General features: G+C 48.2%; 8 protein-coding genes, 1 long non-coding RNA gene and 1 pseudogene across 20 annotated transcripts in view; 6 read left to right on the forward strand and 4 right to left on the reverse strand.

Annotated features, from left to right (window-relative positions):
• Nucleotides 1-3,520: 3,520 nt before the first annotated feature.
• LOC132533474 (uncharacterized) lies at nt 3,521-29,520 on the reverse strand. 3 transcript variants are annotated; one of them, XR_009545371.1, is made up of 5 exons: nt 29,382-29,520; nt 28,468-28,627; nt 28,207-28,320; nt 11,454-11,659; nt 3,521-4,435 (listed from the first exon to the last, which is right to left on the reverse strand). It is a non-coding gene; the product is annotated as an uncharacterized LOC132533474 (long non-coding RNA). The 3 variants fall into 3 exon arrangements; XR_009545369.1 differs by having other exon boundaries at nt 28,207-28,354; XR_009545370.1 differs by lacking the exon at nt 28,468-28,627.
• LOC132533626 (small nucleolar RNA SNORA70) lies at nt 5,878-5,996 on the forward strand (annotated as a pseudogene).
• RIPK3 (receptor interacting serine/threonine kinase 3) lies at nt 25,364-29,630 on the forward strand. Of its 3 annotated transcripts, XM_016194022.2 has the most exons (10): nt 25,366-25,599; nt 25,823-25,963; nt 26,064-26,370; nt 27,252-27,397; nt 27,524-27,570; nt 27,745-27,912; nt 28,017-28,084; nt 28,456-28,818; nt 28,950-29,010; nt 29,325-29,630. In XM_016194022.2, the coding sequence occupies exons 1-10, from the start codon at nt 25,580-25,582 to the stop codon at nt 29,465-29,467; spliced, it is 1,464 nt and encodes a 487-aa protein (XP_016049508.1). In that variant the 5' UTR covers nt 25,366-25,579; the 3' UTR covers nt 29,468-29,630. The 3 variants fall into 3 exon arrangements, with proteins under 3 accessions (XP_060031264.1, XP_060031265.1, XP_016049508.1); XM_060175281.1 differs by lacking the exon at nt 28,950-29,010 and having other exon boundaries at nt 25,364-25,599; XM_060175282.1 differs by lacking the exons at nt 28,456-28,818; nt 28,950-29,010 and having other exon boundaries at nt 25,364-25,599.
• Nucleotides 29,631-30,854: 1,224 nt separating this feature from the next.
• Nucleotides 30,855-52,423, forward strand: ADCY4 (adenylate cyclase 4). Of its 5 annotated transcripts, XM_007536218.3 has the most exons (26): nt 30,879-31,005; nt 31,274-31,460; nt 32,784-32,981; nt 33,069-33,230; nt 33,807-33,956; nt 34,464-34,612; nt 34,693-34,804; nt 35,433-35,560; nt 35,710-35,868; nt 37,662-37,794; nt 38,026-38,199; nt 42,305-42,348; nt 42,494-42,580; nt 42,787-42,856; nt 43,215-43,312; nt 43,821-43,905; nt 44,003-44,140; nt 44,980-45,090; nt 45,283-45,467; nt 45,685-45,769; nt 46,387-46,545; nt 50,256-50,402; nt 50,674-50,781; nt 50,886-51,000; nt 51,594-51,718; nt 51,811-52,423. In XM_007536218.3, the coding sequence occupies exons 2-26, from the start codon at nt 31,302-31,304 to the stop codon at nt 51,961-51,963; spliced, it is 3,234 nt and encodes a 1,077-aa protein (XP_007536280.1). In that variant the 5' UTR covers nt 30,879-31,005; nt 31,274-31,301; the 3' UTR covers nt 51,964-52,423. The 5 variants fall into 5 exon arrangements, with proteins under 5 accessions (XP_060031262.1, XP_007536280.1, XP_060031260.1 ...); XM_060175279.1 differs by having other exon boundaries at nt 30,855-31,005; nt 32,784-33,230; XM_060175277.1 differs by lacking the exon at nt 33,807-33,956.
• Nucleotides 52,424-52,543: 120 nt separating this feature from the next.
• Nucleotides 52,544-56,361, reverse strand: LTB4R (leukotriene B4 receptor). The gene is made up of 2 exons (XM_007537516.2): nt 56,118-56,361; nt 52,544-54,879 (listed from the first exon to the last, which is right to left on the reverse strand). Exons 1-2 carry the CDS (start codon nt 56,124-56,126, stop codon nt 53,827-53,829), a joined length of 1,062 nt encoding a protein of 353 aa, XP_007537578.2. The 5' UTR covers nt 56,127-56,361; the 3' UTR covers nt 52,544-53,826.
• A 2,103-nt stretch (nt 56,362-58,464) lies between these two features.
• Nucleotides 58,465-63,843, reverse strand: LTB4R2 (leukotriene B4 receptor 2). Of its 2 annotated transcripts, XM_060175288.1 has the most exons (3): nt 63,685-63,843; nt 61,952-62,038; nt 58,465-61,336 (listed from the first exon to the last, which is right to left on the reverse strand). In XM_060175288.1, the coding sequence occupies exon 3, from the start codon at nt 61,324-61,326 to the stop codon at nt 60,265-60,267; it is 1,062 nt and encodes a 353-aa protein (XP_060031271.1). In that variant the 5' UTR covers nt 61,327-61,336; nt 61,952-62,038; nt 63,685-63,843; the 3' UTR covers nt 58,465-60,264. The 2 variants fall into 2 exon arrangements, with proteins under 2 accessions (XP_060031271.1, XP_007536288.1); XM_007536226.3 differs by lacking the exon at nt 63,685-63,843 and having other exon boundaries at nt 61,952-62,462.
• Nucleotides 63,844-64,458: 615 nt separating this feature from the next.
• CIDEB (cell death inducing DFFA like effector b) lies at nt 64,459-69,896 on the forward strand. The gene is given in 6 exon segments (XM_007537526.3): nt 64,459-64,672; nt 66,286-66,430; nt 67,263-67,412; nt 67,642-67,832; nt 69,062-69,144; nt 69,147-69,896. Coding segments are annotated over 6 exon segments (648 nt in total). The 5' UTR covers nt 64,459-64,631; the 3' UTR covers nt 69,185-69,896.
• A 162-nt stretch (nt 69,897-70,058) lies between these two features.
• On the reverse strand, nt 70,059-76,679 carry NOP9 (NOP9 nucleolar protein). Its single transcript, XM_007536238.3, has 10 exons — nt 76,348-76,679; nt 75,685-76,134; nt 74,843-74,953; nt 74,033-74,174; nt 73,735-73,927; nt 72,676-72,816; nt 72,158-72,283; nt 71,773-72,009; nt 70,793-70,898; nt 70,059-70,452 (listed from the first exon to the last, which is right to left on the reverse strand). Exons 1-10 carry the CDS (start codon nt 76,574-76,576, stop codon nt 70,295-70,297), a joined length of 1,893 nt encoding a protein of 630 aa, XP_007536300.1. The 5' UTR covers nt 76,577-76,679; the 3' UTR covers nt 70,059-70,294.
• A 16,464-nt stretch (nt 76,680-93,143) lies between these two features.
• On the forward strand, nt 93,144-113,558 carry DHRS1 (dehydrogenase/reductase 1). 2 transcript variants are annotated; one of them, XR_009545372.1, is made up of 9 exons: nt 93,144-93,318; nt 93,963-94,136; nt 109,189-109,332; nt 109,542-109,621; nt 110,811-110,943; nt 111,935-112,081; nt 112,326-112,395; nt 112,667-112,770; nt 113,147-113,284. XR_009545372.1 is itself a non-coding variant. In XM_060175283.1 (9 exons), the coding sequence occupies exons 2-9, from the start codon at nt 93,987-93,989 to the stop codon at nt 113,281-113,283; spliced, it is 942 nt and encodes a 313-aa protein (XP_060031266.1). In that variant the 5' UTR covers nt 93,145-93,318; nt 93,963-93,986; the 3' UTR covers nt 113,284-113,558. The 2 variants fall into 2 exon arrangements, 1 of the variants encoding a protein (XP_060031266.1); XM_060175283.1 differs by having other exon boundaries at nt 93,145-93,318; nt 112,690-112,770; nt 113,147-113,558.
• Nucleotides 113,559-132,425: 18,867 nt separating this feature from the next.
• The window catches only part of RABGGTA (Rab geranylgeranyltransferase subunit alpha), a 7,566-nt gene continuing 1,492 nt past the window's right edge, over nt 132,426-138,499 (forward strand). The window contains exons 1-14 of one of the 2 annotated variants that reach the window (XM_016194304.2): nt 132,426-132,733; nt 133,059-133,123; nt 133,272-133,382; nt 133,736-133,860; nt 134,059-134,246; nt 134,476-134,679; nt 134,964-135,047; nt 135,129-135,211; nt 135,301-135,402; nt 135,506-135,611; nt 135,724-135,775; nt 135,927-136,015; nt 136,220-136,308; nt 136,395-136,511. In XM_016194304.2, coding sequence (XP_016049790.1) covers nt 133,121-133,123; nt 133,272-133,382; nt 133,736-133,860; nt 134,059-134,246; nt 134,476-134,679; nt 134,964-135,047; nt 135,129-135,211; nt 135,301-135,402; nt 135,506-135,611; nt 135,724-135,775; nt 135,927-136,015; nt 136,220-136,308; nt 136,395-136,511 — 1,353 coding nt within the window. In that variant the 5' untranslated portion in view covers nt 132,426-132,733; nt 133,059-133,120. Of the gene's footprint in view, nt 132,734-132,793; nt 132,873-133,058; nt 133,124-133,271; nt 133,383-133,735; nt 133,861-134,058; nt 134,247-134,475; nt 134,680-134,963; nt 135,048-135,128; nt 135,212-135,300; nt 135,403-135,505; nt 135,612-135,723; nt 135,776-135,926; nt 136,016-136,219; nt 136,309-136,394; nt 136,512-138,499 lie in introns of those variants that run through there. The other variant, XM_060175287.1, reaches the window with a different exon arrangement.

The following is a 138,499-nucleotide window of genomic DNA, read 5'->3' on the forward strand; positions in this document are numbered from 1 at the left end:
ATCAATAAATAAAGATAAGTAAGAAATTATTTAAAAAGAAACTATTACAAATTCTGTACTGTCTTAAGTTTCACAATTTGTCAATGCCTTTGATAGAAATGATTTTCATATAGACAGATGTAAGTACCATATAACCAAATTGATCTGTCTCATCCATGGTTGATCAAAGAGAAAAATTAGTAATTTTAATTAAAAAAATTTTTTAATCTATTATTGGATAGAGAGAGAAATTTAGAGGGGAGAGGGATAGGGAAGGAAAGAGACAGACACTTGAAGCCCTGCTTCACCACTTGTAAAGCTTCCCCCCTGCAGGTGAATTTTTTTTTCTTGGCCTCCAGGGTTGTTGCTGGGGCTCTACGAATCCACTGCTCCTGTAGGCTATTTTTTTTTAATATTTTATTTTTATTTATTTATTCCCTTTGTTGCCCTTGCTGTTTTATTGTTGTAGTGAAAATTTTTTGAGAGATAATCCATATCCCATAAAATTCACTCTTTTAATGTACAATTCAGTGGATTTTAGTATGTTCACAAAGTTGTGCCACTATCACTCTATCTAGTTCCAGGACTTTTCTTCCCTACAAAAATAAATTCCAGGGGTGGGGCAGTAGTGCAGCAGGTTAAGCGGGCAGCGCAAAGCACAAGGACTGGAGTAAGGATCCCAGTTCCAGCCCCCAGCTCCCCACCTGCAGGGGAGTCACTTAAGGATCCTGGTTCCAGCCCCTGGCTCCCCACCTGCAGGGGAGTTGCTTCACAAGCTGTGAACCAGGTCTGCAGGTGTGTATCTTTCTCTCCCCCTCTCTGTCTTCCCCTCCACTCTCCATTTCTCTCTGTCCTATCCAACAACAACATCATCAATGACAACAATAATAATAACCACAACAATGTGGTCCAGGAGGTGGCGCAGTGGATAAAGCACTTGACTCTCAAGTGTGAGGTCCTGAGTTCAAGCCCTGGCAGCACATGTACCAGAGTGATGTCTGGTTCTTTCTCTCTCTCCTCCTATCTTTCTCATCATAAATAAATAAAATCTTTAAAAAAATAACCACAACAATGATAAAAACAAGGGCAACAAAAGGGGAAAAAATAGCCTCCAGGAGCAGTGGATTTGTAACCCTGGAGGCAAAAAGTTAAATAAATAAATTCCATACCTATTAGTAATTAGCCCCCATTCTCCTCTCTCTCTCTCTCTCTCTCTCTCTCTCTCTCCCTCTCTCTCCCTCCCTTCCTCCCACTCTCTCCCTCTCTCTTTCCCTAGTCCATGAAAACCACTAATCCACATCCTGTCTCTGTAGATTTGTCTGTTCTGGACATGTCATAGAAATGGAATCTCATAGACTGTTGGAGTCTCATTTCTTTTGTTTAGAAAGCATTTTCAAAGAGCAGACAGTGTAGTATGTTTCAGTTCTTGTTTTCTTCTTAGGGTTGAATATTAATTTTAGTTGTAAAGATTTCCTTCATGTGGAGCAATGAGTACAAAAGTAGTTAGAAAAAAATTTTTAATCTAAGGGTAAGAGTGGCAAGATTCTTGAAAATAATATTTCATAATAAATTCCAAAAATTAGAATATGTCTTTGTTTTTCTAGGGTTGATGCTAACAGCTGCTTTCTTTTCCTTAATTTTTCTCTTGTCTCCTTAAAATAGAAATAGCCGGGAGTTGGGCGGTAGCGCAGCAGGTTAAGTGCACGTGGCACAAAGCGCAAGGACTGGTATAAGGATCGAGCCTCTGGCTCCCCCACCTGCAGGAGAGTCGCTTCACAGGCGGTGAAGCAAGTCTGCAGGTGTCTATCTTTCTCTCTCCCTCTCTTTGTCTTCCCCTCCTCTCTCCATTTCTCTCTGTCCTATGCAACAACAATGACATCAATAATAACTACAATAAAACAACAAGAACAAAAAAAGGGAATAATAAATATAAAAAAATAGAAATAGCCATAAATTTTTTTCTCCCCATTTAAAAAAATTAATGAGTGTGGATCAAGTATTCTGTTTGTTTCAGGGGTGGCAGACAAAGGTGACTCCAGAATATTTATAAGAGTAACTTGAGGGGCCGGGTGGTGGCACACATGGTTGAGCGCACATGTTACAGTGTGCAAGGACCCAGGTTCAAGCCCCCCGTCCCCACCTGCAGGGGCAGAGCTTCATGAGTGGTAAAGTAGGGCTGTAGGTGTCTTTCTGTCTCTCTCCCTCTCTATCACCCCCTTCCCTCTTGATTTCTGGCTGTCTCTATCCAATAAATAAGTAAAGATAAAAGAGTAATGACTTCATTCACTTTAAATAAGAAAAAAAAAAAAAGAGTGACTTGAAAGTGGGACTGGGGCAGATTTGGCTAAAGCAGCATACCAGTAAACTGTTTCTCCACTGCGGACTTATCTGTGGTGACTGGGGAGGACAGTTTGGGTAGAGCACCACTGATGGTTGCAAAAGGGACGTCATGATGGGGTGGGGGTGGGGGTAGGGGTGGGGGTGGGGGGGTGGGATGAGACACAATCTTTTGGTGATGGGAATGGTGTCTATATACACACCTATTAAACTGTAGTCATATAAATCACTAATTAATATGAGAAGGGGAAAAATTGATTATATGTCTAACAAAGGGACTTTTCAAAGTTAACCCAATTACCAAATAATGTGATTATAACAGTAACTATCCATTGTCTTCTTGAACCCTAAGACAGCAAGAACCTCACATTTCCACTACAGAGCCTAAACTTCCCCCAGTCCTGGGACCCTAGGGTAGGGCCCACTTTCCCGTATGCTTCTCCCAATTCTTATCAAATAATATTGCATCCGCTGATCGCAACCTAATCAACACAATGAGTGCCATCCCAGCATGCTTCACTTCAAACTGTGTCCAGAGACTTCAGGTGTGGAACGACAACCATTCAGCTTCATCACTCGTGTGAGACCTTTCCTTTCATAGTATTCTCTAATTCCATTCCAGGTGGTTCACTTCCTAACAAAGTCCCAAAACCTAGCTATAGACCAGAGGTCCCAGGAGATCATATGTTCACACATATCCATAAACCAGGGCAAATATATACCTGAAAGCAGTAGTACACTAGAGTTTGCAGTGAGTACCCCCCAACACTTCATCTCCACTATTCCAACCTTTGGGTCCATGATTCTTCAACAATTTGTTTGGCTTTGTATGTTAACTCTCTTTTCAGCCACCAGGTTCCAGATGCCATCAGGATGCCGGCCAGGCTTCCCTGGACTGAAGACCCCACCAATTCGTCCTGGAGCTCAGCTTTCCCAGAGACTCACCCTGCTAGGGAAAGAGAGAGGCAGACTGGGAGTATGGACCGACCAGTCAACGCCCATGTTCAGTGGGGAAGCAACTACAGAAGCCAGACCTTCTACCTTCTGCAACCCACAATGACCCTGGGTCCATGCTCCCAAAGGGATAGAGAATGGGAAAGCTATTGGGGAGGGGATGGGATATGGAGATTGGTTGGCGGGAATTGTGTGGAGTTGTACCCCCTTCATCCTATGATTTTGTTAATGTCTCCTTTCTTAAATAAAAAAGAAAAAGAAAAAGAAAAAAAAGAAAATGAAACAATTAATGCCTGAGGTTCATCTCATTTTTTTAAAATCTTTTTATTTATTAGAGACAGAGAGAAGTTGAGGGGGCAGGGTAGATAGAAAGGGAGAGAGACAGAGAGACATCTGGTGTCCTACTTCACCTCTCATGAAGCTTTCCCCCTACAGTTTCAAGGCATTAGATACCCTGATTATAAACAGGGACCAGGGACTTGAACGTGGGCTTTTGCGCACTGTAATGTGAGTGCTTAACCAGGTATGCCATCACCTGGCCCCCTTGAGGTTATTCTCTAAAAAAGGGCTCATGTCTTTTTTTTTTTTTTTTTTTAAGATTTTATTTATGGGACTGGGTGGTGGTGCAACTGGTTGAGCGCACATGTGACAGTACAGAAGGACCCGAGTTCAAGCCCCCACTCCCCACCTGCAGAAGAAAAGCTTTGTGAGTGATGAAGCAATGTTGCAGGTATCTCCCTCTCTATCACCCCCTTCCCTCTAGATTTCTGGCTGTCTCTGTCTAATAAATAAAATAAAGACAATTAAAAAATATTTTATTTATTTACTCATGAGAAAGATAGGCGAGAGAAAGAACCAGACATCACTCTGGTACATGTGCTGCCGGGATTGAACTTGGGATCTCATGCTTGATAGTTCAATGTCTTAACCACTGCACCACCTCCCAGACTACAAGTGCTCATGTCTTAAGACCTCTGAAAAAGTCACTACTCAAGGCTTGGGTAGCTTCTCTTAAGAGACAGTGAACATACTTATGATTTTGTCCAAGAGAGTAGGATTATGCTGGACAGAGATTTTGAAGATTTGTGTATGAAAAGAGACGAATGTTCATTCCTCATCGAGGGGGGAAAAGATGTTGATCTAACCACTCCTCTTCTATATGGACCTTTAATATAGGAAACAGAGTGTAGAGTGAACAAGCAATCAAAAGTAAGCCTTTCTATTCACTACCTCTGAAATTTGAACTGGCACACACAGACCCTAGGAACTCAAGCTAATTCATTTCAGTGGTATTAGTGAATAAAATATTTATTCCTTGAAAGACACTGCTGAGAAAAATGAAAAGACAGGGGGGAGTCAGGCTGTAGCACAGCGGGTTAAGCGCAGGTGGCGCAAAGCACAAGGACCAGCGTAAGGATCCCGGTTCGAACCCCGGCTCCCCACTTGCAGGGGAGTCACTTCACAGGCGGTGAAGCAGGTCTGCAGGTGTCTATCTTTCTCTCCTCCTCTCTGTCTTCCCCTCCTCTCTCCATTTCTCTCTGTCCTGTCCAACAACGACAACAACAATAATAGCTACAACAATAAAACAACAAGGGCAACAAAAGGGAATAAGTAAATAAAATAAATATTAAAAAAAAAAAATGAAAAGACAGGGTTGGGTGGTGGCCCACTTGGTAGAGCACACATATTATAATGCACAAGGACCTGGGTTCAAATCCCTTGTCCCTACCTGCAAGGGAGGAAACCTCACCACCTCACCAGTGGTGAAACAGTGCTACAGGTATCTTTCTCCCTTCCTTTCTATCTCCCCATCTCAATTTCTATGTGTCTCTACCAAAAATAAATAAATAAAATATTTTTAAAAGAAAGAAAATGAAAGACAAGCCACTGATAGAAAAATATGAAGAGGGCCGGGTGGTGGCACACCTGGTTGAACACATTTGTTACAATGGGCAAGGACCGAGGCTTGAGAGCCCACCCCCACCCCCACCCCCACCCCCCCGTCCCCACCTGCAGGGGAAATGCTTTGCTAGTGGTAAAGCAAGGCTGCAGGTGTCTGTCTCTCTCCCTCTCTATCTTCCCCTTCCCACTTGATTTCTGGCTGTTTCTATCTAATAAATAAATAAAGATAATTTAAAAAAATTTTTAAAGAAAAATATTAAGTATTGACCTCCAGAATATAAAAAAGGAAGTTCAAAACTCAACGTAAGAAAACAAATAACTGGGGGTCGGGCGGTGGCGCAGTGGCGCAGTGGGTTAAGCGCATGTGGTGCAAAGCGCAGGGACCGGTGTAAAGATCCCGGTTCGAGCCCCCGGCTCCCCACCTGCAGGAGAGTCGCTTCACAGGCGGTGAAGCAGGTCTGCAGGTGTCTATCTTTCTCTCCCCTTCTCTGTCTTCCCCTCCTCTCTCCATTTCTCTCTGTCCTATCCAACAACAACGAATTGCGTCAACAAGGGCAATAATAATAGCCACAACGAAGCTACAACAAGGGCAACAAAAGGGGGGAAAAAATGGCCTCCAGGAGCGGTGGATTCGTGGTGCAGGCACCGAGCCCAGCAATAAGCCTGGAGGAGGAAAAAAAAAAAAGAAAGAAAGAAAACAAATAACTGCAGCCAATGGAGCCGACCGTGCTGGCCTCCTCCCCATGGCACCCGGTGTGCAGCCTCCTGGGTAGTGTGCAGCCTGTTGCTTGTACAGGCTGCCCTAAGGGGCCCTGGAGACAGCCCTTCCTGCTCGGTGTTCATTTTATGCCCGACCTCCTGCTGTCCCTAGTCTTAGGCTCCAGACAGGGATGCGAGGTGCTTTTGGGAAGCCCCAGGGCACTGTGGCCAGATCATCATGTCCATCTGCACCGAGCTGCCGAACAAAGAGCATATGATCGAGGCCCTGCGCAGGGACAAGTTCAAGTTCCCTGGACGCCAGAAGATCCCCAGTCCAAGAAGTGGGGCTTCACGTTTAACGCAGACGAGTTTAAAGACATGGCGGCTGAAAAGCGCCTCCTCCCAGACAGCTGTGGAGTCAAATCCATCCCCAGCCGCGGTCCCCTGGACAAGTGGCGGGCTCTGCACTCCTGAGAGCCTCAGAGGAGTCCCTTAATCAGTGACAATAAATCAAGATCCCGCTTAAAGAAAGAAAAAAAAAAAAAAACACTGGATTCTTGAGAATACAGTCCTGAACTCTATTCCTGGCGCCACATGTGCGCCAGAGTGATGCTTTGGTTCTTTCTCTCTCTCTCTTTCCCAAGCACTGCTCAGCTGTGGCTCATGGTGCTGGGGACTGAATCTAGGGCTTCAGAGACTCAGCCATGGGAGTCTCTGCATCTCCAGCATGCTGGCTAGCCCCCACCCATAAATAAATCTTTTAAAAAGTATGTATCTGGGAGTCGGGCGGTAGCGCAGCGGGTTAAGCGCAGGTGGCGCAAAGCACATGGACCGGCAAAAGGATCCCGGTTCGAGCCCCCGGCTCCCCACCTGCAGGGGAGTCGCTTCACAGGCGGTGAATCAGGTCTGCAGGTGTCTATCTTTCTCTCCCCCTGTCTTCTCCTCCTCTCTCCATTTCTTTCTGTCCTATCCAATAACAACAACAATAATAACTACAACAACAAAACAAGAGCAACAAAAGGGGAATAAATAAAAATTATTTTTAAAAAAGTAAAAAAAAAAAAAGAAAACAAATAAATGAGGCTAAGGAGATGGTATAACGGTTATGCAAAAGAAAATAATTAAAGGGCTGGGGAGATAACAAATTGATTATGCAAATGACATTCATACCTGAGGCTCTGAGGTCTCAGGTTCATCCCCTGTCCCACTGTAAACCAGAGCTGAGCAGTACTCTAGTAAAAATAAATAAATAAATAAATAAATAAATAACAACCCAGTAATATATGGACCAGGGGTTCTGGGCAGTGGCACACATGGCTGAGCATACACATTACAGTGTCCAAGCAGTGAAAAAGTGTTGCAGGTATCTCTCTCCCTCTGTATTTCTCCCTTCACTCTCAATTTCTGTTTCTATTCAAAATAAATAAAAATATTTTAATTAATAAAATATATGGAACAAAACATTTGAACAGACTCTTCATCTAAAAAGATCTATGAATGGGGAGCGGGGGCAGTAGCTTAGTGCGTTAAGCCACATGGCGCTAAGTGCAAGGACCAGGAGGTTGCTTCACAAATAGTGAGGCAGGTAGATTTGTAGTGCAGGCACCGAGCTTCAGTGTTAACCCTGGAGGAAAAAAAAAAAAAGATCTATGAATGGTAGGTAAGTACAAGAAAAGAAAAGAGGGTAAGTCATTAGGCAAACAGTAAATAATGTAACACTTAAGAAAATAGCTTATTATTTTTTAATATTTATTTATTTATGAGAGAGAGAATCAGAGCATTACTCTAGCATAAGTGCTGCCAGGGATTGAGCTCAGGACCTTATACTTGAGATTCCAATGCTCTCACTACTGTGAGAGCAGAATATCCATGTTAAACCTAAACAGGCCACAGAATATCCATGTTAAACCTAAACATAGCTTCATTATTCACAATAGCCAGAGAGTGGAATCAGCCTACAGGCCTATCAACAGATGACTGGCTAGAGAAATTATGGGACATATATTCCATGGAATATTATTCTGTAATCAAAAAGGTGACAGTGTGTCCTTAGGGACAAAATGGATGGAAGTGGAGGTGATTATGCTTAACAAAATAAGGTAAGCGATTAAAGACAAGTAGATTATTTCACACCTATGTAGGATCTAGAGATTGGATACACATGATGTTAGTTAAAAACAAATGAACAAAAAAACATAAGCAAGGAAACTGTAAGACTTGTGAGAACTATGGCAAGGCCAGCAAGGACAGTGGCTCAAGGATGTCTATGTGGATGAAGGCGACATCTTTGGGGCCCCTATAGGAGGGTGAGTGAGGGCTGCCAGGTGGGGAGGGTGGGACCTGGCATGCTGGCAACCTGTAGGAGCTGCTACTGGGCCAGGGTCCTAGGACAGTGTTGTCAGTCAGGTCTGCCTGCAGCAAAGAGGAGGAGGTGTGAGGTGCCTGGCTCAAGGCACTGGACAGAGAGCACATGGAGGTCTGGCGCACCGGGCCTCAGTCACCTGAACAGCACTGGGGTAATAGCATAATGGCTATGCAGGCAGCTTTCATGCCTGAGGCTCCAAGGTCCCAGGTTCAGTCCCTAACACTACCATAAGCCAGAGCTGACCAATGTTCTGATCTCTCTCTTATTAAATAAATAAATAAATAAATAGATAAACAAACAAACAAACAAACTGAACATACCAGGTATTAGAAAGGATGTAGAACTGGCAGTGTCATATATTGCTGATGAAGATATAAAATGATACAACCATTCTAGAAAAATATGTGGCAGCTTCTTCAAAACGTAAAACACATTCCAGTCATCTGACTGAGCCATCATCACTCCTGTTTACTCAAGAATTAAAAACATATGCCCATAGAGAGACTTGTACATAAATAGCTCTAGGGGCTTTAATTATAATAGTCAGATGCTATTGTCCATAGACAGGTGATTGGATGAAGAAATTATGACACATCAGGATACTTTTCAGCAACGAAAAGGAGTGAACTTGGATTCATACAACAATTTGGGTAGATCTCAAAATAATCAGACTGAGTGAAAGGTCATACAAGAAAGAAATATATACTATGTAATTCTATTTGGGTTTATTTAATTACTTGATTAATATCTTGATTACGCCAAGTATTGAACCCAGGGCCTTGGACATGTGAAGCCTTTGCTCTACCACTGAGCTATATCCCTGACTCCTTTTTATATAAAAGAGAAAATGTATTTCAGCTACCAAGTTACATGATGCCAACCTGACTTCCCTGGGCAGATGACCCCACCAATGTGTCTAGAAGCACCACCTCCCCAGAGCCCTACCCCACTAGGGAAAGATAGAAACAGGCTGGGGGTATGGATCAACCTGTCAACACCCATGTCCAGCAGAAAAGCAATTACAGAAGCCAAAACCTTCACCTTCTGCACCCCATAATGACCCTGGGTCCATACTCCCCAAGGGGTAAAGAATAGGAAAGCTTTCCCCGGCTGCAGGGGGATCACTTTATAAGTAATGAAACAGGTCTGCAGGTGTCTATCTTTCTCTCCCCTTGCTATCCTTTCTTCCTTTCTCAATTTCTCTCTGTCCTAGCCAATAAAACAGGAAGGAAACAAAAAGGCCACCAGGAGCAGTGGATTTATATTGTAGGTACCACGCCCCACTGATAACCCTGGAGGTAATAATTAATAATAATAATAATAATAATAATAATAAATAGGAAAGCTTACTATGGAGGAGGTAGGATACAGAACTCTGGTGGTGGGAACTGTGTGGAATTGTACTCCTCTTATCCTACTATCTTGTCGATCATTATTAAATCAATAATAAAAAAGAAAGAAAATGCAAATCAATATAAGGTAACAGAAAGTACTGATTTGCTGGAAAAGTCATGGTACGGTCTTGCATAGAAAAACTGTAGGGAGTGTGGTCCGGGAGGTGGCGCAGTGGTGAAGCTTTGGACTCTCGGGCATAGGGTCCTGGGTTCGATTCCCGGCAGCACATGTACCAGAGTGATATCTGGTTCTTTCTCCTCCTATCTTTCTCATAAATAAAGTATTTAAAAAAAAAAAAAGAAAAGAAAAACTGTAGGGAGTCGGGCGGTAGCGCAGTGGGTTAAGCGCACGTGGCGTAAGGACCGGCGCAAGGACCGGCGTAAGGATCCTGGTTCAAGCCCCCGGCTCCCCACCTGCAGGGGAGTCGCTTCACAGGCGGTGAAGCAGGTCTGCAGGTGTCTGTCTTTCTCTCCCCCTCTCTGTCTTCCCCGCCTCTTTCCATTTCTCTCTGTCCTAACAATGACATCAATAACAACAACAATTACTACAACAACAATAAAAAAGACAACAAGGGCAACAAAAAGGGAAATAAATAAAATTAAATAAAAAAAAAAAAGAAAGAAAAACTGTAAACCTGCAGTCGGGCGGTAGCGCAGCAGGTTAAGTGCAGGTGGCACCAAGTGGAAGGACCAGCGTAAGGATCCTGGTTCAAGCCCCCAGCTTCCCACCTGCAGGGGAGTCGCTTCACAGGCGGTGAAGCAGGTCTGCAGGTGTCTGTCTTTCTCTCCCCCTCTCTGTCTTCCCCTCCTCTCTCCATTTCTCTCTGTCCTATCCAACAATGACGACATCATCAACAACAACAATAAACAAGGGCAACAAAATGAAATAAATAAATATTTTAAAAAATATTTAAAAAAAGAAAAACTGTAAGCCATTAATCCTCCAGTAAAGAAATTAAAAAAAAAAAACACAGAGAAAAATACGTCATGACTTTTCCAGCAACCCAACAGGTTAGTGGTTGCCAGGAAAGGGGGAATAACATAGAAGGACAAAAGGATTGACAAAGGCACAGGAACCGCTGTAGTGTGACAGGTGTTCACTATTGCTGAGCTCTATTGTAGGGGCTGGGCGGTGGTGCACCAGTTGAGTGTACACATTACCATGTGCAAGGACCTGCGTTCAAGCCCACCAAAACCAAAACCAAACATTAAATTTATGGTCTACCTTAAATAAGAGTAGTTTGCAGTCAGGGAGCAGCTCAGCAGGGCACAACAGTACTTTAGTCTCTTTCTCTCTGTGTCTCTCTGTGTGTGTGTCTCTCTCTCACTCTTTCTCTCTCCCTCTCTCATAAAATAATTAAATGAAGAAAAAAAAATAGTGACCCAGGATGAATTGTAATGGATAAGATGCTAGACCCTCAAGCATGATGTCCCAAATTTAATTCCCATCATGACATATGCCAGGGTGATGCTCTAATTCTCTCCCTCACATAATTTAATTAAATGAATTTTAATTAAGAAAGAAATGTGTGGTGGTCTGGGAGGCAGCACAGTAAATAAGTCATTGACCTCTCAAGCATGAGGTCCAGAGTTCAGTCCCCGGCAGCACATGTGCCAGCATCATGTCTGGTTGTTTCTCTCCTCCTATCTTTCTCATTAATAAAATAAAATCTTAAAAAGAAAGAAAGAAAGAAAGAAAGAAAGAATAAAGAAATGTGTGCAGTTTACAGAAAGCTAACCCCAATTCAATAAAGCTGCTGACATATTTATTCAGTAATGTTTGAGTCAGGGAAATGGCTCGTGTGGTAGAGTGCAGGACATACTTGCCTGAAGTTCCAGGGTCCATCCAGTCCTAGCACCACATGTACCAGAGTAGTGCACTCTGGCTCTGTCTTTCACTCTCATGTAAAATCATTTTTTCTTTCCTCCAGGGTTATTGCGGGCTCCGTTCCTGCACTATGAATCCGCTGCTCCTGGAGGTTATCTGTCCCATTGTGTTTCCTTTTTGTTGTTGTTGCTATTGTTGTTGCTGGATAAGATAGAGAGAAATGTAGAGAGAAGGGGAAGACAGAGGGGGGTGAGAGAGAAAGAAAGACACTTGCAGGCCTGCTTCACCGCTTGTGAAGAGACCCTCCTGCAGGTAGGGAGCTGGGGGCTCAAACCGGGATCCTTATGCTGGTCCTTAAGCTTCGCACCATGTGCACTTAACCCGCTGCACTACCACCTGACCCCTGAAATAATTTTTAAATAAAAAAATAAGAAATAACTTAAAATAAATTGGGGGGGCAGGCTGTGGCACACCTGGTAGAACAGGTATGTTATCATACACAAGGGCTAACCTGTGGAGCGGAAGCTTCGTAAGTGGTGAAGCAGGGCTGCAGGTGTCTCTGTCTCTCTCCTATCTCCTCCTTCCCTCTCAACCTCTGTCTGTCTCCAACATAAATAAATAAATATTTTCTTTAAATAAATGTTTTTAAGTCTCTAAGTTTAGGGCTGGAGGTTGGCTTCTCCAGCAGAGAGCCCACTTTTCCAGGTGCAAGGAACTAGGTTCAAGCCCCCAGCCATCACGTGGGAGCAAGTTGAAACTTCATGAGATGTGGAGCAGTGCTTTGATGTCTCTCTATGATACTCAAAGAAAAATAGTCCACTGGGAGCAATAGAACTGTGTAGGAGCTGAAAAATTCATGTTAAGTGAAATAAGTCAGAAGCAGAAGGATGAATATGGGATGATCTCACTCTCAGGCAGAAGTTGAAAAACAAGATCAGAAAAGAAAACACAAGTAGAACCTGAACTGGAATTGGCATATCGCACCAAAGTAGAAGACTCTGGGAGAATACAGGTCCAAGAAGGATGACAGAGGACCTGGTGGGGGTTGTATTGTTATATGGGAAACTGGGAAATGTTATGCATGTACAAACTATTGTATTTACTGTTGAATGTAAAACATTAATTCCCCAATAAAGAAATTAAAAAAAAAAACTGTGTAGGAGCAAAAAATCCCCAGTAGCAAAAAAAAAAAAAAAAAAAAAAAAAGAAAGAAAGAAAGAAAGAAAGTTTTTCTCAATTACAAAAAGCAATAATCATATTTAACTTAAAACCTTGTTGCTAAATCTTATCAGCTGTATAAGGAAGTAACTCAAAGGATACAGATATGGGTATAAACCCAGGGGTCAGAAAGTGTGGCCTTGGGCTGGTTATTTAACCTCTCACAGCCTCCTCAGTTTCTTCATCCATAAAATAGAGCTAATAGTAATCAGACCCAAAGTACCCAAAGAAGTCAACAGAGTTGTTTCTGTTCCCTTCTCCTGCCTCCTCCTCCCCACTCTTCTGCCCAGATGGGAAGGGACCCTAATCACAAAACCATTCACAGGAGAAACAATGAAGAGGAAGCAGGGCTGAGCGCCTGGATTGTGTTCCCAGAAAACAGAGCCTCCTACCAGAAAGGGAGACTTCCTGAGGGGGTCCCAGGGAACAGGTGGGAGGGAGCAGAAAATATGAGTCAGGGAAATAGAAAGTGCCAATAAAAGGTGTCTAATGAGCACACTGCCCAGCTTAATGCAGCCAGAGCCTCTCTAAGGAACTATGGAGGACACCTTGGATGTGACCTGTGGAGGACAGGAAGATGAAGCACTGGAGGCTTGGCTCCTGTCCTCCATTGGTGAAGGTTACCTCACAGCACCTATGCCCCTCTCCCCTGGCCACACTCAAGCATGTCTGTCAACTGAAGGGAAAAGCAGAGACTAGACTCCTACAGTCCCAGCAGAACGGAGCATCAATACCATGAGCGCTGTGTCATTTCTGAGGACCCATTTCCAGTTAACAGTTTATTTGGACTATGAACCAGCTAGCTATTCCTCCTCCTGGTCAACCTCCAGGTGCCCCTCTCTCCTTTCCTTCCAGGCCTCGTCACTGACTCACTCCTCAGGTATGAAGCTCTCTCCTCTTCCGGACTAATTAATGTCCCTGGGGAGCTTGGAGGAAACCCTTTGGGTTCTTCCCTGTAGGCTAGAGGAGAGAGGACTTCAATCCTCCACCTGTAACTTCTCAACAGAACCAGCACTTGTGTTGTTTTCTTGAACACAGAGGTGTTCAAAGAGGCACAGACGGTCTTGCTGTGGACCCCAAGGTGGATTTGAATCTCAGGTGGCTGCTCTGGTGCTTTACACACATGACCTTAGTCCATCTGTCACCCCCCCCCATCTTGATTGGAGCTGCTTCTTGGCCATATCTCTGCTAGTGTACCCTATAAGAACTGCTTAATTTAATTGAACTTAAATTCTCCAAGGGTTATCGTTGGGGCCTGATGCTGGCGCTATGAGTCCACCACTCCGGGCAGCCATTTTTTTCTTTCATTTTTATTTCTCTTTCTATTTTTTTATTTGATAGGACAGAGAAAGAAACTGACCTGCATCACTGCACTTGACGCTTCTCCCCATAGGTGGGGTGCAGGGGCTCAAACCTGGGTCCTTGCACATGGTAATGTGTGCACTCAGCTGGCTGTGTCACAGCCCGCTCCCCTTTCTTTTCAGGTAGAGACAAATAGAAAAATAGAGAGGGAGGACTGAGAGAGAGGAAGAGGCACCTGCAGCACTGCTCCGCTGCTAGTGGAGCTTCCTCCATGCAGGTCAGGACCAAGGGTTTCATCTAGGATCTTCCTACTTGGTAACAGGGTGCTCTACAAATGTGCCACCACCTAGTCCCTTGGATTCCTTTCTTGACAGAAGAGAAGAATGGGATGTGAGAGAGGATGAACAAGAAAACAGTGAGCAGGGGACAGTGGCACCAGGAGGAGGCTATTGGCCAGTACATGGTAATGTGTGCCCCTCAGTGATGATGATGATGATTTACCAGAGCACTGCTCAGCTCTGGCTTATGGTGATATTGAGGTTTGAACCCAGGACCTGGTAGCCTCAGGAGTCAATCTTTTTCTGCATAATTATTATGAAATCTCTTAAGACTTATTTATTTGTTTATGTATTTTTTAAATTTTTTATCCTTGTTGTAGTTATTGATGTCATCGTTGTTGGATAGGACAGAGAGAAATGGAGAGAGGAGGGGAAGACAGAGAGGGGGAGAGAAAGATAGACACCTGCAGACCTGCTTCACCGCTAATGAAGCGACCCCCCTGCAGGTGGGGAGCCAGGGGCTTGAACCGGGATCCTTACACACTTATTAAGCACAGTACATGTGCCTGGGAAGTGTGTTATGTTCCTCACAGCAGCCCAAGCCAACAGGTATTACAGTTGACTAGAGTTCAGAGAGGTGGCAGAACTTACCAAATGTTCCGAACAGCTAGTAACTGGCTGAGTTCAGAAATCTGTCTCAGGTAGCCTGACTTGGGCCATTAAACTCTACAATTATACTATTTTTCAGGCCTGAAACTCTGAGGTTCCAGGGTCAATCCCTAATACCACCAGAAGACAGAGGTAAACAGTGCTCTGGTTTCTCTCTATTTCTCTGTATCTCTCTTTCACTGAAATAAACAAACTCAACTTCCTGTTCCAAATGAAAAGGTAAAGCCTGTAGCTAAGGCAGTCACTGGTAGTATCGGCCAGATGCACCAGGAGGAGAGAGAACAGAGACTCTCCCAATGGGGAGACACGGAATTCATCAGTGGATCTTCCATACTACCTAGGCACCACGAGCAGAGAGCAGGGCTCCGTACTAACGGGAGATCCCTCGTGGTTGCTGTGTGCATACGGACACTTGTGGCCCCAGCTAGCTAAGTGAGAAGAAAAAGAAAAGGCCCTGCCCTGCCTCCCTTAATTAAGGGTGCAGACACGCAGGTTAGGCTCTGCCAGTGGGATGCCAGTCTAGGACTGATTCCATTTTGCTGGGTGTAGTTAGTCTTATAGATGGTGGGGTTCTTTGTGAAAGCACTGCCAAGGAAAACAAGATAAAGGGCCTCTCAGATTCTTTGGAAAGCTAAAGGAGAAAGAAAGAAAGAAAGAAAGAAAGAAAGAAAGAAAGAAAGAAAGAAAGAAAGAAAGAAAGAAAGAAAGGAAGAAAGAAAGGGAGGGAGGGAGGAAGGAAGGAAGAGCAAAGCGCCAAAATCGACATAAGGATCCCAGGTTCGAGCCCCGGGCTCCCCACCTGTGGGGGAATCGCTTCACAGGTGGTGAAGCAGGTCTGCAGGTGTCTTTTTCTCCCCCTCTCTGTTGTCCCCTCCCCTCTCCATTTCTCTCTGTCTTATCCAACAACGACGACATCAATAACAACAACAATAATAACTGCAACAATAAAACAACAAGAGCAACAAAAGGGAATAAATAAAATTTTAAAAAAAAGAAAGAGGAGGGAAGGAGGGAGGGAGGAAGAAGGAAAGGAAAAGAAGGGAAGGGAAGGGAAGAGAAGGTGAGGGAGGGGAGGGGAGAGGAGAGGAGAGGAGGGGAGGGGAGAGGAGAGGAGAGGGGAGGGGAGGGGAGGGGAGGGGAGGGGAGGGGAGGGGAGGGAAGGGGAGGGGAGGGGAGATGAGAGAGCATGCCCCAGTAGTGGAAAGGGTTCCCCTCAAAAAAGAACCCCAAGGGAGCTAAGCAGTGGTACACCCAGGAGAGCACACACATTACCATGTACAAGATCTGGGGTTCAAGCCCCCCAATCCCCACCTGCAGGAACAATGCCTCATGAATAGTAAAGCAGGACTACAGTCTCTCTCTCCCTCTCCCCCCCTTTCTGACTCCCCTCTTCCCTTTCAATTTCTCTCTGTCCTATCAAATAAAAGAAAGAAAACAGAAAGAGAAAGAGAGAGGAAGGGAGGAAGGAAGGAAGGAAGGAAGGAAGGAAGGAAGGAAGGAAGGAAAGGAGGGAGGGAGGGAGGGAGGGTGAGCCTCCAGGAGCAGGTATTGAGCCTCAGTAATAACCCTGGTGGTAATAAAAATTCATAAAGGTAAAAGGAAAGAACCTCGAGGGAAGAGAGAAACGGGTCACAGTGGATGGGATCCTAACACTCTAGACCCAAGTCCCAGCATGGCATGGGAATCCACAGCACCAGGCAATTCAGGGGCAACACAGTTCAACTCCATCCTGACACTGTTTGTGGAGCGAGCAATGAATCATACAGGTTAAGGACTCAGCCCCACAAGGCGTCTCCTACCCACACCCAGGTTGTCACTGGTACTTCTGACTAACCAGCTATAGATCAGAGATTCCAACAATCCCTCTTTGGGTTTAAGTTATTTGCTAGGGCAGCTCACAGAAGAGAAACACTTTACTTCCTATGTTACAGTTTGCTAGCCCAGGATATGACGCAGGACCAACTAGACAGAAGAGACATGGGCAAAGTATGTGGGAAGGTGCAGTTTCTACCTGTCACTCTCCAGATATCACCTGTTCACCAGCCCAGAAGGTTCCCCGGAACCCGTGCTTTCCTAGCTTGCTGGAGGCTTCCTTAGGGTGGAAGGCTTCCATGACTGATGTACCCACTGGCCATGTGTCATGATGAGTCAACCTCCAACCTCTCTCTCCTCCTCTAGGTTGGGGTGGGAAAGTTCTGTCTGTCTGTCCACTCACAAGGTTGGTTTCCTTGGCAACCAGTCCCCATCCTTCCATCACCTAAGGGCTTTTTAAAAGTCACTTCATTAATATAATTTTTTAAAAAACACCTTTTGCTCTTATCACAGGAAATTCGAACAGTTCTAGGAACTCTATGCCTAGCATAGGATCAAAGAACAACCCATATTATTTGTTAGAAATCACAGCATCACAGCTCCCTCTCTAAGTGGGACATTTTCCACCCAACTCTTCTCTGTTGAAACCCAGGAGATTTCTTTGTGACTTTTTTTTTATATGAGTTACTTTTTTATTATTTATTTTTATTATTGGATAGAGATACAGAAATTGAGAGGGGAGGGGGAGATAGAGATGGAAAGAGAGAGAGATACCTGCAGCCCTACTTCACCACTCATGAAGCTTTCCCCCTACAAGTGGGGACCAGGGGTTTGAACCTGGATCCTTGAACACTGTAATGTGTGCACTTAAGCAGGTACACCACTGCCTGCTTTGTGACTTTTCCAAGTGGAGTACTGCCTGGCCTCCAGAGAAGCAGTTCATGGAACATAATTCTGCCTTTTCCTACTCCACGGAGGGTTTGCATTTTAGCAGCTGGGAGCAAAAATAAGGGTTCTGATGAGCAAAACTTGACAAGAGGCCTAACAGGGTTGTGGTGATTCACTGTGGAAGTCTAGCTGTCTCACAGTTGATGGTGAAGATAATGAGGTGTGATGTGTACATCAAAGTGCTATCTATCACAGCCAAGAAGATATGGAAGCAACAAGAGTGCCCCAAGACAAAGAAGCTGTGGAGGCATGTGTGTGTGTGTGTGTGTGTGTGTGTGTGTGTGTGTGTGTGTGTGTGTGTGTACAGCAAAATACTACTTAGATATAAAGACAAGGACTTGTCTTTTGTCACACAATGGAGTTAGAGGGGATCATGCTGAGCAAAATAATTCAGAAAGAAGACGAAGATCAGAAAGTGTATAAAGAAGCAAAGCAAGAGAATAGACAAAGTCAAATGTAAACAAGACCTAGGGGACCATGAGACAGTTTGCCTTGCAAAGCATACACTGTACCATGCCTGAGGACCCATGCTTTTCCCTTTGTATGGTACTCAATATGGTAGTCAGGGGGCTTGAACATGGGTCCTCAGGCATGGTACAGTGTATGCTTTGCAAGGCAAACTGTCTCATGGTCCCCTAGGTCTTGTTTACATTTGACTTTGTCTATTCTCTTGCTTTGCTTCTTTATACACTTTCTGATCTTCGTCTTCTTTCTGAATTATTTTGCTCAGCATGATCCCCTCTAACTCCATTGTGTGACAAAAGACAAGTCCTTGTCTTTATATCTAAGTAGTATTTTGCTGTACACACACACACACACACACACACACACACACACACACACACACACACACATGCCTCCACAGCTTCTTTGTCTTGGGGCACTCTTGTTGCTTCCATATCTTCTTGGCTGTGATAGATAGCACTTTGATGTACACATCACACCTCATTATCTTCACCATCAACTGTGAGACAGCTAGACTTCCACAGTGAATCACCACAACCCTGTTAGGCCTCTTGTCAAGTTTTGCTCATCAGAACCCTTATTTTTGCTCCCAGCTGCTAAAATGCAAACCCTCCGTGGAGTAGGAAAAGGCAGAATTATGTTCCATGAACTGCTTCTCTGGAGGCCAGGCAGTACTCCACTTGGAAAAGTCACAAAGCAGGCAGTGGTGTACCTGCTTAAGTGCACACATTACAGTGTTCAAGGATCCAGGTTCAAACCCCTGGTCCCCACTTGTAGGGGGAAAGCTTCATGAGTGGTGAAGTAGGGCTGCAGGTATCTCTCTCTCTTTCCATCTCTATCTCCCCCTCCCCTCTCAATTTCTGTATCTCTATCCAATAATAAAAATAAATAATAAAAAAGTAACTCATATAAAAAAAAAAGTCACAAAGAAATCTCCTGGGTTTCAACAGAGAAGAGTTGGGTGGAAAATGTCCCACTTAGAGAGGGAGCTGTGATGCTGTGATTTCTAACAAATAATATGGGTTGTTCTTTGATCCTATGCTAGGCATAGAGTTCCTAGAACTGTTCGAATTTCCTGTGATAAGAGCAAAAGGTGTTTTTTAAAAAATTATATTAATGAAGTGACTTTTAAAAAGCCCTTAGGTGATGGAAGGATGGGGACTGGTTGCCAAGGAAACCAACCTTGTGAGTGGACAGACAGACAGAACTTTCCCACCCCCTCCCAGGGGGGGAGGGAGGGGAGGGAGAGGGAGAGGGGAGGGGAGGGGGAGGGAGAGGGGAGGGGAAGGAGGGGAGGGGGAGGGAGAGGGGAGGGGAGGGGAGGGAGGGGAGGGGGAGGGGAGGGGGAGGGGAGGGGGAGGGAGAGGGGAGGGAGGGGAGGGAGGGGAGGGGGAGGGGAGGGGGAGGGAGGGGGAGGGGAGGGAGGGGAGGGGAGGGAGGGGAGGGGAGGGGGAGGAAACCAGAGCATCACTCTGGCATTTAGAGCACTGGAGCTGCAAGCTTTACTCTGCAGTCTACAGCTGTGCTCCCTTCCGCAGTCACCACATCCTCTTTCAAATCAGTGAGCCAACTGTTCCGTTTCTATGGGTCAAATATGAGGATAATTGGTTTTGTGGCTGAATTTAATGGGAAACTTCCATCACTTCTTGCATTCCATATGTTCAGTCGAGATGAGTATTCTGTATTCTCCTGACGTACATTCATTAGAAACTTATTTAGAGTTTTTGCTCATTTGTGGAATATAGATCATTGAAACACAAAAACTTGCAAAAAAATTATCACATTGTCTCTAAGATGGTGGTTATTGGGAGTTGTTGTGGTTATGGGGGGAGGGGACAGAATTCTGGTAGTGAGTGCTGTATGAAACTATACCCCTGTATCTGTATAATCTTATAAACTATCATTAAATGACTAAGAACAAAATTTAAGGAAAGCAAAAAAGACAACTGAGAAGACAGCATAAACTGTTAAAACAGTTTTCATACCTGCGGCTCTGTTATCGCAGCATCACTAGAAACCAGACCTGAGCAGTGCTCTGGTTTAAAGAAAAGAAAGGGGGGAGAGAAAAAGAAATCTGCGCTGTAATGTGTGTGCTCAACCAGGTGTGCCCCCACTCAGCCCCAGCAAATTTCTTCTTCCTTTCTACCTTTTATTTACTTTAAACCAGAGCACATTCAGTTCATGTTTCTTATTTATTTTATTGCCACCAGGATTATTGATAGAACTCTGCCTACATGATGAACCTACTGCTCCTGGTGGCCACTGTTTTTGTTTGTTTGTTTGTTTTCTTTTTGATAGAACAGAGAGCATTTGAAAGGGGGCGGGGGCAGACAGCATAATGACTATGCAAACAGACTATCAAGCCTGAGGCTCCAAAGTCCCACATTCAATCCCTCGTATCACCCATAAACCAGAGCTGATCAGTGCTCTGGTAAAAAAAAAAAAAATCATGCAAGTACAAACTATTGTATTTACTGTTGAATGTAAAACATTAATTCCCCAATAAAGAAAAAAAGAGAGAGAGAGAGAGAGAGAAACAAAGAAAGAAGTAGATAGAGTGCAAGAGAAACACCTGCAGCATTGCTTCAGTGCTTGTGAAGCTTCCTCCCTGCAAGTGGGGACCTGGGACTTGAACCCAGGTCCTTGAGCATGATAATGTGTGCTTCATCAGGTGCACCACTGCCCAGCCCTGAAGTTCAGTTCTTGAAAAAAGTCGTTTTGCTAGTTATACAATTTTATATTCTCAGATCTCCCCCCCCCCATAACACTTTGAATCATCCTAATGTCTCTGGTTTCCACTGTGGTTTTAAAGATTTAGTTGTATTTCTTTGTGGATCATCTGTTTTCTCTCTACTCAATGAGATTCTTTTTTAAAAAAATATATTTTATTTTAAATGAGAGAGAGGCTGATACAGAGGAAGATACAGAGAGAAAGAACAGAACTTCAGGGCTGGGCAGTGGTGCACCTGATGGAGCACGCATTATCATGCTCAAAGACCTGGGTTCAAGGTCCCAGGTTCAATCCCTAGCACTGCTTGGCCTTAGCTTATAGTGGTACTGGGGATTGAACCTGGGACCTTGGAGCCTCCCTCAAGTATGAAAGTCTCTTGCATAGCTATTATGCTGTCTCTCAAGCCCCTCTTTGAGTTTCATTTTCACTGTTAACATAGTTACACTGAAATTTATCTTGATATGAGTTTCACTATATTTACCCTGCTTGACATAAACCATGCTTCCTATATTTCTGTTTTACATCAGTTCTTGAAAATTATTTATCACTTTTCTCCTTGAATAGTACCTTGACCCTAATTTTTCTCTCTTCCCTGCTCATGGGTATCTGATTTGACAATTGTTGGGAGTCGGGTGGTAGCGCAGTGGGTTAAGTGCAGGTAGCACAAAGCACAAGGACCGGCTTAAGGATCCCAGTTCGAGCCCCCGGCTCCCCACCTGCAGGGGAGTCGCTTCACAATAGGTGAAGCAGGTCTGCAGGTGTCTGTCTTTCTCTGCCCCTCTCTGTCTTCCCCTCCTCTTTCCATTTCTCTCTGTCCTTTCTAACAATGATGACATCAATAACAACAACAATAATAACTACAGCAGTAAAACAAGGGCAACAAAAAGGGAATAGATAAAAATTTAAAAAGAAAGAGAAACTGATTTGACAATTGTTAAATTCCTTGTTCTTTCTTAATTTTTCTGCTTGTCTCTCTTTGTCGCATTCTGCATCATTTCTTCAGCTAGCTCCAGCTTCTGGTAAGCACTTCTCTCTGCTGTTTAATCAAGTGTTGTCATTTCCACTTTAATGGTTATGCATTTTTTATTTTTTAATTTCTTTATTGGGGAATTAATGTTTTACATTAGGCAGTAAATACAGTAGTTTGTAAATGCATAAGATTTTTCAGTTTTCCATATAACAGTAGAATTCCCACTAGGTCCTCAGAATTATTTCTTTCCTTCTTTCTTTTTTCTTTTTCTTTCTTTCTTTCTTTTTTTTTTTTTTACCAGAGCACTGATCAGTTCTGGTTTGGGAACTGAACCAGCATGACAGTCTGTTTGCATAGCCAGTAGGCTATCTACCCCTGGTTATGTATTTTTTTCACTCCTTGATCTTCTATTTTTCCCTAAGCCCACCAGGGCATTTGTAATACTAAACTCTTGTTCCTTGTTCATTATTTTTCTCTAGTCCTATTTAAGCATTGAGGAAAAATGAGTAAATTTTTTCCCTCATGCCAACTACTGCCATTTGGTCCAGTGTCTGGAAGGCAACTCAGTGGTGGAGAATATGCCCAAGGTTTGAGCCCCAACACTGCATATGACAGAGTGGTACTCTTTGTCTCTAATGAAATGAATAAATAAAAATATAAATAGTATTTAGTCTATAATTGGAATATTTTTTTAAATTATTTTATTTATCACGTATGAGAGTTCCACATGAGAAAAAGAAAGAGAAGCCACTCTGGTACTTGTAATCTTGGGATGTAATCTTGGGGATGTAATCTTGGGATGTAATCTTGGGGAGAGAAAGATAGACACCTGCAGACCTGCTTCACCACCTGTGAAGCAACTCCCCTGCAGGTGGGGAGTCAGGGGCTGGAACTGGGATCCTTAACTCGGGTCCACCTGCGCTTAACCAGCTGCGCTACCACCTGACTCCCATAAAAATTAATATTTACAAAGTCAAAAAGTAGTACAGGTTCAGACATGATCCCTAGCTCTGTGCTTCGAAGAGCTTGTTTGGAAGGTCTAGCAGAGGAGTGTAGCTATTCATATACTCCTGACTGAAGATCAGTCCATCGCTATTCAAGAATGCACTTGGAGTGATGAAGGAGAAAGGGGACACCTGCTATGGTCTGGGAGGTGGCTCAGTGGATAGAGCATTGGATTCTTAACCATGAGGTCCTGAGTTCAATCCCCAGCAGTACATGTACCAGAGTGATGTCTGGTTCTTTCTCTCCTCCTGTCTTTCTCATGAATAAATAAATAAATAAATTATTTTTAAAAAATGGCGTGGTGGAAAGGGGACACCTGCTTAGCCAGCCAGATCAGCCAAAACAACCCTGGAGATCAACGGTGTGACAGATGTTGCAGCCAGACAGCACTCATATCCTCTATGCTTCATAGGGACCTGCCCCTGATTCTCAGGGTATTGTTTTGATGGAAAGAATATCAGCCATAAGAGGCCTTCTTAAGGCCTTTCTAATTATTTACTCACTGGTCCCTTCAGGTGGAGCCCCAGGCATCAAGCTCATGATGCTGCCCTCAAGAGAGGGGAAAGACTGACCTTTGTTTATGATGGTTCTTAGCTCGTGGCTCTAAACTATTTTTTTAATAATTGTTTGTTATCTTCACGAGAGAAAGAGAGACCAGAACACTGCTCTGTTCTCGCAGATGGTGGTTCCAGGAACTGAGCCTGAGACTTCTGGGGCCTCGGGCATGCAAGGCCGGTGCACTACTTCTTCTCTAGCTCTACAAGTACATTTCCTCAGCCCCTGACTCTAACCTTTTCTGCTCCACTTCTTCCTTGCCATCAGATTCTGCAAGAGCCATCACATATCTATAAGGACTTCTACCTCAGACAGAGTCCACCAGCTGTGTCTGCAACTCCAGAGGGGCAATTAGCAACTGGGGGGGAGTCATTCTCACAACTGTGCTTGCTCAACCAATATTTACTGGGTACCTGCCATTGAGATTTTTAAAGAGGCAACAGTCTAAGAAGTCCTTAAGCAACTCCAAAATGGCAAGGACTGACTGCTGAAATGCATGCAGTGGGTCTGGGAGTTCCTGCGTGTGAGCTGCCAGTCACTTTTACTCCAACCAGCAGAGTCCACGGACCACTGGACAGAATGAAAAGTGCAAACCAGGTGAAGACCTACTACTAAGAGCTGGCACAATAAGCATAATGGTTGTGCAAAAGGCTTCCATCCCTGAAGCTCTCAGGTCCCAGGTTCAGTCCCCAGCATCACCCTAAGCCTGAGCTAAGCGTGAAAAACAAACAAAACAGAAGCGGCACGTGGTTCTCAGACTGAGGACTCCCACAAAGAACTGAGAACCTGGGGTTAGCTGTATCTAGTTGCTACAATTTCTAGCCACAGGCAGGCCATGGCAGGTAAAATATGGTCACCTTTGTCTACCCTCAATCTTTGCATTCTCCCTTCCCCCCAAGCTCCTGAGTTCTCAAAGGTCCATGTGTCCAAAGGACAAGCATGTAGAGAATATAAATTGACCAGGGAACTTGTATGTAGGAGTGGGGAGGGAAAACAGGGAGAGTCTGACCACAGTGTGGACCAGGGAGGGAGCCAAGTCTTGCCAGCAAGCAAGTCTCTCCTGATGTCAGGGTTTGCTTGTAAGAGCAGCTCTTGAGAACTGGGCAGGAGCATACACCAGGACATTTCATACAAGTGTGGGAGACCTCACACCTCCCCCAGACACCAGGAATAGTCTTGAAGCCTGTGTGTCAACAGAAAAATGTGATGGAGGGGCCGGGTGGTGGTGCACCTGGTTGAGCTCACATGTTCAATGCTCAAGGACCAGGGTTCGAGCTCCTGGCTCCCACCTGCAGGGAGAAAGCTTTGCAAGTGGTAAAGTAGGGCTGCTGGTGTCTCTCTGTCTCTCTCCCTGTCTCCCCCTTCCTCTCGACTTCTGGCTGTCCCTATCCAATAAATAAATGAAGATAATTTGAAAAGAAGAAGAAGAAGAAGAAGAAGAAGAAGAAGAAGAAGAAGAAGAAGAAGAAGAAGAAGAAGAAGAAGAAGAATGTGATGTGTCTAAACCAGGCAGAGGTGTGGCCCACATTGGCTTGGGTAGCGTGCTTAAACTACCAGCTTCTCTTTCCTCATTCACAAAGAAGCATGTGAAGAAGTTCCTTCCCTTAAGGGGTGGTGTGAGGTTAGTGTTAGGATTAAATAGATGTGCCCTACACAGAGTGATCTCCAGGGAAGTGTTTGACCTGGCATTGGGTCGGCTGGGGGAGCGCAGAGCCCTGGCTAGGACCCTAAGATTTCTTCAACTGCAAGTCTGGAGCAGAAACTTTGAATCTCTGGGGAGAAGGAAGAGTCTCCGCTGGCCTGGCAGGAATGGATAGGCTGTGGGTTCCTGGAAAGTGAAGATTTCTTCTGTAGCACCGTACTTCCCAGCTGCACCTAACCTAGCCAAGGTATGAAGCAGGTGCTCAAGGAAATGCTCATGAAAGAAAGAATAACATTGGCTTCCTTATTCGTCTGGGCACCCTCATCCAGCCCCCGCCCCCGGGGCGTGACTATAGAGGCGCCCCAGCCTTAAGAGAAGGAAGTTTAGTCATTCGAACCAGAGTGACCCGGGAAGCGGAATCTGTCCCTTGGTTCAGAGATTGAGCCTTTTCCCACCACCCCCATTCCCCCAACCCAAGCCCCCCAATCCATCCTTGTGGACTTAAAACTTTGAGCAGCTACAGTCAATGACTGAAACCAAGTTATGGTGAGTGGGGAGAGAGAGAGAGAGAAAGAGAGAAGTGGCACAACCAGGGCGCCTGTCTTTGCATCCAGTGCCAAGGCAGGGGGCGGGGGTGAAGTGGGGGTGTGAGGCGCGTAGCTGGGGAAGGTCAGGAGCCTCAAGAGTTGCTGGGTCATGGGGCCCCGGGTGCGGGGGCGGTGCGGATATGGTGACTTGGCCCGTTAGTGGATGAGGCCCCCTCTGCCAGGCCCAGCGGTGCCCCCGCCTCCCTGGTGGCTGTCAAGGACCTGGAGAACCCAGAAGTCATCGGCCGAGGCGGCTTTGGCACAGTCTACAGGGCGCAACACAAGACGTGGGGGTTCGACGTGGCGGTCAAGATCGTGAATTCGTGAGTGACCCCTGGGCAGGGGCGAGGGGGTGGGGCCTGAACTGGGCGGGGAGGGCTCTTCCCCAGAGCAGAGCGCACCCGACTCTCTCCCCGAGTGTAGCGAGGAGATCTCCAGGGAAGTAAAGGCCATGGCAAATCTGCATAACGACTTCGTGCTGCTCCTGCTGGGGGTGACAGAGAAGCTGGAGTGGGCCACGTCGGGGCCTGCGCTGGTGACGCGATTCATGGAGAACGGATCCTTGGCCGGGCTGCTGCAGCCCCAGTGCCCCCGGCCCTGGCCGCTGCTCTGCCGCCTGCTGCAGGAGCTGGTGCTGGGGATGTGCTACCTGCACAGCCAGGACCCGGTGCTGCTGCACAGGGACCTCAAGCCCTCCAACGTCCTGCTGGACTCTGAGCTGCATGTCAAGGTCAGCACAGCCTCAGCACAGTTTAGATCTGGTCAAAGTCTTTTCTTTTCTTTTGCCTCCAGGTTTATCGCTGGGGCTCAGTGCTGGCTCTACAAATCCACTGCTCCTGGTGGTCATTTTTTCCTCCCATTTTAATGTGTAGGATGGAGAGAAATTGAGAGAGGAGGAGGAGGTAGAAAGAGAGAGAGAAAGACAGACACCTGCTCCTGTTTCCCGCTTGTGAAGCATCCCCTGCTGCAGGTGTGGAACCAGAGGGTCGAACCAGATCTTAGTGTTTTGTACTTTGTGCACACTTAACCAGGTGTCCCACCACCAGGCCCACTCCCACCCACCCCCCCTTTTAAAGCTATATTGTACTGGGGGTGTGTTCTGGCATATGTGATGCCAGGGACCTCATGTATACAAGTTCAGCACTCCATCCACTATGCCCCTTCCTGGGCTGCCGGGTAAGGTCTTGTCCACGGGGTGCTCTAGCCCAACCCCTGGACACAGGGCCTGCTGGAGTCCTGCCTTCAGAATGCCTTCAGCATCTTTTTCTGGATACAGGGCTACTCAGGTATCAAGGTCCACTCAGGAGCCTCAGCTTCTGCCAGACCAGGTGACAGAGGTCATGACTGACCAGGTCAGTTCTGCAGAACCACTGCACCAGGTCCTCCCAAGGTCCATGGCTGACCTAGCCCTAGAGGCTCAGACCTTGACCCAGACCACTGAGAAGGAATCCAAACCTTCAACCCTAGGGACCTCCTGGCCCCACCATTCTGTCCCCTTCGACACCCCCTTTGGCAAGGTTGGACCTGCCCCTTCTAGGGGGTAAGAGAGGCAATTCTGAAAGATTCCAGGTCCTGTCCACCCTTACTTTCTCCCCCATCTTTCTTTTACAGGTTGCAGACTTTGGCTTGTCCACATTTCAGGGAAGCTCACAGCCAGGGAAAGGATTTGGGAGTGGAGGGGGGACTCTAGCCTACATGGCCCCAGAACGTTTGGCTGGTTTAAAACTGAGTGAACCCAAGGCCAGTGATGTCTACAGGTAACATACCCCACTCCAAACATACACACCCAATTTCTCTCCTTCTCTGGGACCTTCTAGAGGGTGGTAGATAGGAGAGAGACCTTGCCAGCCATGGAGCAGATCTTAATGTTGTGTCTCCCACAGCTTTGGGATCCTAATGTGGGCAATACTGGCTGGAAGAGAAGTTGAGGGTAAGATTGTAGGGTGATGCTCTAGCATCTCTAACTTCCAAAACCCCAACTCCTCCTCTTCCTGCTGACCTGCTCAGTCTGCCCTCTTCATGGCCCCTTGGACTGCATGTTGTATCAGGTGAGTCCTTCACACTCTGAATGCCTCCTCTTCCCATGCCCCACTTCCACTCCCAGTACTGCCCGAGACAACTTTAGTGCGGCATGGAGTGTGTGAAAAGGAGAACCGGCCCCCGCTGAACCTACTGCCACAGCCCAGTCCAGAGACTCCTGGCTTGAAAGCACTGATGGGGTTAATGCAAGACTGCTGGAGTCAAAACCCCAAAGAAAGGCCTTCCTTCCAAGGTGAGCTAGCTGATAGTGGGGCAGGCCTGGGCCGGGCAGCTGGGGCCTTTTCCCTGGAAAAGGAGTTGCACCAACCTGCTATACCCACTCTGCCTTTGCTTCAGAATGCCGCTCCAAAACCAAAGAAGCCCTGGACTTGGTCTTACAGGACATGGATGTTGCTGTCTCCAAAGTGAGTGCTACCAACAACCCCCCCAAAACTGGGCTGGGGTAGCAGCCGTAGCTCCTCTGCCCACCAATCACTCCCACCACGACCACTCTTTAAGCCCTGAATCTCACCCCCTGCCTCCTCACCTTGCCCCTGAGTCCTCAGGTAACAAGCTGTAGAGGTAGAGACTTCTTGGGTTGGAGAGATAGCACAGTAGTTTATGCAGAAGTCTTGAGACTCCAAGGTCCCATGTTCAATCCCTGGCATTAACAAAAGTCAAAACTGAGCAGTGCTCTGGTTAAAAAGAGAAAAAGAGGAAGACCGTCACCTTAGGTTCATTCTGGCTTTCCCATTCCTGTGCCAAATAAACTTCTCCCCTCCACCCCCACTTTCAGGTGAAAAAGTACCTGTCTGAGCACAGGGGCAGCAGCCAGAGACTATCCTCCCCTGAATCAGGCCCAGGAGAGGCAGAAATAGATGATTCTGGAAGAACCACACAGAGCAGTGATGCCACATTCTCTGCAATGCTGAACAAACTGAGCTTGTCAGGACCCCCAAGGCCTGCTCCTGAAAAATGTGAAAAACTTCCCGAGGGGGTGAGGTCACTGGCAAGGCAGGCTCAGCACAACCAGATGCCAGGGATACCTTTTAATTCAACAGTCCAGCCTCCCCCAACTCCAGAAGCCCCACCTTTCAGAAACCAAATGCCCCACATTTTCCAAACTTCAGTGCCAAGCCCTGGACCCCCCAGGAATCAGGTGAGGCATGGATAAGACTAGGATTCCTGTGCACTATGGCCCCTTGCCAGGGGATACTTGGGGTAGGACTGGTGTGTGCCCAGGCAGCAGGCCTCAGGACAGGGAGCCTGAGAACTCAGTGTTATTTGCAGGGAACTGGGAGACAAAGGACTGGCTGGCCTCCTGGTAATTCTGGGACAAACTCGCTACCAGGTACCCACTCCCTACTTCTTTTTCTTCTCCCCTGTTCAGTACTCCCACCAGCTGATTCCCTGTGGTAAAGTATAGATGCAGGGCTCTCTTGGGGGGGGGGGAGAGAAGCAGAGAAACTACTGGAGATCAACAACCCCATTTTCCCTGTTTCATAAGGGAAGAAACTGACAGTCACTGACATGAGACCCCAATGAGCTCACAGCAAAACCTCCCTTTGTATTTCCCCAGGTGGAGCAGGTGAAGCTGTTCCTCAGCCCTGCTGCTCTGCCTAAGTTTCTGATCATGTAACCCGCCCACCACTATTTCTTTTACAGAGACTTTCATCATACAAGGCAGCTCCGGGGTGCAGATCGGAAACTACAACCACTTACTTATACATAGAGGGCCTGCCAGCTCCATGCAGAGTCCAGCACCTTGCTTCACTGGTTGGGGCTTGCGGAGACCCCCAACTCAGTAGGTTGGAATGAAGGGTCCAGAAGAACTGGAAGCCTAGAGAGTCCTGCAGTGCCAGTCTAACAGTCGCAGGAATACAGACACCTAGCCAGGATTGCCTTTGCAAGCTGCCAGGCCTGCACCTGAAATTTGTATCTCCAGGAGTCAATAAACGTGATGCAATTGTTGTCAGTGTCCTGCAGAAGGCGAAGGCATTATGTGGGGACAAGGACATGGGTGGGAGATTGGAGAACTCAAGTGGATGAGGGGGGCAGGGCACTCGCATTTTGCTGAGGCAGGAAACTGGGTGTGGAGGGCAGAGGGCAGTGAGGACCTGGTACACAAGGTCAGGGCCCAGTGGCCGGCAGGCAGGAAGGAGGCTCTGGGGCTGCTCTACTCACAGGGTGGAGCATTTCCTCCAGAGCACAGAGACCCTATCCTAGATCTTTTTTTTTTTTTAAAGATTGTTTTTTAGTATTTATTCCCTTTTGTTGCCTTTGTTGTTTTATTGCTGTAGTTATTATTGTCGTTATTGATGTCTTCATTGTTGGATAGGACAGAGAGAAATGGAGAGAGGAGGGGAAGACAGAGAGGGGGAGAGAAAGACAGACACCTGCAGACCTGCTTCACCGCTTGTGAAGAGACTCCCCTGCAGGTAGGGAGCTGGGGCTCGAACCGGGATCCTTATGCAGGTCCTTGAGCTTTGAGCCACCTGCGCTTAACCTGCTGCGCTACCGCCCAACTCCCCCCACCCTAGATCTAAACTCTGGAGGGAGAAATTGAGAATCCCATCAGTCCACCCACTCCCCACACACTTAAACCCGTTTTCTTTGGATTTCAGAAACTGCAGTGGGGCGGGGGTGGGGGTGGGGGTGGGGGAATTCCTTGAGAATTTGCAGAACTCAATGTATGGGGTGTCCTGCACTATGGATGCTCCACAGGTGCTGGACAATCAGCTCACCCCTCACCCCCATCGCATGAACTCCCATTACACACAGCTCCAGAGGCTTGAAACCGGTGCGTGGCAGTGGAAAATCTTACCTCCACAAAGTTATCCTCGAATGTGCCCAGACTGGAGTCTGGGGCAAACACAGCTCAGATCCACAATGCCCACCACCCGGGAGGGAGGCCGTGAGCCCTCCTCTGCAGTCCTGACCCGCATCCTAGCCCCCATGTGGCCTCCCCTCCTTCCCAACACGGGCTCCACTCCAGTCCCCAGTCAGCGTCAGCCTCCCCACATCCCAGCTGCCCACCCCCATTTGGATGCCTGACTCACCCCAACTCCTCTCTTCCACCAGCGGTATTCTTTCAGGGGGCTGAAGGGGAAAGGCAGCAGGACTAAGTCAGCAGGGGGGAGGAGGCCTGGGGAGGCTCCAGCACGGGAAGGGGCTGGGCAGTCCCGTCTGTCGTCCTGTCTGTCGGGGAAGTGGGAGGGGGCCTGGGCGCGCCAGGAGGAAAGGGCCTGTCGCCTAGGGCTGGGAGCCACCAGTTTAGCCGCCAGGGTGACTCCACAAACAGCCCCCTGACTCCCACTCCTGCCCAGCCCACACAACTGCAGCAGCAGTGAGTTTTGGGGATGGAGGGTACCCTTGTTCCAGCCCCCAAGTGCAAGAGTTTTGCTAGAGCATTTCCCAGCTTGGGTTTGAGGGAGGAAGGCTGGGCAGTCCCCCTCCACCTGTGAGGTCTCTGGGAGGTTCCCTATCGTGATGGGGTTGCTGCAAGGTGGGGGGTCAGGAGTGACTGTGACTTGGATCTGTCGAGAGAAAAGGACACAGCTGGGGCTGGCTGAGACCACAGGAGGTAAGCATCCCCCACCCTCCACACCCCACAGGGTGCAGTGTGGGAGAGCCACGGAGACCATGGCCCGCCTCTTCAGTCCTCGGCCGCCCCCCAGTGAAGACCTGTTCTATGAGACCTACTACAGCCTGAGCCAGCAGTACCCGCTGCTGCTCCTGCTGCTGCTGATTGTGCTGGGCGGGCTCCTGGCACTGCTGGTGGTGGCCTGGGCCAGCGGCAGGGTGAGCGGGCTTCCTCCTGGGCAGAGGGAGGGGCACTGTTCAGGCCAGGAGGGGGAATCTTCTTTGCCATACGTTTTCTTTGCTGGGAGCTGGGAAGTCCTGCACATGTCACTAGACCTCTCTGAGCTAAGCAGGGAGCTGGCTGTGCCCTGAATGCTTCTAATTGCTCTCGGGGGACTGACAGACCTTATGTGCTTCTGTGGCTTACAGGTTCTAGAATAAATCCAACACAGATTTTCCAGTTCTCCAGGGGGGAAATGACACTGGGCCCCATGGGGATTTGCTTCCTGGTTTGCATTCTCTCTGTGGGGTTGTGGGCAGATGTACCCGCAGATCTCCTAGGAGGCAGTGTCTAACCCACTCTGACTAGTCCTTGGATAAACCTGCTTCCAGTTTCTTTATTCGGGGAGGGGAGGATATTCAACTCTATTTCAGGAGATTGTTTGATCCCAAATATTTTACTCTTCAGAGGCAAGGTGGCACGAGGCAAGTTCAGTCTTAGTGGGTAACCTCCACGTTCCAGAAGAGGTGGGACAAAGGGCAGGGACAAAGCAGAACTTCTGTGCCCACAGTTGGGTGTCCCTGTCAGCAACGGACATCTAGGGTCTCTCTCATAGCAATCACACTGCTTTCATCTGCCAAGAAGCCCTGGGTTGGGGAGGGCAGGAAGGGGACAGGGAATCTTCTAAGTGAATTGGTCAGATTTGGATACACTTACTCTTTAAAGTGCCTTCTGGTATAGAAGTCTCACTTTCTTTGAGACTCCATGCAGGTGCTGTGATTCCTACTTAATCAAGGAACAGTCTAAGGCTCAGTAAGGGCATGGATTCAACAATGACCAATATGGGGTAGGAGCCAAGTCTCCTGGGGAGATGGGCCAAGGCTCAGGAACTCCTGCTGCCTGCCAGTGAAACATTAGGGGGAGCCATATGAGACGCTGGCTCTGCAAACAGAAACAGGCTCTCTGTGACTTCACGTGGTTCCACTTGAAATGAACAGCAAGCAGAAGTGTCCCATCTCCTCTTCACCCTTGGGTTCCAGGCTTTTCAGAACTGACCTGAGAGGTTTCTTTTTTTTAAGATTTTATGTATTGATTCATGAGAAACATAGAAGGAGAGAGAAAGAGCCAGGCATCACTCTGGCACATGTGCTGCCAGGGATTGAACTCAGGAACCTCATGCCTGAGAGTCCAATGCTTTATCCACTGCGCCACCTCCCAGACCATGACCTGAGAGTTTTCTGATTCTTTTTCTCCTTAAAGGAGCTTCCTGAACTCCACACTCTAATTTTACCTCCTCGGGCTTGCCTCTTCCCCCTTCCTAGGAGCTGGTTTCAGATCTGGGCTTCCTGACCACTGTGCTGTGTGCTCTGGGGGGCTTCTCGTTGCTGCTGGGCCTGGCTTCCAGAGAGCAAAGACTGCAGCGCTGGACGCGGCCCCTGTCTGGCCTGGTGTGGGCCGCGCTGCTGGCACTGGGTCATGGCTTCCTGTTTACTGGGGGCCTGGTGAGCGCCTGGGACCAGGTGAGAGCTGGGGTCATGGGGCTGCTTGGGTCTGAATCTCACACACAGGTAGGGAGTAGCCAACAGCTTCTCGTGCCTCCTCCCCAGGTGTCCTTTTTCCTCTTTGTCATCTTCACTGTGTACTCTATGCTGCCCTTGGGCATGCGGGATGCTGCTGCTGCAGGCCTCACCTCCTCACTGTCACACCTGCTGGTTCTGGGTCTGTATCTGGGGCAGCAGGCAGACTCCAGCCCAGCTCTGCTGCCACAGGTGAATACAAAGGTCACACAGTCTGCACCTGGAGCCTCTCCACAGCACGCTGGTTGGTCCTACACATCACACAGCAAATGTTAGCTGGGTTGTGACTGCATGACTGGACACAGTTAGATACTGGATACACACATAGACAGAACCCCTCCCACCTCCTGGGGCTGACACACCCATGCAGCCAGCCCCATGTCGGCAGATAGTAGGAGACACCCTGGGCTCATGGGAAAGGGATTTTGCCAGGGGTCAGACATGGATCATGACCCCTTCACAGAGAGGTTGTAAAAATTGCAGCTTAAGTAGTTTGTGCTGCGGTGAGGGTAGGGGCGGAAACAATGGCACGGATTCCAGGAGGAGGAAGTGTCTGCAAAGGTTTCTAGACCCCAGAGCTGTGTTGTTTTAGCTAGGCTGAAGCAGTGAGTACAGATGAAGAGGTGCGATTCTCCACAGTGTGGCGCTATTGCCTCGAAATACTTAGCTCTCTTAATTGTAGAGTCCTTTCCACCCACGGGGAGCCCACACGTTGCCACCCCTGTCCGGGCCCAGTACCCTCTGAGGCTGATGTCCACCCACACACAGCTGGCAGCAAATGCGGTCTTGTTCCTATGCGGGAACGTGGCGGGGGCCTACCACAAGGCGCTGATGGAGCGCGCGTTGCGGGCCACCTTCCGGGAGGCGCTGAGTTCCCTGCACTCCCGCCGGCGGCTGGACACCGAGAAGAAGCACCAGGTCGGTGGGGCTGGGAGGTGGAGCGGGGCGGGGCCTGCAGGCGGGGCCCGGAGTTCGCGCCTTCCAAGCCGAATACAGGGCCCTTGATTTCTTTCCTCCTTGGTGAAATAATGCAATCGCCCACCTTGGGGGATTGTTGTGAGGCTCACAATGAAGCCCATGAGAGCACGTTAGGACATGATGATACTGAATGCGGGACATTAGCTCCAGCTCCAAAATGCAGCAAATGCAGCAGGATGGGGCGCGTGTGCGTGTGAAGTCAGCTGTGTGTGGCTAAACCAACACAACACAGCTTCTGGGAGTGAGTCTAGAAACCTCTGCACATGCTTCCTCCTTTTGGAACCCATGCCACCGCTCCTGCCCTAGATCTTGTCCCCACCCCACCCCCACACCTAATGGGACTGAGGAAGCCTGGGGCTCCTCATGCGGTGTGCTCCATGCTGGTTGGTGCTCAACTGGACTTTCCCCAGGAACACGCCTTCTCTCTCTCTCTCTCTCTCTCTTTAGGAACACCTTCTCTTGTCCATCCTTCCTGCCTACTTGGCTCGGGAGATGAAGGCAGAGATCATGGCACGCCTGCAGGCTGGACAGGGGTCTCGGCCAGAGAGCACCAATAACTTCCACAGCCTCTATGTGAAGAGGCATCAGGGAGTCAGGTAGGAAGGAGGGTGGCCGGAAGGGAGGAGGCCAGGGGCTGTGGACCCCGCCCCCCTGACGGAGTCTGCCCTGCCGCTAGCGTGCTGTATGCTGACATCGTGGGCTTCACCCGGCTGGCCAGCGAGTGCTCCCCCAAAGAACTGGTGCTCATGCTCAACGAGCTCTTTGGCAAGTTCGACCAGATTGCCAAGGTCAGCGGGGACTCCCCACCCACAAACACCCCAGCTCTGGAGAAACCCTTCCAAGAGTGACTCCAGCCTCTGCAGAGCCTAGGGTGGAAATATTGACAAAAACCCTTTCTTTACAAATGAAAGAGGTGCTGTCCTACACCCCAAGCCTGGAGAGAGACCTCTGCTGAGACACTCCATAGACACCCCGGCCACAGGACCCCCAAATATGCTCAGAGCCTGCGATGAAATATAATTTCAGATATTCTAGTCTTCAGAAGTCCTTCTAAGGACAAATTCTGCTCTTGCCAACCTTAGTGCAGACACCTGCTCAGACCCCAGGGAATCTAATCCTAGGTCTTGCCCCCAATGAACCCCTTTTTTGAGGCTACTTGTGTATGCTTTACTCAACACATCCTATAATGCCAGAGCTGGAGAGAGCCACACATCCTGACGCTTGGAAAACTCTTAAGAAAGACACTTGCCTGGGGAAGTTCCACCAGTCCTTTGTTAAGTTCAGGGACACCTTGGGCCTAGGAAGCCTAATCTCAGAAGGCCTTTAGGACTTCATATTTGCACCCCACTCTCCCCAACCCTCCCCTGCCTCCTGGCTTCAAATTGGGTGCCTCAGCCCTGCAATGCTCCCTCCCAGGAGCACGAGTGCATGCGTATCAAGATCCTGGGAGACTGCTACTACTGCGTCTCAGGGCTGCCACTCTCATTGCCAGACCACGCCATCAACTGTGTGCGCATGGGGCTGGACATGTGCCGGGCCATCAGGTCTGTGGGGGGGGGGGGGAAGGCGGGGACACACAGCAGGGAAGAGGTGGGAGAGGCAGGCATGCTAGTGGCAGCCCTCCTAGACATAAGAAGGGTTGTGGTTAGGGCTGAGGAGGTTATTCTAATTGTCCCCCATGCATCCCATTCAGGAAGCTTCGGGCAGCCACTGGCGTGGACATCAACATGCGTGTGGGCGTGCACTCAGGCAGCGTGCTGTGTGGAGTCATCGGGCTGCAGAAGTGGCAGTATGATGTCTGGTCCCATGATGTCACACTGGCCAATCACATGGAGGCAGGTGGCGTGCCAGGGTGAGGTCACAGTCAAAGCCTGCCCTGACCCACCTCCCTATGAAAAGCACTTCCTTAGAGCTTCAGCTGCCTTTTACATGCCCCCAGGGCTTTTACTGGGGCTTTGTGCCTGCACTACTCCACCACTCCACCACTCCTGGTGGACTCTTCTTTCTCCTTCTCTGTCTACTTTTTAAAAAATATATATTTATTTATTTATTCCCTTTTGTTGCCCTTGTTGTTTTATTATAGTTATTATTGTTGTTGTTGTTGTTGCTTAGGACAGAGAGAAATGGAGAGAAGAGGGGAGACAGAGAGGATTAGAGAAAGATAGACACCTGCAGACCTGCTTCACTGCTTGTGAAGTGACTCCCCTGCAGGTGGGGAGCCAGGGGCTCAAACCAGGATCCTTCCACCAGTCCTTGCACTTTGCACCACATGCGCTTAAACTGCTGCACTACTGCCCAACTCCCCTCCTTCTACTTTTTAAAAATATATGGTGACAGAGAGGGAGAGCCAGTGAAATACTTCACTTGGATAGTGTGCAGCCAAGTGCAGGACCCAGGTTCAAGCCCTGACCCCACCGCATTGATGGAAGTTTGTGATGCTGTGGTCTCATTCACTCTCTCCCTCTGCATTTCTTTCTCTCTCTCTCTCTCTTAGGTAGAGACAGGAAGAAAGAGAGAGCCAGAGAGAGAGAAGGAGAGATACCATAGCACTTCTATACCACATATGAAATTTTCCTTGTTTAGGCTAGGGCCTTAAACCCTGGTTCTTATGCATGATAAAACTGCTCTGTGCTGGGAGAGCTATCTCCAAGCCCTGCATAACATAGCATATCACATCACATCACATCACATCACATTACATCGTATCATATTTTTGCTGCTGAGGCTATACATCTACATGATTCCATTGCTTTATTTATTTATTTATTTATTTTTCCCAAATGGATAGACAGTATGAGACAGAGCAGAAGAGAATGATAAAAGAGAGATAGGGGCCTGGGCAGTGGCACGCCTGGTTAAGTGCACAAAGTATGAAGCACAAGGACCCACACAAGGATCTGGGTTCAAGCCTCTGCCTCCCCACCTGCAGGGGGAACGTTTCACAAGCTATGAAGCAGGTCTGTCAGTGTCTATCTTTCCCTCCCTCCCTCTCTCTCTCTCTCTCTCTCTCTCTCTACCTCTCCCCTCTCAATTTCTCTCTGTCCTATCCAATAAAATGGGGGGGGGTGCTGCCAGGACCAGTGGATTTATAGTGCTGACACTGAGCCCCAGAAATAACCTTAAAGGCAAAGGGGGGGGCAGGCAGAGGTGCATCTGGTAGAATGTTACCATGCTCTGACCAGGGTTCAAGCCCCCATCTGCAGGAGAAAAGTTTCACAAGAGGTAAAGCAGTGCTGCGGATGTCTCTCCTTTGCCCTCTCTTTCTTCTCATCCCCTCTCAATTTTCTCTGTGTCTATCAAAAATAAATAAATGTTCAAAAAATAAAATTAAGTGAAAGTATGACCAGAAACTTTTAAAAGGAGAGAGAGGGAGAGAGAGAGAGAGAGAGAGAGAGGCATGCAGACAGTATGGTGCTGCTCCATAGCTTGTAAAGCTTCCCCTGTGTAGATGCTCCCATGAAATCATGGCTCCTTAGAAGGAGCCTCCTGAGGAGTTCAGAGAGCTCCTGGGGTGCAAAAAGGGAGTCACAGACATCTCCCAGAGTGCAGGTCTGACCTGGTGTAAAACCTCCCGGGATGATTCTGGAATGAAATGAGCACACCCCTCCCCACCCCTGTCCTGACTCCCATGACCCCTCCTTCCAGACGAGTGCATATCACAGGGGCCACCCTGGCCCTGCTGGCAGGGGCATACGCTGTGGAGGATGCGGCTGTGGACCATCGGGATCCGTACCTGCGGGAGCTCGGGGAACCCACCTACCTGGTCATTGATCCCCGGGTAAAAGCCCAGGCGGGACGGGACTCCCATGAGTGACTTCATCCAGAATACTCACACCCAACAATTCTGAGCTCTTATCCTGTGCCAGAGCTTGACCCAGAGCTGTGTGTGTGTGTGTGTGTGTGTGTGTGTGTGTGTGTGTGTGTGTGTTGGGGGCAAGAGAAGGGTGTGTGTTGGGGAGGGTGAATGGGAAAGGGGCTGTGACTTTGACTCTGGTCCTCCCTGCCCCAGGCTGAGGAAGAAGATGAGAAGGGCACTGCGGGAGGGCTGCTGTCCTCCCTTGAAGGCCCCAAGATGCGTCCCTCTCTGCTGATGACCCGATACCTGGAGTCCTGGGGTGCAGCCAAGCCTTTTGCCCACCTGAGTCACATAGAGAGTCCAGTGTCCACATCCACCCCTCTCCCGGTATGTGCCACCCCTACCCCCACCCCTGCCGTGAGTCCTGTGAAAGGGTAAAGGTTTCTACCATCACCCTCCCCCCCAGGTGACCTCAGAGGAGACAGGAGCTCTCCTGTGATTGTTCCCAAGCTCCCCCTTGGAAGCCCCGTCCTCTTGGACTGGGCAGATTGAGCAAACCTGCTGTTGCCCTGCTCCTTAATGCTTGTATGTGACTTGTGGCCACAGTGACAACTGCACATGCCTTGGAGAAGGAAGTCACCAGGAGCAGGTGGGGGGTGGGGGAGGAGCAAGTGAGCTTCCCCCTGGTATCAGGAAGTGAGGACCCGCCTGCCTACTGCACAGCACCTTCAAGTAATCAGTGGCCCAGCAACAGCTGAGCAGGCACTGGAGGAGCCTGAATGGCCCCACCCCCACCTCACCTCCATTGACTGTCTCTTGGAGTCAATGCTTAATCATCAGTGGCCAGAAAACTCTCAAGCAGGGACACAGACCACATCCCTCGAGGAGCAAACGTCTCAGGATTAAGGTCCTCAGGTCTGTCTCTATTTTACCTCCTTAAGAGCTGTTTGGCCGGTGGCGCAGTGGGTTAAGTGCACGTGGCGCAAAGTGCAGGGACCGGCGTAAGGATCCCGGTTCGAGCCCCCGGCTCCCCACCTGCAGGGGAGTCGCTTCACGGGTGGTGAAGCAGGTCTGCAGGTGTCTATCTTTCTCTCCCCTTTCTCTCTGTCTTCCCCTCCTCTCTCCATTTCTCTCTGTCCTATCCAACAACAAAGCAACGTCAACAATGGCAATAATAACCTCAATGAGGCTGCAACAACTAGGGCAACAAAAAGGGGGAAAAATGGCCTCCAGGAGCGGTGGATTCATGGTGCAGGCACCGAGCCCAGCAATAACCCTGGAGGGAAAAAAAAAAAAAAGAGCTGTTTGGCATTCCCTGTCACCACTCTGTAGGCCTTTTCAGAATCTTCTAGATAGACCTACTTGGATGTGTGGGGTGATTCCAGAGCCCCATCCCCCATATCCATGCCCTATACCCCCTTCTCTCCTATTCAGACGAAAGACAGACTAGGCACTGGTGAACACTGGGGTGTGGGGTGAGGACATTGACAGCAATGGTTCAGAGGGACTTAATTTCAAGTCTCAATAGGGGATAAAGGAGGGACCAAGTAGACTAAACTGGCAGAAAGGAGAGGAAGGAAGAGGCAAGAGCCAGTTGTGCGCTGCAGGGTGCAGATGGAGAAGGTAGGGAGCAGGTCTGTGTGGTGCCCTCAGAAGCCATGCCAGACGCTCCCCACCTCCATTATTAGTGGGACTCCTTGTCAGGGGTGTAAGCTCTTGAGAAGAGCTTTTGTACATCTCAAGGACAGCTCTTAGCAGAGGCTCTCCCCAGCACAGAAATTCATTTCTCAGCCTCAGAAGCTCCAGGACTCAGTCAAATGTTAGAAATCCTGAGACCTGGGGGGCCCAGTGGTGGTGCTTCTGGTAGAGTGCTCATGTTGTAATGTGCTAGGACACCTGGCCCCCACCTTCGGGGGGAAGCTTCATGAGCAGTTAAGCAGTGCTGCAGGTGTCTTTCTTTCTCTCTTCCTCTCTGTCTCCCTCTCCCTTCTCAACATCTTTCTGTCTTTATCCAATATAAACAAAGTAAAATAAAATAAAAGGTTTTTAATGAAAGAAATCCTGAGAATTGAGTTGGCAAGATAGCTCACCTGCTTTGACATACATATAACCCAACTCTTAGCCAGCCCCTGCTGCACTGGACGGAGCTTTGCTGCTGTGGTCGCTTTCCTCCTCTCTGGCTTTCTTTTTTCCTTTCTTTCTTTTTTTTTTTTTTTTTGCCTCCAGGGTTATCACTGGGTCTCTGAGCCTGCACTGTGAATCCACTGCTCCTGGAGGCCATTTTTCCCATTTTGTTGCCCTTGTTGTTGTTATTATTGTTATTGCTGCCATTGCTGTTGTTGTTGGATAGGACAGAGAGAAATGGAGAGAGGAGAGGAAGACAGAGAGGGGGAGGGAAAGATAGACACCTGCAGACCTGCTTCACCACTTATGAAATGACACCCCTGTAGGTGGAGAGCCGGGGGCTCAAACTGAGATCCTTACGCCAGTCTTTGAGCTGCATGCCATGTGCACTTAACCCACTGTGCTACTGCCTAACCCCCTCTGGCTTTCTTTCTATCTGAAAATGTTAGTTCAGTGTTGCCCTGGTGATGGAAGAGAGAGAGAGAGAGGGAGGGAGGGAAAGAGAGGAAGGAAGGAAGGAAGGAAGGAAGGAAGGAAAAAAAAAATCTTGAGAATCACAATCAGCTCACAGATTCCAAGTCCCCAAGTGACATTTTGGGGTGGTGGGGCAGTGTTTGTGCTGGTCAAGACCATTCATTCCTTCATTCCTTCATTCATTCCACAATGTGCACTGATTTTGTGGCAGGCACTAAACTGGTTCTTGAGAAGACAAAGTTCCTGCCTTCAAATAATTTATAGACATCGGGGAGGCAGGTAGATAGATAAATAGGCTTAAGCATAGACAGACAGATGAGTAAACCTCTCAGCCTCCCTGCCCCTCACCCTCCCTTCTCACATATACAAAACTGTGGTTTGGGGGTGGGGGGTAGCTTGGCCCCCATGGGACCTGTGCCCCTCACAGGAGCCAAGGGGAGCAGGAAGACCAGTCATACACTTCTACCACAAGCAGCAATATTTCACCCTCATTTCCCATCTCTGAGCACCCTGCACGTTCCTTTTGCTGCACAAGAGGGTGACTACCACCGGGTCTGTTTCTCTTCCTCTTTCCTCTGCTTCTCCATTTTTTGTTTTCTACCACACCACCTCCCACTTCAACTTGACCATCACAAGAGGTCAAACAGGGGTAAGAATAGCTGGTGTTGCCACTTTGATTTAAACCAACAAGGACTTTTGGGCATCACTGAGTGAGGAGCAAGTCCTTGGCTTTGGAATCTATGCAGTCCTTAGGGAAGATGAGACTCAAAGAGTCAGCAGTCTTGCAAACCTATGATGATGCAGTGAGACACAGGGCTGTCTTGGAAGTGATACTCTATGGGGACAACCAGCAAGACAGCTTACCTGGATAGTTCACCTCATGTTTGAGAATCTACTATGATCCCTTTCTTGCTGAAAGGTTGACTTGGAGCAGTGAAGCCATGTCAATGACGAAAAATATATAGGTCCACCTGCAGAGGGGAAAACTTCATGAGTGGTGAAGTGGAACTGCAGATGTTTCTCTGTCTCCCTCCCCATCTCCCATTCCCCTCTTACTTTCTGGCTGTATCTATCCAATAAATAAAGATAACAAAAAAAAAAAACCTTTAAAGTAGATATATGTTAGTGGTGTGTTTAGGGGTGGGGTGCAGAGTATAAGGACTCTGGGAGTATAAAGCATGAAGAAGTGTTAAGTAAAAATGGAGGTAGGGTAATGGTGCACCTAGTTAAGAACACATAGTACGAAGCACAAGGGCTCATGCAAGGATCCGGGTTCGAGCCCCCAGCTCCCCACCTGCAGGGGGGGGGGGGACATTTCAAAAATGACAAAGCAGGGAGTCAGGCTGTAGCACAGCAGGTTAAGCACAGGTGGCGCAAAGCACAAGGACCAGTGTAAGGATCCCGGTTCGAGCCCCCGACTCCCCACCTATAGGGGAGTCGCTTCACAAGTGGTGAAGCAGGTCTGCAGGTGTCTGTCTTTCTCTCCCCCTGTCTGTCTTCCCCTCCTCTCTCCATTTCTCTCTGTCCTATCCAACAACAATAATAACTTAAAAAAAAAAGTGAAGCTACTGCTTCACTTAAAAAAAAAATGACAAAGCAGATCTGCAAGTGTCTCTCTTTCTCTCTCCCTCCCTACCTCCTCCTCCTCTTGCAATTTCTCTCTGTCCTATCCACTAACATGGAAAAAATGGCTGCCAGGAGCAGTGGATTCACAGTACTGGCACCAAGCCCCAGTAATAAGCCTGGAGGCAAAAAAAAAAAAAAAAGTAGAAATGAACCTTCTCTTAAGGACAGGTGGGATATGGGAGAAAGACAGAGACAAAGACAGACGATCACCGGAAGCAGGGGGAACAGTGAGGTCAAATGCTCAAGGGCCTATGCTCTCTCCCTGCAGGAGAAGGCCCTGTCTTCCTTCAGCCCACAGTGGAGCCTGGACCGGTGAGGAGGAGGCTGGGGTAAAACTGACTGTGAGACTGACAGGGAGCTCTACTTCCACCCTCCCTTGGGTGGGGAGGTCTGCTTGCGTTTGGCCTAGACGTTGTTTTGACTTCTGGTGATGACAGGCTGAGCTCTCACTGTGCAGGAGCCGCACCCCCAGGGGACTTGACGACGAGCTGGACACTGGAGATGCTAAGTTCTTCCAAGTCATCGAACAGCTCAACTCTCAGAAGTATGGAGAGGAGAGGAGGGCTGGGGGAAGCTGGAGGCCCTGGGCTCCTGTGGGTGGGGGAAGGGGGGGCAGTGCTGCCCTGATGGGATGTGGGAGTGTTTCCAGCTCTCTTCCAAAGAAAGACCCACCTGACCACCCCTTCCTGCCCTGCCCTGCCCTGTCCTTTCCTCTTGAGGCTCACTCCTGCCCCCTCCAACTCCCCCCAGGCAGTGGAAGCAATCAAAGGACTTCAACCCACTGACCCTGTACTTCCGAGAAAAGGAGATGGAGAAAGAGGTGGGCTGGCATGGGTGGTGGGTGGGGCTGACAAAGGGGGATTTCTCAACTTGAGTTCTTTGGCTCTTGGCGAGGGAGGCACAAGGCCCTAGCCTCTCCATACTTCTCCAGATATGCTCAGTTTGTGATCCCAGGGTGGTTTGAGATCAGGCTGAGCCTCTGTCCCATAGGGACCCTCTGTCCCTTAGCTTGAGTTAGTGCTGGGGGAAGGGCAGGAAAACCAGGAGTGACTGGACTGGAGAAAGAGGAGGCCATGAGGCTGGGGGCCCACTTCTGGCCTGGGACTGACACTGTAAGGCAACAGGGCAGCTCTGGGACCCCATCTCTACCCCATCCTCTTCCCCACCCCACCCCCCAGTATCGACTTTCTGCACTCCCTGCCTTCAAATACTACGTAGCCTGCACCTTCCTGGTTTTTCTCTCCAACTTCATCATTCAAATGCTGGTGACCAACAGGTAAGAGAGGCCCAGGCCCAGCACAGATCTCCCCCCCACACCCCCACACCTGCTGTGAGCCTCCCCCGTGGCTTTGGGTATAGACCCACAAGGAAACATGAGCGCCGAGCAGCCAGTGATAATCGCAGCCCTCATCTTCCTATCACATCGTGTGAACTTCCTCCACAAACCCAGCATTTCCCATGCTCTGCCCCAACAGCACTGTCCTGCCCAAGGTCCTTAGGAAGCTGGCCCTTTGCCCTCATCTGCTGCCCGGAAGAGAGAGGATGAGTTAAGGCCACAGGAAGGAGCCTTGGCCTCAAGGCCTCAAGACCCCTCTGATGCAGTCATTCTTGTCCTGCACTATCTTACCAGTTCCTGTCCCCCAACCTTACCTTAGACTCCTGCCCTGCCCCCAAGGTTTTCTAGACCACAGTAGTAGCCACCGGCAACCAGTTCTAATCCTCGTGACTGCTTTTGCCACGACCCCAGACAGGCTCCTCAAGCCCCACCCCCTTGTCTCCTGCAGGCCCCCAGCCCTGGCCATCACCTACAGCATTACCTTCCTTCTCTTCCTCCTCCTCCTTTTTGTCTGCTTCTCAGAGCATCTGACGGTGAGGTGGCTGGGGAGTGGGGGCAGTGGCAGCCAGTCGGGGCCCTGCTGTGGGCCCCCCTGCCCCGTGGCTAAGACCCTGTGCTCTCCCTCTACAGAGATGTGTCTTGAAAGGTCCCAAGATGCTTCACTGGCTTCCCGCACTGTCTGGCCTGGTGGCCACCCAGCCCACACTGAGAGTGGCCTTGGGCACTGCCACCGTCCTCCTGGTCTTTGCTATGGCCGTTACCAGCCTGGTGAGGGCAGTGGGCCTTGTGGGGGTCCCAGGAGGGGGGGCAGCTGGACAAAAACTAGGACTTGTAGCACAGTCACCCTCACCCTCCCACCTAGGTATAGTCACTGTCAGGAACACTTAACTGGGCATCCTTTCTTAGATGCCCCGTGTAACCAGATCTACATTACTTAACTCACTATGATTTTGCGACTGGGTTAGGCTGATTTCTTTTTCTTTCTTTCCTTCTTTCTTTCTTTCTTTCTTTCTTTCTTTTTTTCAGAATTTAGAGTCATTCTTAGAATTCTGTCCTTAAAAGACACACTAGAAATGAATCATCATGGGAGTCGGGCAGTGGCGCAAAGTGCAAGGACAGGAATAAGGATCCCGGTTCAAGCCCCCGGCTCCCCACCTGCAGGGGAGTCACTTCATAAGCAGTGAAACAGGTCTGCAGGTGTCTATCTTTCTCTCCCCCTCTCTGTCTTCCCCTCCTCTCTCTGTTTCTCTCTGTCCTATGCAACAACAACAACAATGATAATAACTACAACAATAAAACAACAAGGGCAACAAAAGGGAATAAATAAATATTTTTAAAAAAGAAAGAAATGAATCATCATTCCCCAGTTAACTTACAAAAGAAGAAGTTAAGGCCCAGAGAAATTCAGTGAATTTCTAATGAAACACCACACAGCAGACCCAAGCCTCATGCCACCCACTCCTCTTGTCCCTGCCCACCTGCCCCAGCCACGACGCTAGCCCCAAGATTCCCTCTCCAACCAGAAAGAGCAGGACCTCCCAGCCCAGTGCATCCAGCCCGAAACACATTTCCACCATGCTCATTTCACTCAGCGTCTCTCCCTGCAGATCTTCTTGCCAGCAACTTCCAGCTGTCCTTTCCACACCTGGAATACATCCTCCCTGGCCTTCAACCTGTCCTGGGAGCTCCCTGGCTCCCTGCCACTGGTCAGCATCCCAGTGAGTACACCATTCAGCCCTGACTCCCAAGGGTCAAATGTAACCGTGTGCGTGTGCATGTGTGTGTGTGATACCCCCTTCCCTCCAGACAGGACCTGGGCCCTGGGAGGCACAGGGCAGGGGTCCCCAGGGGTGCCTCTACAGCAACCTGGAGCACAGTCTGAGTCCTGACCCCTGTGCCTAACTGTCCAGTACTCTATGCACTGCTGCGTGCTCGGCCTCCTGTCCTGCTCCGTCTTCCTGCAAATGAGCTTTGAGTGGAAGCTGCTGCTGCTCCTGCTGTGGCTGGCGGCCTCCTGTGTGCTCTTCCTGCATTCCCATGCCTGGCTGTCCGACTGCCTGGTCACCCGCCTCTACCTGCACCGCTGGGACTCCAGGTGCATACAGCTGCTGGGTGGAGGTGCCTGTGTTCTGGGGGCACAGGGATGAGGTGGGCGTGAGATAGGACACTGAAGAGCTGTCATCTCATTGGCTGGAATCACCACAGGGGAAAGGCAGAGGCGGGGTGGTGGTGCGGAGGTTGAAGCCTGTATGGGTGCTGGGGCAGGGAGAAGGACTGGGCAAGGGGCCTCCCTGACCTGTGACCCTCCTCAGGCCGGGGGTGCTCAAGGAGCCCAAGCTGATGGGTGCTGTCTCCTTCTTCATCTTCTTCTTCACCCTCCTGGTCCTGGCTCGGCAGGTAAGCCACTGCCCTGTCCCGCAGGATCTGTGACTTGGTCTTTCTTGCCCTTTGTCTTCATCTGTGTCTCCAAGATTGCACCCAGATGGTGTGTCCACTGGAAGTTTCTAAATGAAACTTCCTACACCCTTTCTTTCCCTCTCCTTCTGCTCTCTTTCTTCCTCCTTCCCCTCCTCCTCCCCTTCCTCCTCTTCTTTTTTTCCTGGCTTATGTTGGTAGCAGGTGTTGAACCTGGGGCCTCCAAGCCTCAGGTATGAAAGTCTTTGGAAAAAACCACTATACTATCTTCCCTACACACACACACACCCCCACCATCACCACTTTCGTTTCCCTTTGCTTCATTCATCCCTGCAATTCTCCTCCTCCCCCGATCATTCCCCCATACCCAATCTAGGAAAAATTACTCTTAAGGGGGAGGGGGGACCTGCACCCAATTCTGTCCTCCCACGCCAGCCCACTCCCACCCTCCCTTGATCTAATCTCAAAGGTAGCCTCCCCTGGGAGAGTCGCACCTTAAGCCTTGTCTCCAGGTGGGTGGCAGGGTTTAGATCCATGAAGTAAGGGGGTGAGCACTCAGGAGCAGGCTCCCTTGCAATGCATCTGGTGGCCCCGCCCAGAATGAGTATTACTGCCGCCTGGACTTCCTCTGGAAGAAGAAACTGCGGCAGGAGCGGGAGGAGACAGAGACCATGGAGAACCTGACCAGGCTGCTGCTGGAGAATGTGCTCCCGGCGCATGTGGCCCCCCAGTTTATCGGCCAGAACAGAAGAAACGAAGTGAGTCCACTCCCCCACCTGACTCCTAAGCCCCAGCACTGGAGGGACTGATTTCAGATAAAAGTCTTGGTCCATCTCTCTGGACAGCCCTAGAGTGCATGAGTGGCCCCCTGGGCCTTCTCCCTGCCAGGTGCCTCCATTGCCACAAACCTGAAGCTCTGTTTTTGTTTTTAGATAGAGAAAGAGGGATCAGGAGCTGGGTGCAATAGTGTAATGGTTGTGCAAGGCTTCAAAGTTCTGAACTAAGACCCCTGTACCACCATAAACCAAAGAGCTGAGCATTGCTATGGTAGAAAGGAAGGGAGGGAGGGAGGGAGGGAGGGAGGGAGGGAGGGAGAGAGGAGGAATGGGGAGAAGAGAGGAAAGGGAAGAGGAGGGGAGTGAGGATGGAAGGGAAGGAGGAGCAGGAGAGAGAGAGAGAGAGAGAGAGAGAGAGAGAGAGAGACTACAACATGAAAGCCTCTTTCAATGTGGCAGGGGCCAGGCTGGAACCTGGGTCTCGCACGTGGCAGAGCAGTGCACTTTCCAAGTGAGCCACTTTGCCACCCTGTCTTTAGTGACATGGAATTGCTAAATCCCAAGATCTCCAGTTCTTTTTTTTTTTTTTTTAGATTTATTTACTTATAAACACAAGTGTGAGCAGAGAAAGAACCAGAGTATCACTCTGGCATGTGAGATGCTGGAGATTGAACTTGGAATTTATACTTTTGCTGGTGCCTGCACTTCAAATCCACTGCTCCTGGAGGCCATTTTTTTCCCATTTTTGTTGCCCTTGTTGTTATTATTGCTGTCATTGTTGTTGGATAAGACAGAAATTGAAAGAGGAGAGGAAGACAGAGAGGGAGAGAGAAAGATAGACACCTGCAGACCTGCTTCACCACTTGTGAAGTGATCCCCCTGCAGGTGGGGAGCTGGGGGGCTCAAACCAGGATCCTTGAGCTGGTCCCTGTGCTTCGCGCCACGTGCGCTTAACCCCCTGCGTGCCGCCCGGCCTCCTATACTTTGTTTTGTTTTATACCAGATCACTGCTCACCTCTGGCTTATGGCAGTGCAGGGGATTGAAGCTGGGACTTTAGAGTCTCAGGCATGAAAGTCCTTTGTATAAATGTTATGTTATCTCCCATCCATCCCAGAACCTGATTTCTGCTTTTAAGTCTAATGTTCTAGTCACTGGGCTTCCTCCCTGGACCACTAAGCCCCAAGTCCTCACCGGGAAGAAGTGTCCTCTCTGATCATGGCCACCCGTCTCTCTAGACCCACACTATCCCGTATGGTGGCCCTTCCTTAGCCATGCCTGGCCATTGAAGTCAAAATGAACAATAATGGAAAAGTCAGGGCTGGAGAGAGAGCTCACTGGTCATGGCATATGTCTGGCCCCTCCTGCAGCCCAGCATCAAGCACTGGCCACCGACCGCTTGGTGCCATGGCCCCGGGAGAAGCACCAGTGCTCTGGTGTCTAATTCCCTCTCTGTGGATCTGAAAGAAAAAGTCAGCCTGGGAGTGGTGAGGCACTAGCTCTGCAAAAATTAATGAATGGATGGGTTAATTAGTTAATCAATGTGAAGTGAGATATTCAATTCTTCATTCTCACTGGCCAATTCCAAGTGTTCAACGCTGACAGGACGTCTGACCACCATACTGAACCGCATGGATATGATTCATGTCCATCACCACAGAAAGTCCTGTTGGTGATCCAGAGATGCGGGAGAGATCATTGTCATGTTTGCACAGTCTTATTTATGCCACCACCATGTCGCCCTCCCTGCTGTGAACACGAGGACATTGGCAGGAGCAGCTAGACCTCTTCTTTCCTCTCCTGCAGACTTAAGAGTCCTGCCTCTGACTGTACACTGTCTTATAGAAAGCTGAGGACTGTCATCTAGGACTAACAAGAATTTCAGGACACACAAACTGTGGACAAAGCTCAGGGCTGACCCCGTCTTCACTATCTTACACTTCCTTCCCCCTTTGCCCAGTTTTCTCGGTCATTGTTTTATTTTTATCTTCTGCTTTTACCTATCTTTGTAAGCTGACTTGACTTTCAGTAAGATATGAGTTAAAGAAAATTCCCATAGATAAAACCCAAGTTCTAGAAGTGACTGCCTTCATGTTGCTGTGAGGTAATCCTGACCCAAACCCTTATCACAGTGAGACCCTACTTTTGAGTCCCACTTCATATCCCTGGGTAACTCAGCCTTATCTCCCCCCCCCCCGTCTGTCTATCTTTCTCTTATTACCACTAGGGTTATTGCTGGGACTTGATGCCAGCACTACAAATCCATGACTCCTAGAGGCCATTTTCCTTTTTATTTTTTTTCTTTCTACTTTATTATTATTTTTTACAGGACAGAGAGAAATTGAGAGTGAAGGAGAGAGGGAGAGAGAGAGAGAGATGGAGAGAGAAAGATAGATAGATAGATAGATAGAAAGATAGACCTGCTGACCTGCTTCACCGTTCATGAAGCATCCTCCCCGCAGGCAGGAAGCTGGGGGCTCGAACCTGGACCCTTAAGCATGGTGATGTGTGTGTTTGCCTGAGCATACCGTCACCCAGCTTCCCAGCCTTATCTCTCTTTCCCAATACTTCTTTGTTTCTTTTCTTCCTTTTTTTTTTTTTTTAAATCTTCTTTATTTTCAGCCCTGGAGGTGGAGCAGTGGATAAAGTGTTGGACAAGCCAACATGAAGGTCCTGAGTTCAGTCCCTATCACTACATGTGCCAAATCTCTCTTTCCCACCCCCACCAAATAAGTCTTTTAAAATATATTTATTTTGGGAGTCAGGCTGTAGCGCAGCGGGTTAAGCGCACATGGTGCAAAGCGCAAAGACTGGTATAAGAATCCCAGTTCAAGCCCTCTGGCTCCCCACCTGCAGGGGAGTCGCTTTACAGGCGGTGAAGCAGGTCTGCAGGTGTCTATCTTTCTCTCCCCCTCTCTGTCTTCCCCTCCTCTCTCCATTTCTCTCTGTCCTATCCAACAACGAAGACATCAGTAACAACAATAATAACTACTACAACAATAAAAGACAACAAAGGCAACAAAAGGGAAAATAAATAAGTATTAAAAAAATAAAAATAAAATATATGTATTCTATTTTGAGAGAGAGACTGAATACAGCGTCAGATAGAGAGACCAGAGCATCCTTGTGGCATATGTGGTGCTGGGGATCAAACTCGGGACTTCATGTGTGCAAGTTTAAAGTTCTACCACTTCACCACCTCCCAGGCTGCTCTCCATACTATTTTATTGTTTTGTTTTGTTTTGTTTTGTTTTGTTTTGTTTTGTTTTGTTGGAGAGATCATTGCCAGGGCTCCACTGTTCCAGGTTTTTACAGACAGAAAAGAGACAGACACAGAAAGGGAGGAAAAACAACACAGTATCAAGCCTCCTCCATTACAGTGGGGGCTGGCCTTGAACCTAGGTCTCATGTATTGCAAAATAGGCACCCTATCCAGGTAAGCCATTTTGCCAGCTCTACGTCTTAAACAAATATATATATGAGAACATCACTCTGGCATACATGATACTGGGAATCAAACTCAGGACCTCATGTTTGCAAATCCAGAGCTCTAGCCATTTCACCATCCTCCAGGCTGTGCTCCCAATACTTCTCAAACCGAGGGAGAGGAGAGTGAGCCCCAGAGGGGAGACCCCACACCAGTCCAGAGCAGAAAAGAACACGCACATCTCACCCCAGCCTCCTGTCCTCCCAGGACCTCTACCACCAGTCCTACGAGTGTGTTTGTGTCCTGTTCGCCTCAGTCCCAGACTTTAAGGAGTTCTACTCTGAGTCCAACATCAACCACGAAGGGCTGGAGTGTCTACGGCTGCTCAATGAGATAATCGCTGATTTTGATGAGGTGACAACTCCTAGACAACCCCCTCACCCCCCATACTAGCCTTTCTTACCAGTCCCTCCCTCCACTTTGCTCTCTGAACCATGACACCCAGCCAGCCCTCTGCTCCCCTGGGTCCCCAGCTCTACCCTCTCTGGTAATTCTGCCCACTGCCAGCGCCTCTTCCTTTTCCCACCCCTCTCCCCTCAACCTGGCTCTTCGGCTCTGAAAAACCTGCAGCTGGGCTGCAGGGAATGAGCCAGAGAGACTGGAACACAGCCTTCTCTCTCTACAGCTGCTCTCGAAGCCCAAGTTCAGTGGGGTGGAGAAGATCAAAACCATAGGCAGCACCTACATGGCAGCTACCGGCTTAAACGCCACCTCCGGGCAGGATGCCCAGCAGGTACCACACCCTTCCCTCCCTTTCTCTGCCGACCTTCATGGGGGCCCTCGCTGTGGGGCCCATGCGTGGGACATATTCCCGTGCCTTCACTGACCCCTTGGCAGGATGCTGAGCCAAACTGCAGCCACCTGGGCACCATGGTGGAATTCGCAGTGGCCCTTGGGTCTAAGCTGGACGTCATCAACAAGCACTCATTCAACAACTTCCACCTGCGTGTGGGTAAGGCCCTTCCTGACCGAGGTACCTTGGCTCTTTCTCCTCACCCCTCAGGCTCCCCCTCCCCCACGATCCTCTGGGAGCCACTCCCAGTGCACTCTGTCCGCACCCTTGGGAAGGAGTATGAGCAGCTGGGTCAGGAGCCATTAGGTCCTTTCCCTTTGCCATGCTCCTCCAGACCCCCCATCTTTATTGATTGATTTATTTTTATTCTTTATTTTATTCTCTCAGGGTTAGCACTGGGGCTTGGTACTTGTACAAGAATCTACCACTCTCAGAGGCCTCCCCCCCTTTTTTAAAAAATATATATTTTTCATTTTATTTGATAGGACCAAGAGAAATTGAGAAGGGAAGGTGAGAGAGAGAGAGAGAGAGACCTGAAGCACTACTTCACCACTTGTGAAGCTTGAACCCAGGTCCCTGAGCATTGTAACATGTGTGTTCAATTGGGTGCACCACCATCCGGCCCTTACCATTATTTCTTCCAAGTTTCCCTAAGTCCTTGAAGTTCTTCTTCCCTCTCCTTCCTCAAATACCACCCCCCCCCCGCCTCCCCCACATACACCCAAGGCTTGTTTTTACCACACCTTTGTTAGGGTTGAACCACGGACCAGTAGTGGCTGGAGTGATTGGGGCCCAGAAACCACAGTATGATATCTGGGGGAACACGGTGAATGTGGCCAGCCGCATGGAGAGCACAGGTGTCCTGGGCAAGATCCAAGTAAGGGGCCAGCAAGGGGAGGTATGGGGGACAGGGACCAGGAGAGGACCGCCCCTACATTTCCTCACACCTACACACACCCCCAATTTCAGGTGACTGAAGAGACAGCATGGGCCCTGCAGTCCTTAGGCTACACCTGCTACAGCCGGGGCATTATCAAGGTCAAAGGTAAAGGGCAGCTCTGCACCTACTTCCTAAACACAGACTTGGCCCGGACTGGACCTCCCTCGGCCACCTTGGGCTGAAATCTGCAGCCTTCCTCTCCACCTCTAAGATCCTCAACAAAGACTGACTTGTCTGGAGCCAGTTGACACTGAGGCGTCAGGGAAAGCTGGGGACACCTTCTAGCCTCTCCACAGAACAGCTCCCTCCCAGGGTAAACCTAGCTTGTGTGTGTGCCCCTAGGAACACAGGAGTGTTGTCAAGAGTGACTCTTCATTGATGGATGAGACAGAGGATCCCTCTGTCTGCCTGCCCGTCTGAGACCAGGATTTTGGATACTTTAGAAAGGTCAAAAGGGCCCAGATGGTAGTGCACCTGGTTGACCGCATACATTATAGTGTGCATAGACCCAAGTTCAAGCCCCTGGTCCCCACCTGCAGGGGGAAAGATTCATGAGTGGTGAAGCAGGGCTACAGGTGTCTCCCTGTCTCTGTCTACCCCCTCCCTTCTCAATTTCTCCCTGTTTCTATTCAATAATAAATAAATAAATAAATAAATGAAAGTTTAAAAAAAAGAAAATTAAAAACTTAAACCACGTGTCTCAAAACAAAGATCTGTCCTTTCCTGCTCCCCAGCCATAAATACTGACAGGTATCTTTGGGCAAGTGTCATATAATCTTTATTCACTTTACAAACACTAAATTAGCAACTTTTATGTGCTGACTATGCAACACATGTGAGAGGCCTGGATAATCTACAGATCCTTCTTGGTTTGGATGCTGAGCTCGGATCCACCCACCACGTTTTCCACGGAGGAGCTGTAGACAGTTTCAGGGGGGGGCCTTCTATCTCAGGCCCCAGAGACACCCCTTTGTTCTCTTTTCCCATCCTCCCACACAGATAACATGTGAGTCTTGAAATACCCAGCTCCTATTTTATAGTTCATGGGGGATGTCCGAAGCCCCAGATTGCAGGTGTTGCACATATATTGGGGGGGTTGGCTCATGGATTTGGGAGTCGGACCTCATTTGCTAGAAGTGATTGTCTTTATGAGAAAGACTCAACACATACACTGCAAGCACTGTTGCTGCCGTCTTCCCTGGGCTCGTAAGACACAGTCACCCCTAGGAAGGAAAGTCTGACTCATCCCTCCTGCTCTGGGGAATCTTTGTTTTCAAGGGGTGACCCAGTTCACAGAGGGCCCTCAGCTGTGCCCTGGACCACAGAGTTCTAGGGGCTGGCAGAATGCTGATGCACAGATGGTAGTGGATAAAATCAGATGACTGGTTCTCAAGTGAGGCCTCCTGAGGAGGTGGAGGGGAGGAAGGCAATCCCCTAAAACTTCTCCTGAAGACAGGGGCAAAGTTACAGACAGGAAGCTGGTGTTGTGCTAGGGATGATACCAATCACAGGCTTCAGGGCAGATGTCCCAGCATGCTGTGTTTTGAAAGCTGAGTCAGGGAGTCTGCAGTGCTCTGTCCACGTGGGTGGCTTCCTTGGCCGGTGCCCCAGGGGTCAGGAGACCTGTGCTGTTCTAAGTATCACCTGGCGATCACCTGCCTCAGATAGGAAGGGACTTCTATGTCTGCCTTTGTGTTGCTGCTTTTTTCTTTTCTTTTTTTCTTCTTTTTTCCAAAAGTGAACCTCACAGAGAACTCAAGGATGTGACCCTCAGCAATTGAGAGGGGCGCCCACAAAGTGCCAAGAGCACTCTGATCCCCTACAACACATTTACGGGGTGGACCCCATTTCAGACCTGAGTTTGAATTGTTGAGCTGCCAGGGGCAAACAGGCCCTCATTCTGCCTCTTCTTCTGAACTCACCCCTGAGGGGTGAGTTCTCCTCCTGGGGTGCAGAAGTGGGTCAGGCCCGCCCTGAGAGCATGTGCTGCCTGGGAGGAAGGGACCAGCCTCTTCCCACGGCCTGGAGGCTCGGCTCCATGCGATTCAATCCTCGGTGTTGGGAGATGGGTTGGCTGGGCCGGGCCCAGGAGTAGCCACGGTGTCCCGCCGGGCCTGGACCAGGGTGCCTGCACGGCGGGCGCTGGAGGCCTCGGAGCCTGTGCCTTCCAGCAGCTTGGCCACAAAGCCCACGCCGGCCGAGCGCAGCAGGCCGCCGCCTGCACAGGCGTAAAGCACGGGGTTCACGCTGCTGCTCAGGAAGGCCAGCGCGATGCAGGTGTTGCGAGCCAACATCAGCTGCTTCCCCACTGGTTCCGCTTTGGCCTTCAGGCTGGTCAGCGAGTGGCTGGCCAGCACCAAGTTCACCACGTGGTAGGGCAGCCAGAAGACCGCAAAGGCCAGGATGATGATCACCACCAGGCGGCCCGTGCGGCGGCTGCGGCGGAAGTGGCGGGCCTGCAGCCTGCGCCCGATGTCCGAGTAGCTGGCCACCACGGCCAGGAAGGGCAACAGGAAGCCGGTGATGGTCTCGAAGAGCATATGGAAGGCCTGGTGGCCCTGGGTGGGGTAAACTGGGGAGCACACCAGGATGCTGCTGTTGACCCACTTGTGCACGTTTCGGTACACGATGACCGGGGTGGCCAGCAGGAATGACACTGCCCAGATGCCTGCCAGCACCCGCCAGGCTATGGCCTTGGTGCGCAGCTTCTGGGACACAAAGGGGCGGGCCACCGCCAGCGAGCGGTCCAGGCTCATGGCAGTGATGAGCAGGACGCTGGCGTACATGCTGACTCCACAGATGTAGTGGCAGAGGCGGCAGCCAAACACCCCGAAGACCCAGGCCTTGTGGGCCAGGCTGTGGAGGAAAACTGGAGCAGTGAGCAGCACAGCCAGGTCAGCCACGGCCAAGTTGAGCACCAGCAGGGCTGTGACTGAGCGTTTGCGCATCCTTGCCAGGATGCTCCACACCACAAAGCTATTGCCCGGAAGCCCCACCACCAGCGCCACGGACAGCAAGATGACAGCCATGAGGAAGATGAGCATGTAGCCCGGTGGGGGCGTCACAGGAGAGGTGGTGTTGGTGGCCATTGGGAGGACCTGGAGGAAGAGGCAGATGTGTTATGAACAAGAGAGAGTGCCCAGACACCAGCCTCACCTCGCCTGAGCACTTTCTTTCCTTTAAATTTTTTTTATTACCTATATTTATTTATTAGATAGAGACAACCAGAAATGGAGAGAGGGAGAAGTGTGATAGAGAGGGAGAGAGACAGAGACACCTGCAGCCCTGCTTCACCACTTGTGAAGCTTTCCCCCTGCAGGTGGGGACTGGAGGCTTGAACCTGGGTCCTTGCACACTGTAATCTGTGTGCTCAACCAGGTGTGCCAACACCCAACCCCATCACTTTATTTATTTACTTATGAAAAAGATAGGAGGAGAGAGACCAAAAAAATAGACATCACTCTGGTACATGTGCTGCTAGGAATAGAACCCAGAACCTCACGCTTGAGAATCCAATGCTTTACTCACTGTGCTACCTCCCAGATCATAGCACTTTCCACATCAGCAGCCTCAGACACCCCCTCCACAGCACACTGGCCCCACTACTGCCATCTGGGACCTGCGGTAAGGGGACCTGCCTGACTAGAAAAACTAATTTCCTAACTGGGCCACGGGGCCCCCTTCCTGCCCACAGACCCAATTGTGAAAACTACAGCAACATCAGCAGCTGGGTTTCCAGACCCTTTGCAGCCTTTGCAGCCTCCTGTTATGAGACCCAGAAATTCAAACCCAACTGCGGGGAGGCTCTTCTTGTCAATGCTCACCCCTCCCGAAGAGCTTTCTTAGGCTCCGCTGCCCCTTCTCACTGCCCCTCTCACCTGCTCACTCCCTGCAGAGATATCCAGGACCCACGGAGAATAGAGATGATGGGGAAATGTGGTGGAATCCTCCCCACACCCATGACCTCCACTGGTCAGGCTTTCTTTCTTTCTTTCTTCTTTTCTTTCTTTCTTCCTCTCTTCCTCTCTTTCTCTTATCATCTTTATTTATTGGATAGAGACATCCAGAAATCAGAAGGGAAAAGGAGATGGAGAAGGAGAGGGACAGGGAGACACCTACAACACTGCTTCACCACTCGCAAAGCTTTCCCCCTGCAGGTGGGGACCAAGGGGTCCAACGTGCATCCTTGTGCACTGTAACATATATGCTCAGCCACCCACCCCACTCCACCCCACCCCAATCCCCAGCAGTCAGCCTTTTTTAGAAATCCCTTTGAACCTGCACCCATGTCTTGGAGTTGCCCACCGCCTCCCACCCACACCTCCAGGTTACTTACAGGCTTCATCCAGTTGAGCACTGATGTCAACTTCAGGGTCGGGAAAGAGTGGCAGAACCTACACCCAGATTTGTCCTGGTGTCAGGAGCCTGGCCCAAGTCTGGGTGCTATCAGCTATATCAGCCAGAGAGGAAGTCCCTTGGAGCAGAGGAGGGGGAGAACATATATCTTCCTGAGGGTGGGGCTGACACTCCTACCCTCTCTCAGCAAGGGGAGGGGGACAGGCACTGGGTTCCAGGGTAGCAGGAAGAAAGGCGCCTCAGGGGCGGGACCAGATGAGAAAAATCCAAGAAGGGGCAGTAAGAGAGGAAAAAGGGGTAAAGCAAATGACTAGGCTGGGGTGTGGCCTTGTGTGCAGGTCTGGACTAGAGAAGTGACTGAGAGAGTAATGCACAACCGTGTCATACAGGAGAGGGAGGGAAGGAAGCCCAGGGGTGGAGAGAGATGAATGGGCTCAGACTGAGGGGCCAAAATGTCAGGTCTCTTTCTATGTTGTGTGAACAGTGTAGACATGTGGATTATTGGGAAGTGTAGATCAGAGTCATGGCTAGGTTCAGGGTTTGGCCTCAGTAACATCATGACTGAGAGAGTAGTATCTGTGCTTGTTTGGGTTCGAGCCATAAGTTGAGTTAGGGGGACAGGCTCACTCTCCCTCCCTCCTGATTGGCTCAACCAGTTCTTCCTTTTCTTCTAGTAGAAGCCCAAGTCCAAATGGTCTCTAACACCCCACAAAATGCCAGCTTCCCCCCTCCCCACCCACCCACTGGTTCTGAGCTCGCCCCATGCAATTACTCTGCTATGAGTTTGGATTTAAGATCCAGGCCCTGGGCAGGAGTCTATACCACCTCTTCTCTACCTGAACCGGTTCCACCTCACACACACAGAGCAAGTGGAGGCTCTGCACCAGGAGCAGCTGTGTGAGCCTGGGGCAGCAGTGCCTCGTGGCTGCCTGCCAGGCGGGACAAGACTGTGGACATAGAAACAGCCCCCAAAGCACAACTTTCCCTTCCTTCTCCCCAGAAGATCAGTCTCCGTTCCTTGAACCCCCTTGGAGAGCTAAGTACTGGAATCTTTTAGTCAGGCTGAAGGCTGACCGGAAGCCTACCTGCTTCCCTTCCAAGCCTCTCACTTCTCAGATAAAGGTAGGGGTCACTGAGGCTCCTAACGCTTTCCCGCACACACATTTGCTCTGCTTTGAGAAAAGCAGGGCAGAGCTGACCCAGCAGCTGCCAGGCAGAGGATGTGATGAAAAGCCATGGGCTAAAACCACAGCAAACACTGTAGGCAGGGTTGAGGAAGGGCCCTCTGACCACAGCAAGCATATGAGATGGGGCTATGAGGAAGTTAGGAGCCTCAGCCCCAGAGATCTAAGAGGACAGGAAAAGCCCCTGAAGTCTGTTTAGGAATAGAAGCTTCTGATTCACAACTCTGGGGTCAACCACAGGCCCCTCGGACAGAAACTGGGTTGTCTTTGACGCCTCCCCCAAACTGTTCTCTGTCTCACTTTCTCTCCCAGTGGCCTTTCTTCCCCTGCTCACGCTTAGAACTGTAAGCACACACTTTGCCCACCCCACCCCACCCCTGCAGAGCTTCTCCCTTAGTTTTGGCGGCCCCAGTATAACCCTGAGGAATGGAGTTCCCTTGCTCTTTCTTGCCCTCTACCTGAAAGGTGGGAGCACTCGCCAGTGGGTCCCTTTCTGACTTGGGAGATCTTAGAGTAGGTGGGGGGTGAAGCTTAGAGAGAAAGATACATCCTAGGCTCCCAGTACCCCTGCCCACTGTACCAACCATAAGATAGGCCAAAAAAAAAAAAAAAACTTTCCCTTTTTTTCCCCCTTTCTTTATTTCTTTTGATAGAACACAGAGAAATTGAGAGGGATAGGGAGTTTGAGAGGGAGAGAGAAAGAGAAACACTTCCAGACCTGCTTTACCACAGTGATGCTTCCCTACTGTTGCTGGGTATGGGAAGTTTGAACCTAAATCCCTGTGCACTGTAATATGGGCACTCAGCCAGGTGCACCACCAGCTGACCCCAGAAAAAGTTTCTTTTCCAATTGACTCTCTCCTTCCAGATCCAGTTTTCTTTCAACTCAGTTCTCTTTTTTTTATTATTTTATTGAGGAAATAATGATTTACAAGACAATTGTTGATATATGAGCACAGTTTATTTACCCATAATAGGTGTCTACACACCACTCCCACCACCAACCCAAGTCTATCTTCACCACCGTGTCCTGAGTACCCAATGCCCTCTTCCCTCTCCCATCTGCCCCTTGTCCAGAGTTCTTTGCTTTGCTGCAATACACCTCACCCAGTCCAGGGTTTTCCCCATTTCTCTTTTCTTGCTTTATTTCTTTCTTTCTTATATATTTATTTATTTTCCCTTTTGTTGCCCTTGTTGTTTTATTGTTGTTCTTGATGTCATTGTTGTTGGATAGGACAGAGAGAAATGGAGAGAGGAGGGGAAGACAGAGAAGGGGAGAGAAAGATAGACACCTGCAGACCTGCTTCACCGCCTGTGAAGCGACTCCCCTGCAGGTGGGGAGCCGGGGGCTCGAACCGGGATCCTTACGCCAGTCCTTGCGCTTTGCGCCATGTGCACTTAACCCGCTGCACCATCGCCCGACTCCCCTTGCTTTGTTTCTTAAACACCACTTATAAGATCATCTGGTATTCATCCTTCTTCTCCTGGCTTACCTCACTTAACATGATTCCTTCAAGTTCCATTCAAGATATGGAAAAGGAGATCTTATTATTTCTAACAGCTGTGATAAATATACAGACATATCATAACTTTCTGTCTGTTGTTAGACATCTGGTTGTTTCCAGGTTTGGGCTATTACAAACTGCTGCTATGAACATAGGTGTACACAGATCTCTCTGGGTAGATGGTAGGGGGTTCTGTGTTCTTTGGATACATTCCTAGGAGAGAAAATACCAGATCATAAGGTAGACCCTTTTCTGTTCTTTTGAGGAAACTCCAAACTGTTTTCTATAGGGGTTAGACCCATTTACACCCCCAGAGTAAAAGTCTTCTTTCCCTACATCCTCACCACTGATGTTTCTGCCCTTCAGAATGTGACAGTCTCACAAGTGGAAAGTGGAACCTCGCTGTTGCCCCAGCTTGACTCTTGCAGACTCACCCCCACCTCACCCAAGCTCCCATACACCTTCTTCCTGGTTCTCCATTCATTCACTTACATTTCTTATTTAATAATAATGCCACCAGGGTTATCAATGAGGCTCTGTGCCAGCACAATTCCCCGGCTTCTAGTGGACTCTTACATATTTTTCTTTTTAAATTTTTTATTATCTTTATTTATTTATTTATTGGATAGAGAGGGCCAGAAATCGAGAAGGAAGGGGGTGATAGAGAGGGAGAGAGACAGAGAGACACCTGCAGTTCTGCTTCACCACTCGTGAAGTGTTCCCCTGCAGGTGGGGACTGGAGGCTTGAACCCTGGTCCTTGCACATTACAGTGTGTGTGCTTGACCAGGTGTGCCACCTCCTGACCCCATTTAGTTTTCTTTTTAGGTAGACGGAGAGACATAGTGAGGAAGGAGGGGAAGGTGAGATGCCACCTCACTATTCAACTGCTCAGGACACTCCCCCTGTGCTGATGATGACATATGGCGGTCGGGAACTCAAACCTGAGGCCTTGCACATGGTAACATGTGCGCCCTACCAGCCCTCCTCACCCCCACCCCCTTTTATTTCCAGAGTCATTCTGTCAGTTAGCCTGGCAGGACCAGGTCACCTGGACTGGGGAGGACACATCAAGATGTCACTGGAGGCTGGCAGTAGCCCAGACCCCACGTGGCTTCCTTACAAGAGAGACGTGATGGGCCACAAGGGGGCGCACACTGCCGCCCTCGAGTTTTCACAGTATTTTGACAAGTAGGCGGCTCTGGCACGTGGGAACATGCCCGTCTGCCGGTACACGGTATTCATTAGCACTGACCATCACCGCCTGCCGTCCCTCAGTTTGGAGAAACCTAGGCCAGGCCCCGGGCATATACTATTCAGCCCAGACAGATCCAAACTGGTCACAGAAGGATCCCCCAGTGCCCCCAGAGGGCTTCTTTAATGACTGTGGCATGTTGGAAGGGGGTCAAGGTCCGGCTGCAGCGCTTGGCGTCGAGGGTCTCATCCCTGACGGCCTTTCTCCACCCCTCCGCCCGAGTCCCCATTGCCCTGGCCCTGCCCCGCCACTTTGAGCCTGGGGGCAGCTCGGAGCTCCATGGTGCCCTCCCTGGAGCGGCCCCGGGCGTCTCCGGAGCCCTCGAAGAGCCTGGTGAGGAAGCGGGGCCCCGCCCGGGGCAGCAGGTCGCCGGCGGTGAAGACGTAGAGCAGCGGGTTGACGCTGGAGCTGAAGAAGGCCAAGGCCGTGGTGCCCGCGCGCGCCGCCTGGCCCGCCCCGAAGACCTCGGCCAAGGCGCCCCTCTGCGGAGCCAGCGCGGCCACCGCCTGCAGGACGTTGACGGCGTGGTAGGGCGCCCAGAGCAGGCCGAAGGCCAGCACGATGGCGGCCACCAGGCGGCCCACGCGCGCCCCGTGCGGCCCGGAGCCCCAGCGCGCGCCCCGCAGCCGCGCCAGCGTCACGCCGTAGCAGCCCAGCACCAGCCCGAAGGGCAGCACGAAGGCGGTCAGCGTCTCCAGGCCCAGGTGCGCCGCGGCGTGGGCCGCCGACGGGTGGCACAGCTGGCACACCTGGTCCTTCCAGAGCTGGCGGTAGACGGCGGCCGGGACGGCGAGCAGCAGGGCGCACAGCCAGACGGCCGCCAGCAGGCGGCGCGCCAGGGCCGGGCTGCGCAGCCGGGGCGTGAGGAAGGGCCGGGTGACCGCCAGGCAGCGCTGCAGGCTGAGCAGGCTGGTGAGCAGCACGCTGGCGTACATGCTGAGCGCGCACACGTAGTACACCGCCTTGCAGCCCGCCTGGCCCAGCGGCCACGCTTGCCGGGTCAGGAAGCTCACGAAGATGGGCGCGAGCAGCAGCACCGCGCCGTCCGCCAGCGCCAAGTGCAGCACCAGCGTGGCCGCCAGCGGCCGCCCCCTTGCGGGCCGCCAGCCCGCCAAGCTCCACACCACGAAGCCGTTGCCCGGCAGCCCCAGCAGCGCCGCCAGCAGCAGGAAGACCGTGCCGGTGACCCGCGAGGTTTTCCAGCTCAGCAGCGTCTCGTTGCCCGGGGGTCTGTAGCAGCCCGACATCTTTCTGCGCCTGCAGGGGGAGGCATGGGGAGAGCTCGTCCGTTGAGGCAAAAGTCAGGTGAGAGTGGTCGGGGGGGGGGGGTGGGGGTGGGGAGTGGGTGAAATATTGGACTCTAAGGCATGGGGTCCCGAGTCCAATGCCCGGCAGCACGTGTACCAGAGTGATGTCTGGTTCTTTCGTTCGTCCTGTCTTTCTCATTAATAAATAAAATCTTAAAGAAGAAAAGAGAAGAGAAGAGAAGAGAAGAGAAGAGAAGAGAAGAGAAGAGAAGAGAAGAGAAGAGAAGACGGGTGAGATAGCACCATCCACAGCACATCAGGTTTTCATGGCGGAAACACCAAAGGTTCCAGCTGCAGTCCCCAGCGTCCCCTAGAGCCAGAGCTGAGTAGTCAGCCTGCCTTCCCGAAGGTCTGGGAGCCTCGCTTTCTCTGGAAGAACTCAAACACTGCCTCTTGGAACCCACATCCCTTGCTCTGACCCAGGAGGCCGGCCTGCCGGGTCCTGGCTGCCAGGTTGTCACTGCCTTCACTTCCACCCAGTGTGGCCCTCTCCTCTGCACAGTCCTGCCACCTCAGAGTCAAAGTGACAGGTGGAGACTAAAGGTGGGTCGGTCGGGCTCCTTACCTACTAACAACTCTCCAGGTTGGGGGTCTGGGGAAGCTGAAGGGCAGAGTAGCAGCCAGCAAGTATCCTGCTCCTGTCCTGTGGTGCCTGTCAGGTTAGCAGAGGGTGAGGCGAGAATGGGCAAGGACAGGTGGGGCTCCTTTCAGACCTCTCTGCTGGCCAAGGCCCCTCCCACCCTCTACTCCTTCCCATCACTAACGCGCCCAGGCCTGTGAGAGCCTGCCTCTCCAGGATACAGGAGGAGCTGATGGGTGCAGATAGGCACGCTGCTCGGTAGGTGAGTAGGGAGTCTGCCAAGTCCTGGTCCCGGGTCCTGCTTGTGTTCATTTCTCCCCAGCTCTGGCTCTCGTGCTCCCAACCCTGCAGCCCTCACCCAGCTGAGTCTCTTCTTGCCTCAGTTCCCAGCTGCCCTCTACCCTCGGGCCTTGGGCCCTGCCTCAATCACTCCTCCCTCAGGATTTTCACTTGGCCGTCGATGACAGCTTTCAGTGTGGAGCTTGGACACTCAGTTCCAGGGGCACGGCAGTTGCCTAGGGGTGTCAGGAGTCTTAGCACACAATCTTATGAAGTCATCGGAGACCCTAAGGAATGGCTCCCACACCCACTCTCATGAAGGGGATTGTGGGAGTCCTGAGACACAACCGTGAAGAGACGTCATTGTTGGGGCTGCGGCAGCATATCAGTCAGGAAGAAATGAAAGGGGCAGTGGCAGAGGTGTCCTGAGAAGTCTCCTCTGGGGAAGCGGGGGAGTGAAACTAGGAGAGGACATTTGAGGAAGGCCCAGCAGTCTGACCGAGTTGAAGGAAAGGAGAAAGGAAGACTCCTGCCCAGTCAATGGCGAGAACTAGGGTTCCTTTGGAACCAGGGTACCAGTATCGTGTCAATTTGGGTTCCCTGCAAGACAGAGGCTGAGTTAAGGGTTTGGGTACAGGTTGTCCTATATCAGGGAGGTGAGCTCAGGAGACAGGAGTGCCTGTGCAGGGGAGAGAGGGAAGGGGGGCCACCTGGGAAGGGGTGCAATAGGGAAGTGTGAAACTTGTGTATGTGAGGTCTTGAGTTCAATCCAGGCATCAGATATGCCAGAATGATGTTCTTGCTCCCTCCCCCCAAGCTTTTTTTAAATATTTACTTTCCCTTTTTTTACCCTTATTGTTTTATGACTGTAGTTATTGTTGTTATTAATGTTGTCACTGTTGGATAGGACAGAGAGAAATGGAGAGAGGAGAGGAAGACAGAGAGGGGGAGAGAAAGACACCTGCAGACCTGCTTCACCACTTGTGAAGCGACTCCCCTGCAGGTGGGGAGCTGGGGGTTCGAACTAGGATCCTTACACCGCTGGTCCTTGCGCTTTGCACCACATGAGCTTAACCCACCGCGCTACTGCCCGACTCTCTCCCCCGCCCCCAATCTTTTGATGATGCTTCTTTTATAAGAGAGAGAGAAGGACTGAGGAAACAGCATAATGCTGATGCAAAAAGTCTTCTGTTCCTGAGGCACCAAAAGCCCCTGGTTCAATCCCCAGCACCACTATAAAGCCGAGCTGACCAGTGTTCCAATAGAAAGAGAAAGACCATGAAAGAGAGAGAGAGAGAATATGCCACAAGAATGTGGTGTTGAAGCCCTCCAGTAGACAAGAACCACTGAGAAGTGCTCAGTGCATTTCCCAAAAGACGAGGCCTGTGTGCCCAGTTCCTCTTTGAGAGTTGTCTTGGGCCCCACGGGTCCCCACACACTTGCAATTTGCATTTGTCAGGGGCCTGGATGAGTTGCCACAGTTTCAGGCGAGTTCCTAGGCAGGGAAACAGAGACTGGAGCCCATGCAGGTGGTTCACTGAACTTCCATGAAACTGCCCACCAGAGCTGCAGCAGAAATCACACACAGGTCTCAGCATGCCAAAGCCTGAAGTCCCAGTGCCATCGAAGGATGCACTGCACTGCATCTCATCGCTGCCACCACCATCCCTATTCACATCTCGACTCTTGCCATAGGAGAAATGTGAGAAAATGACTCATCTAGTGTGGCCGAAACACAGGCAGTTCTGGAGAATGAAGCCAAATACAGAGTTATCCCGGGCCTAGGCCACGGAGAAAGGAGCAGGAGAGAGCCAGAAGGCTAGGGTCCCAGCGGGGAGCCTAGGTCCATGGAGCACAATCTGTCCTCTCCTCACACCCAGCAGGGCACACTGCGTTCCTACTAGTTGCCTCTAGTGATCTCCTCAGTCCCTCCTACCCTAAGGCTGCAGTTCTGGCTTTCTCACAGTGGGTGGCAGTATGCACAGAGTGCTTTCACTTAAAATGCAGCTTCTCCTGGGTTGGAGGCCAGAAACTATCCCTTTGATCCCCCACCATAGGAAAAGCAACCACACCAACCCAAGATCACATTCCACATCCTCTAAGTTTTCTTTTGCCCTCACAGCACAGTTTCTGTGGTTTTTGCTGGGTAGTCCTGGGCCTCAGTCCTTCCTCCAGGACCCCATCCAGTCCCCTCCTCTTCACCCCTCCCCTTGGACATTGCCCTTCCTGGCCAGGCAGCCGGGCAGAGTCCAATTTGACTCATTCCCCACCTGACAGGCACAGGCCCCAGCTTCTTAACAGAAAACAACTCCACTTCAGTGCATACAGCAGAGAAACACTCACCCTGGAGTCCAGTGGAAGAGGCAGTGCTCAGCTCTCCCCCGCCATGGAGTACCTCTCTGCCTTGACCCCCAGCAGCCTGCTCAGGTGACTTCTAACCGTCTTCTTTCTCTCTTCAACTCCAGGATATGCACAGAGCAACCAAACGGCATCCCACTGCTGGATCTTGAACCCATACCCCCTCTCGCCCCCGATCCTTGTCCAGTCTCTGTGTCTCCCCCAGTTCCCAAATACGAGGGAAGTATATAAATACCACTAACTGCTAGCCCCAGCTCTCTGACCCAGGGCCCATAGATACCCCTATGTAGTCAGGAGCCTCTGTAACCTCTGGATCCCTGTCAGTCTGAGCTCGTAGTCCATGGTCACAGGTGGGAATAGTCAGGCTGCGCTCATTTCAGGACCAGTCTTCCTCGAGTGGCAGAGTAGGCTGACCTAGTACCCCTCTCAGAGAAGGCAGTCCCTACCATTGCTGCTCTCCAGTGAGAACAAGGTCCTGGAGAGGCCCACAAGAGGACTTATGATGGCATTCCAGATGGGAGTAAACAGTGATGGTGGAGAGAGTTATCTATTAGGGTTGTAGACCCATCATGTCTTTGTGAGAATCCAAGGATTTCCTGACTAGAGCCCCAGATGATGGCATGGCCTGGTAATGACCAAAAAGGCCATCATGAAAGTGTGTGTGCCTGTGTCTTGCCCTTATCCAGCTTCTGTAGTCCTTACTTTATTTGACGAGGTTAAAGTGATTGAGGGAGGCTAAGTAGAGTGTAGGAGAAGAGGGTGTCTAGGCCTAAGTAGTATTTGATTGGGTACTTGACGGTGTCTTCGTTAGTTCTTTCTACTTGCTTGCTAAGTCTACTTACACCAGACTGTTAAACACTTTCACTTTGAGGTATTTTCCCCTAACTTCTGGTTACATGTGCACATGTGCTGTGTCCCTTAGGCCCTGGACGATATCTAGGTTCTGTAACTTGGTTAGGGAATGCGCATATGAAATGGAACTAGGGAGCCTCATGTGTTAGGAGATGCCAACCCCCTTTCTAAATATTTATTTATTGGTGCCAAGGCTTTGTGCTTGTTCCACTCCACTCTTTCCCACCTTTTTAATTTCAGATAGAGGCAGAGAAGGAGACACCACCACATGGGGCCACCGTTCATGAAGCCTCCCCGGATGCTTCGTATGGTGCTCCCATGTGGTGCTGGGCACTCAAACCCTGGTCCTCACACATGCTGGCGTGTGAGTGAACCATCTCCCAGTCCCCCTTCCTTTTTTTAAATATTTATTCTTGGGCCGGGCAGTGGCACACCTGGTTGAGCACACACATTGCCATGCACCAGGAGCCTGCTCCCCACCGCCCAGGGGATGCCTCTTGAATGGTGAAGCAGATCTGCAGGTGTCTATCCTTCTCTGTCCCTCTCATGCTCAAGAATCCAATGCTTTATCCAATGTGCCACCTCTCAGACCACTCTGCTCCTCTCTATCTTCCCCTCCTCTATCAATTTCTCTGTCCTATCCAATAAAATAAATAAATAATAATAATAATGACCTCCAGGAGCAGTGGATTCATAGTTCCAGCACCAAGATTCAGCAATAACCCTGGAGGCAAAAAAAAGAAAAACAAAAGTCAGAGTATCCAGGTTCTGCACTCCACTATCTGAGCTACCTCCCCCACCAGCAACAACCCCTTTCTTTCCCCTACCAGGTCAGTATCCCGTGTGAGCTCTGAGGTTGGGCGCAGGGTCTGGACCTCAGCCCCACCACCCCAGCGACCTTTCCGTGTCTGTGATCACAAGCGGACCACCAGGAAAGGCCTAACAGCTGCCACCTACGAGGAACTGCTGGACAAGGTGAGTGAGTCAAGTCCCTGGGTTCCTTCCGCAGCGGCAGCCAAAGCAATCGTGGGAACTGGGAATGATTATCAGAACCGGCTGTGGTTCCATGGCATCTCTCCTTCTGAGGACTAAAAGCAGGGAGGTGAGCCCAATAGTCTCTGTTGTACTGGGGGCATTTTTACCCCCAAAGTGTGGACTTCTCTTGGGGTTAGAGGAAGGAATAGAAGGACAGGGTTGGCGGACTGGAAGTCAGAATGGTATGGTGATTTATGTCAAAGCCAAGTTCAAATTCTGATGCTTCCTAATGTCAGATAGTGGGGAAGTTTTTCAACTATCAGAACTCCAGTCTCTTCATCTATAAAAAGGGAATGGTTGGATGGAGGAGATAGCATAATGGTTATGCAAAAGACTGTCAGGCCTCAGGTTCCAAAGTCACAGGTTTAATCCCCAGCACCACAAGCCAGAGCTGTGCAGTGCTCTGGCTAAATAAAGGAATGATGACGACAACCTCTTCGGGTTGTTGAAAGAAGAAATTAAACAGGATAGAAAAGGCCAGCCTTAAAGAGACCCTGTCACCAAGGATACCCAAGCTTGAGCCGTCTGAAGCACTAGGGAGAGTTGGAATATCAAGGGCAATCTAGAGTCAAAGTCAAAGAAAGCTAGGTAGCGGCAGACAGCATAATGATTATGCAAAAACTCTCGGGCCTGAGGCTCCAAAGTCCTTGCACCACAATAGGCCAGAGCTGAGCAGTGCTTTGGTAAAAAACAAAACAAAACAGAAAACTAGACAGCTGGAGAGGAAGGGGCATGATACAATCCCCCCACGCCCACCCCTGCTTCCCGACAGGCGTCCGAGACCCTGCTGCTGCACAGTGTCCTGACACTGGTGCTGGAGGAGGATGGGACTTCCGTGGAGAGCGAAGACTTCTTCCAGATGCTGGAGGATGACACATGCCTGATGGCGCTGGAGCCGGGGCAGAGGTGGCATCCCCCAAGGGTGAGAAGCCCACAGTGGGTTCATAAAGCCACTGATCCTCAAGCTCTCCCCCAAGCTTCTGCTCTAGCTTGTCCCTGATCTTGGGGGCTGAGGCCTTGGAGGGGTGAGGAACTGTAAGGACACCTCACGTGGGCAGGCAGTCCAGGCAAGGGCAGATCTGCCCCAGTGCTGATGGGAGTGTAGTGGGTGCCACATGAGGGTTGACAGCCTGATGGGTGGTGCCCTACAGAGTGGGGTGCTGTCCTATGGCCTAGGCCGCGAGAAGCCCAAGCACAGCAAAGACATCGCCAGCATCACCTTTGATGTCTACAAGCAAAGTCCTCGAGACCTCTTTGGCAGCCTCAACATCAAGGCCACATTCTACGGACTCTATTCCATGAGCTGTGACTTTCAAGGACTGGGTCCGAAAAAAGTACTCAGGTCAGTGACCACCAGGTCCTATCTCCCCTCCCCCTACAGTTGCAAGCCCTAATTTCTTGTACACTCACCTACCCCATGAGCTCTGCCTTGTAGAAACCACCCACCCCCCCTACCCCACCTCACCCTTAACCCCGGCTCTCTGGCCTCCTCCAGGTTCTGCTTCCCAACCAACTACTTCTTCTACTACTACTTTCTCCTCCTCCTCCACTACTGCTACTTCTTTTTCTCCTTCCTCCTCCTCCTCCTCTACCCCTTCCTCTTTTTCTTTTTTTCCTCCAGGGTTATTGCTGGGGCTCAGTGCCTGCACTAGGAATCCACTGCTCCTGGAGGCCATTTTTACCCTTGTTGTTATTGTTATCATTGCTGTTGTTCTTGGATAGGACAGAGAAATAGAGAGGAGGGGAGACAGACAGGAGGAAAGACAGACAGGAGGAAAGACAGACACCTGCAGGCCTGCTTCACCACCTGTGAAGTGACCCCCCCCCCCCCACAGATGGGAAGCCGGGAGTTCAAACTGGGATCCTTGTGGCAGTCCTTGTGCTTCGCACCATGTGCCCTTAACCTACTGCGCTACCACCCAACACTCACCTCTTTTTTTTTTTTTTTTACCACCAGGGTTATCATTGGAGCCCAGTGGTAACACTTTTACTACACCTTTCCTGGTGGCCATTTTTCCTTTTTTTTGCCTCCAGGGTTATTGCTGGGGCTCAGTGCCTGCACCATGAATCCACTGCTCCTGGAGGCCATTTGTCCTTTTGTTGCCCTTGTTGTAGCCTTGTTGTGGTTACTGTTGTTATTGTTGATGTCGCTTGTTGTTGGATAAGACAGAGAGAAATGGAGAGAGGAAGGGAAGACAGGGGGGGGGAAAGACAGACACCTGCAGACCTTGTGAAGCAACTCCCCTGCAGGTGGGGAGCCGGGGGCTCGAACCAGGATCCTTACACCAGTCCTTGCACTTTGTACCACATGCGCTTAACCTGCTGCGCCACCACCAGATCCCCCACTTTTTCCTTTTATCTATTTTTATTTGATAGGACAGAGAGAAATTGAGAGGGGAGGGGGAGACAGAAAGAGAGACACCTGCAGACCTGCTTCACTGCTCCTGAAGACTCCCCCCTGCAGGTACAGAACAGGGCTTGAACCCGGGTCCTCTTACATGATAATGTGTGTGCCCAACTGGGTGCACCATCACCCGGTCACCTAACCACTTTCTTGTCTCTGCCCTGTAGGGAGCTCCTCCGCTGGGCCTCCAAGCTGCTGCGCGGCCTGGGCAACGCGCTGCTGGGGATCTCCTCCACCCTTCGCCACGCAGTGGACAGCGGCAGCAACAGGGTCGCCTCCATCACTACTGAGAAGGGGCTCTGAGCTTCTGCCCTGAGCTCATCTCTCTCTCTCTCTCTCTCTCACACACACACAGTAAAAACTGTGATAGCATGAAGTTTGGGGACCTTCGGACAACACACCTGCTCCTGACTGCATCCTGACAGGCTGCATCAGTATTATGCCCAATACCCTGCAGAAGAATGCTGCCCCCTCTCTTCCCAGCCTTCCACCTACTCCAAATAGCATCTTGATGCCACCCCGAGTACCGCTGCATCCAGGCTGCCTATAACACCTGTCTCTAAACTCCTCTGCGGTGACGCAATATACCAGTGCAGTAGTCTGCGCAAGCGCATGGTGGACTGTGGGCGGATACAGGCTGTGCTGGTGTACAAAGCATTGTGGGTGGGCTGGATAGACTTAAAAGTACAGCCAGCCGGAAGTCACACTCTCTTTTGGCTATTGTTGCTTCTCCTGGCCGGGAGCATCTCGGGGTGGAGGTGCACCAGATTTTGCCATGGCTACTTCTCCTGGCAACTGAACACGTGTGACTCTGCTATCCAGTAAACTTTTAGACCCCTCTAGAACCATGAGCAACCTTTACCAGAGATGATAATTGTTTATCTTATGGGACTAAACTTTTGATAACTATACTCAGATTTTATGGACCTAGCGTAACCCTTGATAAGTGCTTATCTGCCTTTTGCCTGTTTCACCCTAATAAACCTTGTATTATTTAAACCAGTTCCCAGCTCCCGCTGTGAATCCTTTTACACGCCACAGCAGCCCCCACTCCTAACCCCTTATTTAAATAACAACACTCCTCAATATCCCAAAGATGCTCTGACTTCACTTTAACTCTGTTTCTCATACCTGTCCTCCCTGGGAAAAAAATAACAAAAACAGTTACAATAAAAATATATAAATGTTTACCAATAACATTCTTGACTCCAAGTTCACGTGGGAAAGTGGGGTTGGGGGAGTGGGCAGGGATGTACTCAAGAGGCAGAGAACAGGTTCTGCCTATTTGAGGTCCAGGTTCAATCCTCGGCACCAAGAATAAAATATAATAAACCAGGAAGGGGACAGGACAGTCACTCCTCTTCCGTTCCCCATCAATAGCCAGGCTTAGATTCAAAAGCTCAGTCTTCAAGTATTGAGTTCAAAGCCCGCCTCCGCTTGGCCACGGCTCCCTGCTGCTGTTCCCAGGCTTCTCTTCGCTTCAGGAATGTAGTCAGGGCTACATTTCGAGCCACATGGTGGCCAAAAGGATCTCTTATCAGTTCCTGGTTCTGTTCCCCTGCAAAAAGAACCACTTACATTCAGTATCCCCATGTAATCACCTACTGAGTGCTTGAAGAGACTACTTGGGGATGAAAAGTCCCTCCACTGTCCCTAGAGTCACCTCAGTTGAGTTGTTCTCTCTCTCTTCAGAGCATTAGTCAGGAGGACAGGAGGCAAAGGGCCACACAATCGGTACTGTCAGTAGAGGGGAGGGAGAGTAGGCTGCTAAGAGTTTCTGGCCACCCTTTGGGAACTGCAGTCTCTGCTGAACTGAATTCTACTCTCTAGCCCCTGGCTGTTCATACAGTGAGGGAAGAAAAAGCTGCCAGAGGTCAAAGGGAGGTACTGGTACTCACCAAGTTCAGTAGCGATTTCTTTCCGGGCCCCCAAAGCTGCTCCACTCCAGATGGCGTCTAGCACACGGCTACCGTGGCGACTACAGGCCAGAGCTACATATTGCCCCTGCATTGAGACAAGCAAAGCGTGTCCTGGTAGGCGGACGTGTGCTGGAGATGGGAACTCAGGGAGAATGGAAGGTGTGTGAAAGTTTCACAAGTTTAGAAGCTAAGACAAGCTAAGAGTCTTGGAATTACATATTCTTCCTCTCTTTGACTCCGAAGAGTAGTCCTACAAGACTGTATTTTCTTTTTCTTTTTTTTCTTTAATTCTAGAGTCTTTTTTATTAGTGATTTAATACTGACTTACAAAATTATAAGTTACTAGGGGTATAATTTTATTAACATTCCCACCACCAGAGTTCTGTCTCCTCATCCCCTCCACTGAAAGAGCAGTTCTTCCTAGGTCACAGATATGGGTTGACTTTTTAAATTTTTTTAAATATTGATTTATTTATTTTCCATTTTGTTGCTCTTGTTTTTTATTGTTGTAGTTATTATTGTTGTTATCACTGATGTCATTGTTAGATAGGACAGAGAGAAATGGAGAGGAGGGGAAGACAGAGAGGGGGAAGAGACAGACACCTGCAGACCTGCTTCACTGCCTGTGAAGGGACTCCCCTGCAGGTGGGGAGCCGGGGGCTCGAACTGGTTGGTATCCTTACACCGGTCCTTTTGTTTCATGTCATGTACGCTTAACCCATGTGCTACCGCCCGACTCCCTACGGGTTGACTTTCTATCTGTAACTCACTATCTATATCTATTTATATATAGATATTTTTTAATAAGAAAAACAGTGCCTGGCTTCCTCTGGTGTTTTCCCAACTCGCTTCCCTTTCAGTGATGGTATAAAAACCAAGATTTCTGGTGACAAATGGAAAAGCGCACAGTCTTTAAATGGATGGTGACCAGTGCTCAGAGGAGGAGCCGGAAGCCTAACCTTCAGAGTTTTCAGCACACGGTGGCGTTGCTTGCGTGTCACGGAGGGGCTGGTCAGGATGGCGTCAAGCACATGGGAACCAGCAGGGCTCTGGGCTAGAGTCAGAAGCTGTGGTCCCGTCAAGGCTCCCAGACTTCGAAGGATAAGAGTAGGGGTAGAAAAGTGCAGCAGGTGCTGGAGCAGTAGAGATCCAAGGACGGTCACTTCCCCCAGAGCCCGGTCTGCAGCCATTTCTTCCTGGGAGGACAGAGAGGGATTTCGTCGGAAGTCATTAAACTGTCGCCTCTATGCGGATGAAGCCACAGACCTCACCAGCTTCACAGCTCCAGGAGTAAGGGGCTTCCTAAACCCTGCAAGGCTAATTTGGTGTCCTCTCCTCTGTTACCTGGTGCTCTGCGGGCGCTGCTCCCTCCTCCTCAGCCAGTCCATAATATACCTCATAAGCCATCAAAGTGACAAAAAGAGGCACACAGGCGATCTGCCGAGAAGAGGGTTCTGCACAGTGGAATGCCTGGAAAGGGTAAAAATTATGAAACCAAGAACTACCCCACAACCAGCCCCAACTTCCTAGAGGAGAAAAAGCACTCAGGAAAATACCCAACTTTCTAAGCATGTGAGCTTCACAAGAATAGAATCTCATCTGCTTTACTGTATCTCCAGTTCCTATACCCACTGCAGAGGCTGAACAAACACTTAGTCCTTAAACTGTCTTCTCTCTTAATCCTAGAAGACAACTTCCACTCTAGGGCTATGAGATAGCTCAGGCCTCATTTCCCCGTATCTGAGAACACCCTGGGCATCGGACCTCTTAGGTCCAGAAATACTAGCACTGAAGATTAGAGAAATCTAAACAGGCATATCTGCACCATGGGCAGAAACAGTTTGTAGGTAACATCCACTCACCTCCAACAATACTTGCAAGACCTGGGTTTGATGGGCCCCAACTCTTCTACAGGCTCCCACCAGGGCAATGACCACCCCTGGATGACCCTGAGCCAACACAGCTTCCAAAGCTGGGCTCAGCTCCTCAAACACAAGAGACAGCTAGAGAGAAACAAAGGATGAAGAATCACTGGCTTTCTTCAAACGGTGAGCTAAGTTATTCAGAGAAATGCTGTTGAAAATGTGAGATCACGGGAGTCGGGCGGTAGCGCAGCGGGTTAAGCGCACGTGGCGCAAAGCGCAAGGACCGGCATAAGGATCCCGGTTCAAACCCTGGCTCCCCACCTGCAGGGGAGTCGCTTCACAGGCGGTGAAGCAGGTCTGCAGGTGTCTCTCTTTCTTTCCTCCTCTGTCTTCCCCCCCTCTCCATTTCTCCCTGTCCTATCTAACAACAGCAATAATAACTACAACAACAATAAAAAACAACAAGGGCAACAAAAGGGAAAATAAATAAATAAATATTTAAAAATTTGATAAGAAAAGAAAAGAAAGGAAAGGAAAATGTGAGATCACACATAAAAGCACTGGGGATAAAGTTCAGGACAAGGGATCAGTCTTAGAGGTGCTGCCTGCCTCAAATGGAGAAGGTAATTTAAACAGCTATATTCTCAGAATAATGAAGCAGTATAACGAAACCTGACCTTCCCCCTCAACCCCCAACCTGTAAGACCACGAGGAAGCATGTTCTGCTGCTAAGCAGCAAAGCAGATGAGAAACTATGGCACTGGTTCCAGCACTCAAGCGGACTTGTAGCCAAGAGTCTCAAGCTGTGAACTCAGATGAAGCCAGCCTCCTGCGACCTAAGAGAACCTAAGATAAATCTCTGCTGGGAAGAAGACAATTTGTATTCTAAGCTCTGAAAGACCAACAGGAATAAATGTTCAAGGACACTGGCCAGTGCACTGTTCTCAGTGCTGAGAGAGACACAGTGTGAGACAAACACATAGCAAAATAAAGAGCCAATGAACTAGCAGAGACGGTAGCAAAGGACAGAACAGATGCAGCCAGTTCCTGACTCACCAGCTCAGGGGTAGTGACTGCATCCAATAAACGCTGCAAAGGGAAGTTGGCAATTGGATGTGCGGCTAGGGTTTGCAGCTGTCCCTGGAAGTGGTCCTCAAAAAGGCTCTGGAGCTTCGGAGGCTCTAACACCAGCAGCACCTGCTCCAGGAGTCTGGAGCTTGTCTGATCCCGCAGAAATAAGAGGAGAGGGCTAGGGACAAGAGTTGATGAGGCCGTTTTAATTCAACTTCATCCCAAACGCCCATATACGTTTATTCACTCCACAGTCCCGGTGGGAGCCTAAGGCCCATCATACCTGCCATCTGCTGAGGCATTGCGGCTACTCAGGTAAGCAGTCACAGCGCTGCAGAGATGGGCACAGAACTGAGGCAGCTTCCGGTGTAAGATCTGTAAGGCCACTTGAAGGCAGAAGCTGGAGATCTTATCAGTGATAAAGACTGTGGGGAGAGAATGAAATAATCAAAAGCAGGGCTGGTCAAGACAGTCCAAATCCAGACGGCCAATAAAAGTTCAAACCCCACACAGTAACATCTATATGGGCCTATATGGGTCATGGAGCATCTCTGCAGTATCAGACCAGATTTAGAAAGAGGAATTAGGGGACCAGGTGGTGGTGCACCTGGCTAAGTACACTCGCATTACAATGCACAGGGACCCAGGTTCAAGCCCTGGGTCCCCACCTGCAAGACGAAAACTTCACAAGTGAAGCAGTGCTACAGGTGTCTCTCTTCATCTCTTATCTCCTCTCCACTCAATTTCTTCCTATCTCTACCCAATAATAAAGACAGGGGGCCAGGTGATTAAGTGATTAAGTGCACACATTACAGTGCACGAAGACACAGGTTCAAGTCCCTAGTCTCCACCTGCAGAGAAAAAGCTTCACAAGTGGTGAAGTGGGAGTGCAGGTATCTCTGTCTATTCCCCTTTCTCTATCTTCCCCCTCCTCTCAACTTCCCTGTCTCTTTCCAATAATTAATTAAGTAAGTATATTTTTTAAAAACGAAAGAGAAAGAAGAGGAATTAAACTGATCTAAATAAGGATTTTTGTGTGACAATACCCATCTCCAGAAAAGTATTATGGATCCATTTCTATATCCCTCCTTACCAGCAATGTCCTTCAGGAAGCAGGAACACAGGTCTTGAAGGCGACTCAGGAAGGTTTCGGGGACCTCAAAATCAGTTGGCTTACATTCCCGAGCTGGGGTCTTTTGTGCTTCTGAAAAACGACCAAGCACAAGCGTTGTGAGAAGATCAAAACAATTGTTCAGAAGGATGAATTATTCCAGAGATGAACATGGATTGAACTTGGAGATGCAGAACACAGATGGTACAACAAAATGTCCCATCTCATCTGGATGACTAAAGTATGGCTACATTACTGTTTGAATTTTTCTAAGAAACTTCAACCAATTTCCCCAGGACTTGTAGAAGACAACCCAAATTCCTCAGCCAGAAATTTAACATGTCCCAAAACCTGGCTTTAACTTTCCAATCTCCTTTCCCAGATTTTTCTAAATGCGTCACGAAATCATTTTAGTGTCTCAAGCAGCACTTTCTAAATGGAAGAGTATTTTTAATTTGAAGGGGTTAAACATCCTAAGGATACTGTTTCCCTAATGTTTTCTTGAATCCAACATGTGTACATATTTATATCTATATAGAGAGCTTTTTTAGATTTCATAGAGTCAAGATTTTAAAAGCTTGAAAAATTAGTGTTCCAATAAACTGCCTCTCCTCCCTGCCTCTAGTCTATTTTAGTTCCCAAATGTCCCTATGCATCTCATATCAGGCTTCTTTTCCTCACATCAGTGCACTTTGCCTGGTAAACTCTGTCCTAAATTCTCTAATTCTTTGAAGTCTTGGAGGATTATTCATCCAGTGATCAGCTCCTAAACTTCCTAGACTCTCTTCTCCTCTGGGTTCAGTTCACTAGCCTGGAATACTTACCACGTGGTTGGGAGCCACCGTGTCTGGCTCGCTCAGACTCCAGAAGAGTCCCTCCCAGCACCTGTAGCAGAGTTCTCACCACGAAGCTGCCATGTGTGTCTCCACAGTAGAAAAGAAAATCATCACACACCTCAGAGGCCAGTCCTAGAACCAGCTCCTCCAGGGTCTCCAAAGGACCATCGTCCCCATCTTCCTCCTCCTCCTCCTCCTTTCCTGCAGGGCTCCTCAACAACCGAGGCAGCTGCAGCAAAGCACTTTGCAATACATGGACCCCACATCGATGACAGGCCACGAAGCGCAAGCTAGGGCGCAAAGCAGCCCACACACGACACAGAGGTTTCAGGGGACTGAACCCCAACAGTTCCTGTAACATCTCACTGCCTGTCCTGTTTGTGGCCAAGGCTAGGGCTTGATCTTCCACTTCCTTTAAAATATTGTGCACCATCAGATCTGGGGGGGAAAAAAAGAGGAGGTTGGGGGAACGTGCTAAAGAGACTGGAAGTAAGCTACGGTTATGTTCTAGCATTAATTAAGGAGCAGGGGGAAAGAGAAAATAAAAAGATGTGGATGATGACACGAGTTCGCATACCCTAAGAACCCACCCACATGTCCTGGTTCTAGGCAAGTGCCTCTTTGGGGCCTAACCCCGCAGACGCTTCCCACCTCGCTCCTCTCCGGTCTCAGGAGCCTCTTTCAGCGCCGACAAGGCCCGGCGGAAATACCCCAGGGCTTCGGGGCTCAGGTGCGGGAGGGCCTCCGGAGCCGACTCCGAGCGCCTGTCCGCAGGCCGGTCGGGAAGGGGGCGCCCCGGTGCTTTGGCCCCATTCCCTCGTTTGCCACCAGATGGGAACCGGCGTCCCGCCTTGTGCGGAGAGCGAGGACCCAGCCCCATGGTTCTTCTGGACTCTCAGTCAGCAGAATGCCCCGACTAGCGCACAATTCTCACGCCGCCAGCTGTGCGCGCTGCATGACGGAGATGCGAAGCGCCGGCGCGCTCAGGGCGTGTAGCCGACGTCATCGGCCTGCGCCGACCTCCGTAGTGGGGCGGGGGCGTGTTTCCCTGCGCCGCGCTTCCGCCGCTCTGTCCTGGCGCCTGCACAGAATTATGAATAGTCTGAGCTAAGCCATCTTTTTTTTTTTTTTTTTCTATCCTCCTCCTTTTGCTGGGGCTTCCTAACAGTCCTTCGCCCCACCCCCAGAGTCACCACAGAACAGCTCCACAGCTTGTGAAGTTACGCCCTTGCAAGGGTGCTCCCTTGCACTGGCTGCAGTGGGCTCGAACCCAGAACTTCCAATATGATAAAGTGTGCAAGTCACCTTGCGGACCCCCACACCAGGCAGGATCCACGTCGCCAGGTGAACCCAGGCGGCTTGGACTTGGCACCTGCGCCGCACCCTCTGACTCAGTGACCCGTCCCGCCGTCTTAATCAGATTTAGATCTAGCTCTTCATTCTGAGAACCTGTGCTAAACGACACAGGTGACAGGAAACGTGAACTCTTTCCACGTAGGACTCAGGTAGCCTAGACCTCGTGCTCCCTTTTATCTTTGATCTCACATTGCCAACATTTCTCTGAATAACTTAGCTCACTGTTTGAAGAAGGCCAGAGATTCTTCATCCTTACTCCAGGTGAACTCTGCAGGTGTCTCTTTTTATCTCTCCGTCTGTATCTCCCCTACCCTCTCAATTTCTGGCTGTCTCTAGCCAATAAATAAAGGTAATAAAAAAGAAAGAAAGATAGAAAGAAAGAAAGAAAGAAAGAAAGAAAGAAAGAAAGAAAGAAAGAGGAAAATATTTGGGATTTGATTGCAACTTAGAAGTTGTGGATCTGTGTCTGTGTTTTCCTCTATTTTAGATAAAACTACTGAGCTGTAAATTGTCACATGACTTTTCTATAGAACTTCAGTTAATAATTTGGTACATTTGATTTGCCAAACACTGCATCAGGCATTTGAGTTTCCAAGAGTAATAAGATGTAACTGGGAGTAGGGCGGTAGCGCAGCGGGTTAAGCGCATGTGGTGCAAAGCGCAAGGACCGGCTTAAGGATCCGGGTTCAAGCCCCTGGCTCCCCACCTGCAGGGGAGTCACTTCACAGGCAGTGAAGCAGGTCTGCAGGTGTCTGTCTTTCTCTCCCCCTCTCTGTCTTCCCTTCCTCTCTCAATTTCTCTCTGTCCTATCCAACAACGACATCAATAACAACAATAATTGGAGAGCAGTCTGGAGAACTCTCAGAAGGCTAGAAATGGACCTACCCTATGATCCTGCAATTCCTCTCCTGGGGATATATCCTAAGGAACCCAACACTCCCTTCCAAAAAGATCTGTGTACACATATCTTCTTGGCAACACAATTTGTAATAGCCAAAACCTGGAAACAACAAAGGTGTCCAACAACAGATGACTGGCTGAGCAAGTGGTGGTGTATATATACACAATGGAATACTATTCAGCTGTAAAAAAAAAAAATGGTGACTTCACCATTTTCAGCTGATCTTGGATGGACCTTGAAAAAATCATGTTAAGTGAAATAAGTCAGAAACAGAAGGATGAATATGGAATGACCTCACTCTCAGGCAGAAGTTGAAAAACAAAATCAGAAGAGAAAACACAAGTAGAACCTGAACTGGAATTTGGTGTATTGCACCAAAGTAAAAGACGCTGGGGTGGGTGGGTGGGGAGAATACAGACCCAAGAAGGATGACAGAGGGCCTAGTGGGGGTTGTATTGTTATATGGAAAACTGGGAAATGTTATGCATGTACAAACTATTGTATTTACTGTCAAATGTAAAACATTAATTCCCCAATAAAAAATTATAAATAACAACAATAACTACAACAATAAAACAACAAAGGCAACAAAAGGCGATAAATAAATATTAAAAAATGTTTAAAAAAATATGTAAGGAGTTGGGTGGTAGCACAGCAGGTTAAGCACAGGTGGCACAAAGCGGCAAAAACCAGTTAGGATCCAGGTTCAAGCCCCCGGCTCCCCACCTGCAGGGGAGTTGCTTCACAGGCAGTGAAGCAGGTCTGCAGGTGTCTCTCTGTCTCTCTTCCTCTCTATCTCCCCCTTCTCTCTCAATTTCTCTCTGTCTCTATCCAATAACAAATAAAAAAAAATTTTTTTAACATGTAACTGCTGACTTCCTGTTCCGGAGGCGGAGCTACGAGCAGCAGATGGCTTTCTCTCCTCTCCTCTCCTCTCCTCTCCTCTCCTCTCCTGGATCAACTAGGAATACCAAAAGAGACCACCCGGACCAAACAAGACAGGACTAGAATGACCACAGGAACCCAGTAAATCACCCGTGAGTACAAACACGCATGGCTGGTGACAGAGAGGAGAGAGGGGCCTAAGGAGAGATTAAGTGACTGCTAACAGTTCAACAGTTTATCAGTGGAGACACCACCTCCAGTCTGCTCCACAACAAGGGGACAGCTGAAGGGAGGAAAGGACTCCCCAGAGACTCACCAAGTGCAACTCTGAGTCTCCATTGCTACTACCCTCAGAATCTGGAGCAGCAACAGGGAGGGACACCAGGGGACAGAGATCTAACCGGGAAACTCAGGAGAAGACCTATACCTCGGTGGCATAGCTGAGGGGCTGTGAAAGTCTCTTTGCATAACCACTGGATTATCTCTGCCACACCCTGCTTTATCTATTGGTCAGGAGTCAGTGATTAAGCTAAAAAGCCTATTGACAGTTTAAAAGCCCTCAGGCTCCCATAGGCTACAGGGAAGAAAAAAAAAGAGGCTTTTACACCATTTGAGCTCCAACTCAGGGATTGAAAAAACTGTTAACTTCCACCACGGTAAACCCTTTAATTAAATTACTTAGACACAAGTCAATCCAGGCAATAGTGATCAATAATTTGAAAAGTACTGATAAAGGGAACTCATAACATAATATATAAAATGGTTAAAACAACAAGAAAAAATATTGGAGACTCGAACCAGGACAAGAGTCCAGCTAAAAGTCCTCCAGAGGGTGAAGCACAAAACAACGAGTTCAACATCCAAACATTAGCTAAGGAAATAATAACAGGAGTGAGTAAAGAATTTGAAAAAATTGTAATCAGAAATGCAGGAACAACAAATGAGAATATGGAAGAATATTCTAATTATCTCATGGTTATTAGGGAGCTGAAAGCTGAAATCGCTGAGCTAAGAAGGCAGCTAGCTGAACAAGCTAAAACAGTATCAGAGCAGGGCAACAAAATAGATGAACTCCAGAAAGCAGTAGAGGGCAGAGAGAATAGAATCTATGAGGCTGAAGACAGAATTAGCAAGATTGAGGATGAATTAGAGACAACTAAAAAAGAAGTAGGAGATCTCAAAAAGAGATTAAGAGATGCTGAAAACAACAACAGAGTCCTATGGGATGACTGCAAAAGAAACTATATACGCATTATTGGCTTACCAGAGGAAGAAAGAGAAGGAGAGGAAGAAAGCGTTCTCCAGGCCATAATAGCTGAAAATTTCTCTAGTCTAGACAAAACCAAAGACATAAAGATTCAAGAAGCCCAGAGGGTCCCAAACAGAATTAACCCAGACCTAAAGACACCAAGACATGTCATACTTCGAATGGAAAGGAATAAGGATAAAGAAAGGATCCACAAGGCTGCAAGAGAAAAACAAAGAGTCACCTACAAAGGAAAACCCATAAGATTAGCAGCAGACTTCTCCATACAAACACTACAGGCCAGAAGAGAATGGCAAGATATCTATCGAGTACCCAATGAGAAAGGCTTTCAGCCAAGAATACTATATCCTGCTAGACTGTCATTCAGACTAGATGGAAGCATCAAAACCTTCTCAGACAAGCAACAGTTGAAGGAAGCAACCATCACCAAGCCTGCCCTGAAAGAAGTTCTGAAAGGTCTCCTATAAACAACCAGACCACCACAAATAGGACATATATCAAAACACTCTAAAACTCTTCAAGAATGGCGTTAAAATATCTTCAATCTTTGATATCAATAAATGTCAATGGCCTGAATTCACCTATTAAAAGACACAGAGTAGGAAGATGGATCAGAAAACACAACCCAACAATATGTTGTCTACAGGAAACTCACCTAACTCAACAAGACAAACACAGACTTAAAGTGAAAGGATGGAAAACTATCATACAAGCCAATGGCCCACAAAAAAGGGCAGGAACAGCTATTTTCATATCTGACATGATAGACTTTAAAATAGATAAGATTAAAAAAGATAGGAATGGACACTACTTAATGCTCAGAGGATCAGTCAATCAAGAGGACTTAACAATTACTAACATCTATTCACCCAATGAGAAGCCATCTAAATACATCAAACTTCTACTGAAAGAGCTACAGCAATATATTAACAGTAACACAATCATAGTAGGGGACTTCAACACCCCACTATCTCAACTTGACAGATCATCCAGGCAGAAAATCAGTAAAGACATAAGGGAGCTAAATGAAGAGATAGATAAACTAGAACTATTGGACATTTTCAGAGTCATTCATCCCAAGAAACTGGAATACACATTTTATTCAAATCCACATGGATCATTCTCATGGATAGACCATATGTTAGGCCACAAAGACAGCATCAGCCAATTCAAGAGCACTGAAATCATCCCAAAATGATTCTTCTCAGACCACAGTGGAATTAAACTAACACTTAACAATCAACAAAAGATTAGTAACAGTCCCAAAATGTGGAAGCTTAACAGTACACTTCTTAACAACTTCTGGGTCAAAAAGGAAATCAAGGAAGAAATCAAAATGTTTCGAGAGTTCAATGAAAATGAAGACACAAGCTATCAAAATATTTGGGACACAGCTAAAGCAGTCCTAAGAGGGAAGTTCATAGCTATACAAGCACACATTAGGAAACAAGAAAAGGCACAAATAAACAGCCTGATTGCACATCTTAAAGACCTAGAAGAAGAACAACAAAGGAATCCTAAAGCAACCAGAAGGACAGAAATCACTAAAGTTAGGGCAGAAATAAATAACACTGAGAATAGGAAAACCATACAAAAGATCAATGAAAGTAAATGTTGGTTCTTCGAAAGAGTGAACAAAATCGACAAACCTTTAGCCAGACTCACAAAACAAAAAAGGGAGAAGACCCAAATAAATCGGATAGTAAATGAAAGAGGAGATATCACAACAGACATTGCAGAAATTCAACATATCATGCGAGGCTTCTATGAACAACTATATGCCACCAAGCTAGAGAACCTGGAAGAAATGAATGATTTCCTAGATACCTACCAACTTCCAAAACTAAGTATAGAGGAAGTGGATAACATGAACAGGCCCATCACAGCTAATGAAATTGAAACAGTTATCAAAAATCTTCCCAAAAATAAAAGTCCTGGACCAGATGGTTTTACAAATGAATTCTACAAAACTTTCAAAGAAGAACTAATACCTCTACTTTTAAAAGTATTCCAGAAGATTGAAGACACTGGAATACTCCCTGCCAGCTTCTATGAAGCCAACATCACCCTGATACCAAAAGCAGACAGGGACACAACCAAAAAAGAAAACTACAGACCAATATCTCTGATGAACATAGATGTGAAAATATTGAACAAAATTCTAGCCAACCAGATACAGCAGTATATCAAAAAGATTGTTCATCATGACCAAGTGGGGTTTATCCCAGGCATGCAAGGTTGGTTTAATATACATAAGTCAATCAGTGTGATCCACCACATCAACAAAAGCAAGACCAAAAACCACATGGTCATATCAATAGATGCAGAGAAAGCCTTTGACAAAATACAACATCCCTTTATGATCAAAACACTACAAAAAATGTGAATAGATGGAAAATTCCGGAAGATAATGGAGTCTATATATAGCAAACCTACAGCCAACATCATACTCAATGGTGAAAAACTGGAAGCATTTCCCCTCAGATCAGGTACGAGACAGGGCTGCCCACTATCACCATTACTATTCAACATAGTGTTGGAAGTTCTTGCCATAGCAATCAGGCAGGAGCAAGGAATTAAAGGCATACAGATTGGAAGAGAAGAAGTCAAACTCTCCTTATTTGCAGATGACATGATAGTATACATGGAAAAACCTAAGGAATCCAGCAAGAAGCTTTTGGAAATCATCAGGCAATACAGTAAGGTGTCAGGCTATAAAATTAACATTCAAAAGTCAGTGGCATTCCTCTATGCAAACACTAAGTTACAAGAAATTGAAATCCAGAAATCAGTTCCTTTTTCTATAGCAACAAAAACTATAAAATATCTAGGAGTAAACCTAACCAAAGAAGTGAAAGACTTGTATACTGAAAATTATGAGTCACTACTCAAGGAAATTGAAAAAGACACAAAGAAGTGGAAAGATATTCCATGTTCATGGGTTGGTAGAATTAACATCATCAAAATGAATATATTACCCAGAGCCATCTACAAATTTAATGCTATCCCCATCAAGATCCCAAGCACATTTTTTAGGAGAATAGAAAAAATGCTACAAATGTTTATCTGGAACCAGAAAAGACCTAGAATTGCCAAAACAATCTTGAGAAAAAAGAACAGAACCAGAGGCATCACACTCCCAGATTTCAAACTGTATTATAGGGCCATTGTCATCAAAACTGCTTGGTACTGGAACATGAACAGACACACTGACCAGTGGAATAGAATTGAGAGCCCAGAAATGAGGCCCCACACATATGGACATCTAATCTTTGACAAAGGGGCCCAGACTATTACATGGGGAAAGCAGAGTCTCTTCAACAAATGGTGTTGGAAACAATGGGTTGAAACATGCAGAAGAATGAAACTGAATCACTGTATTTCACCAAATACAAAAGTAAATTCCAAGTGGATCAAGGACTTGGATGTTAGACCACAAACTATCAAATACTTAGAGGAAAATATTGGCACAACTTTTTTCCGCATAAATTTTAAAGACATTTTCAATGAAACAAATCCAATTACAAGGAAGACTAAGGCAAGTATAAACCTATGGGACTACATCAAATTAAAAAGCTTCTTCACAGCAAAAGAAACCACTATAGAAACCAAGAGACCCCTCACAGAATGGGAGAAGATCTTTACATGCCATACATCAGATAAGAGTTTAATAACCAACATATATAAAGAGCTTGCCAGACTCAACAACAAGACAACAAATAACCCCATCCAAAAATGGGGGGAGGACTTGGACAGAATATTCACCAGAGAAGAGATCCAAAAGGCCGAGAAACACATGAAAAAATGCTCCAAGTCTCTGATTGTCAGAGAAATGAAAATCAAGACAACAATGAGATGTCACTTCACTCCTGTGATAATGTCATACATCAGAAAAGGTAACAGCAGCAAATGCTGGAGAGGGTGTGGGGTCAAAGGAACCCTCCTGCACTGCTGGTGGGAATGTAAATTGGTCCAACCTCTGTGGAGAACAGTCTGGAGAACTCTCAGAAGGCTAGAAATGGACCTACCCTATGACCCTGCAATTCCTCTCCTGGGGATATATCCTAAGGAACCCAACACATCCATCCAAAAAGATCTGTGTACACATATGTTCTTGGCAGCACAATTTGTAATAGCCAAAACCTGGAAGCAACCCAGGTGTCCAACAACAGATGAGTGGCTGAGCAAGTTGTGGTATATATACACAATGGAATACTACTCAGCTGTAAAAAATGGTGACTTCACTGTTTTCAGCCGATCTTGGATGGACCTTGAAAAAATCATGTTGAGTGAAATATTCAGAAACAGAAGGATGAATATGGGATGATCGCACTCTCAGCCCGAAGTTGAAAAACAAGATTAGAAAAGAAAACACAAGTTGAACCTGAAATGAAATTGGAGCATTACACCAAAGTAAAAGACTCTGGGGTGGGTGGGTGGGTGGGGAGAATACAGGTCCATGAAAGATGATGAATGACATAGTGGGGGTTGTATTGTTAAATGGGAATCTGGGGAATGTTATGCATGTACAAACTATTGTATTTACTGTTGAATGTAAAACATTAATTCCCCAATAAAGAAATAAATTATTAAAAAAAAATATGTAACTGCTGTTCTAAAATGAGTCCAGCGGAAAGTAGAGGCAGAAACTAATCATTTTAATGTAATAGGTTGTGGTAAATATTAAGGAGTCGTGGGGCAGGGGTAGATAGCATAATGGTTATGCAAAGAGACTCTCAAGCCTGAGGTTCCAAAGTCCCAGGTTCAACCGCCTCCCTAACCCCCTCCCTCCCCCTGGCGCACCACCATAAGCCAGAGTTTATCAATGCTGTGGAGAAAGAGAAAGAAAGGGAAGGAAGGAAGGAAGGAAGGAAGGAAGGAAGGAAGGAAGGAAGGAGAAGTAAAGAGAGAAAGGGAGAAAAATAGAGAAAGAGGGGTGGGGAATTTTAAAAAGAGAGAAAGAAATTAAAAGTCGTGTCGGGTCAGTAAAATAGCTCGTTTGGATAATGCTATGCTATGTGTATAACCCAGGTTCAAACATGGTCCCCAACAGCACTGAAGGAAGCTTACGTGCTGTGGTCTTTTTCACTCTCTGCCTCCTTACTTTCTCTTTATCTACCTAACATTTAAAGAAAAAAGGGGGGGAGAAGAGTGCACAGAATGCTGTTGGATTGTTTGATGGGGTATCAAGATAAAATGGGGAAGTGGTACTGAGAAGTGGTCTTCAACTTAATCTTGAAAGAGACGAATTAAGGGAAGGAAGTTAGAATGATTCCAGTCTGGAGTAGGGCACCAAAGTAAAAACCCTGGGGCGAGGGTAAGGGTGGACATGTGGCTTCCTGGGGTGGGGGTGGGGTGGGGGTGGGGGGTAGGGGTGGGATGGGACACAGTCTTTTGATGGTGGGAATGGTGTTTATGTACACTCCTATTAATTTGTAGTCATATAAATCACTAATTAATATGAGAGGGGAAAAATTGATTGTGTCTCAAACTTTTTAAAGCACAGACTAAATCTTTTCAATACATAGGCTGAGTCTTTGACATGTTGACTCTCTCAAAAGCCTAGACCAGGGAGAACAAAAGCAACTGGTGGCACAGCTATATACAAGATGCTGGGTATTATACCCCAAACCCTAACACAGAGAATTTGATAGAGGAGGGAGAGGTAGAGAGGGAAAGATAAAGACATACACCTGAAGACCAGCTTTGCCTCTTGTGATGTATCCCCCCCCCCATAGGTAGGGAGCCAGAGGCTAGAACCTGGATCCTTGTGTGGGTCTTTGTGGTTTATACTGCATACACTTAACCAGTGCACCACTGCTTGACCTCATTTAACACATTTTTTTTTTTTGCCTCCAGGGTTATTGCTGTGGCTCAGTGCCTGCACGATGAATCCACTGCTCCTGGAAGCCACTTTTCCCCCTTTTGTTGCCCTTGTTGTTGTAGCCTTGTTGTGGTTATTATTGTTGTTGTTAATGTTGTTTGTTGTTGGATAGGACAGAGAGAAATGGAGAGAGGAAGGGAAGACAGAGAGGGGGAGAGAAAGACAGACACCTAAAGACCTGCTTCACCACCTGTGAAGCGACTCCCCTGCAGGTGGGGAGCTGGGGGTTGAACCAGGGTTCTTCCGCCAGTCCTTGCGCTTTGCACCATGTGCACTTAGCCTGCTGCACTACCGCCCAACCCCCATTTAACACATTTTTTAAGAATACATGATCCCAGAAAATGAAGGTACAAGAATAGGAAGACAATGGTGGGGTGGAAGGTAGATAGCATAAAGGTAATGCAAACAGACTCTCACACTTGAGGCTCCAAAGTCCCAGATCCAATCCCCCACACTACCATAAGCCAGAACTGAACAGTGCTCCGGTAATTTAAAAAAAAAAAAAAAAGGAAGACAATGGTGAAAGAATATGGGTAATGTAAGAGCATAGCTGTGTGAGTGGGGAGGTGGGGTGAGGGTAGGCCAGGAGGTGGTGCTGTGGCTCAGTGTTGAACTTACAAGTGTGGTATCTTGGGTTTGATCCCAGGTGTTGTATCAGAGTAGGACCAGGGCATGACCTTGAGAATAGGAGGACTCTTACTCCTCTGAAGGTAGAGGATGGGGACACATGTACAAACAAGTCATTATAGTTCAGGCCTGAGGGCTTAGATGTCTCAACTACTTCTTCTTCTAGTGTTTGCCCTTCTTCCGTAGCCAGTCAACAGCATCAGGTTGAGCCTGATGTAAAGTTTCGAGACCTCCTTTGAATCTGGAGAGGTGGCAGTCGTTGACTATGTGGGTCATAGTCTGTCTGTAGCCGCAGGGGCAATTCGGGTCGTCTCTGGCTCCCCAGCGATGGAACGCAGCAGCATAATCGTTCGATAGCGATTGAGGAGGGCCCAATCATAACGTGCTAGGTCAAAGCCAGGTTGACGCTTGCAGGGGTCTGTGATGAGGTGTTTGTTCTTTACCTCAGCTGACTGACAACTCTGTTTCCAAGAGACTGGAACAGAGAAGTTCAGTGTAGGCATAGGGGACCAGATTGGATGACGAGACGTCAAGCGTTGGACAGGGTGGGCGAAGATATCCGCGTATATTGGCAGGTCCGGTCGAGCGTAGACGTGGGAAATGAACTTAGATGATGCCGCATCCCGACGAATATCTGGCGGGGCGATGTTGCTAAGAACTGGCAGCCATGGAACCGGGGTGGAACGGATGGTTCCAGAAATTATCCTCATGGAGGAATATAATTTGGAATCGACCAAGTGGACATGGGGGCTACGGAACCCTACTGGGGCACAGTATTCTGCAGTGGAATAGCATAATGCCAGAGATGATGATTGTAGTGTGGAAGTGCTCGCGCCCCATGAGGAGCTAGCCAGTCTTGCAATGATGTGATTCCTCGCGCCCACCTTTGCTGCAGTTTTTATGAGATGTTCATGAAATGACAGGGTGCGATCGAGAGTAACGCCAAGATAGACTGGCTGGGCTTCATGCCGGATTCTCGTATCGTCAAGCTGCACATTAAGCTCACGCGAGGCCGAGGCATGGTGTAGATGGAAAACAGATGATACCGTTTTTGCAGTCCTAGGGATTAGTCGCCATTTTTTACAGTAATCAGATATCAGAGACATGTCTTTCGTGAATGTTTTCTCGAGGATGTTGAACTTGGATGCCTGAGTTGCACAGCAGATGTCTAAGCAGGGGTATCGGTCAGGGGGGAAGAGAGCTAGGATGGAAGTGCTTCCTTATGAGGGATGAAGGGTGTGTGAGCTGGAGATGGCCCAAGATTTCTCAAAAGCATCCCCTAGGAGAGTGTGATGCCCTACCAGCAATACGTCTCAGAAAATGTGTGCTTTGAACCTGTGATCCCAGATGTCAGTCTTTAATGGGAAGACACCTCCCACTCCTGAAACTCCTCAGGTAGACACCAGAGGGCAGTATTGCCCATCATATTCCTCAGCTGCTCACATTTTAATTCCTGTGATTGTTCCTTGGCTCCCAAGCTAGATTTGATGGCAGTAGTTGTGTTAGTCCTCACACTGTTTACTGTGTTTTACTGTTGTGAAAGTCCTGCCACAATTTGGGACGGTAAACAACGTGGGACTCAGCTGGGTGTTACTGAGCCCTGCTGCAGAGACCTGTGTGCCCATCACTCAGGGAGACGCTGTCTTCAGCCATCAAACACAACATCAAGCCTCTCAATCATGCCAGACATACCTGGAGAATGTAATAATCCATACTTTTTATTATTTGTTTACTAAATCTTGGCTACAGATACAGAGAAATGGAAAAGTAAGGAGACAGAGAGCAAGAGTGAGAGAGAGACACCTGCAGCCCTCTCTACCACTTCTGAAGCTTCCCCCTGCAGGTGGGGGTCAGAGGCTTGAACTAAGGTCCTTGCATATTGTAACATGTGTGCTCAACCGGACACACCACCACCCAGCCCCTAACCTATACATTTTTTTTTTTACTATTTGTGATAATAAGATTTCTTTCATTTATTCAGTAATTCTTGTTCCCTCGTGAGTTGTCTTTTTTTTTTTTTTACTGACTTATAGAGAGATCACTAAGTCGAGGGGAACGTGGTGGCTTATCCAATAGAGCACACAAGTTACTATGTTCAAGAACCTGGGTTCAAGCCTCTAGAGCTCACATGCAGGAAGAAAGCTTCACAAGCATGCTACAAGGGTGTCTTTATCTCTCACCCTTTACCTCCCCTTCTCTCTCCATCTTTATTCCTGTCTCTATCAGAAAAAGAAATAACAAAGGTGGGGCCAGGTAGTGGCGCAACAGGTTGAGTGCACATGATACAATTCACAAGGACCCAGGTTCAAGTCCCTGGTCCCCACCTGCATGGGGATAGCTTTGCAAGTGAAGCATTGCTGCAGGTGGCTCTCTGTTTCTCTCTCTCTCTCTATTACCCCCTACCCTCTTGATTTCTTGCTGTCTCTATCTAATTACTAAATAAATAAGGATAATAAAAAAATTAAAAAGGAAAAAATGACCCCAGGAAAAAATGGAATTCTTCTGTAGGGACTGAACTCCAGTAATAACCCTGGTGGCAAAAAGTAAATGAAGATTTTTTTTTTCACCAGGACTTTGCTGGTGCTTAGCGCCTCTGCAGTTCCACCTCATTCCACCTCTCCCCGTGCATTCTGGTTTGTCTGCTTCTTGCTTGCTTTTCCAAAGACAGGGAGAAGAAAGGAAAAGGAAAGAGAAACTGACCAGATCAGTCACCAGAGGGCCGAGACGGCTGCCAGGGCCGCAGAGCCCCTCAGACTGAACCCTGCCCACCCCTCTCCTTCCCTGTCCTCCTCACAGAGGCCACTACCTGTGTTCAGTGTATGCGGCACGGCTGATGGTCCCAGCTGGCCGGGGGCTCATTGTGGTCATCTCCTCCATTGGGGGCCTCCAGTACCTCTTCAATGTCCCCTATGGCGTGGGCAAAGCTGCGGTGAGGACCCTTTGGCATGGGGCTGGGCAGTAGGACAGAGATGGCTACTCACAGCTCAGGAGTCAGAGTGTAAGAACAGCTCACCTGCCCCTCTGCCCCTCCATAGACAGTCCTGTCCCTGGGTTCCTCTCAGCCAGAAATGCAGCACACGGGGCGGGGAGGGGGCGGGGAGAGGCGAGCACCTGCCATAACTGCTCCTGGGCAGGGCAGGGCAGGGCAGGGCAGGGACTGGGGCATCTTCAGTGGCAATGGGAGCGGGACAGTGATGTAACCACTGCCCTGACTTATACTCCCCCCCCCCGCCCCACCTTCTGTTCCTCTAGTGTGACAGGATGGCTGCTGACTGTGCCCAGGAGTTGCGACGCCATGGGGTTAGCTACGTGTCTCTGTGGCCAGGACTGGTGCAGACAGAACTGCTGAAGGAGCACGTGAAGAAGGAAGACAGTGCTGACAGTGACCTGGCTGAGAAGGTCGGCACAGGCCCAGGTGGAGATGCAACCAGCTGAGTGCGAATGTTACATTGCACAAGGACCCAGGTTCAAGTCCTTGCCTCCCCACCTGCAGGGAGGGAAGCTTCCTAACCTCCTCCTCTCTCGATTTCTCTCTGTCCTATCCAACAACAGCAATGCCAACAATAACAATAATAACAGCAACTAGGGCAACAAAAGGGGGAAAAATGGCCTCCAGGAGCAGTGGATTTGTAGTGCGGGCACCGAGCCCCAGTGTCATAAGCAGTGGAGCAGTATTACTGGTGTCTCTCTCATGTTCTCCTTCCCTCTCTCTCTTCTGCCTCAACCCATCGAAGCAATTAGATTTAATAATATAAATTGTAGGGACCAGGTGGTGGCACACCCACTTGAACACATATGTTACTATGTGTGTAGACATGGGTTCTAGCCACTGATGCCCACATGTTGTAGGGAGCCTCATAAGTGGTCAAACAGTGCTGCCGGTTCTCTCTCTCTCTCTCTCTCTCTCTCTCTCTCTCTCTCTCTCCTGCCCTCCTTGTCTCCCTTCCCTCTCAATTTCTGTCTCTACACAATAAGTAAGTAAAATATATTTTTAACAATGTGGTGTCAAGGAACAGGAAATGAGAGTTTAGCTCTGCTTCCTGTTTCTGCAGGCCACCCTGTCCATCATGCCCTATGAGATTTGTCTTCTTCCATGTCTCTAGCAAGGGTTGGCTAGCCTCTAGCCCAAGTGGGGTTCGATCCTTTATACCAGCAAGTTCAAACTCTCCAGACCTGACATCACTACCGCCTCTTATTTGAGCTGGATGGTGGGGTATCTCACTAGAACTATAGTGTAGTCTTTCCTGCTTACCATATGCCACTGATAGGGAGAGGCTTGTATTGTGTGTTTTGGGTGAGACCTGAGGCTCCTCTAGATGCTTCTTTGTGCCTTGATTTTTCACAAATCTATGCTTTAAATCAACATTTTACTGCAAAGTTTACTTATCTGTAGGACAATGAATTTCTCATTTCTCTTTAAACTGTTTTAAGTGCTGAATCTGTGCATTGTAAAGGGTGAAGTACTTAAAAAAAAAAAAAAGAAAAAGAAAGATATACCAGATATTTCACTTCTCAGGGAGCTCTATCCCTACAAGAAGACCTCTTCCTGTGGACCTGTTCCTGGTCTTCCCTCGAGAACTGCCATCTCAGACACCTGCTTGGTCACTGCAAAGCTGGAGCCCTCTGTTCCAGTGGGCAATGGACCCTCTGGCACCACAGCAGTGACTCTCCGGTCTCTAAATTCCCATCACCCCGCCATCTCTTCAGTGATGCCTGCTGCCTTGTACCTAGGCCTGATCTCTGGGTGAGGCCTGACTCAGCTATTGCAGATCTCTGGTGTCTGATTCCTGGAAGCATAGAGAAATGTGTTGCCCATGTCTAAATAATGGGCAGACGCCTAGCTGGTGATGCTGATTATCTCCTTCCTCTGTGGTCCGAACCCCCTGAATTGCTTTCTGAAGGGAGGCTATGGGGGAGCCTCCTTCACGAGGCAAAGCAACAGGATATGTGTTCTGAAGGTGAGCAAAGGCATTCTGAGAGAGCCCTCCTTGATCCATTTAGATGTATATTGTAAAAGGCAGTAGCCTTGAAATTCCCTTTTTATGCAGTTGTTTGTTAAGTGCTTTTAGTATGAGTTGCTTTAGTATGAGGTGGAAAATTCCTTGCCCTTTCCCCCTTGAATAAACAGGACCTAATCAGTGAAGGCCACCCATTGTTCAAAGGACCCTGCATGGGGACAAGCCTTATCAGGACCTAATCAGTGAAGGCCACCCATTGTCTTGTAAGTTGTTTGAAGGACCCTGCATGGGGACAAGCCTTATCAGGACCTAATCAGTGAAGGCCACCCATTGTCTTGTAAGTTGTTTGAAGGACCCTGCATGAGGACAAGCCTTATCAGGACCTTTGCACAGACTTTGTGGTGTGCTGTCTACCGGATGGGTGGTCATAGCTGATGGCAGGAGGATGTGGCGACCCTGCCTGGTTGAATTCTATTGGTTGTGTGATCTTACTATATTTGAAACTAGCCCGCGCTTTGCTTTGAATGGATCATGCTTTTGCTAAGTTTGAAATGATTGGATTTTGTGTTTGCTATAGCCTGTTATTGGATGTAGGTTGATAAGGTGATGTGTTCCCCCTCCCTGAGTGTAGTCTGAATTCCTATAAATTGTGTGGTTTGAGCCTTGTTCAGGGCCGAGCTTGGTAGACTAACACCAGTCACCATTTCGGCCTGGATTGCAATTCGTCAATAAACATCTTTTGCTTCCTTGCAGTGGATGGTGGTTTGATTTATGCTCGTTAACATATATTGCCTCCAGGGCTACTGCTGGGGTTCGGTGCCTGCACCACGAATCCACTGCTCCTGGAGACTATTCCCTTTTTGTTGCCCTTGTTTTATCGTTGTTGAGGTTATTATTATTGTTGCTATTGGTGTCGTTGTTGTTGGATAGGAGAGAGAAAAGGAGAGAGGAAGGGAAGACAGAGAGGGGTAGAGAAAGATAAGACACCTGCAGACCGCCTTCACTGCCTGTGAAGGGACTCCCCTGCAGGTGGGAAGCCGGGGCTTGAACCGGGATCCTTATGCCGGTCCCTGCGCTTTGCGCCACGTGCGCTTAACCCACTGCGCCACCGCCCGACCCCCTATGTAGATGACCTTTAAAGGTAACGGGGCAGCCCGGGAGCGGCCATGGCGAAGTGGCCAGAGCACTGGGCTCTCAAGCCCGAGGTCCCCCCGTTGAATCCCCAGGATTCAGGGCTCAGATGCAGAGAACTGACTCCGAGCGCCTGTCCGCAGGCCGGCCAGGTCGGGGGCGCCCCAACACTTTGACTCCGCGCGCTCGTTCCCACCAGATGGGAACCGGCATCCGGCCTTGTGCAGGGAGCGAAGACCCGACCCCGCGGGTGTCGGAGACCCCCAGTCGCAGACAGCCGCCCGGCGGCAGCAGCGCAGCCAGCAGCGGCCTCCCGCCACGTTGGCCCGGCGCGCGTCGCGGACGTCATCGGCCTGCGCCGGCCCGTGGGCGGGGTGTGCTTCCCGGGCGCCACGCCTCCTCCAGCCTCCCCGGGACCGGGGCCGCCCAGTGCGAACCTAAACCCACTACGCACCCTTTGACCGATACCTGGGTGTCGTCACCCGAGCTCAACCGGGCTTGGTCGTGCCCTTTAGCCTCGGGCTCTTACTCAGTCCAAGTTCCAGCCCCGCGACCGGATCCCTCCTGTCCACCCACGAATCCTTAGCGACAGGAGGCCCGCAGGGAGCAGCAGGTACGGGGTGCGAGCTTCTCCGCCTTTGCACTCAGACACCCTGGACAGCGCTCGACCTTACCGGGCCGGGCCTGCGGACCGAGCTCCAGCTTGCTCAGGACTCTTTTTTTTTTTTTTTCCCTTTTGTTGCCCTTGTTGCTGTAGCCTGGTTCTGGTTATTATTGTTGTTGTCGTCGTTCGTTATTGGATAGGACAGAGAGAAGTTCAGAGAGGAAGGGAAGACAGAGAGGGGGAGAGAAAGACAGACACCTGCAGACCTGCTTCACCGCCTGTGAAGCGACTCCCCTGCAGGTGGGGAGCCGAAGGCTCGAACTGGGATCCTTACTCGGTCCCTGCGCTTTGTGCCACGTGCGCTTAACCCGCTGCGCTACCGCCCGGCTCCCCGCTCAGGGCTCTTAAAGCACAGCTTCCCACTCGGTCGCCCCAGGAGAACCCCAGTAGTGCCCACCGAACCCCTTCTTTACTTCCTGACCTCCCACAGCTGACAGCCAGCCTTGCTCTGGGGCCTTCACTCAGTTGTCTCCCTCTGGTACTTGTGTCCACTCAAAGGATTCCAGCCCTGGCTACTCCTCTCAGCACTAAGAAGTTCCTCTCCTCGTTCACAGCCTGCAGGCTTTCTTCAGGCCAACTCTTTGCTTCCACAGATTTTCTCCCTTTGCTGGTGAGCCATGGCAGCGATCATGAAGGGCCAAGTGTGCGTGGTGACTGGCGCTTCCAGGGGCATTGGCCGTGGCATTGCCTTGCAGCTCTGCGAAGCAGGGGCCACGGTTTACATCACTGGTCGCTATATGGACACCCTGAAGGCCACTGCTGAGGAGGTGAGTCCTTCCCTCTTTTTCAAGTTCTCTGGAATCGCGTGTGTCAGAGTAATGCTCAGGTTCTAGCTATCTCTCTCTCTCTCTCTCTCTCTTTATTTTTTTAAAGAATATTTATTTATTCATGAGAAAGATAAGAGGAGAGAAAGAACCAGCCATCACTCTGGTACATGTGCTGCTGGGGGGATCGAACTCGGGACCCCATGCTCGAGAGTCCAGTGCCCTAGCCACTGCGCCACTTACCGGACCACTCCAAAGTCTTTTTTAAGACGACTGTAAAATCAGAGGGGCAGAAACCACCAGGGTCCTCCCTAGTAGCCACTCTTAATCCCTTGTATAAAACCATAATATTCCTCAACAAAATGTAAACATTGACTCAAAGTGGAATGATTAAGCCTCACAAATAACTTTAGATTAGGTCCAAGTTTGCCACCAAATTAAATTTATGGAATGCCCTTCTATTTGGGAGTGTTTGGGATTTTGGAATTGCAACTAAAGTGTTGTGAACTTGAGCTTTCCTCTATTTTAATTGCTTCTATTTAACTGTTCATCTTTACATGACTTTTATACTTGGTTTCAGTTAAATAATTAGGTGCATTTGGTTTTGCAGGCACTGAGTGAAGCACAGGGGTTCAGAGTTAACAAAATTAGTAAGAGATATAACTTCTGTGTCCAGCAAGATAGCTTTCCTCTTTGCCATGCAAGAGGTTTGATTTCCTGGTACTCCACATGGGGGTACTTCAGCACTATAGAATGCTTTGGTGCTGTGGTCTTTCCGTCTGTCAGTATTCCTGTATCAGTCTGTTTACCTGTCTGCCAATGTTAAAAAAAAAAAAAAAAAAAGTCAGCCCAAAACAGGTGTGGTAAATCTCCAGTGAGAAGTGGGATATCTGTTGTTGTCACAAGACAGTCGAGCAAGAACTCAGAGGCAGAAACTGATCATTTCAATGTCATGGGTTGTGGTAGTGTTAAGACCTGGGGGGGGGGGGGGGTGGGTGTTGCGCTGTAGCGCAGCCTCCGGGTCTCCACCTGCAGGGGAGTCACTTCACAGGCGGTGAAGCAGGCCTGCAGGTGTCTATCTTTCTCTCCCCCTCTCTGTCTTCCCCTCCTCTCTCCATTTCTCTCTGTCCTATCCAACAACAACGACATCAATAACCACAACAATAATAACTACAACAACAATAAAAAGACAGCAAGGGCAACAAAAGGGAAAATAAATAAATAAAATTTTTTTAAAAAGAACTTGCATGGGGCCAGGCAGTGGTGCACCTGGTTAATCACACACAATACAGTGCGCAAGGACCTGAGTTCAAAGCCCCTGGTCCCCGCCTGCAAGGGGAAAACTTCATGAGTGGTGAAGCAGGGCTGCAGGTGTCTCTCTTTTTTTCTCTATCTGCCCTACTCTCAATGTCTCCCTGTCTCTACTCAATAATAAATAAATAGGTAAATTTTAAAAAAAGGTAAAAACACTGAACCTGAGACCTCAGAAACTCGGGCAAAAAAAGAAAAAAGGAGTTATTCACAAAATGCTCTCAGAGCATTTGGTGAGACATCAAGATAAACTAGAAGGATGGTACTAGAAATGCCCTTGTTGGAAGTGCCTGGAACTTGATCTTGAAAGGGAAAACTTAGGAAGAGGAAATTGAAGTGATTCCAGTGGCAGGAAGTGACTGAGCAGGTAGTGTACGCATTGGATGTGTGACACCTGGGGCTCGTTCCTGGCACGTTCGTGAGCATTGCACACTCCATTTTACAGGCCTGTGAAATAGCTCACTTGGATGGTATGCTGTGTTGCCATGTGTGCAGCCCAGGTCCAAACCCAGCCCCCACCACAGTGCAGGAAGCTTTGGTGTTATGGCCTCTTTCACCTTTCAATCTCTCTGCCCTTTTTTTTTTTTCTTTTTTAACAGAGCATTGTTCAGCTCTGGCTTATAGTGGTACAGGGGATTGAATTTGGGACTTTGGAGCTTCAGGCATGAATCTCTTTGTAAAACCATTATGCTATCTACCCCTGCCCTTCTCTGCCTCTTTCTCTATCTAAAACAATAATAATGATGATAAATAAGTAAAATAAAACAACAAACTCCATTTTTTTTTCCTCCACATATCTAACAGAATTACAAAAGCTTGAGAAAACTAGCAAATTTGCTGTGGGTCAGACCAGCTTTTTTTTTTCTAACAAGCAAACATTTATTTCAGATTCTTTCCCCTGACCTTTCTTCACTTTCTCCTTTTTTTATATATTAATGACTTAATATTGATTTACAAAATTATGAGATAACAGGGGTGTAAGTCCACACCATTCCAACCACCAGAGTTCTGTGTCCCCATTCCCTTCATTGGTAATTGTAGTAGTGCTCTAAAGGTCACAGATAGGGCTTTGCTATTATTTCTTTAACTACCTATCTATATTTAAAAAATGTTTGCTTGTATTTTTCTGTGGGCCTGCCTTCCCTTCCTTTGTAAGTCACACCCATACCTCCTGCTACTTCCAAATGTTTTCCCTTTTTTCCCCTCTTCTTTCTCCAGATCCTGATGGAATTGGAACTCAGAAGCCTCTAGAGCAGCCTTTAGATTATTTAGACCAGAGCACATGCTGAGCTCAGCTCCTCCTACAAGGAAAACTCCAGAGTCCCTTGTGTAACAGAACTTTCCTAAAGAGATGGTGATCCTGATTCCTTTGTTTTTATTTTTGAAATATATGTAATCTCCAGAGCACTGCTCAGCTCTGGCGTGAGGTGGGGCCTTAGAAGCCTCAGAAATGCAGGCTGACTCTCTAATAAGCTGAACTATCTCCCCAGCTAAGAATTGAACCTGGGATATCACAGCTTCAGGCACTACAGCCCCCAGTACCCAGCTGAACGATTTTTAACAACATTCTCTTTTTTTTTTTTAATAATTTATTTCTTTATTGGGGAATTAATGCTTTACATTCAACAGTAAATACAATAGTTTGTACATGCATAACATTCCCCAGATTCCCATTTAACAATACAACCCCCACTATGTCATTCATCATCTTTCATGGACCTGTACTCTCCCCACCCACCCACCCACCCCAGAGTCTTTTACTTTGGTGTAATAATCCAATTCCATTTCAGGTTCGACTTGTGTTTTCTTTTCTAATTTTGTTTTTCAACTTTGGGCTGAGAGTGAGATCATCCCATATTCATCCTTCTGTTTCTGACTTATTTCACTCAATATGATTTTTTCAAGGTCTATCCAAGATTGGCTGAAAACGGTGAAGTCACCATTGTTTACAGCTGAGTAGTATTCCATTGTGTATATATACCACAACTTGCTCAGCCATTCATCTGTTGTTGGACACCTGGGTTGCTTCCAGGTTTTGGCTATTACAAATTGTGCTGCCAAGAACATATGTGTACACAGGTCTTTTTGGATGGATGTGTTGGGTTCCTTAGGATATATCCCCAGGATTCGACTTCCGGAGGTGGAGCTACGAGCAGCAGATCACTTTCTCTCCTCTCCTCTCCTTTCCTCTCCTCTCCTCTCCTCTCCCGGATCAACTAAGAATACCAAAGGAGACCACCTGGACCGAAACAAGACAGGACTAGAATGACCACAGGAACCCAGTAAATCACCCATGAGTACAAACACGCATGGCTGGTGACAGAGAGGAGAGAGGGGCCTAAGGAGAGATTAAGTGACTGCTAACAGTTCAACAGTTTATCAGTGGAGACACCACCTCCAGTCTGCTCCACCAACAAGGGGACAACTGAAGGGAGGAAAGGACTCCCCAGAGACTCACCAAGTGCAACTCTGAGTCTCCATTGCTACTACCCTCAGAATCTGGAGCAGCAACAGGGAGGGACACCAGGGGACAGAGATCTAACCGGAAAAGACCTATTACCTCGGTGGCATAGCTGAGGGGCTGTGAAAGTCTCTTTGCATAACGACTGGATTATCTCTGCCACACCCTGCTTTATCTCTTGGTCAGGAGTCAGTGATTAAGCTAAGAAGCCTATTGATAGTTTAAAAGCCCTCAGGCTCCCATAGCCTACAGGGAAGAAAAAAAAAAAAGAGGCTTTTACACCACTGAGCTCCAACTCAGGGATTGAAAAAACTGTTAACTTCCACCACGGTAAACCCTTTAATTAAACTACTTAGACACAAGTCAATCCAGGCAATAGTGATCAATAATTTGAAAAGTACTGATAAAGGGAACTCATAATATACAAAACGGTTAAAACAACAAGAAAAAATATTGGAGACTCGAACCAGGACAAGAGTCCAGCTAAAAGTCCTCCAGAGGGTGAAGCACAAAACAATGAGTTCAACATCCAAACATTAGCTAAGGAAATAATAACAGGAGTGAGTAAAGAATTTGAAAAAATTGTAATCAGAAATGCAGGAACAACAAATGAGAATATGGAAGAAAATTCTAATTATCTCATGGTTATTAGAGAGCTGAAAGCTGAAATCGCTGAGCTAAGAAGGCAACTAGCTGAACAAGCTAAAACAGTATCAGAGCAGGGCAACAAAATAGATGAACTCCAGAAAGCAGTAGAGGGCAGAGAGAATAGAATCTATGAGGCTGAAGACAGAATTAGCAAGATTGAGGATGAATTAGAGACAACTAAAAAAGAAGTAAGAGATCTCAAAAAGAGATTAAGAGATGCTGAAAACAACAACAGAGTCCTATGGGATGACTTCAAAAGAAACTATATATGCATTATTGGCTTACCAGAGGAAGAAAGAGAAGGAGAGGAAGAAAGCGTTCTCCAGGCCATAATAGCTGAAAATTTCTCTAGTCTAGACAACACCAAACACATAAAGATTCAAGAAGCCCAGAGGGTCCCAAACAGAATTAACCCAGACCTAAAGACACCAAGACATGTCATACTTAGAATGGAAAGGAATAAGGATAAAGAAACGATCCTCAAGGCTGCAAGAGAAAAACAAAGAGTCACCTACAAAGGAAAACCCATAAGATTAGCAGCAGACTTCTCCATACAAACACTACAGGCCAGAAGAGAATGGCAAGATATCTATCAAGTACCCAATGAGAAAGGCTTTCAGCCAAGAATACTATATCCTGCTAGACTGTCATTCAGACTAGATGGAAGCATCAAAACCTTCTCAGACAAGCAACAGTTGAAGGAAGCAACCATCACCAAGCCTGCCCTGAAAGAAGTTCTGAAAGGTCTCCTATAAACAACCAGACCACCACAAATAGGACATATATCAAAACACTCTAAAAGTCTACAAGAATGGCATTAAAATATCTTCAATCTTTGATATCAATAAATGTCAATGGCCTGAATTCACCTATCAAAAGACACAGTAGGAAGATGGATCAGAAAACACAACCCAACAATATGTTGTCTACAGGAAACTCACCTAACTCAACAAGACAAACACAGACTTAAAGTGAAAGAATGGAAAACTATCATACAAGCCAATGGCCCACAAAAAAGGGCAGGAACAGCTATTTTCATATCTGACATGATAGACTTTAAAATAGATAAGATTAAAAAAGATAGGAATGGACACTACTTAATGCTCAGAGGATCAGTCAATCAAGAGGACTTAACAATTATTAATATCTATGCACCCAATGAGAAGCCATCTAAATACATCAAACTTCTACTGAAAGAGCTACAGCAATATATTAACAGTAACACAGTCATAGTAGGGGACTTCAACACCCCACTATCTCAACTTGACAGATCATCCAGGCAGAAAATCAGTAAAGACATAAGGGAGCTAAATGAAGAGATAGATAAACTAGAACTATTGGACATTTTCAGAGTCATTCATCCCAAGAAACTGGAATACACATTTTACTCAAATCCACATGGATCATTCTCAAGGATAGACCATATGTTAGGCCACAAAGACAGCATCAGCCAATTCAAGAGCACTGAAATCATCCCAAAATGATTCTTCTCAGACCACAGTGGAATTAAACTAACACTTAACAATTAACAAAAGATTAGTAACAGTCCCAAAATGTGGAAGCTCAACAGTACACTTCTTAACAACTTCTGGGTCAAAGAGGAAATCAAGGAAGAAATCAAAATGTTTCGAGAGTTCAATGAAAATGAGGACACAAGCTATCAAAATATTTGGGACACAGCTAAAGCAGTCCTAAGAGGGAAGTTCATAGCTATACAAGCACACATTAGGAAACAAGAAAAGGCACAAATAAACAGCTTGATTGCACATCTTAAAGACCTAGAAGAAGAACAACAAAGGAATCCTAAAGCAACCAGAAGGACAGAAATCACTAAAGTTAGGGCAGAAATAAATAACATTGAGAATAGGAAAACCATACAAAAGATCAATGAAAGTAAATGTTGGTTCTTCAAATGTTGGTTCTTCAAATGTTGGTTCTTCAAGAGTAAACAAAATCGACAAGCCTTTAGCCAGACTCACAAAACAAAAAAGGGAGAAGACCCAAATAAATCGGATAGTAAATGAAAGAGGAGATATCACAACAGACATTGCAGAAATTCAACATATCATGCGAGGCTTCTATGATCAACTATATGCCACCAAGCTAGAGAACCTGGAAGAAATGAATGATTTCCTAGATACCTACCAACTTCCAAAACTAAGTAAAGAGGAAGTGGATAACATGAACAGGCCCATCACAGCTAATGAAATTGAAACAGTTATCAAAAATCTTCCCAAAAATAAAAGTCCTGGACCAGATGGTTTTACAAATGAATTCTACAAAACTTTCAAAGAAGAACTAATACCTCTACTTTTAAAAGTCTTCCAGAAGATTGAAGACACTGGAGTACTCCCTGCCAGCTTCTATGAAGCCAACATCACCCTGATACCAAAAGCAGACAGGGACACAACCAAAAAAGAAAACTACAGACCAATATCTCTGATGAACATAGATGTGAAAATATTGAACAAAATTCTAGCCAACCGGATACAGCAGTATATCAAAAAGATTCTTCATCATGACCAAGTGGGGTTTATCTCAGGCATGCAAGGTTGGTTTAATATACATAAATCAATCAATGTGATCCACCACATCAACAAAAGCAAGACCAAAAACCACATGGTCATATCAATAGATGCAGAGAACGCCTTTGATAAAATACAACATCCCTTTATGATCAATACACTACAAAAAATGGGAATAGATGGAAAATTCCTGAAGATAGTGGAGTCTATATATAGCAAACCTACAGCCAACATCATACTCAATGGTGAAAAACTGGAAGCATTTTCCCCTCAGATCAGGTACGAGACAGGGCTGCCCACTATCACCATTACTATTCAACATAGTGTTGGAAGTTCTTGCCATAGCAATCAGGCAGGAGCAAGGAATTAAAGGCATACAGATTGGAAGAGAAGAAGTCAAACTCTCCTTAATTGCAGATGACATGATAGTATACATGGAAAAACCTAAGGAATCCAGCAAGAAGCTTTTGGAAATCATCAGGCAATACAGTAAGGTATCAGGCTATAAAATTAGCATTCAAAAGTCAGTGGCATTCCTCTATGCAAACACTAAGTTAGAAGAAATTGAAATCCAGAAATCAGTTCCTTTTTCTATAGCAACAAAAACAATAAAATATCTAGGAGTAAACCTAACCAAAGAAGTGAAAGACTTGTATACTGAAAATTATGAGTCACTACTCAAAGAAATTGAAAAAGACACAAAGAAGTGGAAAGATATTCCATGTTCATGGGTTGGAAGAATTAACATCATCAAAATGAATATATTACCCAGAGCCATCTACAAATTTAATGCTATCCCCATCAAGATCCCAAGCACATTTTTTAGGAGAATAGAAAAAATGCTACAAATGTTTATCTGGAACCAGAAGAGACCTAGAATTGCCAAAACAATCTTGAGAAAAAAGAACAGAACCGGAGGCATCACACTCCCAGATCTCAAACTGTATTATAGGGCCATTGTCATCAAAACTGCTTGGTACTGGAACATGAACAGACACACTGACCAGTGGAATAGAATTGAGAGCCCAGAAATGAGGCCCCACACATATGGACATCTAATCTTTGACAAAGGGGCCCAGACTATTACATGGGGAAAGCAGAGTCTCTTCAACAAATGGTGTTGGAAACAATGGGTTGAAACATGCAGAAGAATGAAACTGAATCACTGTATTTCACCAAATACAAAAGTAAATTCCAAGTGGATCAAGGACTTGGATGTTAGACCACAAACTATCAGATACTTAGAGGAAAATATTGGCACAACTTTTTTCCGCATAAATTTTAAAGACATTTTCAATGAAACAAATCCAATTACAAGGAAGACTAAGGCAAGTATAAACCTATGGGACTACATCAAATTAAAAAGCTTCTTCACAGCAAAAGAAACCACTATAGAAACCAAGAGACCCCTCACAGAATGGGAGAAGATCTTTACATGCCATACATCAGATAAGAGTTTAATAACCAACATATATAAAGAGCTTGCCAGACTCAACAACAAGACAACAAATAACCCCATCCAAAAATGGGGGGAGGACTTGGACAGAATATTCACCACAGAAGAGATCCAAAAGGCAGAGAAACACATGAAAAAATGCTCCAAGTCTCTGATTGTCAGAGAAATGCAAATCAAGACAACAATGAGATATCACTTCACTCCTGTGAGAATGTCATACATCAGAAAAGGAACAGCAGCAAATTCTGGAGAGGATATGGGGTCAAAGGAACCCTCCTGCACTGCTGGTGGGAATGTAAATTGGTCCAACCTCTCTCAGAAGGCTAGAAATGGACCTAACCTATGACCCTGCAATTCCCCTTCTGGGGATATATCCTTTTTTTTTTTAATAATTTATTTCTTTATTGGGGAATTAATGTTTTACATTCAACAGTAAATACAATAGTTTGTACATGCATAACATTCCCCAGATTCCCATTTAACAATACAACCCCCACTATGTCATTCATCATCTTTCATGGACCTGTATTCTCCCCACCCACCCACCCACCCCAGAGTCTTTTACTTTGGTGTAATACTCCAATTCCATTTCAGGTTCAACTTGTGTTTTCTTTTCTAATCTTGTTTTTCAACTTTGGGCTGAGAGTGAGATCATCCCATATTCATCCTTCTGTTTCTGACTTATTTCACTCAACATGATTTTTTCAAGGTCCATCCAAGATTGGTTGAAAACGGTAAAGTCACCATTGTTTACAGCTGAGTAGTATTCCATTGTGTATATATACCACAACTTGCTCAGCCACTCATCTGTTGTTGGACACCTGGGTTGCTTCCAGGTTTTGGCTATTACAAATTGTGCTGCCAAGAACATATGTGTACACAGATCTTTTTGGATGGATGTGTTGGGTACCTTAGGATATATCCCCAGGAGGGGAATTGCAGGGTCATAGGGTAGGTCCATTTCTAGCCTTCTGAGAGTTCTCCAGACTCATACATCAGAAAAGGTAACAGCAGCAAATGCTGGAGAGGTTTGTGGGGTCAAAGGAACCCTCCTGCACTGCTGGTGGGAATGTCAATTGGTCCAACCTCTGTGGAGAGCATTCTGGAGAACTCTCAGAAGAGAGTTCTCTCTTCTATGATTGTGTTACTGTTAATATATTGCTGTAGCTCTTTCAGTAGAAGTTTGATGTATTTAGATGGCTTCTCATTGGGTGCATAGATATTAATAATTGTTAAGTCCTCTTGATTGACTGATCCTCTGAGCATTAAGTAGTGTCCATTCCTATCTTTTTTAATCTTATCTATTTTAAAGTCTATCATGTCAGATATGAAAATAGCTGTTCCTGCCCTTTTTTGTGGGCCATTGGCTTGTATGATAGTTTTCCGTTCTTTCACTTTAAGTCTGTGTTTGTCTTGTTGAGTTAGGTGAGTTTCCTGTAGACAACATATTGTTGGGTTGTGTTTTCTGATCCATCTTCCTACTGTGTCTTTTGATAGGTGAATTCAGGCCATTGACATTTATTGATATCAAAGATTGAAGATATTTTAACGCCATTCTTGTAGAGTTTTAGAGTGTTTTGATATATGTCCTATTTGTGGTGGTCTGGTTGTTTATAGGAGACCTTTCAGAACTTCTTTCAGGGCAGGCTTGGTGATGGTTGCTTCCTTCAACTGTTGCTTGTCTGAGAAGGTTTTGATGCTTCCATCTAGTCTGAATGACAGTCTAGCAGGATATAGTATTCTTGGCTGAAAGCCTTTCTCATTGGATACTCGATAGATATCTTGCCATTCTCTTCTGGCCTGTAGTGTTTGTATGGAGAAGTCTGCTGCTAATCTTATGGGTTTTCCTTTGTAGGTGACTCTTTGTTTTTCTCTTGCAGCCTTGAGGATCCTTTCTTTATCCTTATTCCTTTCCATTCTAAGTATGACATGTCTTGATGTCTTTAGGTCTGGGTTAATTCTGTTTGGGACCCTCTGGGCTTCTTGAATCTTTATGTGTTTGGTGTTGTCTAGACTAGAGAAATTTTCAGCTATTATGGCCTGGAGAATGCTTTCTTCCTCTCCTTCTCTTTCTTCCTCTGGTAAGCCAATAATGCATATATAGTTTCTTTTGAAGTCATCCCATAGGACTCTGTTGTTGTTTTCAGCATCTCTTAATCTCTTTTTGAGATCTCCTACTTCTTTTTTAGTTGTCTCTAATTCATCCTCAATTTTGCTAATTCTGTCTTCAGCCTCATAGATTCTATTCTCTCTGCCCTCTACTGCTTTCTGGAGTTCATCTATTTTGTTGCCCTGTTCTGATACTGTTTTAGCTTATTCAGCTAGTTGCCTTCTTAGCTCAGCGATTTCAGCTTTCAGCTCTCTAATAACCATGAGATAATTAGAATTTCTTCCATATTCTCATTTGTTGTTCCTGCATTTCTGATTACAATTTTTTCAAATTCTTTACTCACTCCTGTTATTATTTCCTTAGCTAATGTTTGGATGTTGAACTCGTTGTTTTGTGCTTCACCCTCTGGAGGACTTTTAGCTGGACTCTTGTCCTGGTTCGAGTCTCCAATATTTTTTCTTGTTGTTTTAACCATTTTATATATTATGAGTTCCCTTTATCAGTACTTTTCAAATTATTGATCACTATTGCCTGGATTGACTTGTGTCTAAGTAGTTTAATTAAAGGGTTTACCGTGGTGGAAGTTAACAGTTTTTTCAATCCCTGAGTTGGAGCTCAGTGGTGTAAAAGCCTCTTTTTTTTTTTCTTCCCTGTAGGCTATGGGAGCCTGAGGGCTTTTAAACTATCAATAGGCTTCTTAGCTTAATCACTGACTCCTGACCAAGAGATAAAGCAGGGTGTGGCAGAGATAATCCAGTCGTTATGCAAAGAGACTTTCACAGCCCCTCAGCTATGCCACCGAGGTAATAGGTCTTTTCCGGTTAGATCTCTGTCCCCTGGTGTCCCTCCCTGTCGCTGCTCCAGATTCTGAGGGTAGTAGCAATGGAGACTCAGAGTTGCACTTGGTGAGTCTCTGGGGAGTCCTTTCCTCCCTTCAGTTGTCCCCTTGTTGGTGGAGCAGACTGGAGGTGGTGTCTCCACTGATAAACTGTTGAACTGTTAGCAGTCACTTAATCTCTCCTTAGGCCCCTCTCTCCTCTCTGTCACCAGCCATGCGTGTTTGTACTCATGGGTGATTTACTGGGTTCCTGTGGTCATTCTAGTCCTGTCTTGTTTCGGTCCAGGTGGTCTCCTTTGGTATTCTTAGTTGATCCGGGAGAGGAGAGGAGAGGAGAGGAGAGGAGAGGAGAGGAGAGGAGAGGAGAGGAGAGGAGAGGAGAGGAGAGGAGAGGAGAGGAAAAGAGAGGAGAGGAGAGAAAGTGATCTGCTGCTCGTAGCTCCGCCTCCGGAAGTCGAATACAACAACATTCTCTTTTAACTAACTCATATCAACTAGAGTAGGAATGTTGTATGGGGGGCCTTCCAAAGACCACCAAGAGACAGTTTTGGGTATGCAAAAGCAAAGGAGTTTATTGCTAGCCAGGCTAGGGTCAGGTGCTGTCACAGACACAGACATAGCTGCTCCAGGTGCCGACCTCAGACCCCAGCAACTGGCCCTCTTTTATAGGAGTGTCCAAATACATTGATCAAACATCTTGCTGTTTTTGGTTATATCAGGGGTTTTGCAAAATTTTCAGTTTCCCGTTAGGTTTTAGTTCAGTTTTGGTAAACTGCTTGTTTTTCTCATACCACTTTCCCAAGAACTTGTCCTCCCTGTTCCTGTGAATTGTTATTCTGGGAACAGTGCTAGCTTAGGGCTTCCAGCTCCTAACATGCCTCCCTTTTTCTTGTCTCTACAGCTAATCTTAGCTATAAATTTTCAGTCTCTTTACCTAAAGGTTGGTAACAGGTCTGTTGAGTTGGTGACTGGTCCTTCCCCAAGGCTTGTTCCACAGCATTCCAACTGTAAGCTGGAGAGTCTGTAAGAATATATCCAGGGTCCTTTGGAAGCAGGGGGTCTGGTGGAGTCAATGCTAAGGCTGGCCCTGCTTGCGGCTTCATCTGCCCTCTGGTTTCATTTCTGATGTCCGGAACAATGGATAATGGCTGCTTCTTTCAGGGTTCATGCAGCCTCCAGTAGGTTCAGTATCTGGTCCTTGTGCTGGATCTTCTTCCCGCTGGAGGTCAGGTATCCTCTCTCCCCACATGCTCCATGCATATGCTATGTAGCAAAGGCATACCTCTTGGCAGTCATGCTTTTGGGGGCAGCCTCAGGATCCATCTCCGACATCAAGGTGGCAGGGTTCAGGCTGGTGATGGCGCTGAACTTCACTCATGGCTGGTCTTGGAACAAAGCTTGGTAATAGGTTAGGTGGGCATTCGACTTGCCCCAGTGATAGCTTGTCTTCTTTCCTTATCAGCTGTGCCACAGATGCTACTGTCCTTAGGCATTTTGGCCATCCAGCAGCCACTGGGTCCAATATTTGACAGATAGACGATGGGTCTGTGCCATGGCCCCAAGTTTTTGGGTCAATACTCCCCGGTGTATGCCTTTAAATTCATCTACAATCAGTCTAAATGGCTTGTTGATAAAAACAGTCTTTGTTCTAGTGTCGTTTTTCTTTGTAGTAAAATCATTACTCTTTCCCTACCTTTAGCCTAATCTTTCTGTCTTCTGTAACTTTCTTCTAATAACTGGGGCAGATTTGAGCAACAAAAGGCCAAACTCAGTGCCATTCTATTTTCTGGGGTTTCCTGTTAATCCTCAGCAAGCCTTCATGAGGCATTCTAGTAATGCTGAGGAGCTGTCTGTGGGCCCCTGCACACCCTTGCTCACCTTAGGATTTGTGGGGCATTTTATTGCCCCTTGTAGACCCCCTAGGAGAAACTGACGATTGAAGGGGTGTCACAGCTGCAGTTGTTCATTTGTGAACAGCAAGACATACACAAAACCAAATTAGGAGTTCACTAAAATTGATAATCCAATGACTAGAATTGGCTTAGATCGTTATATAATTTTAGAAGGCCTTTTTAATAAACAGGTATACCAGTATAGTATATAAAGTCAATACCCAATATGCTGACATGATAAAATGATTACCATTTCTTTAGCATGATTTTAAAACTGCTTAAACAATTTAAGCACAATATTAAAACTTAGTTTTTGCTAAGATCTTTACTCATCACAAAGCTATCATGAGTAAGGGTGGATATAAAACTCTATTAATAGATTACACTTTAAAACTCTGATATGACAACTTAAAAGGCTAAAATAAACCTCAAAGCTTAAATATTCAAAATAATCTTTTACTTTACATCACCTTAAAATAACAACTTTAGACTAAATAATTTTGCTCAATCAGGATTTTCCAAGCATCAAATCTTTTATCAAACCAGAAACACCATGTGCCAACTTAATTTATCAAGAATAAATCTCTGACAGTGTCCTAAAACAATCCAGATAATTTTTAAAAGCAGAAAAAGGGGAAAACCAGAGCAAAAGCCTCAAGCAAGAAAATCATTAATATAACCATTGTGTTATATTTCACTCACCCAGACCAGTTCTACCTCTTTAATTGATCAATAACCTTTCTGCCATTTGTTACACAGTCAAGATTGAGGCACACAGTTGATACAGAACAGTTTGTGCCTGAGGACTTAGATTTCTCAATTATGAGGTAGGAGTATTGGTGAGAGGAGAGAAAGAGAGCTGGGATTGGGTAGGACTTCCTTCAAATACATGATGAAGTGGTCCAGGAGGTGGCACAGTGGATAGGGCATTAGACTCGCAAGCATGAGGTACTGAGTTCAATCCCCAGCAGCACATGTACCAGACTGATGTCTGGTTCTTTGTCTCTCTCCTATCTTTCTCATTAATAAATGAATTAAATACTTTAAAAAATATATGTAATGGGGTGTCGGACAGTAGCACAGCGGGTTAAGCGCACATGGCGCAAAGCGCAAGGACCCGCAGAAGGATCCCAGTTCGAGCCCCCGGCTCCCCACCTGCAGGGGGGGGTCGTTTCACAGGCAGCAAAGCAGGTCTGCAGGTGTCTGTCTTTCTCTCCCCCTCTCTGTCTTCCCTTCCTCTCTCCATTTCTCTCTGTCCTATCCAACAACGACAACATCAACAATAATAATAACCACAACAAGGCTACAACAACAAGGGCAACAAAAGGGGGAAAAATGGCCTCTAGGAGCAGTGGATTCATGGTGCAGGCAGTGAGCCCCAGCAACAACCCTGGAGGCAAAATATGTGTGTGTGTGTGTGTGTGTGTGTGTGTGTGTGTGTGTGTGTGTGTGTGTGTGTATAGTGAAGGGTATGTGGGTTGAAAATAACCCAAGGCAAAAGATATATATATATATATATTCACATCTGAAAAGCATCCACCAGGAGTGCAGTGCCTGGCCTATGGCAGGTCTCAGTGTGTGCAGAGAACCTGAGATCCCCAGCAATTTTGTTTTTTGGGACGATACTTTACACTCCTGAAACTCCTCAGGTAGACACCAGAGGGCAGTATTGCCCATCATTCCTCAGCTGCTGACATTTTAATTCCTGTGATTGTACCTTGGTTCCCAAGCTAGATTTGATGGCAGTAGTTGTGTTAGTCCTCACACTAGTGTGTGCGCCCCTATGAGCTCATGTACCCTCCTCCCCTCTCCAGGCACAATCCCGAGGAGGCCGGTGTGTGGCTGTGGTGTGCGACTCAAGCCAAGAGAGTGAGGTGCAAAGCCTGTTTGAGCAGGTGAAGCGGGAACAGCATGGGCGTCTGGATGTGCTGGTCAACAATGCCTATGCTGGGGTCCAGGTACTCTCTGAGCCGGCTCTTCCTCTCCCCCTGGCCCCTGAGGCCACACACACACACACACACGCGCACACACACACATACACACACACACACACACACACACACACACACACACACACACACTTGTTACCCCTTCCATTCCCCAGCCCCTCAGTCCTTCCAGCCTCCACATCATTCAACTAACCCATCACCCTTCCTGGGTCTTCTAGGCCATCATGAACAACAGCAACAAGAAGTTCTGGGAAAGTCCTGCTGCAATTTGGGACGATATAAACAATGTGGGACTCAGGTGAGCCCTGCTGCAGAGACCTGTGTGCCCATCAGGGAGACGCTGTCTTCAGCCATCGAACACAACATCAAGCCTCTCAATCAGGCACACTTGCCACTCTTGACTGGCCAAACATACCTGAAAACTGTTCTAACCCATACTTTCTGTTTATTTATTTTCAGCTAGAGATACAGAGAAATGGAGAGGGAAGGAGAAGAAAGGGAGAAGAGAGAACTACCAGCAGCACTCCTTCACGACCCCTCCAGTCCCCCCCCCCCCCCCGCAGGTGGGGACTGGAGGCTCAAACAAGGGTCCTTGTACCTATATAGCATTATTCTTTTCACACTGACATATAAGAGATCTTGGGGGTGGGGGAGCAAGTTTTGGCTTAACTAGCAGAAAGCACAAGTTACCGTGTTCAAGAACCTGGGTTCAAGCCTCCTGGGCCCACCTGTAGGGGAAGCTTCATAAACAATGCAACAGGGGTGTTTCTTTCTTCTCCCACCCCACCTCCTCTTTTTCTCCCTCATTCTATTTCTTTCTGTCTCTACCAGAAAAGAAATAAGAAAAAAATAATAATAATAAGCAACAGTGGAGTTCTTGTGTAGGGACTGAACTCCAGTAATAACCCTGATGGCAAAAAGTAAATGAAGACTTTTAAATTTTTTTTTCGGGAGTCAGGCGGTAGCACAGTGGGTTAAAGCGCAGTTGGCGCAAAGCACAAGGACCGGCTTAAGGATCCCAGTTCGAACCCCCGGCTCCCCACCTGCAGGGGAGTCGCTTCACAGGTGGTGAAGTAGGTCTGCAGGTGTCTGTCTTTCTCTTCCCCTCTCTGTCTTCCCCTCCTCTCTCCATTTCTCTCTGTCCTATCCAACAATGATGACCTCACTAACAACAATAATATCTACAACAATAAAACAAGGGCAACAAAAGAGAGTAAATAAATATTTAAAAAAATAAAATAAAATAAATTTTTTTCACCAGGACTTTGCTGGTGCTTAGCGCCTCTGCAGTTCCACCTCATTCCACCTCTCCCCGTGCATTCTGGTTTGTCTGCTTCTTGCTTGCTTTTCCAAAGACAGGGAGAAGAAAGGAAAAGGAAAGAGAAACTGACCAGATCAGTCACCAGAGGGCCAAGACGGCTGCCAGGGCCGCAGAGCCCCTCAGACTGAACCCTGCCCACCCCTCTCCTTCCCTGTCCTCCTCACAGAGGCCACTACCTGTGTTCAGTGTATGCGGCACGGCTGATGGTCCCAGCTGGCCGGGGGCTCATTGTGGTCATCTCCTCCATTGGGGGCCTCCAGTACCTCTTCAATGTCCCCTATGGCGTGGGCAAAGCTGCGGTGAGGACCCTTTGGCATGGGGCTGGGCAGTAGGACAGAGATGGCTACTCACAGCTCAGGAGTCAGAGTGTAAGAACAGCTCACGGGAGTCGGGCGGTAGCGCAGCGGGTTAAGGGCAGGTGGTGCAAAGCACAAGGACCGGCATAAGGATCCCGGTTTGAGCCCCCGGCTCCCCACCTGCAGGGGAGTCGCTTCACAGGCAATGAAGCAGGTCTGCAGGTGTCTATCTTTCTCTCCCCCTCTCTGTCTTCCCCTCCTCTCTCCATTTCTCTCTGTCCTATCCAAAAACAATGACAGCAATGACAACAACAACAGTAACTACAACAATTAAAAAAAAACAACAAGGGCAACAAAAGGAAATAAATAAATATTTTAAATATATATATATTTTTTAAAAAAAAGAACAGCTCGCCGGGGGTCTGGCGGCAGCGCAGCGGGTTAAGCGCACATAGCACAAAGCGCAAGGACTGGCATAAGCACCCCAGTTCGAGCCCCCAGCTCCCCACCTGCAGGGAGTCACTTCACAGGCGGTGAAACAGGTCTGCAGGTGTCTTATCTTTCTCTCCCCCTCTCTGTCTTCCCTTCCTCTCTGAATTTCTCTCTGTCCTATCCAATAATGAATGACATCAACAACAACAATAATAATAACCACAACCAGGCTACAGCAACAAAAGGGGGGAAAATGGCCTCCAGGAGCAGTGGATTCATGATATAGGCACTGAGCCCCAGCAGTAACCCTGAAGGCAAAAAAAAAAAAAGAAGAGCTCACCTGCCCCTCTGCCCCTCCATGGACAGTCCTGTCCCTGGGTTCCTCTCAGCCAGAAATGCAGCACACGGGGCGGGGAGGGGGTGGGGAGAGGCAGCACCTGCCATAACTGCTCCTGGGCAGGGCAGGGCAGGGACTGGGGCATCTTCAGTGGCAATGGGAGCGGGACAGTGATGTAACCACTGCCCTGACTTATACTCCCCGCCCCACCTTCTGTTCCTCTAGTGTGACAGGATGGCTGCTGACTGTGCCCAGGAGTTGCGACGCCATGGGGTTAGCTACGTGTCTCTGTGGCCAGGACTGGTGCAGACAGAACTGCTGAAGGAGCACGTGAAGAAGGGAGACAGTGCTGACAGTGACCTGGCTAAGAAGGTCGGCACACTGAACTCACCTAATGTTCCATGCACAGTACCCCAAGAACCTTCCATTTAGGAAGGACCTTGGGTTCTGGTGCTGGAATACTGGGCCCACCTGGACATGGAAAGAGGTGACTCTGGCACCTTCAGCTTGCTGGTCCCGCAAGTGTGGTAGAAAGAGCTTTTCTTCTGAAGCAAATGCTGAAGCAGGAAAGAGCTCTTTGGAGATTAACTGCCTCCCTCTCTGTCCTGTGTTTCAGTTGAAACAAGACTTCTCAGCTGCAGAGACAACAGAACTGAGTGGCAAATGTGTGGTAGCTTTGGCAACAGGTAAAGCAGTCGGGGACAGCTAGTAACAAGGCAGGGCACAGAGGCCCTGCAGGGTGGCGGCCAGTGTGTGGTCCTGACTCAGAGGTGGCTGGGAACATACCCCTCTTTGCTCTGGATTCTGGAGACCATAAATGTCAGGAGTCCCCATTTGATGCTAGGAGGCCCAGAAACCCACCTAGGAAGACAATAAGAACTCTGGCCTCGCATTCCTGTGTCAGCACTGCCTTGTGCTGCTGGGCCCAAACCTTGTCTCCCTGCAACCCCCCACCAGCTCAACTGTGCCTGTGTCCACAGACCCCAACATCCTGAGCCTGAGCGGGAGGGTGCTGCCGACCTGTGACCTGGCTCGGCGCTATGGCCTTCAGGATGTGGATGGTGAGCGCCCTGGCCCACAGCCTCCTGGTCCTCGGGTCCCACGGTCCCCTGCTACTGGGTGCCTATTCATGCTCTCTCACACTCCATTCTTCTCTTCAGCCAAGAGGGGCGTCCTGGGGGTCAGGTGGTGGTGGCATACCTGGTAGGACGCCGTTTTACCAAGGGAGAGGAGGACCCTGGAGGAGAGGGAAGCTTTGTAAGCAGCAGAGCAATGCTGCCAGTGTCTCTGTCTTTTTCCCTATTTCTCTCTGTCTCATCCATCTCAAAATAAATAAATAGATAAAGCAAATCATGCTTTTTTTTTTCAGGATGGGGGAGGCTTTCAAGGAGCAGGAAATGAAGATCTAACCCCCACCCCTGCTTTCTGTTTCTGCAGGCCGCCCCGTCCAAGATTACCTGTCTGTGCGCTCTGCTCTCTCCCATGTCTCCAGCCTAAGATGGCTGACCTCCTACATTCCTGGCTTTCTCCGTATGCCCAAGTGGGTTTTGACCCTTTATGCCAGCAAGTTCTAACTCCCGCTGGAGTTAGAACTGGCGTCACTACTGCTCCTCTTCTTTGGGCTGGATAGTGGGAACAAGGCAGCCTTTCCTGTCTACCCTGCGCCACTGATACGAAGAGAAGGCCTCTGCTGTGAGTTCTAGACGAGACCTGGGGTCTTTGTAGATGCTTCTTGGTGCCTTGATTTTTCCATAACTCTACATTTTACTTTAAACCAGCATTTGAAAAATACATATCTGTGTTGTACTAGTAAATGTACTGCTTCAAAGCTGAATAAAGATGTTTTTTTCTCCTCTGGGACATTATTTCCAAGTGCTGACTGTGTTCAGCAAAATGTATGTGCTTAAAAGACTCACAGAAATGCCAGATATTCCCAGTCTTAGGGAGCTCTATCCCTACTCGAAGCCTCTTTCCTAACCACTCCCAGATACCCACCTTGCTCGCACTCCGCACACATACCTCTGTGGGAGCACTCAAATAGCCCCCAGCCCTTCCAGTTGAGCTGGTGAGCCAGGCCCATATGGAGCTGTGGAGGCAGGATGTCCCAGCACTGAGCAGAGGCTAGAACAGAAGCAGACTCCTGTGCACTATCTGCTGAGTCACGTTCCAGGCCACTGGTTGTCACTTTCACATAGCTGAGTCAGCCAGAGGCTCATGGGGAAACAGGCTGAATTAACTGGTTTTAAACTCCAGCACTCTGTCTAGGCTTTACGTAATTTTCTTTTTTTTCAACATTTTTTTTTATTTGCCTCCAGGGTTATTGCTGGGGTTCAGTGCCTGCACTGTGAATCCACTGCTCCTGGTAGCCATTTTTCCCATTTTGTTGCTCTTGTTATTGTTATTGTTGCCATTACTGCTGCTGTTGTTGGATAGGACAGAGAGAAATGGAGAGAGGAGGGGAAGACAGAGAGGGGGAGAGAAAGACAGACACCTGCAGACCTGCTTCACTGCTTGTGAAGCGACTCCCCTGCAGGTAGGAAGCCGGGGGCTCGAACCGGGATCCTTGTTGCCGGTCTTTGTGCTTTGCACCATGTGCACTTAGCCTGCTGCGCTACCACCCAGCCTCCTCTTTTAATTATTTTAATTTAATTTATTTATTTTGAATAAAGACAGAAATCAAGAGGGAAGGGGGAGATATAATGGAAGAGAGGGGTGGAAGGGCAGGTGGTGGTGCACCAGGTTAAGCGCACATAGTATGAAGCACAAGGACCCCGGTTTGAGCCCTCAGCTCCCCACCTGCACAGGGGTCACATCACAAGTGGTGAAGCAGTTCTGCAGGTGTGTATCTTTCTCTCTCCCTCTATCTCCCCTCCTCTCTCAGTTTCTCTCTGTCCTGTCCAATAAAATGGGAAAAAATGGCCACCAGGAGCAGTGGATTGATTGTGCTGGCACCAAGCCTCAACAAGAACCCTTGAGGCAAAAGAGGGAGAGAGAGAAAGATAGAGAGTCCTGCAACATTGCTTCAACACTTATGAATACCTCCCCTGCAGATGGGGAGCAGGGCTTGAACCCAGCACCTGCGCACTGTAATATGTGTACTCAACTGGGTGTGCCACCACCCAGCCCCCTTAATTTCTTTGCCATCTACCAGATGAGCTAAGTGTCCTCTGAGAATTGAGGAAAGATGCACTGCCCGCCCAGGGGCACAAGTCTATACAGCAGCAGAATCTGGATTCAACTAGGGGCACAAGTCTATACAGCAGCAGAATCTGGATTCAACTAAGTGAGTTCAACTGCAGAGAGGAGGCTCTTTCCTCAGCACCATGCTGCCTCTGCTCCTTGTTTGTGTCTTGGTTTTTGTTTTTAACTTCGGAAGACAGAACTGGCATTTCCAAGTTCACCTAGTCCAAGGACCCTCTGGCCAAATTCAAAGGCATTCTTCCCTCAGTCTAACCACGCTTACGTCCTTCACAGCTGTGTTGGAGCCACTCTGTTCCTTGCAGCGCCACCCACTCACCGCCCCCCACAAACACGCTCTCCCACCTGACAGTTCTTCCCATTAGGCCCATCTCCACTGCCTAGAAACCTCTGTTGTTGTTGTTGTTGTTGTTGTTGTTTTTCAGTGTTCACTCCACCTTCTGAGAATCCTATGACAACTGCTTAACCCTGGGCTAGTATTAGAGTCATAGATGGCCTCCTAGAGTTCCCAGATGAAGCTGACAGTTTCTTCCTGTATCCCAGGTCAGGGGCTGGGTTTTAAACCACACACGTGCACGCAGACGTGCACATGCACACACACCACATTGAATCCTGCAGTATTTAGTCTGTCCAAGCTATTTAAAGTGAAACTGAGAAGCAATTACAGAAGCTAGACTCCCCCCACACACCCTATAAAGATCTTTGGGCTACACTCCCAGAAGGATAAATAATAGAGAAGTTTCTAATGGAGAGGATGGGACACCGAACTCTGGTAGTGGGAATTGTATGGAATTATCCCACAATCTTGTTGATCATTATGAAATCACTAATAAAAAAGAATACAGTGTGGCTGAGCGCACATGCCAGTGGGACTCATAGGCAAGGCCACCCTCCCCCTGAAGCAGGTGGCTAGGCCAGTCTACGGCAATATGGCTGCCTTAGGACTCCTGGCCTCTATGTCTACTCCTTGGGAGCCTCCATTCTGAGAACTGCAGGGTAGCATTGGCAGCTGTGGGGACCCAAGGGGCCCCTGTAATTTCTCTAACCCTTTTCTCCAGGTGCTCCCTGCCCCACCCTCCCCCTCAGAACTGAAGCCTGAGTCATGATTGGGTGAAAAGGACCCATGAATACTGTTGCTCCTGTCAGCAATTCCAGGCATTCTCCTTTATGCTGGATTCTGGGGTGCCAACACCACTCCCTGTCCGCTCCCTCCTCCGTGACTTGAGGCATGCCCATGGGGCCCAGAGTGCAGCCACCCTGACCACCACTCCCTCCCCCACCCAAGGATGTAAGATCCAGCTCCCCTTTCCAGTCCCCCTCAGCCCAGTAGGGTAGATCATGTCTTAATCTGACCTCCAGGGATCCCCATCCATCCCCATCCATCCATCCCTCACTCCCTCCATCCATCCATCCATCCATCCATCCATTCATCCCTCCATCCCTCCCTCTGTCCCTCCACACCAGCATTCTTTCCAGGGCTCCTTCAACAACTTTTCCTCCCCCCTTGCACATTTGATAAGACAAATTAAATAGGGAGAGAGACACACCTGTAGTACTTGCTTCACCACTCATGAAGCCCCCCCCCCCATACACACACACAACCCCACAGGTGGGGAGAGGAACTTGAACCCCGTTCCTTGCACATGGTAACGTGCACTTAACCACATGTATCACCACCCAACCCCTTCAACACCCCGGCTCATTTCCTGCAATTGTTTTGTTGTTGTTGTTACTGGGGCTCCACTACTCCAGGCTGACTAGTTTTTATTTGTTTGTTTGTTTTCGTAGAAATAAAAAAGTCACAGCATTGAATTTTTCTTCAGTGCTATAATACTCCGATGTGATATACTGGCTCTTTGAGCCTGGGTCACCCGCATGACAATGCTAATACCTTACCAGGTGAACTATGTTGTTGCGGCCTAGTGCTCTGAGCGATTTTAGGTAATAGTGTCACCTTCACCAACAACAATATAGAGGCTGACTCCTATTGACAGCAGCCTGTGTTCTGGCTTAAGTCTTACAAGCTTTTCAGCACTACACTTCATTTCCTGCGTCTCCTCCCCCAGGGACAGCAGCCTGAGTCAGCATTTGCCTGGATGAGAGGAGATACCTCAGCTGTGGGGACTGTCCCTTTGGGTCCCTTTTGTTTGGGGGGCCCTGCCCTTCCTTCTCACAGGCCAACCTGTTCCTGCCTCACCCGCAGCCAGGAAGTGGCACCGTCAAGGAATTCCCAGAGCCTGCTAGAAGAAAGTAGGGAGCAGAGAGAAGAGGAAAAGTCCAAGTAGTGGTCCAGGAGGTGGTGCAGTGGATAAAGCACTGGACTCTCAAGCATGAGGTCCCGAGTTCAATCCCTGGCAGCACATGTACCAGAGTGATGTCTGCTCTTTCTCTCTTCGTCTATCTTTCTCATTAATAAATAAATAAAATCTTTTTTTTTTAAAGGCACTTGTTTTAAAGAAAGAAAGAAAGAAAGAAAGAAAGAAAGAAAGAAAGAAAGAAAGAAAGATCCAAGTAATCACACCAACACCCAAGGGGCCTGAAACCCCAGGGCTGAGGGAGTGACGGGGCAGTAAAGAGGACAATCTTGGACTTTGAGTCATTTGATTCCTTGGTTCGTTCCAGGATTCAGGATTGAGAGTCTGGTCCTGAGATATTCTCTACTACATGCTCATAAAATGGATGACTGGGGTTCAGGCGGTAGTGCAGCCAGTTAAGCGCACATGGCGCGAAGTCCAAGGACTGGCATAAGGATCCTGGTTCGAGCCTCCGGCTCCCTACCTGCAGAGGAATCACTTCACAAGCAGTGAAGCCGGTCTGCAGGTGTCTCTCATTCTCTCCCCCTCTCTGTCTTTCCCTCCTCTCTCAGTTTCTCTCTGTCCTACCCAACAATGACAACAACAACAATAATAACTACAACAACAATAAAACAACAAGGACAACAAAAGGGAAAATAAATAATTTAAAAAATTAAATAAAAAATGGATGACTCCCCACCTGCAGGGGAGTCACTTCACAGGCAGTGAAGCAGGTCTGCAGGTGTCTGTCTTTCTCTCCCACTTTCGTTTTCCACTCCTCTCTCGATTTCTCTCTGCCCTATCCAACAACAACGACAACAATAATAGTAACAACAACACCAATGAACAACTAGGACAACAAAAGGGGAAAAACGGTCTTCAGAAACAGTGGACTTGTAGTGCAGGCACCGAGCCCCAGCAATAACCCTGGAGGCAAAAAAAAAAAAAAAAGGATGCCTGCAGGTGCTTGATTACTTTCCATGATGATAACCTCACCACCACTAGTGAGTCCCACTGCTCTGAAAAGCTCTATTAGAAAGCCTTTCCCTGGGGGGCCAGATGGTGGCGCGCCGGATTAAGCACACATGATAGGATGCATAAGGACCCGCACAAGAATCCCAGTTTGAGCCTCGGCTCCCCACCTGCAGAGTGTCGCTTCACAAGAGGTGAAGCAGGTATGCAGGTGTCTGTATTTCTCTCCCCCTCTCTATTTTTCCCTCCCCTTCTCAATTTCTCTCTAACCTATCCAAAAAAAAAAAATTTTAAATGGCCTCCAGGAGCAGTGAGTTCATAGTACGAGCACCTGGTCCCAGCGATCACCATGGAAGCAAATAATAATAATAATTAATAAATAAATAAAGTCTTTCCTTGTAATGAGTCCATGCCCACTCATTTGTCCCTGGAGGAGTTGTTGGTTTCCTCCCCTTAACCAGGGATTCACTGGGGCTTCACCACTTCCTGTAGACTCTTTACTTCCCCTCCCCTAGAATGGTGAGAAACAAAGACAGAAACAAAGGAGGGATGACCACAGTGCTGGTTCAGGACTGGTGAGGCTTCCCTTTTGCATACTGCTCCCACGTGGAAGCCAGGGGCTGGAGCCCCAGTCCTCGGTCATGGCAGAGTGTGTGCTCTACCAGAGGAGCTGGCTCCCAACTCCTCCCCTCGACTTCTTTCTCCCAGTTCAGCACCTCCATGTTCTCCTTCAGGCCGCAGGCTCTCCCGACCATTCCCTTCCCCCCCCCCCATATTGCAGTTTACCCCAGTCCTTTAAAATGGGCTATAGAGGCCGAGCAGTGGCGCACCCGGTCGAGCGCACACATTATTTTGCACAAGGACCTGGGTTCAAGCCCCTACTCCGCACCTGTGTGTGGAGAGGAACACTTCACAAGTGGTGAAGTAGGTCTGCAGGTGTCTCTCTCTCTTCCTCTCTCCCTCCCGCCAACTCAATTTCTCTCTTCTATTGAATAAAATAGAAGGGGGGGGGAATAGCCACCAGGAGCAGTGGATTCAAAGTGAGCCCCAGCAATAACCCTAGTGGCAAGCAAACACTAAGCACAGCTTGGACTGGAGTGGGTGTATTGCACCAAAATAAAAGACTCCGGGGAGTGTGGGCGGGAGGGTTCAGGTCCTGGAACAGGATGGCAGAGGGCCTAGCGGGGGTTGTATTGTTATGCGGAAAACCGAGAAATGTTATGCATGTACAAACTCTTGTATTTACTGTCGACTGTAAACCATTAATCCCCCAGTAAAGAAATCAAACAAGCAGACAGACAGAAATCTATAAAGCCCACCTGGGCGGAGTGCCGCTTTGCCACACCGAAACCCAGCTTTGAGCCCGACCTCCACCACATCGAAGGAGACTTTGGTGCTCTGATTGCTTCCATCCCCACTATCCTCTCCTCTCTGTCTTTATCTCTACCTGAAAAAGTCAGCCCAGAGAGGTTAAGTCCTGGAGATGGCCAAAAAGCATGGGCCATGGCAGCCAGGGAGGTGGCAGAGTGGCTAGAGTACTGGACTTACAAGCTTGATGCATCAAGTTCAATTCCCCACGTCGTATGTTTGAGAATGATGCTCTGATTCTCTCTTCTCTCTCTGTGTGTGTCAGTAATAAACAAATCTATAAATAAATAAGTAAATAAAGGTCAGTCAGGAAATGGAATAATAGTTATGCAAAAGACTTTCAGGCAGAGGGTAGATAGCATAATGGTTATGCAAACAGACTCTCATGCCTGAGGCTCCAGAGTCCCAGGTTCAATCCCCTGCACCACCATTAGCCAGAGTTGAACAGTGCTCTGGTTAAAAAAAAATAAAATAAAGGGAGTCGGGCAGTGGCACAGCAGGTTAAGCGCAGGTGGCGCAAAGCGCAAGGACTGGAGTAAGGTTCCCCGTTCAAGCCCCCAGCTCCCCACCTGCAGGGGAGTCACTTCACAAGCGGTGAAGCAGGTCTGCAGGTGTCTATCTTTCTCTCGCCCTCTCTGTCTTCCCCTCCTCTCTCCATTTCTCTCTGTTCTAACAATGACGACATCAACAATAATAACTATAACAATAAAAAAACAAGGGCAACAAAAGGGAATAAATAAATATTAAAAAATTAAATTAAATTTAAAAATTAAAAAAAAAAAAAGACTTTCATGCTTGAGGTTCTGAGGTCCCGGGTTCAATTCCCTGCACTACCACAAGCCAGAGCTGAGCAGTGCTCTGGTCAAAAGGGGGGGGGGGGGAGCAGGCAAATAAGTAAGTTAAATAAATGTGGGCCATCTACTCCTAACAGGGTTTGTCATAGATATGGGGTTTATGTATTCCCTCCTCCCACCATTTTCCTGGGTCCTAAAATTGTTTTCATGAACCTCAGTCCTGGCAGGGTTTCCAGGAAGCAAATGACAAGGTTGACCCTGACCAGCTCTGTACCAACCAGAATCTTCCTGTTGTAGATAACATCCTACTTCCCAGCAATCATGCAAATACAATTTGAGACCCAAAAAGATTCTTCTCCTCTCCTGTCTGATGCTGTCTGGTCACATCAGACCCCTCAGAGTTACAGAGAGAGTTTGCCTCACACCGCATGCCTCCCAACTCTGCTGTCACAGCACGGCTCCTATCTGTTGTGGAAATGGCACCTACGTGCTCATCCCACACATCACTAAAAGCTGCCACACAAGAATTCCCTCAGCCTGGCAATGACCCGTCCACTGGCATTATCTGGAGATGTTACAGCTGCACCTACTGTCCTGTAGGCCCACACAGGGCTCCTGTACCATCTTTCCAGATAAGACTGGAGCCAGAGCTGATGTGAAAGAACATCTGGGCAGTTACTGGGGGACTCTCCCAACGAGGCAGTGATTCCAGAGGCAGTGATGCCATGCTAGTGAGCATTTCTGGACTTCAGCCCCCTCAAGCTCTGACATCTTGTCCTGTGGTGGTCAGGCTTAGAGAGAGCATCTGGAAGCTGGGGGTGGAGGAGTTCAGTGTCATAAGAGATAAGATGTGTGTGGAGATTGAGCTGTGCTGTCACAACTGGCCAGCAGGCTGAGCTCAGTAATTCCCCTTTCATAACCTTCACCACCTTTTCTGCCCCCTCAGACTTCCCCACATGCAGTCTCCCCCAATGCCTGGGGACCCCCCCTCCACCCCCCATGTGCAGCCCCTGATGGCTTGAGAGCCTACTGACCCAAGATGACCCCTGTAGACTGGCTCCTTCCACTAGCTCCCTCCCCAGAAGACACTCCCAGGCTGCTGTCACTCTCCCAGATGCCTCTGGCTCTGCTGATCACAGCAAAGCTCTGGGCTGCAGGGAAAGACAGGAAGAGTGTCGTGTGTCTTCCGGGTCATAGGGCCCGGGTGTGAGACCAGACTCCACTGCTCCTGAGCTGCGCTGTCTTGTGGACAGTCTCACTTTCTCAAGATCATGGCTGCAAAGTGTTGGCTTCCAGGCCTCAAACCTGCCGTCTCTTCCTAATCTGTTGCTTCTTGTGCTTCCCACTGAGGCTTCTCTACCCCACGCCCCAGGCCTACCCTCAACAGGACTCCATTATCAAAGCTTGTCGGCAGGTCCCTCATCTCCCTCCAGTGACCTCTGCAGCCCTCTCCAATCTAGCATTTCCACATCAAGCCGCACATGTTAAGAGGTAGCAGCTCAGTGGTCCGGAAGGTGGTGCAGTGGATAAAGCATTGGGCTTTCAAGCATGAGGTCCTGAGTTCAATCCCCGGCAGCACACGTACCAGAGTGATGTCTGGTTCTTTCTCTCTCTCCTCCTATCTTTCTAATAAATAAAATATTAAAAAAAAAAAAAAAAGAGGTAGCATCTCTTTTACTCAGCTCTAGTTTATGGTGGTGCGGGGGGGGGGGGGGGATTGAATTTGGGACTTCAAGAGCCTCAGACATGAGAGTCTCTTTGCATAACCATTATGCTATCTACCCCCACTGAGGGTAGTAATCCTCCTTCCCCGCCACCTGTGTTTCAAGACCTCTGTGGGCACAAGTTCTCAAGTCCTTTGGTTTTACACCTTTCAAATCTACCTCACAGTCACTTTGTCCCTTTACCTCAGACCTGCCTGCTACCAAGCGCTGCCTACTATTCCTCAAAACTGATCCTCCAGGCCAGTGAGATAGTTCATTTGGGGGTATGCCTGATCTTTTTTCTTTCCTTCCTTCCTTCCTTCCTTCCTTTCTTTCTTTTTTTCTTTCTTTCTCTTTTCCTCCAGGGTTATCACTAGGGCTCGGTGCAGGCACCATGAATCTACTGCTCCTGGTGGTCATTTTTTCCATTTTTATTAGATAGGACAGAGAGAAACTGAGAGAGGAGGGGGAGACAGAAAGGGAGAGAAACATCTGCAGACCTGTCTCACTGCTCATGAAGGGTTCCCGCTGGAAGTGGAGGGTGGGGACTCAAACCCAGGTCCTTGAGCCGGTCATTCCACATAGTATTCTGTGTGCTAAACTGGGTGCACCACCCACCCTGTGCCTGCTTTCTCATGCACACATCTTAGGTTCAAGCCCAACCCGTGCCACACTGGGAGAAGCTTTGGTACTGTCCTGTATTTCTGTCTGTCTGTCTTTTTCTATCTTAAAACAAAACAAACAAAAAAAAAAGCCAAACTGGATAAGTGAAGCCCCAGCAAGTAAAAAAAGAAAATATTAAAAAAATAAAAACCAGCCCTCTTTCTACACACACACACACACACACACACACACACACACACACACACGGCTGCTTGGATCTGGATTTCAGATCGGCCTGAATATCCAAGGGGAGAAGGGTCTTTCCTCTTCTTTTTCTGCACTGCTGCACTGCTGGGGGATGAACTCAGGACTTCACATATGTGGTACCACTGAGTCACTTGCCCGCCTGCCCAATTTCTAGTCTGTATTTGAGAAAAAGGAAAGGGGGGGGGGAAATTCACCAAAGCATTGCTTCATTTTCTTGGTGCTACCCATGGTGCTCCCATGTGGTGTCAAGGATCAAACCCAAGACCTCACTCATGGAAGACATGCCAATTACTCTCCGTGCCATCTCCCAGGATCAAAGAGGGAATTTTGAGACCCTTTCCCCATACACAACCCCCTGTATTTTGGGGACCCACTAATCCCTCCCTTACCCATACCTGGCTAGAGAGTTGTAAATGGAGGATCAAAGTATAACACTTAAGATTTGTATACTTTTTTTTAATAGTGAGGGAGACAGGAGAGGAGTGAGAGAGAGGTGGAGGGACAGAGAGAGACACATGCAGCCCTGCTCCACGGCTCATGAAGCCCCCCCCCCCCCCGCAGCTGGTAACAGGGTACTTGAACACAGTTCCTCAGGAATGGTAAAGTATGTGTTCTACGGAGCGTGCCACCACCAGGCCCTAATTTTCATACTTTAATGTAGGTGCTATATATCTCTGTCAAGTGTCACAGCAAGAAAAGAAGTATCCGGGTGGGCGAGGGTGCACCCAGTTAAGCATACATATCACCATACAGAAGGATCCAGGTTCAAGCCCCGGCTTCCCACCTACAGGGGGGATACTTCACAAGTGGTGAAGCAGGTCTGCAGGGGTCTTTCTCCCTCTCTCGTTTTTTTTTTAAATATTTATTTATTTATTATTTATTATTAGATAAAGACAGAAAGAAAGTGAGTGGGAGGGGATATAGAGAGGGAGAGAGACAGAGAGACACCTGCAGCCCTGCTTTACCACTCATGAAACTTTCCCCCTGCAGGTGGGGGGCCTGAACCAGGGCTGGACCCGGGTCCTTGCATACTATAACGTATGTGCTCAACGGGGTGTGCCACCGCCTGGGCCTCTTTCTCCCTATCTCCCCTCACATCTCAATTTCTCTCTGTCCTGTCAAATATAAAAAAAGAAAAAAGAAGAAAAAAAAAAAAAAAGGAAAGAAAAATGGCCACCAGGAGTGGTGGGTTCCTAATGCTGGCTCCAATCCCAGCCATAACTCTGATGGAAGATAAGAAGGATGAACAGGAGAAGAAGTAGTAGTGGGGTCGAGTAGTAGCACAGCTGGCTGAGGGCACATGTTACAGTGCACAAGGACCCGGGTTCCAGGCCCCAACCCCCACCTGCAGGGGGAAAGCTTTGTGAGTGGTGAAGCAGGGCTGCAAGTGTTTATCTGTTTCCGTCTCTACCTCTCCCTTCCTCACGATTTCTGGTTGCCTCTATCCAATAAGTTAATAAAGATAATTAAAAAATTATTTTTAAGAAGAAAAGAGGAAGAAGTAGCAGCAGTAGCAGGATGTGGAGTTTATGAACAATATAGACTCTCACACATCACTAGATCTAGAGCAAACTGGATTAGTCTAGACAGGTTGCCCCTTCCTTGAACTCTTGTGGGCCTCAGTCCTGCTGTTAACTTACTTGCTGACCTGTCCTGTCTAGTACTAGTCACAAGCAGCACGTGACTATTTATACCTAAATTCATGTCAGGGGCCAGGTGGTGGCACACCTGGCTAAGTGCACACATTACATTACACAAGGACCCGGGTTCAAGCCCCTGGTCCCCACCTGCAGGCGGAAAGCTTCATGAGTGATGAAGCAGGGCTGCAGGTGTCTCTCTGTCTCTCTCCCTATCTCCCCCTTCTCTCTCAATTTCTCTCTGTCTCTCTCCAATAATAAATCAATAAAAATTAAATTCATGTTCTTTTTTAAGATTAAAAAATATTTTATCTATCTATATATTTATTTTCCTTTTTGTTGCTCTTGTTATTTTATTATTGTAGTTATTGCTATTGATGTCATCATTGTTGGATAGGACAGAGAGAAATGAAGAGAGGAGGGGAAGACAGAGAGGGGGAGAGGAAGATAGACACCTGCAGACCTGCTTCACTGCCTGTAAAGCGACTCCCCTGCAGGTGGGGAACCAGGGGTTCAAGCCGGGATCCTCACATAGGTCCTTGCGCTTTGCGCCACATGCACTTAACCCACTGCACTACTGCCCAGCTCCCTAAATTTATGTCCTAATTGCAGTAGCCACATTTGCAGAGCTCGGTTCCCACACGTAGATAATGGTGACTGTAGTGGATGGCACAGATAATGGCCCCTCTGCATGGTGGAAAGTCCTGGTGGAGCTCAGCTCTGCATTAGACTGTAAGGGCAGGAAAGCAGAGACTGAGTCTCACCTGCTCACACAGTTCTCCTGGCACCCAGCATGCTGCAGGGCACAGCTCCATTGCTAAATCCATACAAAAGCTGGCAGGAGGCACACACCGCCACATGCTGCAGAAGGCCCAGCACCGCTGCAGGGCCTGCCCCTTCCTCACTCTCCCTGACCCCAGACTCCAGCTTTGAGCCAAGCTTTCACTGAGGCCCTATTCAGGAGCCCTCCAAATTAATCAGAAATATTCATAGTACTAATTATTCTTTTTTTTAATTGTTGTTGTAATTATTATTGTTGATGTCATTGATGTTGGCTAGGACAGAGAGAAATGGAGAGAGGAGGGGAAGACAGAGAGGGGGAGAGAAAGACAGACACCTGCAGACCTGCTTCAGCTGTGAAGTGACTCCCCTGCAGGTGGGGAGCCGGGGGCTGGAACCAGGATCCTTCTGCCAGTCCTTGCGCTTTGTGCCATGTGTGCTCACTTAACCTGTTGCGCTACTGCCCGACTCCCTATTCTTTTTTTTTTTTTTTTTTTTGGTGTGTGTGTGTGTGTGTGTGTGTGTGTGACAAATACACAGAGAAACTGAGGCTTGGAGAGGTAAAGCAGTGGCTGGGCAGTGATACACCTGATAGGGTTCACATCACCATGTGTCAAGTCCCGGTCTCCACCTGCAGAGGGAGGCTTCATAAGTGATGGAACAGATCTGCAGGAGTCCCCTTTTCTGTCTCTCTGTCTGTCTGTCTCTCTCCTTCCCTCCTTCCTTCTCTTTCTCTGTCTTTTACTCTCTATTAAAAAAAATAATCACCAGGAATGGGGAAGTTGTGCAGATACTGACCCTTCCTCCAAACCAACTCTGGTCTATGACCAGATCTGGGTCTTAGGAGGGAGTGTGTGCATGTGCGTGTGCGTGTGTGTGAACATACACTTACATTTGAATGGAATCAGGAAAAGGATCGGCAGGGAGGGGTCTGTATAAAGACACACCAGGGCTCCAGACCTCAAGTTCTAGTTCTAACCTCTGGCCCTGGTTACAGTCACCTGTGCAGTGGCCAGACACCAGGTATCGATTTGAACTCTCATTGCGCCTTATCCCAGCCACATGATCTTGTAACCACATAACCACTCCGAGCCCACTGTACACACTATATCTTCACTGGAAAACAAGCGCAACAGCTCAATTATTGCTTGTCTTTTTCTCTGCAAAGAGGCTGGCATAGTCCCTTCCCCCATCTGCATTCAAATGGTAGCCTTCAGACACCTGCATGATTCCTACTCACCCCCACACAGGAGGCCAAGAAAAACTCCTGACACCTCCTTTTGCCTTAAAGCAAGAGGCGTGGCATTGATTCCTCTGCTCTTATCTCCAAAGGCACCTGGTTCAGTTTCTGTCTGCCAGCCAGCTGAGTCTGTCTAGTCCTCTCTCCCCCATATCACATCATAGTGCATGCCGAAAATGCCTCTCCTGCCCTCTCTTTCCAAAACCAGGCCCTGCCTTTTCTGAGGTAGATTCTTTTCTCACTTCCTCTTGAGTCTGCTTGACTCAGCTTTTCCAGTCTCACAATGACTAATCACTCAGACATTTGCATGCCTCCTTCTGCCACCATCCACTCCCTTTCCTCATCCCTTTGTGGCTATGATGCAAGTCTGCCTGGCAAATCTGCACCTGCTGGCATCTATGCTCCCAGGCATCTGGCTGTAAGTGTCTGTTTAGAGCAGAAGCAAAAGCAGGTGGCAACACAACAATCAAAACAGCTGGTGAGATCGGAAGCTGGCCAAGGTCAGAGGCAGGTCCACTTACTACATGGGTCCCAAGGTGGTGGTGGTGGCTGTTTTGTCACCAGAGATATCACTGGGGTTTGGCAACTGCACCGTTCCTGGTGGCTAGTGTTTTTTTGTTTATTTGTTTGTTTGTTTGTTTTTGTTTTATTAAATAGGCAGAAGGAGCCAGGTAGTGGTGCACCTGGGTAAGCGCTCACATTACAGTGCACAAGGACCCAGGTTCAAGCTTCTGGTCCCCACTTGCAGACAGAAAGCTTCACGAGTGGTAAAGTAAGGCTGCAGGTGTCTCTCTCTCTCCCTACCTTCCCCTCCCCTCTCAATTTCTCTCTGTCTCTATCCAATAATAAATAAATAAAATTATTAAGCAAAAAAAAAGAGGGCCAAGTGGTGGCGCACCTGTTTAGATAGGTGCTCATAGTACTAAGTGCAAGGACCCAAACAAGGACTTAGGTTCAAGCCCCCACCCCCCACCTGCAGTGGGTCCACTTCATGAGCAGTGAAACATGTCTGCAGGCATGACTCACTCTCCCCCCACCTTCCTCTCCCCTCTTAAACTTCTCTCCGTCCTCTCCAATAAAAAATGGAAAATATGGCCGCCAAGAGCAGTGGATTCATAGTGGCAGTGAGCCCCAGCAATAACCCTAGAGGCAAGATAAAAAGAAAAGAGAGAGAGAAGGAGAGACACAGAAGGAAAGACTCCTGCAGCACTGCTTCACCATTTCTGAACTTTTTCTCTGCAGGTGAGGGACCAGGGCTTGAACCCAGGGCTTACGCATAGTATCGTGTGTGCACTCTGCTGAGTGAGTCACGGCCTGGCCCCTACTTCATTTTTCCAAGCCTCAGTTTCTTTACCTATTTGTCACCCAAAAAAATTTTGGAAACTTAATACCATGAACATGTACTGGGTTCTCAATGTCAGCATTACTCTAAGCACTTTCTAAGCTCCTTTTATCTTACTTACTTCACTGACAGCTGATAGCTGATGTTTCCCCATGTTACAGACAGGAAAGTCAACGTCAACGCAGAGGTTAAGTAGTTTGCCCCAGGTCATACAGCCAGAAAACAATGAAGTCAGGATCTGAAGTGAGAGAGATGGTTCCCTGAGTAAGGTGAGTGCCTTCCTACATGTGAGCTCCAGGTTCAAGCTCCAGCGCACAGCAAATGCAGAAGCTGTGTGTCTCTCTCTCAGAATGAAAAAGTGACCTCGTTGAAGCCCTGACTCACACACAATATACACACACAACCAGGATCTGTACCCACATAGTCTCCGGAGTTCATGGTGTATCTGTGCGAGCATGCATGTATGAAAATGCCTAGCCCAGGGCCTCATACACACAAAGCACATGCTCCCACAATCCATGTTCTTAACCATACATACCTCTCACAGGCACCTGACACAAAGATAACCAACAACTGATGCAACTCTTTCCAAAGTGCCTATGAAGTGCTGTAAGCGCCTCTCTTTTCTTCTGTAATTCGTCATAGGAAATGACAGAATATATAACAGGCACTGTATACGCATTTGCAGTACTTGAGAAAAATAGTCTTAGGCAATACCTTCTTACCTAGATGTGAGTTATAAACAAACGTCACATTTCTCCCTCTCTCTCTCTCTCTCTCACACACACACATATGTGCGTCATTTTGAATCCTCACTTTCATGAGATCTGAACCTTTCCTTTGCTAGTGCAGGCACCTGGATCTCATCATCCCTGAATGGCAATGATACTCCAGTCAAGCCAAGCCTCACTATATGATTTTTTTTGTATATTTATTCAAATAACCTCTAAACATATGGTCTGAGTATTGGAAAGAAAATGTTTTCTTCGAGGTCTGGGAGGTGCCACAGTGGTAAAGCTTTGGACTTTCAAGCATGAGGTCCCGAGTTCGATCCCCGGCAGCACATGTGCCAGAGTGATGTCTGGTTCTTTCTCTCTCCTCCTATCTTTCTCACAAATAAATAAAATCTTTTTTTAAAAAAAAGAAAATGTTTTCTTTAAGAATGTTGTTCTAGGTGGTGGCACACCTGGCTGAATGCATGTTACACTGCACAAGGACCCAGGTTCAAATCCCCGGTCCCTACCTACAGAGGGAAAGCTTCACAAGTGGTGAAGCAGTGTTCCCCACCCTCTGATCTCTGGCTGTCTCTAGTCAATAAATAAATAAATATAATAAAAATTTAATTTAAAAATTAATAATATTTATTTTATTTTATAATAAAATAATTTAATTTTTTTAATGTTGTTCCAGTGGGCTGGACAGTGGTGTGCTGCATAGAGCACATTTTATCATGCATGAGGACCTGAGTTCAAACCCCCCAGTCCCCACCTGCAGGGAAGAAGCTTCACAAGCAGTAAGGTGCTGCTGCTATTATCTCTCTCCCTCTCTATCTCCTCCTTCACTCTCAATTTCTCTCAGTCCTATCGGATTAAAAAAAAAAGGGAAAAATATGTGTGTGTGGGGGGGGAAGATATGGCTTCCAGGTGTATTACACCAAAGCAAGGACCACTGTGGGAGGAGAGAGAAGGAGGGGGTGAAAAGAATCTTGGAGGGCGTTGGGTGGTAGCACAGCAGGCTAAGCACACGTGGCACAGAGCACAAGGACCAAAGTAAGGATCCCGGTTCGAGCCCCTGGCTCCCCACCTGCAGGGGAGTCGCTTCACAGGCGGTGAAGCAGGTCTGCAGGTGTCTGTCTTTCTCTCCCACTCTCTGTCTTCCCTTCCTCTCTCCATTTCTCTCTGTCCTATCCAACAATGACATCAACAATAACAATAATAATAACCACAAAGAGGCTAAAACAACAAGGGCAACAACAGAGGAAAACATAGCCTCCAGGAGCAGTGGATTCATGGTGCAGGCACAGAGCCCCAGCAATAACCCTAGAGGAAAAAAAAAAAAAAAAGAATCTTAGAGGCCTGCTACATGCTGATGTAAAAGGACCTGAGTTATGAGTGGGGGTTTTCTGCAGAGCACCTTCACAGAGAGAAGAGAAAACAATTTCATGGGTCAACAACTGCACTGTAAACCATTACCCCCCTAATAAAAACTTAAAAAAAAAAGCTGCCAGGAGTGGTCGATTCCAATGATAACCCTGACAGTAATTTTAAAAATTAAGTAAAATAGGGGAGTCGGTCAGTAGCACAAGGGGTTAAGCACACGTGGCGCGAAGCGCAAGGACCAGCATAAGGATCCTGGTTCAAGGCCCCCGCTCCCCACCTGCAGGGGAGTCGCTTCACAGGCGACGAAGCAGGTCTGCAGGTGTCTATCTTTCTCTCCCCCTCTCTGTCTTCCCTTTCTCTCTCCTTTTCTCTCTGTCCAACAACAACAACATCAATAACTAACAATAATAACTATAACAATAAAACAAGGGCAACAAAAGAGAATAATAAATATATATTTTTAAAAGACCTTTAAAAAATTAAAATAAAAATAAAAGTGCTGTTCCCATCCTCAGAAATTTTCTGTGTGACAAGTTTTTTTTTTTTTGTTCTACCAGAGCACTGCTCAGCTCTGGCTTATGGTGGTATAGGGGACTGAACCTGAGACTTTAGAGTCTTCAGTGTTAAGAGTCTCTTTGAATAATAATTATACTATCTACCCCACAATTTTTTAAAAATATTTTATTTTAATGAAAGAAAGAAAGATAGGAGACAGGTGGTGGCACACCTGGTTAGGCACACAGGCTATATTACACAGAGACACAGGTTTGAGCCCCCGATCACCACCTGCAATGGAAAAGTTTTATGAGTGGTGAAGCAGTGTTGCAGGTGTCTGTCTCCTTCCCTCTCTGCCTCTTTCCCTCTCTATCATCACCTTCTCTCTCAATTTCTGCCTCTATCCAATAAATAAATCAAGATAATAAAACAAATAAATAAAAGAGAGAGAAAGATACAGACAGCCCAGAGCACTGCTCAGCTCTAGTGTATGGAGTTACAAGGGACTGAACCTGGAACCCTGAAGCCTCAGGCATGAAAGTCACTTGCATAACCATTCTCCTATCTTCCCTTCCCCCAGAAAACTTCCACCTGATTTGGGCTTCCAAACCAAAAATTACCATGGGAACAGGGAAACAAGCATTTTCTTTGACAGCACACATGAAAGTCTATTAAGTCTGATTTGGGATATTCTAGAGAACTTCCTAAAGGCGACACTAGTTAAATCTTAAAGATGAACAGTAATCACCTGGCAAGCAAGAAGTGTAGAGGAAGGAGAGTCAAGAAGAGGAAACAGCTTACCATGTTTAGGAAACAGGAAGTAGTTCTAGAACTGTGATGGATTTTAACAGGGACAGGCAAGACATGAGACAGGAGGGTTGGGCTCAAGTGTCAACACACCTGATATACTATGCTGTGATTCAGTCTCTCCTAAAAAGCTGTCAGAAACCACACAGCATTTGTCTGGAAGAATGAACCAGAGGCACAGAGCATGAACTCTAGTGAGGTGGCAGGAAAGGAATGAGAAAACACTAAAAGATTTTCAACAGTAGGGGAAGGTGATCTTAAATTCTTAGTGCAAGGAATCTGATGGATGTGTGGTCACTTACACTATGTATAGTTGTGAAACTATACCACTGAAATCTTACAATTTTTTTTTTAACTTAGAGCCTTGAGTAGTTCTGGTATATGGGGACTGAACCTGGGACTTTGGAGCCTTAAGCTTGAGAGTGTCTTGGCATAACCATCATATCACCTATCCCCATCCAAATCCAACAGTTTTGTAAAACAAAATATTAGTAAAAAAGAGAGAGAGAATACATAATACAATGGGAATGAAGAGGGTGCTTAAGAGATTTAAGGATAAGTTGAGTGACAGTAGTGGCATTCACTATTATCGGATACATAACAGCCAAAATTAAGATTGGATGGAGGGGAGACAATGTTACCATTTGACTTTTTATGTCTTAGTGTTTCCGGGATAGCCCGGTGACATTAAGTTTTTAATGTGAGTGTATCTGTATACATATAATTAAGGCATGTACTTGTAAGATATTTGGGCTGGAAATGTGTCATCAGCTTATAGGTGACCATTAAAATCATGAGTGTGGATGATGTCAACCAGAGAAACTGTGGGTCGGATCCGTGGGACCAGGACAGAGGTCTGGGGAGCATCCACTTCTTCAGGAAGCGCAAGTCTTGGATTGTGAACATCCTCCCAAGAATAGTGTGTGACTTGCAACTGGGATGAGGTTCAGGCCCTGGAGACCACAAATACGTAGAGCCGGGAAGGCGCACACATCAAGTAAGGGGCAAAGGTGCAGAAGCAGCAGGACAAGGTGTCCACGGAAGCTGAGCCAACCAACTGCTGCGAGAGGTCAATAGAAAGACGACAGGAAACTCCGTCCGTTAAGATTTGGCAACTCGGAAGTGACCAGTGACGCCTGAGTAAAGTCAGTGGAGTGGCGAGAGGATGGTTTTCCGGCTGCTGAAGAAACCTCTTTGGGCAAAAGTGGTTTGCTTAGCTAGCCAGTTCCCAGAGGCCGCTGACCTCAGGGCGCCAAAACCACGCATGCGCGCTCAGACAGCCTCCTCAGTCCCGGAGCACGCGGCCCCCGGCCTGCAGGGGGCGCTGCATCCCCGCGGGCAGGGGAGTGGCGCCGCTCTAGCTCGCGCCCAGGCTCGGTGGCAGGAGCCGCAGCTCCGAGTGCCCCACGCCTCCTCCCAGCGCAGGTGGGTCCGCCCGCGGGGAGCGGGAGCGCCAGGGAGCCGGGAGGTGGGCTGAGGGTCGCAGCCTCCAGGCGCCGAATGATCGCCTCGTCCGCAGGCCCTGGCTCGGGTCGGGGCGGCTCCGGCTGGGGACAGGGCCCAGGTGTCTTTCCAGTCCGGCGGGAGACTCCTCTTGGTTCGCAGCGCAGTGCAGTGCACTAAGTCACACGCCGGGGGTCTCGTTCCAGGATCCCCCCAGGTCCCCCCAGGCTCGCGTGCGACTTCCGGGACTAGCTGGAGGCGGGACTAGTAGGGGCGGGGCGCTGATGATAGACACCTCTCTTCCCAGGTTGCACGGTTACCCCTAGCCCCCAGCCCCTCCAGCCTGGTCCTGAAACCAGAACCGGCATCATGGTGAGAACCCAGAGCCCAGCCCCTCACCTGTGCATGCACCACCACCCCCACCCTGCATGGCCTGTACCACCTTTTCACCTGGGGCTCCTCAGTGGGAGGCGAGGGAAGGGCTTCTGTCTGAACCTTTCCAACCTGCCGGTCCCTGTAGCACGGGCGCCTGAAGGTGAAGACATCCGAAGAACAAGCGGAGGCCAAAAGGATCGAGCGAGAGCAGAAGCTGAAGCTGTACCAGTCAGCTACACAGGCTGTGTTCCAGAAGGTGGGGCCCTCAGAAGTTGCCACACACACACACAAACCTAGGTGCTCCCCCCTCCCCCAAACCCCTGCCTTACTGTAGCGCAGAGGCAAAAAGGCAGACCTCAGTTCCTACTGCCTGGATGCCAATCTGGGTTCAGTTGCCTGGGCAAATTAACTGAATCTCATTGGGACTCAGTTTGCTCGTCTGCAAAACAGGGCTAATAATTGCAACTCCTACAGAAAGTGGTGGGAATTGAGTGAGAGTGAACACGTGTAAAGTGTAGACTTCACCAAATGTTTGCAGTTCTGGTTATGTGATTTAGCCCTGTGGTGGGGCAATGCTGTGACCTCTGACCCTGATACCTGACTTCTCAGCGCCAGGCAGGTGAATTGGATGAGTCAGTGTTGGATTTGACAAGCCAGATCCTGGGCGCCAACCCAGACTTTGCAACTCTCTGGAACTGTCGAAGAGAAGTGCTCCAGCAGTTGGAGACTCAGAAGTATGTAGGGGTATAGGACCGCCTTAGAAAGAAAGCCCTGACTCAAGTCCTGCTCTGCCTGGATCCAGGGGTGGAGGGGCAACAGGCAGGGGAGCCAGATGCCCGCCGCAGAGGGCAGTGGGGGGCTGGGTGCAGAATGTCTGGAGTAAGCGGAAGTTGGACGTCAGAACTCTGATCTGCATCTCTCCTTGAGCATAGATCCCCTGAGGAGTTTGCTGCTCTAGTGAAGGCAGAACTGGGCTTCCTGGAGACCTGCCTAAGAGTGAACCCCAAGTCATATGGGACCTGGCACCACCGTTGCTGGCTGCTGAGCCGCCTGCCAGAGCCCAACTGGGCCCGGGAGCTGGAGTTATGTGCCCGCTTCCTGGAAGTCGATGAGCGAAACTGTAGGTGTCTTGAGTCTGTCCCCACAGCCTGCCCCTGTCCCACATCCTGGTGCTGGGGCTCCACTAAGGCCATGTGGGAAGGGGTAACCAAGATAAGCATTTTTTTTTCTGCCTGTGCATAGAACTGGGACCTCCCAGGGAACTCCAGGAGGAGAGTAGCCAGGGAGCTCCTCGTGCCCTGCTTTTGAGAAATGCTGTCTCCCTCCTCCCCCCACCCCCCCCGTTACAGTTCACTGCTGGGACTATCGGCGGTTTGTGGCTGCACAGGCTGCTGTACCCCCCGCAGAGGAGCTGGCCTTCACCGACAGTCTCATCACCCGAAACTTCTCCAACTACTCCTCTTGGCATTACCGCTCCTGCCTCTTGCCCCAGCTGCACCCCCCGCCAGACTCTGGACCACAGGGGCGCCTCCCTGAGGATGTGCTGCTCAAAGGTACTAGAGTCAAAGGGTTGTAGGGGCCTGGGGAAGACTTTTCAGCTCCCTTTCCCAACCCAGATGCCTAAGCCAGGCCCTGTCCCTGTCACATTGTGCCTGGCTCTGGACACGCATAACCTTTAGCCCCTGGCTGCAGAGAACTCAAGTACCCAAGGGGAAAGATAAAGCCATGGTGCAAGGCATGGAGCTAAGGGAAACTTCGAGCTGGAGGTCCTCCAAGGGGTGGGTGGGATGTTGGGGTGGCCGGAAACCCATGGCCCATGCCTCCTTGGCCCCTGCAGAGCTGGAGCTGGTGCAGAATGCCTTCTTCACTGACCCCAACGATCAGAGTGCCTGGTTCTACCACCGCTGGCTCTTGGGACGAGGTGCACAGTGAGGAGGGGGCTGGGTGTGTAGGGACTGGTAGGATTAGGAGAGGACTTAAGTATTGGCTGTTTTTCCCCCAGCTGAGCCCCAGGATGCTTTGCGCTGCCTGCATGTGAGCCGGGATGAGGCCTGTGTGACAGTCTCCTTCTCTCGGCCCCTCCTGGTGAGTCCCACAGTTTACGCCAGACAAATCATGGGATTGTGGGCCCAGTACTGCTGCAGACTGACAGGTCTCTCTGTTCCTTATGCCAGGTGGGAGCCGGGTCAGAGACCTTGCTGCTCATAGTTGATGCATCCCCTCAGGCTGTGGAGTGGAGGACCCCAGATGGCAGGAACCGGCCAAGTCTTGTCTGGGTATCTCAACATTGGTGGGGCAGGATGGGGGACTGGTGCAGGGCCAGCAACAGACAGGCACACTAGTGGTAAGGCGCAGACCCTTCTATCCTTGTGCACCCAGCTCTGTGACCTGCCCACCATCTCCCTCGATGACCAGTTGTCCCAGCATGCATTTCGAGTCATTTTGACCACCAGTGATGCTCAAAAGGAGTGTGTGCTGTTAAAAGGTGATGCGGCCTGCAGCCTCTACCCCTCCCCCGCCTCCCCCCCCCAACCCTGTAGCAGCCTCCGTTCTTCTCTTCCTCTCATGGGGCACCCCCCCCCACTTCTCCCCCGCAGGCTGTAAGGAGGCCTGGTCCCGGGACTCAGCTACAGATGAGCAGCTCTTCAGGTGATAACCAGGAGACATGCAAAGACAGCATGGGGCATCAGGAAGCTCAGTGGGAGGCTTTGGGACTTGGGCAGGTGGCCTCAGACTGAGGCCGAGGAGTAGCCAGTACCCCAGGGCCGTGGGCATCACCCCTCCTCCTGCCTACCTATAGGTGTGAACTTTCGGTGGAGAAGTCCACGGTGCTACAGTCCGAGCTTGAATCCTGTAAGGAGCTGCAGGAGCTGGAGCCTGAGAACAAATGTGAGAAACACACACACACACACACACACACACACACACACACACACACACACACACACACACACTTCCCCAAGCCCCTGCAACCTAGAATTTCTTCTAAGATGGTCCTTTTCCTGGGAGGCCCTTTGAGAATCGCTGAAGGGCCCCAATGATAGGCACCCAGAGGAGAGCCCAGGAGAGATCGTTCTTCCTCCACGTCCCCAGGGTGCCTTCTCACCATCATCCTGCTGATGCGGGCACTGGACCCCCTGCTGTATGAGAAGGAGACCCTGCAGTACTTCCAGACCCTCAAGGCGAGTTGGGTGCATGGGAGCAGGCCCGAGGGAGGCCCAGTGGGCAGCGGGAAGGCACTGACCTGCGCCTTGCCCATCCCCACCAGGCTGTGGACCCCATGCGGGCGACATACCTGGATGACCTGCGCAGCAAGTTCTTGCTGGAGAACAGCGTGCTCAAGATGGAGTACGCCGACGTGCGCGTGCTGCACCTTGCGCACAAGGTGCAGCTACCTTGACCTCCCTGACTCCTCTCTGCCCCCCCCCTTCTCCCTTCTGGCCTAACCTGCTTTCCCCTGGTAACTGATTTTATTTATTGTATTTTATTTTAGATAGAGACAGAGAGGGAGAGAGGGGGAAAGAGAGAATGAGAGGGAAGCTCCCTTCGTTGCGGTGGGGGCTGAGCTTGAGCCTGTGTGGCACACACGTCAGAGCCGCACATTATCCAGGTGACTCTCTTGTCAGTCCTCCTCTCATAATTGAAACAGCATCAGGTTGTAGCATCCTGCAAGTTCCAGGTAGACAGCATTATGACTTGACATCTGTCATACTGCTCTGTGCTAGCCACCAGAGTCTGGTTGCCACCCTCCGCCACCGGCCGGCTTTTATAAGCTCTGCCGGGGTCTCGGCTGTGGCCTTCTGTGTCCACTTCACACACCTCTGGCGTGGTCTTCTGTGCATTTTTGGGCATTACTTCCCAACCAAAGTTGAGTTCATCTTCCCACAAGCCTGTTTCTTCCAGGCCTTGCTTTCTGTCACTTGTTCCATCATTCCTTTTGTTAACCTGTAAAAAATCTTGAATCAGCCAGGAGCTAGCTCATCCAGTAGGACCTACACTTCACTGTGCACAAGGACCTGGGTTCAAATCCTCAGCACCACTTAAGAGCACCGTGCCCAACACAGACTTTGGTGTGTCTTCTTCTCTCTTTGTCTCTCCCTTTTAGTCTCTTTCTCCCTTGTTTGTTATCTTGTTGCTATACTACATTATCTGTTTTTACCAGCGCACTGCTCTGCTCTGGCTCATGGTAGTGTAGGGGGTTGAACCTGGGACCTTGGAGCCTCAGGTATAACTAATGCATAACTATTAGGCTATCTTCCCCTCCCTCTACCTTAAATTTTAAAAAAGGAAGAGTCCACTGGAAGTGGTGGAATTATATAGTTACAAAATTCCAGCACTGAAGCCCCAGTAAGCCCGCCTCCCCCCTAAAAAAAAAAATTCCTGAATCACCAGGGCCTCCTGCCACCCTGCAACAGGTCAGTCACATCTTCATTCTCTCTTCAGAGAGGCCTTCACACATACTGTGCTCATCCCCACGCTTTTCTCTCAGAACAGGCCCCAACGGTGAGAGCCCTAAAAGCTTCTAGATGTTTCTAACAACCTCCTCAGGCTGTGTTTTTCCTCTGCCTGTCATTTCCTCTGCCTGTCATTCCCAGTCAGTCTTCCCAATACATCCTTTCATTTTTCCTTTTTTTTTCTTTCTATTTTTGTTTGGTAGGACAGAAAGAAATTGAGAAAATAAGAGGAGGTAGGGAGGGATAAAGAGAGACTCCTGCAGGCCTGCTTCACTGCTCGTGAAGCTTCTCCCCTGCAGGTGAAACTCAAACCTGAGTCCTTGAGCATGGTAATGTGTGTGCTCACTCAGGTATGCTACCACCCAGCCCCTCACACCCATTTTTTAAAAAAGATTTTATTTGTTTATTAGATAGGAAGAGAGAGAGAGAAAGAACCAGACATCACTCTGGTACGTGCTACCAGTGATTGTACTCGGGACCTCATACTTGAGAGTCCAGTGCTTTATCCACTGCGCTACCTCCCAGACCACCCATATCCATTCTTTAGCATTTCTTATTATCATTATTACCAGAGCACTGCTCAGCTCTGGCTTATGGTTGTGTGAGGTAATCAAACTTAAGATTTTGTAGCCTCAGATGTGAGAGTCTCTTTGCATAATTACTATGCTGTCTCCCCCGCTCTCAAACATTCATCTGACTACGTCACTGCAGACACCTCCACTCCTGCCAACCTGACCCCCAGCTCCACTCCTGCCAGTGTCCTGTCAACCACAGAGCCCTCCTCTGTCCTCTGAATCCTGCCCCCCAGCCCCACATTCCCTGTCTCCCATCTGCATCTGCTCCCGCCTCTCCTCAGCAGAGGAGCCCTGGGGTCTTTGTGGAACACAGAGGCTGCCAAGGACCCTTCCCCGAGTCTCAC

The sequence above is a fragment of the Erinaceus europaeus genome, chromosome 16 (genome assembly GCF_950295315.1).
Source record: "Erinaceus europaeus chromosome 16, mEriEur2.1, whole genome shotgun sequence".
In the NCBI taxonomy this organism is placed as follows: Eukaryota; Metazoa; Chordata; class Mammalia; order Eulipotyphla; family Erinaceidae; genus Erinaceus; species Erinaceus europaeus.

What these genes read in the sequence shown, in the direction of transcription:
- RIPK3 (XM_016194022.2), top strand. Translation starts at nt 25,580, where the DNA reads ATGACTGAAACCAAGTTATG. An exon ending in ATGACTGAAACCAAGTTATG is followed by an intron (nt 25,600 to 25,822) that starts GTGAGTGGGGAG and finishes CCCCTCTGCCAG; the next exon opens with GCCCAGCGGTGCCCCCGCCT. An exon ending in TGGATGTTGCTGTCTCCAAA is followed by an intron (nt 28,085 to 28,455) that starts GTGAGTGCTACC and finishes CCCCACTTTCAG; the next exon opens with GTGAAAAAGTACCTGTCTGA.
- ADCY4 (XM_060175279.1), top strand. Translation starts at nt 31,302, where the DNA reads ATGGCCCGCCTCTTCAGTCCTCGGCCGCCCCCCAGTGAAGACCTGTTC. An exon ending in AAGAGGCATCAGGGAGTCAG is followed by an intron (nt 34,613 to 34,692) that starts GTAGGAAGGAGG and finishes CCCTGCCGCTAG; the next exon opens with CGTGCTGTATGCTGACATCG. An exon ending in CAAATGCTGGTGACCAACAG is followed by an intron (nt 43,313 to 43,820) that starts GTAAGAGAGGCC and finishes TGTCTCCTGCAG; the next exon opens with GCCCCCAGCCCTGGCCATCA.
- LTB4R2 (XM_060175288.1), bottom strand. Translation starts at nt 61,326, where the DNA reads ATGTCGGGCTGCTACAGACCCCCGGGCAACGAGACGCTGCTGAGCTGG.
- NOP9 (XM_007536238.3), bottom strand. Translation starts at nt 76,576, where the DNA reads ATGGGGCTGGGTCCTCGCTCTCCGCACAAGGCGGGACGCCGGTTCCCA. An exon ending in TCTTGCAAGTATTGTTGGAG is followed by an intron (nt 72,284 to 72,675) that starts GTGAGTGGATGT and finishes TACCCTTTCCAG; the next exon opens with GCATTCCACTGTGCAGAACC. An exon ending in AGAAATCGCTACTGAACTTG is followed by an intron (nt 70,453 to 70,792) that starts GTGAGTACCAGT and finishes TTCTTTTTGCAG; the next exon opens with GGGAACAGAACCAGGAACTG.
- DHRS1 (XM_060175283.1), top strand. Translation starts at nt 93,987, where the DNA reads ATGGCAGCGATCATGAAGGGCCAAGTGTGCGTGGTGACTGGCGCTTCC. An exon ending in TGAAGGCCACTGCTGAGGAG is followed by an intron (nt 94,137 to 109,188) that starts GTGAGTCCTTCC and finishes TCCCCTCTCCAG; the next exon opens with GCACAATCCCGAGGAGGCCG. An exon ending in ATGCCTATGCTGGGGTCCAG is followed by an intron (nt 109,333 to 109,541) that starts GTACTCTCTGAG and finishes TGGGTCTTCTAG; the next exon opens with GCCATCATGAACAACAGCAA.